The 127,407-nt window shown below is 43.1% G+C and overlaps 2 protein-coding genes and 1 pseudogene across 25 annotated transcripts; 2 read left to right on the forward strand and 1 right to left on the reverse strand.

The window, feature by feature from the left end:
* The first annotated feature begins 29,498 nt into the window (after nt 1-29,498).
* LOC100440321 (chondroitin sulfate N-acetylgalactosaminyltransferase 2-like) lies at nt 29,499-30,198 on the forward strand (annotated as a pseudogene).
* An 11,747-nt stretch (nt 30,199-41,945) lies between these two features.
* ARL13A (ADP ribosylation factor like GTPase 13A) lies at nt 41,946-53,333 on the forward strand. Of its 3 annotated transcripts, XM_054544839.1 has the most exons (9): nt 41,946-42,066; nt 43,967-44,039; nt 44,418-44,488; nt 48,207-48,456; nt 49,340-49,445; nt 49,934-50,100; nt 50,738-50,828; nt 50,922-51,102; nt 52,863-53,333. In XM_054544839.1, the coding sequence occupies exons 2-8, from the start codon at nt 43,981-43,983 to the stop codon at nt 51,048-51,050; spliced, it is 873 nt and encodes a 290-aa protein (XP_054400814.1). In that variant the 5' UTR covers nt 41,946-42,066; nt 43,967-43,980; the 3' UTR covers nt 51,051-51,102; nt 52,863-53,333. The 3 variants fall into 3 exon arrangements, 1 of the variants encoding a protein (XP_054400814.1); XR_008518122.1 differs by lacking the exons at nt 41,946-42,066; nt 48,207-48,456; nt 49,340-49,445 and having other exon boundaries at nt 43,980-44,039; XR_008518121.1 differs by lacking the exons at nt 41,946-42,066; nt 43,967-44,039; nt 44,418-44,488; nt 48,207-48,456 and having other exon boundaries at nt 49,211-49,425.
* Nucleotides 53,334-71,886: 18,553 nt separating this feature from the next.
* TRMT2B (tRNA methyltransferase 2 homolog B) lies at nt 71,887-120,240 on the reverse strand. Of its 22 annotated transcripts, none has more exons than XR_010138913.1 (14): nt 119,913-120,229; nt 110,159-110,429; nt 109,435-109,489; nt 106,026-106,160; nt 105,082-105,181; nt 103,719-103,789; nt 85,531-85,677; nt 84,031-84,125; nt 83,167-83,381; nt 82,547-82,648; nt 81,342-81,461; nt 81,029-81,128; nt 72,921-73,253; nt 71,887-72,165 (listed from the first exon to the last, which is right to left on the reverse strand). XR_010138913.1 is itself a non-coding variant. In XM_063720951.1 (14 exons), exons 2-13 carry the CDS (start codon nt 110,350-110,352, stop codon nt 75,687-75,689), a joined length of 1,431 nt encoding a protein of 476 aa, XP_063577021.1. In that variant the 5' UTR covers nt 110,353-110,429; nt 120,180-120,206; the 3' UTR covers nt 73,126-73,253; nt 75,671-75,686.
* Nucleotides 120,241-127,407: the final 7,167 nt, after the last annotated feature.

Raw genomic sequence — 127,407 nt, forward strand, 5'->3', positions numbered from 1 at the left:
TTCAGCCCTAGGACTCTCTGGCACTTTAGGTCACTAAATCCTCTGGTCTCTTATTTCCCCGTTCCTTTGCCCTGCTGGGAGTAGCTAACTGAGAATTTGCTGTTTCTGTCCAAACACTCTTTGCTCTCTCAGGCCATCTCAAGATTCCAGCTCTTTACTCTTCTTGGGACTAAAGATGCTGGAAATGTTGGCAGTCATAAGGCTGCTGAGGCTCTAGGAACCCCTGTCCCATTAAGAGCACTGATCTCCCACAGACTAGTCATCTGAGGTGACACCTAGGCTGCCTCCTGAATGCCAGGTAGTGTTCAAGCATAAATTTCTCCTCCTGAGAAGCACTAGAATTCTGCAAGAAAGGGGAAGACGAAGATCTGACTCCTTACCACTCTACTTCCAACCACTGACTCCACAGGAACAAAGAGCGCATCTAAAAGCCATGTGGTCTAAAAGCTCTTGGCATCTTTATCAGCATTCAGAATCCCTCTATAAGTCTCAGGGATGGGGTTGAGCTTTCCAAGCCTCTGCAGCCTGAAGACTGCCCAAAAGCCTCCAAGGAATGGATGTGTAAGAGGTGCGTGGCATCCATAAGGAAAGAGGAGAGGAAGGACAGAGATGTGCAGCAAGTGGCTGACAGTCCAGTCACAGAACACTCATTGGTGGTGTTGGGCAAGGCCCAGAGAATCAATAGCCAGAATGGAAGATGGCTTCCCTCTAAAGAATGCTCAGTTTGGGCTGTTAGAATGCTTAAAAGATATCTAGAGGCCAGGCATGGTGGCTCACACCTGTAAACCCAACGCTTTGGGAGGCTGAGGTGGGAGGATTGCTTGAGCCCAGGAGTTTGAGACCAACCTGGGCAACAAAGTGAGACCCTGTCTCTACAAAAAAGTAAAAACAAAATTAGCTACTCTGTAGTCCTAGCTACTCTGGCGGCTGAAGTGGGGAGGATCGCTTGAGCCCAGGAGGTTGAAGCTGCAGTGAGTTGTGACTGTGCCACTGCACTCCAACCTGGGCAACAGAGCAACTCTGTCTCAAAAAAAAAAAAAAAAAAAAAAAGAAAAGAAAAAGAAAAAAAGCCAGGCGCAGTGGTTCACACCTGTTAATCCCAGCACTTTAGGAGGCCGAGGTGGGTAGATCACCTGAGGTCAGCAGTTCAAGACCAGACTGGGCAACATGGTGAAACCCCATTTCTACTAAAAATACAAAAATTAGCCAGGCGTGGTGGCACACATCTGTAATCCTAGCAACTCCGGAGGCTGAGGTACGAGAATCGCTTGAACCCAGGAGGTGGAGGTTGCAGTGAACCGAGATTGTGCCATTGCACTCCAACCTAGGTGACAGTGAGATTCCGTCTAAAAAAAAAAAAAAAAAAAAAACACCGAATGCAAAATCAGTTGTATCATCTAGGTCTTATTTTTCTTTTTGCTATAAACTCCCTGAGAACAAAGACACTTGCCTGTTAGTTCTGAGCCACTCCCTCATCAGTATCATCCATAGCTGGGATTTGGGCCTGGAGTTAAAACAGAAGTAACTTCCCTGCAGCCCTCACCCCTAGCATTTTTCTTCAACAAATCTGGTTAGAAATGACATCTAAATTAGTCTTGAAGGGAAAGAAGTGCTGCCACATAATGCAGCATGGCATTTGGGATGTTGGGTGTTGCCAGGCAGCTGGTGAGCTCTATTTACATTGCCTGGTGGAAGAGAAGGGTCAGGGAGGGGAATATAATGATATTATTTAATTTTTTAAATAATACCCTTTATTTAGAAATAACTCATATGCCATACAATTCACCCATTTAAAGTGTACAATTTAGTAGTTTTAGTACAAAGTCATGCAGCCATTACCACGACCTAGTGCCGGAACATTTCATCACCCCAAGAAACCCATACTCATTAAGCACTCAGTCCCCATTCCCCACTCCTCGCAGCACTAGGCAACCATGAATCCACTTTCCATCTCAATAGATTTGTCTATTCTGGATGGAATCATACAATATATGATCATATATGACCTTTTGTATCTGGTTTCTTTCACTTAGCATGATGTTTTCAAGGTTCATTCATGTCGTAGCATGTATTAGTACTTCATTCCTTTTTATGGTAATACTACACTGTATGGATCTATCACAGAGAAACAGAACCAATTGGCACAAGGGGATGGGTGGAGATATATTTTAAGAAATTAGCTTATGCAATTTAGGGGATTGGCAGGTCTGAAACTTGGGGCAGGCTGGCAGGCTGGAAATTCAGAAAAGAGATGGTGTTGCAGTCTTGGATCCAAAGGCTTGAAATGCAGGCAGAATTTCTATATCGCAGCCTGAAGGCAGAATTCCTTCTTCTTCAGGAGACCTCGGCTTTTGCTCTTATTGCCTTAAACTGATTGGATGAAGCCCACTGACATTATGGAGGGTAATCTGTCTACTGATTTTGTTAATCCCCTCTGAAAAATACCTTCACTACAACATCCAGACTGGTGTGTGACCAAACAACTGGGCACAATAGCCTAGCCAAGTTGACACATAATATTAACCACAACAGGATTGTCTCCACTTCTTGGCTCTTATGAGGATCATTTGCAGGAATATGTGTTTTCAGTTCACTTGGGTACATACTTAGGAGTAAAATGCTAGATCATATGGTAACTATGTTTTGAGGGATCGCCAGACTCTTCTAAAGTGGCTGCACCATTTTACATTTCCATCAGCCGTGTTCAGCCGTGTATGATGGTTCCAATTTCTCCACATACTTGACAACAATTTTTATCTGTCTTTTTAATTATAGTCATCCTAGTGGATTTGGTTTGCATTTCCCTGAGAGCTAAATGGATTGACTGAGAGAGTGTGTGTGTGAGAGAGACAGAGAGAGAGAGAGAGAGAGTATGTAAGGGCATTTGAACACCAGCTGGTTACGTTCATTCAGTTATTTCACTTTTCTTCTTTTTTACTTAGTCAGATATAGCATTGTGGGGCATTCAGTTACTTCAATAAACAATTATTTGTAAATATTTATAATTGCAATCAGCAAGACAAAGATCTTTGCTCTTAAGGAGGTCACACAGTATAGTGGACATTTGTCCTTTGTGGGGGTTGCTGTCCAGCATATGAACCCCTTTATTTGGGAGAGAGGGCTTAGGAATCTTGGTGGGAAGCAGGTACCCCTTGCAGTCAGAACACAGGCACATGACCTTGGCTCACCCAATCCAAGGATCCATGCCTTGGACTGGGAGCCAGCGACCCAAAGCAGTGGAAAATCTCTGATTGAGACAGCTATGAAAATGTGCCTTTCAGTTCTCCCAGCATGGGGAATGTAAATGACCTTGGCCCTAGCTGCTAGGTTCTAAGTTCACCCCAATATTTGCAACTTTTCTTTGAGGCCACATTGCTCCCAGCCAATGACTGAGCACAGCAGTGATACTAAGTCAGATCCATTTCTGGAAGACAGAACTATTCCAATAAGCAGCTTTGGCTAAAGGACTACCATCAGCTAGGGCAAATTTTATTAGAACTGCTCTTCAGGCCAAGACTCTTCTTTCCCAACCTTCTTCTTGCCTTCTCTTATCCATAAAGGTCAGATTTACATTGCAGTCTGACAGTTCTTCCAGCATCTTCCAGTTCTCACCCTCTCTGTCATGGGCATTTCCCTCAATCAATCTCTTGCATACCTAATTCCATCTTAGTATCTGCTCCTTGGAGAATCTGAGTTAACACTGATGGCAGTTAGAGTGGTGGTGGTAGGCACTCACTAGTGCTAGGGAGGTGATCTGGTAATGGCCCAAGATTCATGATCTTTCCTGTTGCTTTCTACTCTTAGCTTGTCCATTGAGTCATCATGTAGTCTAGGGAGATTCCCTTTCTCCTCTTGGTGGTAGTAACAGTGGCAGCTGTGATGTTGGCTATATAGGCCTGAGTCTAGTTCTCCAGTCCAGCTGGTAATTTTGTGAGCTATTCAATATGATTTCAATATATACGTTTTCTGCCTAAATTAGACAGTCAATTTCTGTTGCTCACAACTGAAAACCCTCTGGATTATACAGGGAAGTGACAAAAACATTCAATCACAATACAGCATGATAAAGGTTGTGTATTAGTCCATTCTCACACTGCTATAAAGAAATACCCATGGCCAGGCATGGTGGCTCACACCTGTAATCCCAGCACTTTGGGAGGCTGAGGCGGGCGGATCACTTGAGGCCAGGAGTACAAGACCAGCCTGGCCAAAATGGTGAAACCCTATCTCTACTAAAAATACAAAAATTAGCCAGGCATGGTGGCATGCACCTGTGGTCCCAGCTACTTGGGAGGCTGAGGCAGGAGAATCAATTGAACCCAGGAGGCAGAGGCTGCAGTGAGCCGCGATCACGCCACTGCACTCCAGCCTGGGCAACAGTGTGAGACTCTGTCTCAAAAAAAAAAAGAAAAAAGAAAAAAAAAAGAAAAGAAAAAGAAGGAAGGAAGGCAGGCAGGCAGGCCGGCTGGCCCAAGACTGAGTGATTTATAAAGGAACGAGGTTTAATTGACTCACAGTTCCACATGGCTGGGGAGGCCTCAGGAAACTTACAATAATGGCAGAAGGGGAAGCAGGCACCTTCATCACGAGGCGGCAGGAAAGAGTGAGTGCAGGAACGAGGAAGTGCCACACTTTAAAACCATCAGCTCTCATGAGAACTCACTATCACAAGAACGGCATGGGGAACTCACTATCACAAGAACACCCCCATGAACACCCCCATGATCCAATCCCCTCTCACCTGGTCCCCCCACCCCTCACACGTGGAAATTACAATTCGAGATAAGATTTGGGTGGAGACACAGAGCCAAACCATGTCAGGTTGTAACAGAAGCACAGGGTCTGTGGGAGCACATGGGGCACCTAACACAGCCTTTTTTTTTTTTTTTTTTTTTTTGAGACAGGTTCTCACTCTCTTGCCCAGAATGGAGTGCAGTGGCGAGATCTCTGCTCACCACAGCCTCTGCCTCCCAGGGTCAAGCGATTCTCTGCCTCAGCCTCCTGAGTAGCTGGAATTATGGGCACGTGCCACCATGTCCAGCTAATTTTTGTATTTTTAGTAGAGACGAGGTTTCACCATGTTGGCCACGCTGGTCTCGAACTCCTGACCTCAAATGATCCACCCACCTTGGCCTCCCGAAGTGCTAGGATTACAGGCATAAGCCACCGCACCCAGCCACCTAATGTAGTATTTACATCTCCCCAAATGACATTAACTGTACACGACCTGGAATTGCTAGTCAGCTCTTATCACTAATTTTATAAGCTGCTTCAAATTGAAAGACTTGTGACCATCTCCCCAGTTTACTACTTCTTAGGCAGTAGTTTTCATAGTTAAGTTCATATAAGAATAACTTGAGGGCAGAGAAGGACTACTTGCAGACTCCAGAGTGCCAACTTTTGAACAATGCAGGTGGTCAGAGGACTATACTTCGAGAAAAACTGTCCCAGGGATAGCTCTACAGTCTATTCCTAGTACAGTTTTATCCATCATCCTAGTGTTGATTTCAAAAACGTTTGTAGCAGTTTACACCTCTGTGGCCTGGGCCAGAGTTAAGGTCAACTTCAGAGTCATTCGCACACAAGGGTCTGTCCCTGACACCAAGGCTCTTGATTTCCTTGGGCTGCAAACAAAGAATATTACTTCCCTAATATAATTCAGCAATAATGAAACTATGTGCACACATTTTCATATTCTTCCTTATTGGTTACATTAAGCACTTGTTGGACCTTAAGGTGCTCAATCTTATGGTCAAGAAAAGGAGATATTCCAGCAGTGCCAAGAGGAGAAAAGGACTCTCCCTAGACTACATCATGATGACTCAATGGACGAGCTAAGAGTAGAAAGCAACGGGAAAGATCATGAATCTTGGGCCATTACCAGATCACCTCCCTAGCACTCCTGCCTCACTTATTTGCCTTTACTACTAAAGAAAGGATCCCGAAACCATAAAGGACTTTGGTTTTAATTTTAAAAGAAAAAAGTAGTTATTATTAGAGTAGTTATTAGTAGTGTCCAGAGCAGCAGAGAAAGTAGGGAAAGTCAGGCTGACAGAGTCAGACCCTAGAAAGAGAAATCAGGTAGACAGGATAGTGACATCACAGTGGGCCGGAACAGAAATCAGGCCATGCGAAATCTCTCTCACAAACAGCAGTGTGGTATAGTACAAAGAGCTACATTATGGACTGGAGTAAAAAACTGTGGGATTGGCCGGGTGCGGTGGCTCATGCCTGCAATCCCAGCACTTTGGGAGGCTGAGGGGGGTGGATCACCTGAGGTCAGGAGTTTGGGACCAGCCTGGCCAACATGGTGAAATCCCGTCTCTACTAAAAATGTAAAAATTAGCCGGGCGTGGTGGCATGCTCCTGTAATCCCAACTACTCGGGAGGCTGAGGCAGGAGAATCGCTTGAACCCGGGAGGCAGAGGTTGCAGTGAGCCAAGATCATGCCACTGCACTCCAGCCTGGGCAACAGAGCAAGACTCTGTCTCAAAACAAAACAAAACAAAACAAAACAAAAACAACAAACAACTGTGGGATTTAGTCTTGAATCTGCCTCTAAGTCTTCATGTAATCTTGGGTTTCTCTGGAATCTCTAAGATCTCTTCTAGCTCTAACACCTTGTGACCCCCTATTTAAGCATGGCAAATTGATTCTACACACAGCACTGTGGTTATACAGCCACTTGAAGAGGTCAATCACCAAAGTGTCCTAACCATTTTCTCCTAAAGATATACTCTCACATGTGAAATATGTATAATCATGTTGATAATCACCAAAGATGAGGTGCAATGCAAATATCCATCAATAAAGAACTGCTAAAATACATTCTGGTACATCTGCAGTAATTATGAAATACTTAGATTCCACACAGTGCTGCCCTATGGCCATAAAGAAGCTCTGTATGTGCTGATATGAAACAGGCTCCAGTATATATTAAAGGAAAAAAGCAAGGTGCAGGATATCATTTATGGTATGCTACAATTTGTATAAAACTTAAGAATATAAAGAAAAAAATATAAGGTTATACATATACATACATGTACAGAAGATCTCTGAAAGGATACACAAGAAACTGGTAACTGATTGCCTCCGGGGAAGGGAAATGGAAAACTAGGGAGATGGCAGGGAATATATGTATTAATCTTGTCAAAACATTAAAAAAAGAATCTTAACCAACTGTATCATAGACCTCTCTTTTTCAACTATCTAACAACCTAAGAGATCAAAGTTAGGAGTGAATTTGTTTCTGAAAGCAGAAAGAAGATTTTGAGGCAACGTTTTGGCTCAGTCTGGCTCAGAAGTGTGTAGGTAGCTATCGTGGGTCTTAGCTGTTTCCTTCCCTCCCCGCCCTTGACTTGCAGGTGCATCTTGAGAGTTGCTTCAGGCAGCTGACAATGCAAAGGAAACTGGAGAGGCTAGAAGCCTCTGTGTCAGTGAGGCCTGGAAGAAGAGTGAAGCAGCAACCAGAAGTTCACATATTCCCAAGTAAGGCACCTGAAGAGACTTTCTCACTCCTTCAGAAACCTATTGCCGCACCTCCAGGGTAAGTCATGGGATCAGCTGACACCAGGCCACATGCCCAGATAACAAATCAAATTTTATTTCCACTATCAGTCCCCCTGAAGAGCAAAAGAGTGTCCATTCTTTTCTTCAGAAATAAATGTCACAAATAGCATCCACTGAAAGCTAGTAGCAATCTAAAAAGGACAAAGTTTAAAAAGATATATCATTCATAGCCAAGAACTAATCACAGATTAACACAATCAGTGGGAAAAACAATTCATCCTGTTTAGACTTATTTTATGAAGGATAATCATATATAAAATTAACTGAAGCATTATGCTTTGAAATACAATTCATTCAGCAAAAAGCCTAGAACTCAGTTTTAACCTACCAAATGGGCACATTTAACATGTTTTTGTGTGTGTGAAAGGTAATTGACTGGTTTTAACTATTATACAAATTGTAATAAACTAAGGAGATCTTTAGTTTAAATAATATTAATACCAACATTTATTGAGTGCTTACTATGTGCCAAGTACTGTTGTGAGCCCTTTATGATCTAATTTAACACCTGCAATGCCCTTATGAGGTAGGAGCTATAATCATCTCCAGTTTATAGAAAAGAAAGTTGAAACACAGAAAAGCTATGAAAACTTGTCTAAGCTAAAATCACTTAGGTAGTAGAGCTCGGATTTGAACCAAGGAAGTCAGGCTTTGGTCCCTGGGCCCTAGTCATTTAAAACAGCAAACAAATTATGTTGAAAATTAAAATATGGCCTGCAGGGAAATTTTAGGAGTCAATTTGACAATTCCGAGGGTACCAGCCAGAAAGAAAATCTGAATTTGTGAAGTTCATATCTGAACTACTTTAACAGTCACCTAACTGGTTTCCTTACTCTAGTTTCTACATCCTACACTGTCCCACCCTATTGAGCTTCCTAAGATACTGCTATTATCACATCACTCCCTTCACCAAAAGCTCCCATGGGCTCCTTTCTGTCTATCTAATAGATCTCAAACTTGAATGTGCATCATCAACATCTGGGGAGCTTGCTCAAAATACTGATTTCTTAGGCTCCAACCCAGAAAATTTGATGTAGTAGGTCAAGGTGGGGCCTGAGAATCTATGTTTTAAGCAAGCCTGGCAAAACATCGGCCTATGTGGACAGCCCAAACTGTGTGCTAGCATTCAAGACTGTCCATGACCTGGCCCAAACATGCCTAACTCCCAATATAAGTGCTCTATTTTAGAATAGTCATTGTCCTCAAACTTCTCATGTAGGAGATATTTTTTAACTGCAAACATTTGCCCACCCCCTCCAACCCATCAGAATAACCTCTTGCCTTCTTTCCTCCTATCCACTGTACATCCCTCTAGCTCGAGCCCAAGTTTCACTTACTTTATAAGACTCTCTTTAAATTCTCTGGCCCAGTGGATATCATTTGTTTTCTGAATAATTAAGTCTCTACTGTCTGACCCCAATTCTTTTGGTATTTAACTGGTCTCAAGAGTATATGCCTTGCTCCCCTAATAACAATGATGGCTTTTTCAGGGCAGTTAGAGCTGTCCATTAGGGTAGCCACAAGCTACATATGGCTATTTAAACTTAAGCTAATTAAGATTAAATAAAATTAAAATTTCAGGCCTGGCATGGTGGCTCATGCCTGTAATCCTACCACTTTGGGAGGCCAAGGTGGGTGGATCACCTGAGGTCAAGAGTTCGAGACGAGCCTGGCCAACATATAGTGAAACCCCGTCTCTACTAAAAATACAAAAATTAGCTAGGCGTGGTGGTGCACACTTATAATCCCAGCTACTTGGGAGGCTGAGGCAGGAGAATTGCTTGAACCCAGGAGGCAGAGGTTGCAGTGAGCCGAGATTGCGCCATTGCACTCCAGCCTGGGTGATAGAGCCAGACTCTGTCTCAAAAAAAAAAAAAAAAAATTAAAAGTTCATCAGTCACACTAGAGCACTAGCATATTTCAAGTGCTCAATAGCCCCACATATATGGATAGCACAGATATAGAAGATGTCCACATCACAGAAAGTTCTAATGGACAAGCATAAAGAGTCTGCTGTGGCTGTCACAGCTGCAGCTACCTTCTTACATATTCTCCCTATAAATATTGCTTCCTGTGAACTTAACTAAATATGTACCCTGAGAACAGAAAGTGATGGAATTTCTTTTTAAACTCTGATTCCCATTTCCAATAAAATTAAGGAGCTCAGAAGATGGGTTTCAAATGTAAATATCACTCAGCATTTCTTTTCTTTTTTTTTTTTTTTTTTTTTTGAGACGTGGTCTTGGTTCACTGCAACCTCTGCCTCCTGGGTTCAAGTGATTCTCCTGCCTCAGCCTCCCAAGTAGCTGGGATTACAGGCACACGCCACCACGCCCGGCTAATTTTTGTATTTTTAGTAGAGACGGGGTTTCACCATGTTGGCCAGGCTGGTCTTGAACTCCTGACCTCAGGTGATCTACCAGCCTTGGCTTCACAAAGTCCTGGGATTACAGGCATGAGCCACTGCGCCCAGCCTATCACTCAGCATTTCTAATCAAGCCTCAAAACCCTTGCCTTCTCTCAATTCTCATCCTTCTGGACGTCTCTGCTGCATTTGGCATTCTGTAGACCAGACTTCCCTCTCCCACTCAAAATGCTCTCCTCCTTTGCTTCTCTGATACTGTAACAACAACAGGAAGAAAGATCATCACTAATTTATTAATTATTTACTTACCTTGTGCCAGGCACCATGCCAAGCACTTTACATGCCTTAACAACCATATTAGGTAAATACTATTATTATCTCCATTTTACAGATGACGTATATGAAGTTCAAAGACGTTAACTGATCTGCTCAAGGTCACTGAAATAGAGGTATTAGGACTAGAACCCAAACATCTTCCGAGGCTCTCCTCATGAGTCATTACTAGATCAAATGCATTAAAAAAAAGCAGGTGAGATCATCAAAAAACAGAAACAACCCATTCAAGAGAGTCTCCTCTTTTATTTTCCTCCTTTTTGCCTGCCCTTCTAAAACTCTATCTCACATACTTTCTTACTCTATCTCACATACCCCTCTGGTAGATTTTCCAGGTCTTAACAGCCTGGGGAATTTAAAGGCAATTATTAGGTAATTGAGAAAAAAGTAACCACAGTCGATCCAGGAGAGCAGGGGCCATATACTGCCTTTCATTTTCCAGAATTTTATCTTATCCTATACCCTGTAGACCCTGTACATGAAAACCTATGTTGTTCAGAACTTAGAATTTTGATCCAACTACTATGCCAATAGTCCATTTTAATCACACTGGAGGCCATTTATAGGTTTTTGGTTCTCTGGGTTTGCCTCTGTATCCAGCAGCTCCTGCCAGAGCTAGTCAAACATGACTGAGAAGTGCTAGAGGAGTTCAGCTTTAGGTTCGAACAGTCACCAGCTTACTAGTGTTTCACATTACCTTGTTTACTGATACCCTTAATCAGGTCAAACTCAGCACTCCTGGCCAGCAGACAGGGGGTCTGAACGTGGAAAAAAAAGTTTATAGCAACCTTGCCCCCTGCCTTCATGTAAAAGAGATACTAACTCCACTCCCCTCAAACTCACCAGGCTCCCATAACATGTTCTGAGCTATACAAAGCCTAGCTACAGGAGACAAGAAGCCAAGTTAATGACCATGCAGACCATTTAGATTTTGAAGCCTCTATTACTTAGACTAAGGAAGAATAAGGGCCCTCTCCCTCCCCCTCCCCCTCTCCCTCCCCCTCCCCCTCCCCCCTCCCTCCCCTTTCTTCGGTCTCCCTCTCCTTCTTTTTTTGGTCTCCCGCTGTTATCGAAGCTGGACTGTACTGCCATGATCTCGGCTCGCTGCAACCTCCCTGCCTCGGGCTCCTGTGACTCTCCTGCCTCGGCCTGCCGAGTGCCTGGGATTGCAGGCGCGCGCCGCCACGCCTGAATGGTTTTTGTATTTTTGGTGGAGACGGGGTTTCACCGTGTTGACCGGGCTGGTCTCCAGCTCCTGGCCTCGAGTGATCTGCCTGCCTCGGCCTCCCGAGGTGCTGGGATTGCAGACGGAGTCTCGCTAACTCAATGCTCAATGGTGCTCAGGCTGGAGTGCAGTGGTGTGATCTCGGCTCGCTGCAACCTCCACCTACCAGCCTCCTGCCTTGGCCTCTTAAAGTGCTAAGATTACAGCCTCTGCCCCGCCGCCACCCCGTCTAGGAAGTGAGGAGCATCTCTGCCTGGCCGCCCATCGTCTGGGATGTGAGGAGCCCCTCTGCCCGGCCGCCCTATCTGGGAAGTGAGGAGCGCCTCTGCCCGGCTGCCCATCGTCTGAGATGTGAGGAGCACCTCTGCCCGGCTGCCACCCCGTCTGGGAGGAAGTGAGGAGCGCCTCTGCCTGGCTGCCCCATCTGGGAAGGGAGGAGCGCCTCTGCCCAGCCGCCACACCGTCTGGGAAGTGAGGAGCGCCTCTGCCCGGCCGCCCAGTCTGGGAAGTGAGGAGCGCCTCTGCCCGGCCGCCCTGTCTGGGAGGTGAGGAGCGCCTCTGCCTGGCCGCCACCCCGTCTGGGAGGAAGTGAGGAGCGTCTCTGCCCGGCCGCCCCGTCTGGGAAGTGAGGAGCGCCTCTGCCCGGCCGCCCCGTCTGGGAAGTGAGGAGCGCCTCTGCCCGGCCGCCCCGTCTGGGAGGTGAGGAGCGCCTCTGCCCGGCTGCCACCCGGTCTGGGAGGAAGTGAGGAGCGCCTCTGCCTGGGCGGCCCCGTCTGGGAAGTGAGGAGCGCCTCTGCCTGGGCGGCCCCGTCTGGGAAGCGAGGAGCGCCTCTGCCCGGGCGGCCCCGTCTGGGAAGCGAGGAGGGCCTCTGCCCGGCCGCCCTGTCTGGGAGGTGAGGAGCGCCTCTGCCCGGCTGCCCTGTCTGGGAGGTGTACCCAACAGCTCCGAAGAGACAGCGACCATCGGGAGCGGGCCATGAGGACGATGGCGGTTTTGTTGAAAGGAAGGGGGTGGGGGAAGTGTGGGGAAAGGAAGGAGAGATCAGATTGTTGCTGTGTCTGTGTAGAAAGGGGTGGGCATAGGAGACTCCATTTTGTTCTGACTAGGAGAAATTCTTCTGCCTTGGGATGCTGTTGATCTATGGCCTTTCTCCCAGCCCCATGCTCTCTGAAACATATGCTGTGTCAACTCAGGGTTAAATGGATTAAGGGCGGTGCAAGATGTGCTTTGTTAAACAGATGCTTGAAGGCAGCATGCTCTTTAAGAGTCATCACCACTCCCTAATCTCAAGTACCCAGGGGCACAAACACTGCAGAAGGCCGCAGGGTCCTCTGCCTAGGAAAACGAGAGACCTTTGTTCATGTGTTTATCTCCTGACCTTCTCTCCACTATTATCCTATGACCCTCCCATATCCCCCTCTCCGAGAAACACCCAAGAATGATCAATAAATACTTCATAAATTAAAAAAAAAAAAAAAAAAAAAAAAAGAAAAAAAAGGAAGAATAAGGAAAACTGGCTTCTCATCCTAGTTATGCAACTAACTGTGTGTGTGTGTGTGTGTGTGTGTACGTGTGTGTGTATTTAGTGAGAGCTGTTTTCCTTTTACTCTCTATGTACATACCATAAACATTAAATCTATGCATGTACCATAAACATAAATATTTTTCTTAACTTTCCTTTTACTATCTATGCATGTACCACAAATAATATAACCTATAACATAATAGGATACTGTTTTATGTTTTTATACTTTACATTAATACTATTATACAGAATTTTCTATAACTTTTTAACCTTTTTTCCTCAACAGTATGTTTCTGTGTTTTTGTGTGTTTTGTTTTGTTTTGTTTTGTTTAAGATGGAGTTTTGCTCTTGTCTCCCAGGCTGGAGTGCAATGGCACAATCTCGGCTCACTGCAACCTCCGCCACCTGGGTTCAAGCGATTCTCCTGCCTCAGCCTCCTGAGTAGCTGGGATTACAGGTGCCTGCCACCATGCCCAGCTAATTTTTGTATTTTTAGTAGAGACAGGGTTTCACCATGTTGGCCAGCCTGGTCTCGAACTCCTGGCCTCAGGTGATCCACCCGCCTTGGCCTCCCAAAGTGCTGGGATTACAGGCGTGAGCCACCGTGCCTGGCCAATAGTATGGTTTTCATATATTTTGCTATAGTTCTGTGTTGCTACATACAGCTATAATTCATTCATTTTAACTGCTGTATGGAATCCCATCAGATGAATACATCATAGTTGATGTATTCATTCTGTTGATGATCATTTAGGTTGCTTTTCATTTCTTACTGTCTCAAACAAAATCCTTCAATGGACATCTACATATATACGTGTATCCTTATGTACATGTGGGAGATTATCTCTTGGTTAAATATCTAGGACTGGTATTACTTGGTCATTGGGGTATACCTAAGTTCAGTTTTGGTAGACACTACCAAATAGCTTTTTGGAGTAGTTGTACCAATTTATATAACCACCAATAGTGTACAAAAGTTCCAATAAATCCCCATCTTCACCAATACATGGTAATGTCAGTCTTTTTTCATTTGAGCTCTTCTGATGGGTGTACAGTAGTATCTCATTGTGGTTTTAGTTTGAATTTCCCTCATTACTAGTGAGATAGAGCACTTTTCATAGATTTATCATCTGATATGCTTTCTTAAAGCAGGTATCAACAGAAACAAGAAAAGGGTGGCATGATGGACATGGAGGAGAGGTAGTGACTATGAAATGAGGGTGGGAAGTGAACACTGTAGAAAGGAGAGTCTAAGGACATTAAATCAAAGTTTTTGTTTTGTTTTGTTTTTTGAGGCTGAGTTTCACTCTTGTCACCCAGGCTGGAGTGCAATGGCGTGATCTCGGCTCACTGCAACCTCCGCCTCCTGGGTTCAAGCGGGTCTCCTGCCTCAGCCTCCCAAGTGGCTGGAATTACAGATGCCCGCCACCATACCCAGCTAATTATTGTATTTTTAGTAGAGACGGGGTTTCACCATGTTGGCCAGGCTGGTCTCGAACTCCTGACCTCAGGTGATCCACCTACCTCAGCCTCCCCAAGTGCTGGGATTATAGGCGTGAGCCACCATGCCCAGCCAAATCAAACTTTTTGAAGGCACCAGTTTTTCTGAGAACTAACCAAGTATACATGAATTTGGGAGTTTCTAAGCACAGCAGTTAATGGTGCATCCTTGAACTCCAACCACAAAAAATTCCTCGCAGTGACCTGAGGCCAAGCTCTCCTTTCCACAACAGCAGCAGTTCATGCTGTTTCCTGGCATCTCTCACCATGTTAGTTTCCCAACTGAATCTCAATGCCCTTGTCTCAAAAATGGCAGCACTGGCTTGTCAGATTCCAGCTAGAAAGCAATATGACATCAGTGTTAAAGAGCATAGAAGGGTAAATGCTCTTTGTACCCAGCATCAATCAAACAGAACTTTCTATAGCAGTCTGTAATAGGCAGACTGTAATAACAACATGGTTTATAGTATTGCTTCTCAAATTTTCTTTTGTTTTTCTTTTTTTTTTTTTAAGACTAGGTCTCGCTCTGTCACCCAGACTGGAGTGCAGTGGTGTGAACGTGGCTCACTGCAGCCTCGACCTTCCTGGGCTCAGGTGATCCTCCTGCCTCAGCCTCCCAAGTAGCTAGGACTACAGATTATGCACCACCATGCCTGGGTGAGATATATATATATATATATATATGTATATAGTTTATTTTGTAGAGACAGGGTTTTGCCATTTTGCCCAGGCTGGTCTCAAACTTCCGAACTCAAGTGATCTGCCTGTCTTGGCCTCCCCAAGTGCTGGGATTATGGGCATGAGCTACCGTGCCCAGCCCTGCTTCTCAAATTTTAATATGAATGTGAATCACCTAGGATCTTTCTAAAATGCAGATTCTAATTTAGTAGGCATGAGGTAAAGCCTGAGACTCTACATTTCTAACAAGCTCTCCAATGCTGCTAATCTGAAGACCACATTTTTATTTTAGAACATGAGCTATGCAGTCAGGCAGACCTGAATTTCAGTCCCAGTTCCACTGTTTTTTAGCTATGAAATCTCAGCAGGCTATTTAATCTCTCTGAGCCTTAGTTTCCTCGCCCATAAAAAGGAGATAAACAGGGAGGCTGAGGCAGGAGAATTGCTTGAACCTGGGAGGCAGAGGTTGCAGTGAGCCGAGATCGTGCCACTGCACTCCAGCCTGGCAACAGAGCGAGATTCTGTCTCAAAAAAAAAAAAGAGAGAGAGAAAATTACCACTTCCTAGGGTTGCTGCGGAGATTAAGTGAAACGACACACATAAAAACATGCCTAGCAGCCAGGCACGGTGGCTCACGCCTGTAATCCCAGCACTTTGGGAGGCCTGGCGGACGAATCACCTGAGGTCAGGAGTTTGAGACCAGCCTGGCCAACATGGTGAAACCCTGTCTCTACTAAAAATACAAAAAATTAGCTGGGCATGGTGGCAGGCGCCTATAAGCCTAGCTACTCGGGAGGCTGAGGCAGGAGAATTGCTTGAACCCGGGAGGCAGAGGTTGCAGTGAGCCGAGTTGGCGCCATGCACTCCAGCCCGGGCAACAGTGTGAGACTCTGTCTAAAAACAAAGAAAAAAAAAAAAAGCCTAGCATGGTGCATGGAAAGAGTAATTAATAAATGCTACTTATTATTAATATTCCATGAACTGTCACTCTCAACACATCTATACGCTAAAGACTGCAGTTCAGAATGATTATCTGAAAGCACTGCAAGAGCCTACATTAATCAGAGACAGATTGAATCACATTTAGTCATATTTTGTTAGGCTTATTTCATTGGATTCTAATTCTTTGAAAATTGAGACCTCATCTGTATCAGTCAGGGTCCCAGCAGGAAACAGATGGCACATTCAAATTAGCATAATTGGTGGAAAGTTTAACAAAAGGACTATCTACAAAGGTGTGGGCAGGGTATAGGAAAACCAGCAGAGAGAGAGAATGCATAACTTGGGGCCATTACTACCCTATGCACAAGAGGATGAGGGGAGAAACACATAGAAAAAAAAAGAAGAATGTGATACAGAGAGTCCCCATGAGAAAGCTGTGACCTTTAGTTAAGGGACAGTAGCTAGCCTGAGGCAATCCTGCAAGGAGGAAGCCAGAAATACACACCCTGACCTCAATTTCTTCCCTTCCTGTGATGTCCTGCCAGGGATCTCCACTGCTCAAACCCTACCAGAAGCCAAAATGGGAAAGGAACTCACTGATGTAATCCACATAGTTTGTCCTCCGGCAGCACAAAGCAGGGTATAAAAGGGTGAGGAATAGATCAGAAGGGTTAAGTAGAAGATACCTGGTACACCACCTGTGACACATATATTCAACTAAAATACATCCAAACCAGAACACTGCATTCCTCTGACCAAGCCAAGAGAGAACAGACTACTGTTTTGGACAAGGTTAAGCTCAACTAATTTATCACGAAATGGGGATCAATAATTTCCAGAGTATCTCCCCATTACATGTCCTATATCATCTAAAATCCAACACAACTAAAACTGAATTCATCTTCCACTACCAACCTAATTTAGCTTTCCCATTTCCCTACCATGGTAGCCTTTGAATATGCCAGTTTCTCAGCCAGCAACATCCTTTCATTTCCTCTGTGCGTATTTACATCTTACTTACCCTTTAAGGTCCAACTCAAATACTTCTCCCTCCTCCAACAGGTCTTTCCCCCAATTACTTTAGCCGCCACTGATTTTCCTTGTGTATGAACTCCCGTGGTGAGTAATTAGGCACTATTGTCAAGTACTGCTATTTAACTGCTTTGTGTATACATATCATCACGCTAATTAAATACTACACTTCTGAAGGGTGGGAACTATGTATTAACTTTCTTTTCCTCCTCATCAAAGGAAAGCAACTTAGACTTATTGCATATAATGAGTATACAATAAACACCTGAAGAATAAAGATAGGGAAAAAAATAGCAGGGAACCAAATTTCCAATCTCGTTTGTACATGAAAGCTTTTCAGAAAAACCCTAGCTCTCTGAGGGCCTGCCTGGCCTTATGTGGAAAGCTACAGGCACAAAGGGCAGCTCTGCTTATCATCTATCCACTTGGCATTTGAAAAAGTCTTCTAAATAACCCTTGAGTTAAACAGAGAATCAAAACAGAAATTACAAACTGTAAAAATAATCAGCAGGAAAATCAGAACCCATCAAAACCTATACTATGCAGCTACAGTGGTACTCATAAGAAAGTTGCAGCATTACATTCACTTATTTATTCCAATATATTCAAATGTATTTCAACTGATAATACATGAATTTTTTTTTTTTTTGAGACAGGGTCTGGCTCTGTTGCCCAGGCTGGAGTGCAGTGGCATGATCTTGGCTCATTGCAACCTCCTCCTCCTGGGCTCAATCCATCCTCTTACCTCAGCCTCCCAAGTAGCTGGGACTACAAGCACAAGCCACCATGCCCAGCTAATTTTTGTATTTTTTTTTGGAGGGACAGGGTTTCACCATGTTGCCCAGGCTGGTCTTCAACTCCTGAACTCAAGTAATCCAACCACCTCAGCCTACCAAAGTGTTGGGATTACAGACGTGAGTGACCACGACCAGCCAATACATGAATTATTTTGATTGACAATAAATGCACTAAACAGTTACCTCAAAAATACAGGTAAGTAACAAAATAGCATAACCAAAGAAAGTAGAAAGAAATAATTAAGTATCTTTTTAAAAAAATCAATGACCCATTTCTCACTACTCCTCCCTCTTACAATGAAACAGAAAATCTTGATGTAAAAACAATCAAGCATGGGAAGACTTTGAAAGGTGGAAAGGACGAGGTGGATTACCTAGAGACCTTAGGACCTAAACAACACTACAGTAATGAGCTGTCTACCATAAATCCCAGATGGGGCGCTGGAGAAGCCTGCAACCTGAAACTGCCAATAGGCCCAGACCCAAAAAAGAGCCCCTTTCTGTTCCCTTTAGTTAAATGACTAGGAAAAGGGTGGCCTAGCAGAAGAGAAAATCTTTTTGATAATATCCACTCTACCCTAATCAAACATCAAAGGAAAATTTCCCCCTTCCCTGTGGTGTCAGCTGTGCCAAACAGAGATACCCATGTCTGCCTCCACGTGGCAGCAGTTAGGCAGGGCAACTAAGCCTTGTGCCTCCCCCACAGGGGTGGTATCAGCAGGACCAAACAGGAGTGAACTTCCACCCTATCTCCCCAGTAGCAAAGAGGTGGAACCAGGCTATGAGAAGTGGTGCTAGATGGCCCTCCACTTTCCCCACTGGGGTAGTATTAGTGGGGCCATCCCTACCTGACAGCAATGAGTTGGTGCAAGTCATCCCTCCATTCCCCATTCCCCCACCTGGAAGGGGTCCGGCAGTGAGCTGAACTTCCCTCCTTCCCCACAGTGCCAACAAGCTAGAACAAAACAGTGTGGCAGTATTCTGCTTCTCCCTAATCCCTGTGTCAACAAGGCCCGACAGGGAGCAGAACTTACAATCTCACCCAGCAGCAACAAAGTGATGTGAGTCAGTTCTATGCTTTTGCCAGGGAGGTATCTGCAAGGCTGAGTGGGGAACTAAACTTTGACTTCCATCCATTGGCAACAAGATGGGGCAAGGTGGCTTCACTTTTGCCAGCGTTAGCAGGGTCCAGCAGAGAGCTAGATATCCACTCCAACACAGACCTGCACACCACATTTAACCCAGGGTGACTGCATGCAAAAAAGGAAAAAGAAACAGGATGTTTTTGGTTGTTTTTCTTTTGAGAGACGGAGTCTCGCTCTGTCACCCAGGCAGGAGTAGAGTGGTGCAATCTCAGCTCACTGAAACCTCTGCCTTCCTGGTTCAAGTGATTCTCCTGTCTCAGTTTCCCAAGTAGCTGGGACTATAATGCATGCACCACCATGCCCAGCTAATTTTTGTATTTTTAGTAGGACGGGGTTTCACTAGATGTTGGCCAGGCTGGTCCCAAACTCCTGACCTCAGGTGATCCGCCCACCTCGGCCTCCCAAAGTGCTGGGATTACTGGCGTGAGCCACCATGCCCAGCCAGAAATAAGATGTTTAGTCTCACAACACAATACATAAAATGTCAAAAATACAATAGAAAATCACTTATACCAAGAATCAGAAAAATCTCAACATGAATGAGAAAATAAAATCCACAGACTCCAGTGCTGAGCTGACACAGATGTTGGAATGATCTGACAAGGATTTTAAAGCAATCATTATAAAAATGCTTCAACAAGCAATTTAAAGTATGCTTGAAACAAATGAAAAGAAGTCTCAGCAAAGAAACAGAACATATAAAAAAGAACCAAATGAAAATTTTAGAATTAAAAAATAAAACAATAAAAATTTTAAAACTCACTGGATGGGCTATAGCCGAATGAATATGACAGAAGAAAAAATCAGTGAACTTGAATATAGAACAACAAAAATTACCCAATCTGAACAAGAGAGAAAATAGACTAAAAAGAAATGAACAGAGCCTCAGCGTCCTAAAGGACAATGAAGAAAAACAGAACATTCATATCACTGGAGTTCCAGCAGAAAAATAGAAAGACTAGGGGGCTGAAAAAGTTCTGAAAAAGTAATAGCTGAAAACTTCCCAAAGATTAAAATGTTGACAGTAGAAGACTGTGGTAAATTACTTATGTATAATGCAATAATTAGAACAACCACTTAAATATCCTTATAAAATATATATTCATAACCTATATAAATAAATGAAAATGGAATTATATGCACCAAACAACAGAGCTGCAAAATACATGAAGCAAAAACTAATAGATAGGAAAGTGCAAATAGATAAGTCCACAATTGTATTTAAAACTTGTAACATTTCTCTCTCAACAAATAACAAGTCAAAATCAAAAAGGATATAGAAGGACTGAACACCACCATCAACCATCAAGGTCTAATTGACATTTACAGAACATTTCACCCACCAACAGCAGAGCAGATGTTCTTTTAAAGAGCACATGCAATCTTCACCAAAACAGATCATATCCTGGGTCATAAAATAAACCTAAACAAAAGGACTGAAACCATGTTAAAAGAACTAAAGCCATAGAGTATATTTTCTGAGCACAAGTTAAACTAGAAATTAATAACTAAAAGACAATGGGAAAATCTCCAAACATTTGAAAATTAAGCAACACACATAAATATACCATAGGTCAAAGAAGAAGTCTCAAGGGAAATTTAAAAAATATATAAAACTGAATGAAAATAAAAATACAATTCTGTGAAGAAAGTCATTGGTAGCTTGATGGGGATGGCATTGAATCTGTAAATTACCTTGGGAAGGATGGCCATTTTCACGATATTGATTCTTCCTACCCATGAGCATGGAATGTTCTTCCATTTGTTTGTATCCTCTTTTATTTCCTTGAGCAGTGGTTTGTAGTTCTCCTTGAAGAGGTCCTTCACATCCCTTGTACGTTGGATTCCTAGGTATTTTATTCTCTTTGAAGCAATTGTGAATGGGAGTTCACTCATGATTTGGCTCTCTGTTTGTCTGTTATTGATGTATAAGAATGCTTGTGATTTTTGTACATTGATTTTGTATCCTGAGAGTTTGCTGAAGTTGCTTACCAGCTTAAGGAGATTTTGGGCTGAGACAATGGGGTTTTCTAGATATACAATCATGTCATCTGCAAACAGGGAGAATTTGACTTCCTCTTTTCCTAATTGAATACCCTTGATTTCCTTCTCCTGCCTAATTGCCCTGGCCAGAACTTCCAACACTATGTTGAATAGAAGTGGTGAGAGAGGGCATCCCTGTCTTGTGCCAGTTTTCAAAGGAAATGCTTCCAGTTTTTACCCATTCAGTATGATATTGGCTGTGGGTTTGTCATAGATAGCTCTTATTATTTGAGCTTATTATTTTGACGTCCCATCAATACCTAATTTATTGAGAGTTTTTAGCATGAAGCGTTGTTGAATTTTGTCAAAGGCCTTTTCTGCATCTATTGAGATAATCATGTGGTTTTTGTCTTTGGTTCTGTTTATATGCTGGATTACATTCATTGATTTGCGTATATTGAACCAGCCTTGCATCCCAGGGATGAAGCCCACTTGATCATGGTGGATAAGCTTTTTGATGTGCTGCTGGATTCTGTTTGCCAGTATTTTATTGAGGATTTTTGCATCAATGTTCATCAAGGATATTGGTCTAAAATTCTCTTTTTTTGTTGTATCTCTGCCAGGCTTTGATATCAGGATGATGCTGGCCTCATAAAATGAGTTAGGGAGGATTCCCTCTTTTTCTATTGATTGGAATAGTTTCAGAAGGAATGGTACCAGTTCCTCCTTGTACCTCTGGTAGAATTCGGCTGTGAACCCATCTGGTCCTGGACTTTTTTTGGTTGGTAAGCTATTGATTATTGCCACAAAAAAGAGCGCGCATCGCCAAGTCAATCCTAAGCCAAAAGAACAAAGCTGGAGGCATCACACTACCTGACTTCAAACTATACTACAAGGCTACAGTAACCAAAACAGCATGGTACTGGTACCAAAACAGAGATATAGATCAATGGAACAGAACAGAGCCATCAGAAATAATGCCACATATCTACAACTATCTGATCTTTGTCAAACCTGAGAAAAACAAGAAATGGGGAAAGGATTCCCTATTTAATAAATGGTGCTAGGAAAACTGGCTAGCCATATGTAGAAAACTGAAACTGGATCCCTTCCTTACACCTTATACAAAAATCAATTCAAGATGGATTAAAGACTTAAATGTTAGACCTAAAACCATAAAAAGCCTAGAAGAAAACCTAGGCATTACCATTCAGGACATAGGCATGGGCAAGGACTTCATGTCTAAAACACCAAAAGCAATGGCAACAAAAGCCAAAATTGACAAATGGGATCTAATTAAACTCAAGAGCTTCTGCACAGCAAAAGAAACTACCATCAGAGTGAACAGGCAACCTACAAAATGGGAGAAAATTTTCGCAACCTACTCATCTGACAAAGGGCTAATATCCAGAATCTACAATGAACTCCAACAAATTTACAAGAAAAAAACAAACAACCCCATCAAAAAGTGGGCAAAGGACATGAACAGACACTTCTCAAAAGAAGACATTTATGCAGCCAAAAAACACATGAAAAAATGCTCACCATCACTGGCCATCAGAGAAATGCAAATCAAAACCACAATGAGATACCATCTCACACCAGTTAGAATGGCATAAATCTAATGATTTGGCAATCTAAATCATTAGAATGGCAATCTCACACCAGTTAGAAAGTCAGGAAACAACAGGTGCTGGAGAGGATGTGGAGAAATAGGAACACTTTTACACTGTTGGTGGGACTGTAAACTAGTTCAACCATTGTGGAAGTCAGTGTGGTGATTCCTCAGGGATCTAGAGCTAGAAATTCCATTCGACCCAGCCATCCCATTACTGGGTATATACCCAAAGGACTATAAATCATGCTGCTATAAAGACACATGCACACGTATGTTTACTGCAGCATTATTCACAATAGCAAAGACTTGGAACCAACCCAAATGTCCAACAATGATAGACTGGATTAAGAAAATGTGGCACATATACACCATGGAATACTATGCAGCCATAAAAAATGATGAGTTCATGTCCTTTGTAGGGACATGGATGAAATTGGAAATCATCATTCTCAGTAAACTATCGCAAGAACAAAAAACCAAACACTGCATATTCTCACTCATAGGTGGGAATTGAACAATGAGAACACATGGACACAGGAAGGGGAACATCACACTTTGGGGTCTGTTGTGGGGTGGGGGGAAGGGGGAGGGATAGCATTGGGAGATATACCTAATGCTAGATGACGAGTTAGTGGGTGCAGCGCACCAGCATGGCACATGTATACATATGTAACTTACCTGCTCATTGCGCACATGTACCATAAAACCTACAGTATAATAATAATAAAATAAAATAAAATAAAATAAAAAAATACAATATATCAAAATGTACAGAATGCAGCTAAAGCAGTGGTGACAACAAAATTTATAGGACTAAACACTTACATTAGAAAAAAGGAGGACAGGGCTGGGTGCAGGGGCTCACGCCTGTAATCCCATCATTTTGGGAGGCCAAGGTGGGCAGATCACCTGAAGTCAGGAGTTCGAGAGCAGCCTGACCAACATAGTGAAACTGTGTCTCTACTAAAAATACGAAAAATTAGCCAGGCATGGTGGTGGGTGCCTGTAATCCCAACTACTAGGGAGGCTAGGGCAGGAGAATCGCTTGAACCCAGGAGGTGAAGGTTGCAGTGAGCCGAGATCGCATCATTGCACTCCAGCTTGGGCGACAAGAGCGAGGCTCCATTGCAAAAAAAAGAAAAAAGGAGGACAGAGGGAGGGAGGGGGACAAAGGTTGAAAAACTACCTATTGGGTACTACATTTGCCACTTGGGCAATAGAATCATTAGAAGCCCAAACCTCAGCATCATGCAATATGCCCATGTAACAAACCTGTACATGTACCCCTGATTCTAAAATAAAAAATTAAATTAAATTAAAGAGAATCCCCCGGGGGTGGGGGGGGGGAAGCAAAAGAAAAAAAGGAAAACACTCAAACAAATAATCTAAATACCCATCTCACCTTAAGAAACTAGAACAACAATAGCAAGGCAAACAGAAGAAAGGACGTAACAATGTTAAGAGCATAAATCAAGGAAGTTGAAAACAGAAAAACCATACAGATGATGACTGAAACAAACAGGTGATTCTTTGGGGAAAAAAATCAATAAAATTGATAAACCTCTAGAAAGACTGACAAAGAAAAAACAGAGAAGACACAATTCACCAATATCAGGAATAAAAGAGGATAATAAGAGAATACTATGAACAACTCTGCGTGGATAGATTTGATAACTTAGATTAAATAGACCAATTTCTCAAAAAGCACAAACTACCACAACTCATCCAATACAAAATAGATAATTTGTGAATAGCTTTATAACCATTAAAGAAGTTAAACTTATAGTTTAAAAATTCCTAAAAGAAAAATCTCCAGGCCCAGATGGTTTCACTAAGAATTATACCAAACATTCAAAGAATTAACACAAATTCTTCATAATTTTTGCCAGAAAAAGGGAGGGAATTCCAACTGATTTTATGAGGCCAGGATTACCCTGAGACCAAAATCAGACAAAGATAGTACAAAAAATAATAATTATTATTATTATACCTCACAACTAATTGTGGTTTATTCTAGGTATACAAATCTGGTTAAATATTTGAAAATCAATGTAATCCACCTATCAACAGGCTTAAAAATAAAAACCACATGATCATATCAACCAATGTAGAAAAAGCATTTGACTAAATTCAACATCCATTCATGATAAAAGCTCTTAGCAAACTAGGAATACAAGGTAACTTCATTGACCTAGTAAAGAATATCCACCAGAAAACTAGAGCTAACATCATACTTAAGGTTAGGGGTGGCAATGGCAGTGGCACGGGGGCCGCTGGCCTCCATTAAAAAAAAAAATGTTGAAAGACAGTGCTTTCTCCTTAAGATCAGAAAAAAGGCACGGATGTGTGCTTCTCACCACGGTGATTCAACATAGTACTGGAAGTTCTAACTTGCTCAATAAGGCAAGAAAAATGAAATAAAGGAATAAATATTGGAAAGGAAGAAATAAAATCATCCCTATCCTCAGATGCATGACTGTTTATGTAGAAACTCTCAAAGAATCAACAGGAAAAAAACCCTACTGATACACACAACAAATTAGATGGATCTAAAGGGAATTACGTGGAGTGGAAAAGCCAATCTCAAAAGATTCCATTTATATAACATCCTTAATGATGAAATTACAAAGATGGAGAACAGATTAATGGTTACCAAGTTTAGGGACATGGGAGGAGAAAAGGTGAGTGTGACTATACAGAGGTAGGAGGATCTTTGTGGTTACAAAAAGTCCTATATCTTTATTTTGATGGTGGTTACACAAATCTATGCACGTGTTAAAACTGCACAGAATTTTGGGACAACTGGATATCCACCTGCAAAATAACTAAGTTGGACTCTTACTTCACACCACATACAAAAATTAATTGAAAATGGATGACAGGGCTGGGCATGGTGTCTCACACCTGTAATCTCAGCACTTTGGGAGGCCAAGGGGAGGATCACTTGAGGCCAGCTGGGCAACATCGTGAGATCCTGTCTCTACAAAAAATGTTTTAAAAATCAGCCGGGTATAGTGGCACATGCTTGTAGTCCCAGCTACTCTGGAGGCTGAGGTCAGGGGATCACTTGAGCCCAGGCGTTCAAGGCTGCAGTGAGCTATGACTGCACCAGTGCACTCCAGCCTGTGCGACAAAGTGGGACACTGTCTAAAAAAACAAAAAACAAAACAAACAAACAAACAAAAAACACTAAACTAAACTAAAATGGATGAAAGACTCAAGTGTAAGAGATAAAATTTTAAGACTCTAAGAAGAAACAGGCATAAATCTTCATGAACTTGAATTAAGCAGTGGTTTCTTAGATATGAGACCAAAGGCACAAGCAAAAAAAAAAAAAAAAGATAAATTGGACTTTATCAGAATTAAAAACTTTTGTGCTGCAAATAATACTATCAAGAAAGTGAAAATACAACCCACATAATGGGAGAAAATTTTTGCAAATCATATATCTGATAAGGGACTTGAATATACAGAATAAATAAATACCTCTTAAGGCCAGGTGTTGTGGCTCATGCCTGTAATCCCAGCACTTTGGGAGGCTGAGGTGGGCGGATCACCTGAGGTCAGGAGTTCAAGAACAGCCTGGCCAACATGGCAAAGCCCTGTCTCTACTAAAAATAGAAAAATTAGCTAGGCATGGTGGCATGCGCCTGTAATCCCAGCTACTCGGGAGGCTGAGACAGGAAAATCACTTGAACCCGGGAGGTGGGGGTTGCAGTGAGCCAAGATCTCACCACTGCACTCCAGTCTGGGCAACAGAGTGACTCTGTCAAAAAAAAAAAAAAAAAAAAAAAAAAACCCTCTTAAAATTCAAAAATAAAAAGACAAATTACCAAATTTCAAATGAACAAAAGGCTGAAATAGACATTTCTCCAAAGAAGATATACAAATGGCCAATAAACACATGAAAAGATGTACAATATCATATTAAACATCAGAAACACGCAAATCAAAACCACAGTTAGATGCCACTTCATGCCCATTAGGATTGCTAAAATCAAAATGACAGCCGGGCGCAGTGGCTCACGCCTGTAATCCCAGCACTTTGGGAGGCCAAGGTGGGCGGATCATCTGATGTTAGGAGTTTGAGACCAGCCTCGCCAACATGGTGAAACCCCATCTCTACTAAAAATACAAAACTTAGCCAGGTGTGGTGGCAGGCCCCTGTAATCCCAGCTACTTGGGAGTCTGAGGCAGGAGAATCGCTTGAATCTGGGAGGCAGAGGTTGCAGTGAGCCAAGATCGTGCCACTGCACTCCAGCCTGGGCAACAGAGTGAGACTCTGTCTCAAACAAAAAAAACAAACATGTGGCAAAATTGGAACCTACATACATTGCTGGTGGGATTGTAAAATAATACAGCTGCTTTGAAACTGATCTGGCAGTTCTGCAAAAGGTTAAGTATGGAGTTAACATATGACCTAGCAATTCCACTCCTAGGTATATAATAAAGAGAAATGAAAATATATGCCCATAAAAAACTTGTACATGGACATTCACCACAGCATTATTCATAATAGCCAAAAATGAAAGCAGCCCAAATGTCCATCAACTAATAAATGAATAAACATAATGTGGTATATCTATACAATGGAACATTATTCAGCATTAAAAAAAAATTACTGAAACACGCCACAACATGGATGAATTTTCAAAACACTGGCAAGTGAAAAGTGCCTGTCACAAAAGATTACATATTGTATGATTCCATTTATATGATATATCCAAAATAGGCAATCCATAGAAACAGAAAGTAGATTCCTTTTGTCTATGGCAAGGGTAGGGAAAAAAGGCTAGTGGCTGTTAAGTGATACAGAGTTTGGGGCACGGGGGGAGTGATAAAATGTTTTTAAATTAATGGCAGCGATAGAGGCAAAATTCTTTAATATACTAAAAAACAATGAACTGCACATTTTAAATGGGAGAATTGTATGATATGTGAATTATGTCTCAATAAAACTGTTATTTTAAAAAATGCGGCCTGCGTCCTGGCCACTGGTGCGGGCGTGAACAGGAAAATAAAAAAAATTGTTTTAAAATAATAAAAATGCATAGGCCTATATACACACAAATGAGTACATGCAAAACTGGTGAAATCTGAATACAGTTTGTACATTTTATCAACACCAATTTCATAGTTCTGATATTGTACTATAGTTATACAAGTGATTACCATTAGCTAAAACTGGGTGAAGGGTACATAGGACTTCCTTATACTATTTTTACAACTTTCTGTGAATCTATAATTATTTGAGAACAAAGAGTGGCTGGGTTCAGTGGCTCATGCCTGTACTCCCAGCACTTTGGGAGGCCAAGGCGGGCGGATCATCTGAGGCCAGGAGTTCAAGACCAGCCTGGCCAACATGGTGAAACCCTGTCTCTACTAAAAATATAAAAATTAGCCAGGCATGGTGGTGGGTGCCTATAATCCCAGCTACTCAGGAGGCTGAGGCAGGAGAATAGCTTGAACATGGGAGGCGGAGGTTGCAGGGAGCTGAGATAATGCTATTGCACTCCAGCCTGGGTGACAGAGCAAGACTCTGTCTCAAAAATAAATAAATAAAATAAAGTTTTCTTTTTAAAAAAGCAAAAACAAAAATCCTCGATATGAATGTTTATAGCAGCTCTATTTATAATTGACAAACATTGGGAAACAATCCAAATGCCCTTCAAAGAACAGAATAAACTGTGGGTATATCCATACAATGGAATACTGTTCAGCAATAAAAACAAACCATGTATACACACAACAGCTTGGATGAATTTCAAAGCCATTATGATGAATGAAAAAAGCCAGCCTCAAAAGTGATTGCACCAAGTCATGAAATCAACCTAAATGCCCATCAATAATAGACTGGATAAAGAAAATTTGGTACATATGCACCATGGAATATTATGCAGCCACAAAAAGGAATGAGATCATGTCCTTTGCAAGGACATGGATGGAGTTGGAAGGCATTATTCTCAGCAAACTAATGTAGGAACAGAAAACCAAATACCACGTGTTCTCACTTATAAGTGGGAGCTAAATGATGAGAGATGGACTCATGGTAAGGACAACATACACTGGGCACATGTGGGAGGAGGTGGGGGGAGGAGTTGCATCAGGAAGAATAGCTAATGCATGCTGGGCTTAATACCTAGGTGATGGGATGATCTGTGCAGCAAATCACCACGGCACATGTTTACCTACATAACAAACCTGCACATCCTGCATGTATACCTCTGTACTTCACATAAAAGTTTTAAAAAATTATGAATTTTTTTAAGTTATTGCCCTACTGCACTCCAGCCTGTGCAACAGAGTGAGACCCTGTCTCTAAAGCAAAAACCAAACCAAACCAAAACTAAACTAAAATGGATGGTTCCATTTATATGACAGTCTTGAAATGACAACACTGTCATTAGAGAACAGATTATTGGTTTTCAGAAGTTAGAGGTGAGGGGAGTGGATAGGAGGGTTAGACTGGAGATAAGGGCATGCAGTATGAACTCTTTTTTAAGAAAGCAGATTTTATGGAATATAGACATGTGACCCTCTTCTGCCCTTTTGGACCTCTCATGAAAGTGAAGAGCGAGATGATTGACATCATCAGATCAATTATTATTAATATCATTATGCCACTTGCTGAAAGAACTGAAGCACTTGTACAGTTTATGCAGAACTTCAGGGAGGTTTGTATTCATCAAGACAAGATTCATCTCACAGTGGTGTATTTTGGTAACGAAGGACTGTCTAAAGTCAAGTCTAGCCTAGAATCTGTCACAAGTGAGTCTAATTTTTCACAATTACACCGTGGTCTCATTGAATGAAGAATTTAATCATGGATGAGGACTAAATGTGGGTGCCCAAGCTTGGGACAAGGGAGAGGTCTTTATGTTTTTCTGTGATGTTGATATCTATTTCTCAGCCGAATTCCTTAACAGCTGACAGTTAAATGCTGAGCCTGGTAAGAAAGTGTTTTACCCTGTGGTGTTCAGTCTTTACAATCCTTCCATTGTTTATGCCAACCAGGAAGTGCCATCACCTGTGGAGCAGCAGCTGGTTCACAAAAAGGATTCTGGCTTTTGGAGAGATTTTGGCTTTGGAATGACTTGTCAGTATCGATCTGATTTCCTGATCATTGGTGGATTTGACATGGAAGTGAAAGGTTGGGGTGGAGAAGATGTTCATCTTTATCAAAAATACTTACATGGTGACCTCATTGTGATTTGGACTCCGATTCCTGGTCTTTTCCACCTCTGGCCTGAAAAACGCTGTGCTGATGAGCTGACCCCTGAGCAGTACCGCATGTGCATCCAGTCTAAAGCCATAATTGAGGCCTCTCACTCCCACCTGAGAATGCTGGTATTCAGGGAGGAAATAGAGACGTATCTTCATAAACAGGCATACAGGACAAACAGCAAAGCTGTTGGTTGAAATAATAATTAATGCATTACTGTGTGAACTGCAAACCAGCACTATTTATTTAGCCTTAATTCCACTTCCGGATGCAGTGCCTCTTTTGGAGAAGACATGTTTACTTTTCCTTTCTGACATTACTTTAGCAGTTCAACTTGATGAGAGATGAAAAAAACAAATGTTTCAACACAAAGTCTCTGTTTTGTGAGAATACTGCACTATGGAATAATTGACAAATTGAAATCTGGTATTTGTCCCAAAAGTTGTTTTGAGTTAGTTCTACCTGGTGCCCATGTTCTGATTGTGTGTGGGATTGCATGGTGTCCTGATTGCATCTAGGTGGAGCGGATGGAATGTGCTGGGCCGCTGTTGGGTGGAGAGCAACACATTCTTACAGAGGAGATGAAGTGCTATGAGCATAGTGTGTGGACAGGTATCTTCATCTGCCCACCCCTGAGTCAGCACGCTTGATTTGATAGCTTGAAGAATCCTTTTCCACTGAAGCAGAGGATAATTATTTGACACATCTGAAATCCCCAATCAATCAACCAAGAGAAAGGTAGAAATAAAAACTCCTTAACTTACTGTTGCTTAGCCTCCTGAAAGTCTGTTTTTAAGCAAATGGGTAATAGTAGAAAACAGGTTAGAATCTATGGCTTGATTAAAAATATAATGTTATTACATTATCATCATGCTCAGGATTAGTAGTCAGAGTTGCTGTAGACTATTTTGCACAAACAGAAAAGAACATGGAAACCTTTTTAACAGAACATTTAATTATGTTGGAGTAAAGGATCCTAGCTGTGTCTGGGAACACTAGTTTATGTGTGCTAGCTACATCAGGATCTTCCCATGGTGGTTCAGAATAGATGAGCATAGCAAGGTTTTGTTTTTGCTTTCGATTTTCTCATTTGGCATGGACCCATATGTATTTGCTTTCCTTTTTTCTAATATATTAATATATGCTACATTTGTATTTGCGTTACTATAATACTTTGAGTTGAAAAAAGAGTTTCATTGTGGGGAGAAAAAGCAAATGGTATACCACAAGATCACACTGATTTGAGAAAAGGGAGGAGGAGAGGAAGATAGTCTGAATGGAAATCTGAAATATGGAATGTTTTAGAGAAATATATCACTTGCATATAGAATGTTTTGAGGTATAAATTAATGAGACAAAGTGAAGAAGAAATTATATTCAGATAGGACTGCACTACATTATTTGTCACACATGGATCTGTTACCATCAGGTCAATTCCTAGCATGCATAAATTTTTTAACTTTTGGCTTTTAAAAGAGACCTATGTTGAATTCTATTAGTATGTAAACCCCTGAAAATTCACTGAAGAAAAATCATTACTCTTTTTCTCAGTAAATCATATCATCTGAAATATTACAAATTTCAAATTTCTAGGTGCTATATTAATTCAATATTATAATAACTCTTACCTAATTATTCTTACAAGTTTTAAGTTGTGGTAGTGTTTAGGGATTTTTTTAAAGATGTGTGAAATGTTCTCTGCAAAATCAGGCCACTGTCTCCTTTTATATATTAATACAATTATGTATTATGAAGACCAGTGAATTATAATATTTAAAGTGAGATAACGTAATTATTTGCAAAGGTAAGTTACAGCTTGTTTTTTGAGAGAATCAAATGAGTTTACTTTTCCTCCTGTTGTTTTTAAACTGGCTTTTAGTTTAAAGATGGAAGCTAACCAATGGAAATGTTACTATGTTTTCGACGTTTATTAAACAGTACCAATAAAGTATTTTATTACCAGAAAAAATAAATTTTTAAAAATGGTATAGATGTGTTTTTAAAAAGTCAATTTTAATATGTGATAATTTTTAAAGAGAAAGAAAAGATAAAAGAGATAGGAAACCAGATTAAGAGAGATATTGAAATATCAAGTTTTTAAAAAATGGGCAATACTATAGTATATAGGGGAGTGACATCAGCAAAATAGCAGATTAGGTAGCTCTAAACTCCTATTCCTCCACAGAAACATAGCAAAACAAACAGAAACCGTCAAAGCCAACTTTTTCAGGACTTTGAAAAACAGTCAAATGTGAACACTGAAGCAACAACAAAAAAAGAAACTAAAATGGCAGGAGAGCTTTGTGGCATTTTTACTCATCCTTGCCCCACTCCTCTGGCTTGATGGTGGTTTAGAAGATGGCAGCCTGCATTCCCAGTTTAAGACCCTGTTCTCTGGTTCCAGAGACAGCAGAGCAAATCTTATTCACAAATTATTGTGTAGGTCTGTGTATTAGTCCATTCTCACACTGCTATTAATATAAAGAAATGACTGAGACTGGGTAATTTACAAAGAAAAGAGGTTTAGGCCAGGCACGGTGGCTCATGCCTGTAATCCCAGCACTTTGGGAGGCTGAGGTGGGCGGATCACTTGAGGTCAGGAGTTCAAGACCACCCTGGCCAATATGGTGAAACTCCGGCCCGACTAAAAATACAAAAATTAACCAGGCATAGTGGCGCAGGCCTATAATCCCAGCCACCTGAGAGGCTGAGGCAGGAGAATCACTTGAACCTGGGAGGCAGAGTTTGCAGTGAGCAGAGATCATGCCAGTGTACTTCAGCCTGGGCGACAGAGCAAGACTCCATCTCAAAAAATATAAATAAATAAAAATAAAAATAAAAATAAAAATAAAAATAAACTGCTTCAAAAGAGGCTGAGCATAGTGGTGGACACCTGTAATCCCAGGCCGAGGTGGGTGGATTGCTTGAGCTCAGGAGTTCAAAACCAGCCTGGGCAACATGGCAAAACCCTGTCTCTATTAAAAAATAAATAATAAAGTGCTGAAAGAAAACAAAATATTATCAACAAAGAATTCTATATCCAGCAAAACTGCCCTTCAAAAATGGAGTAATAAAACATTCCCAGGCAAACAAAAGTTAGGGGAGCTCGTTACCTGTAGACCTGCCCTGTGAGAAATGCTAAAGGGAAGCCTTCAAGTTGAAACAAAATGACACTAGATAGTAATTTGAAGCCATATGAAGAAATGAAGATCTCCGGTAAAAGTAACTGCATACAAATAAAAGCCAGTAATACTGCAAGTCTGGTTTGTAACTCCATTTTATTTCCTACATGATTTAAAAAGCAAATGCTTAAAAATAATTTTAAATTTATATTACTGGGCATACAACGTACAAAAATGTAAGCTGTGACAACAAAGTGGGGTGGAGCTACAAAGGAACAGAATTTTTATATGCTATTAAAACTATGCTGGTATCAATTTAAACTAGAGGGTTATAAATTCAAGATGCTGACTGTAGTCCCCATAGTAACCACTAAGAAAATATATTTTTTAAAACCCTATACTGTCTAGAAATACATACATAGATGATAAAAACCATAAAGAAACACAAGGAAATAATTAGCAAAAAAAAAAAAAAAAAAGAATCATGGCTACTTTTGCAGGGAAGGAGGGAGCTGTGATTTGAATGTGGCAAATGGAGGAGCCTCTGGGATGGCTCACAACATTCTACTTCTTGACCTGGGTGGTGGTTCCAAGGGTGTTCACTTTAAAATAACTCCTCAAGCTTTGTTTTGTGTAGTTTTCTCTAACTGTGCTTTATTTTATATTTAAAAACTTGTTAAAAATAGCAGAGATAGAAAGGGGAGATGAACCAAGATGAGTCAGGGAAGGCTTCTTTGAGGAGGTAACATTTAAATCGAGCACTGAAAGATAAGAAACGGCTACTAAAGTAAAGGGTGGGGCCGGGCACGGTGGCTCACGCCTGTAATCCCAGCACTTTAGGAGGCTGAGGCAGGTGGATCACCTGAGCTCAGGAGTTCAAGACCAGCCTGGCCAACATGGTAAAGCCCTGTCTCTACTACTAATAAAAAATTAGCCGGGCATGGTGATGCACACCTGTAATCCCAGCTACTCTGGAGGCTGAGGCAGGAGAATCCCTTGAACCCAGGAGACGGAGGTTGCAGTGAGCCAAGATCGGGCCATTGCATTCCAGCCTGGGCAACAAGAATGAAACTCCGTCTCAAAAAAAAAAAATTTTTTTTAAATAAAGGGTGGGAAGAGAGTATCTGAGGCAGAGAACAGGTGGCAGAATATAAGGAGTAGGATATAAGGAGGCCCTGAGGCAAGACTATGTAGTTGTTCCTACTCCAGTAGCTAACAGTTGGGGCTGGAGTCCAGTGGGCATGGGGAAAGCTGGAACAAAGAGGAGGAACTTGAGAGGTGGGTAGGTGTAGATTGCTCAGGGCATTTTAGCATGAGAAAGGAAGTTTGAAATTTATTCAAAGTATAAGGAAAGCCATTGAAGGTATTTATTTATTTATTTGAGACAGAGTCTCACTCAGTCACCCATCCTGAAGTGCAGTGGCACAATCTTGGCTCACTGCAACCTCCACCTCCTAGGTTCAAGCAAGCACGTCCAGCTAATTTTTGTATTTTTAGTAGAGGCAGGGTTTCACCATGTTGGCCAGGCTGGTCTCGAACTCCTGATCTCAAGTGATCCACCTGCTTTGGCCTCCCAAAGTGCTGGGATTACAGGCATGAGCCACCATGCCCGGCCACTGAAGGTTTTTAACCAAGAGAGTGCCATGTTCTCATTTCGGTTTCCAAAGAATTATCTTGCCTATTAGATGGGAAAATATTTGGAAAAGGGCAAAAATAGAAATGCAATGAGGCTATTGCAGAAACGCAGGGAAGAGGTGATAGGAACTTGCAGGTAGATGAGAGCCATAGATCTGAGAGATACGGGTAGTTTCTAAATTCTCTTTTTTATAATATTACACAACAATCCACAGTTATCAACTATTAAAAATAACCACTAGAACAAAACAAAGAAAATAATAATAATCTTCCTCACTATTCCACTTTGCTTTCCCACCTCTGCCCCTCCAAGGTAACAAATGTTGTTCTGATGTTGTCAAATCATTTCTCCATGCTCATACAGACATAAACAAATATATATACATGTTTATAGATTAGAAGGGTTAATTATGTTTTGCAGAAATATAACTATCCCATAAAAATAGCCGAGCTTGCTGATGCATGCCTGTAGTCGCAGCTACTCAGGAGGTTGAGGTGGAAGGATGACTTTGAGCCCAGGAGTTTGAAGCCAACTGGTGCAACATAGCAAGACCTCATTTCTAAATAAATAAATAAATAAATGAATATTACAAAAACAAAATAAATTATGAAATAGAAAGTAAATTGTCAAAAAATCCCAGCAGAATTGATCAATAAAACTAAAAGACCAATAAATCAGAGACCTAGAGATACTGTGACAGGCAGTACTACTAGGTTGGTGGTAAATATAAGAAAATAAAATAAAAACATTTGAAAAAAGGTGCAAAAGAAAAATAGCTGGGCCAGGTGTGGTGGCTCACACCTGTAATCCCAGCACTTTGGGAGGCTGAGGCAGACGGATCACAAGGTCAGGAGATGGAGACCATCCTGGCTAACACGGTGAAACCCTGTCTCTACCAAAAAAAAAAAAAAATTAGCCGGGCGTGGTGGTGGGTGCCTGTAGTCCCAGCTACTCGGGAGGCTGAGGCAGGAGAATGGAGTGAACCCATGGGGTGGAGCTTGCAGTGAGCTGAGATCACGCCACTGCACTCCAGCCTGGGTGACAGAGCGAGACTCCATCTCAAAAAAAAAAAAAAAAAAGAAAAATAGCTTTGTTTTCTGAGTCATGAAAGAACCCTAATAGGTAACTCAGGTTGGGTTAAAAGGGAAGTGTCATACCAGGGTCAGATCAGTAGAATCCCACAACCAACAAAACTATACCCACTGGGGGAACTGCTGTATTTACTTATGCCCCTCTAATATTTCAGTTTAAAAGCTATAATTTATTCCTGATGACACATAACACTAGGCAATTCTGTTCACTCTTCGCTGATTCTATCTCTACTAATTGTCAAGATAATATTAAATAATACCATATATGCTCATCTGCTTAGATCCAATCTCGTCATAAGCCTGCTCTTCACCAATCCTCATGTTAACCAATCTAATGTTAGCCAATTAGTAACAAGAAAATGATCCCAGTTATTGCTAATATTTTACCTTGCATGAGGTCTGATATGGTTTGGATGTTATCCCCTCTAAATCGCATGTTAAAATATAATCCCCATGTTGAAGGTGGGGCCTGGTATGAGGTGTTTGGGTCATAGGGGTGGATCCCTCATGGTTCGGTGCTGTCCTTGCAATAGTGAGTGAATTCTCGTGAGATCTGGTTGTTTAAAAGTGTGTGGCATCTCCCTCCCTACTCTCACCATGTGATGTGCAAGCTCCCACTCACCTCCTGCCATGAGCAAAAGCTCCCTGAGGTCTCCTCCAGAGCCAAACAGATGTTGGTGCCATGCTTCCTGTACAGCTGGTAGAACTGTGAGCCAATTAAAACTCTTTTCTTTATAAATTACCCAGTCTTGAGTATTCCTTTATAGCAACACAAGAACGGCCTAACACAAAAAATTGGTACCGGATGTGAGGCACTGCTATAAAGAAAACGTGGAAACAACTTTGAAACTGGGTAATGGGTTGAGTTTGGAAGAGTTCAGAGGGCTCAGAAAAAAGACAGGAAAATGAAGGAAAGTTTGGAACTTCTTAGAGACCAGTTAAATTGTTGTGACCAAATCGTTGATAGTGATATGGACAGTGAAGTACAGGCGGCCAAGATTTCAGATGGAAATAAGGAACTTGTTGGGAACTGGACAAAGGTCACCCTTGTTATGCCTTAGCAAAGAACTTAGCTGTATTGTGTTCATGCCCTAGGGATCTGTGGAAGTTTGAACTTAAGAGTGATGACTTAAGGTATCTAGCAGAAGAAATTTCTAAGCAGCAAAGCATTTAAGATGTGATCTGCCTGTTTCTAATAACTTATGCTCAGAGGCAGGAGCAAACAAATAACTTACAGTTGGAATTTATAATTAAAAGGGAAGCAGAGTGTAAACATTTGGAAAATTTGCAGCCTGGCCACGTGCAAAGAAAGAAAAAGCTTTTTTGGAGGAAGGATCCAAGCAGGCGGCAGAGATCCAACCACTTGTTACAGAGTTCTGCATGACTAAAAATGAGCCAGGTGCTGATAGCCAAGACAATGGGAAAAGGACTTTGAAGGCATTTCAGAAATATTTGAGGCAGCCCTTCCCATCACCGGCCTGCAGGCCTAAGAGAAAATAACGTTCCCTGGGCCAGCCCAGGGCCCTGCTGCCCTGCACAGCCTCGGGACACTGCTCCCTGCATCCAGGCTGCTCCAGCTCCAGCCTTGGCTCAAAGGGCCCCAGATACGGTGTGGGCCACCACTCTGGAAGGTGCAAGCCATAAGCCTTGGTGGCTTCCATGTGGTGTTAAGTCTGTGGGCACATAGAGTGCAAGAGTGAAGGAGACTTGGCAACCTCTGCCAAGATTTCAGAAGATGTATGAGAAAGCCTGGGTGCCTAAGTAGAAGCCTGCTGCAGGGGCAGAGCCCTCAGACAACCTCTACTATAGTGGGCAGTGCAGAGCAGAAATGTGGGGTGGGAGGGCCCATACAGAATCCCCAATGGGGTACTGCCTAGTGGAGCTGTGGGAAGGTGGTCACTATCCTCCAGATCCTGGCATGGTAGATCCATCAGCAACTTGGACCTTGAGCCTGGAAAAGCTACAGGCACTCAACTTCAACCCATGAGAGCAGCCACAGAGGCTGTCCCCTGCAAAGCCATGGGTATGGATTGCCCAAGGCCTTGGGAGCCCACTCCTCACACCAGAGTGCCCTGGATGTGGGCCATGGAGTCAAAGGAGACTATTTTGGAGCTTTAATATTTAATGACTGCCCTGCTGGGTTTTGGACTTGCTTAGGGCCTGTAGCCCCTTTCTTTTGGCTGATTTCTTCCTTTTGGAACAGGAATGTTTAGCCAATGCCTGTACCTCCACTGTATCTTGGAAGTAAATAACTTGTTTTAATTTTATAGGCTCATTGGTGGAAGAAACTTATCTCCAAATGAGGCTTTGGACTTGAAATTGAGACTTTTGAGTTAATACTGGGATGAGTTAAGACTTTGCAGGACTATTGAGTAGGGATGGCTGTATTTTGAAATGGGAGAAGAACATAAGAATTGAGGGGGCAGGGCAGAATTATATGGTTTGGATATATTCGTACACCCAAATCTTATGTTGAAATGTAATCCCTGGCTGGGCGCAGTGGCTCACGCCTGTAATCCCAGCACTTTGGGAGACCAAGGTGGGCGGATCACCTGAGGTCAGGAGTTTGAGACCAGCCTGGCCAACATGGTGAAACCACGTCTCTACTAAAATATAAGAATTAGCTGGGCATGGTGGCAGGTGCTGGTAATCCCAGCTACTTGGGAGGCTGAGGCGGGAGAATTGCTTGAACCCAGGAGGCGGAGGTTTCAGTGAGCTGAGATTACGCCACTGCACTCCAGCTTGGGTGACGAGAGTGAAACTCCGTTTCAAAAAAAAAAAAAGAAATGTAATCCCTAATGTTGGAAGTGTGCCTGCTGGGAGGCATTTGGGTCGTGGGGCTGGATCCCTCATGGCTTGGCCTCATGACAGTGAGTGAATTCTCCTAAGATCTGGTTTTTTAAAAGTGTGTGGCACATCCCCCCAACTCTCTTGCTCTTGCTTTCACCATGTGATGTGCCTGCTCCAGCTTCACCTTTTGCCACGAGTAAAAGCTCCCTGAGGTCTCCCCAAAAGCCGAGCAAATGTTGGTGCCATGCTTCCTGTACAGCCACTAGAATTGAGAGCCAATTAAAACTCTTTTCAGGTATTCCTTTATAGCAGTGTGAGAATGGCCTAATACAAGGTCTAATCAGAATTTAGCCTGTCTCAGTCACGTTTCCTGTCTCAGTCACATTTCCATTCACCTTCTTCAGTCAAAACTTTTCCTCCATACTTCTAAGCAGGTACCAAAGAAAATAACATGAATTCAGAGTCATCTATAAAATAAGAAAACAACTAAATCAAGATGGGGGAAAGGCACAGTAAATTATTCCTCTACCTAACACATTTCTGGGCATGACAGAAAAACAGCGGTATCAACTGGGTTACTTCCCTTGATGGCTAGCACAAGATCTCAGCTATAGACAGCTCCCCTTGGATGGCAAGTATGGAGAAAAGAAGGGGAAAACGCAACCTCCAGTTGGCCAAAAATCAATCTACATATTTAGAAAAGCCTTCAGCTGAGACCTTTCAAAGGACTGTAAAGTGCCTCATTCAGATAAAGATAAGTGTTCATATAGAGTATCATCCAAGCCTGGACACTTTTGTGAATGAAAGGAGGCACTATTAGTAATGATTCTGGGATGGAGGTTGGCAAATTTTTCCTAAAAATGGCCAGATAGTAAATATTTTAGGTTTTAGAGGACACATACGATCTGTGTCATATATTCTTTTTCTTTTTAACCCTTTAAGAATGTAAAAACCATTCTAAGCCCAGACACCATAAGAAAACAGGCCAGGAGGCCAGGCACAGTGGCTCACGCCTGTAATCTCAGCACTTTGGGAGGCCAACGGGGGAGTCACCAGAGGTCAGGAGTTCAAGACCAGCCTGGTCAACATGGCAAAACCCCATTTCTACTAAAAATACAGAAAAATTAGCCAGGCTTGGTGGCACATGCCTGTAATCCCAGCTACTCAGAAGGCTGAAGCAGGAGAATCGCTTGAACCTGGGAGGTGGAGGTTGCAGTGAGCCGAGATCGCACCATTGCACTTCAGCCTGGGTGACAAGAGCAAAACTTGGTCTAAAAAAAAAAAGAAAGAAAGAAAGAAAACAGGCTAGGATACAAGTCTGGCCATGGGCTTGGGGGAAAACACACATCAAGTCTGTTCTGGTCAAATAGATACATAAGTCACCCTAGCTGAAGGCCTGGTCTGTGATCCAATTCAAAATTTAGAATTAAGAGTAAGTATGTAGGCCAGATGTGGTGGCTAACACCTGTAATCCAAGCACTTGGGATGCCAAGTGGGTGGATCACCTGAGGTAGGAGTTCAAGACAAGCCTGGCCAACATGGTGAAACCCTATCTCTACTAAAAATACAATAATTAGCCGGGCGTGGTGGTGTGCGCCTGTAGTCCCAGCTATTCGGGAGGCTGAGACAGTAGAATTGCTTGAACCCGGGAGACAGAGGTTGCAGTGGTCTGAGATCATGCCACTACACTCCAGCCTGGGTGACAGAGCAAGACTCCGTCTCAAAAAAAAAAAATAATAATAATAAAAATTTTTAAAAACCTACAATGATGAGAGTATGTCAGAGGGAGGAGTCAACTGAAAGAGCTCCCCAGGCGAAAGTTGGAACAATTTGAGCAAGAAAATAAAGAGGTATTGATTATAATCAGAGGATAAAATAAATATATGTGAGCCCGTACTGTATAAATGAATGATTTAATAAACAAATGTATAAGAATAGACAGACCCCCCCCCCCATACAGAAGAATTCCAAACAACTTTTGTAGATACTCCACCTCAAGGAGGTGGAGGATAACTCCCCATTCTATAAGTGTGGCCAATGCATACTGATTTCCTTCTAAAGAGTACAGGATAGAAAGTAGGGGGAGTATCTTTACAGTGGAGAAATCCGATAAACACTGCCTCGGCCAGGTGATCAAGGTTAACATCATCAGTGATAAGTCATGTTGACAGCATGTATCCTTGATATGATATGATGAGGATGGCACGTTACCTCTGTGGCCTTCCTCCCAAGAACACATAACTTCAGTCTAATCATGAGAAGAACATCAGATAAACACCAAGTGAGGGGTATTCTACAAAATACCTGATGAACACTCCTGTCAAGGTCATCAAAGACAAATACAGTGGCTGGATGTGGTATCTCATGCCTATAATTCCACCCCTTTGGGAGGCCATGGTGGGAGGATCACTTGAGGCCAGGCGTTCAAGACCAGCCTGGGCAATATAGCAAGACCCTTCTCTAAAAAGAATAAAAAATAAATCAGCCAAGGATGGTGGTGCATGCCTGCAGTCCTAGGTACTTGGGAGGCTGAGGCAGGAGGATTGCTTGAGCCCAGGAGTTTGAGGCTGCAGTTAGCTATAATCACACTACTGCACTCCAGCCTGGGCCACAGAACCAGACCTTGTCTCCAAAAAACAAAACAAAACAAAACAAAATCTGAGAAGCTTAAGTTAAAAACTAAGGAAATCTGAATGAAGTATGGACTTTAGTTAATAACAATGTATTAATACTGGTTCATTAATTGTAACAAATACAGCATCGTAAGATGTTAACAATGAGGGAAATTGGGTGTTAGGGATGGTTACTCACTGTACTGTCTTAGCAATTTTTCTGTATATCTAAAACCATTCTGAAAAATAAAGCATTTTATAAAAAGTTCACTAAGTATGATACAGTTTGGCTAGAAGAGATAGAGATACGCAGAGCAGAGGCAGTTTCTCTGGTACCTGAGGTCTGCAAGACCTTTGACCTAATACAGACCCTGAAGCCAGAATGCCTAGGTTTGAATTCTGGCTTTACCATTTATTAGCTAGGTAACCTTTGGCAAGTTATGTAACCCCTTTGTGAACAACTTCATCTCTGAAAAGTAGGAATGATAGCCCCTACTTTGTCATGCTGTAGTAAGGATTAAATGAATTAATGTGTATAAAGTGCTTTAATGAGCCCTGGCACAAAGTAAATTCTATATAAATATTTTGTAAAATGAATAAAAACTATGATGACTAAAAGTTCCTTTAGTAATTATCTATAATCATACAAGGTAAGGAGATATGAGTTTGGTTGCTATGAACCAGGTAGTGGTTGCCACAGACATGTCAGTACCTTGACAACCATTATTAGGACATTGCCATAGCTTTTATAAGTGGACAACCTGAGCTGTGTTAATCTGACAAGAAGGCTAGAAAGCTCAATGCATCTTCCTATTACTCTGCATATCTTATGTCTTCCATCCAAAAAGAATCAACTTATCAGATAAATAACCACCTCATGGTAAGCAAAACATGTCACTATCTTCATTTTATAGATAAGATAAGAAATTTGGAAATGAGGTTTAGTTGAGGTGATTTCACTTCAGGCTACCCAGAAGAGGCACTAGAAATAAAGGATCAGTCCAGCAATCCCTAATTCAATCATTTTCCCAGTTGGGTTATCATACCTACCTTTCCTTATAAAGGAAGAACTTGTCTGATGCCAATTTGACACTTCTTGGTGGCACTGACAAACACAGAGAGCCTGACATCAAGTTAGAAGGCTCTGCCAATTATTAGGAAACAGACATGAAGCGGTTACTGGCCTCTTCTCCAAGGGAGATGGCTATTAAGGAACCCAGACAATTAGGCTCTGATGTTTCAGGCTCCTGGTCATATCAGCTTCATGGCAAAACTGGAGTAAGGCTGGTTTTGATCACAGGCCATATATAAGGTTTCTCTTTTGTCTGGCATAAGCCAGAGCCATTCTCCAGGAGGTCCTTATGGGAAACCTAATGATCTCCTAGGGTCTGAGCTGTGCTATAAGAAATGCTATGAAATGTTAGTATTTTGGAATGGCAACTCTCCAAAACAGTAAATGACTGGATGACTCTGCAGAATCCTGATAAATCCATTAATAAGCTGGCACATAAACTGTGCTCATCAGATAGCTAAGCAAAGCCCATCGAAGCATTAACTGAAGTACTTTGCTAACCCAACCAGGGCTTCCTCCAGTTTTGGGCTTCAACATACAGTCGTCCCTCAGTAAACTCGGGGGAAATGGGTTCCTGAACCCCCTCATATACCAAAATCTGTGCATTCTCAAATCCTGCAGTTGGCACTGCGAAACCCATGTATATGAAAAGTTAGCCCTGCATATACGTGGGTTTCACAATCACAAATATGCTCATTTGGTTGAAAAAAAAAAGCCTGGTATAAGTAGACTCATGCAGTTCAAACCCATGTTGTTCAAGGGTCAACCATAATTAGTCATTAGGAAAATGTAAATCAAAACCACAATGAAATACCTACCTCACACCCACTAGGATAGCTGTAAACAAAAAACAAGCATTACTGGTGGGAATGTAAGATGTTGTAGCCACTTTGCAAAACAGTCTGGCAATTCTTCAAGAGGTTAAATATAGATTTATTATATAACCCAGCAGTAACACTCCTAGGTATATACCCAAGAGAAAAGAAAACATATCCACACAAAAACTTATATACAAATGTTTATAGCAGCATTATTCATAAGAGCCAAAAAGTGGAAATAATCCACTTTCCAAGGATGAACCTTGAAGTGATTGCCTAAATTATTCTTCCAAATCCAGCTGCGCATTGACATCACCTGGGAAGCTTATGCAGCTCCCTGGCAATCTTTGGGGATGGGACACCTGGATTAATGTTTGAATCCAGACTAGACGATCTCTACGGTCCCTGACAGATCCAAAACTTGTATAAAATCTCTAATAGTGGGTCACCAATGCCCACATCTTTGAAGAAGAGACATTATTGGTACTTGGAACAGGTCTCCCAATAGGTCCTTCTAGAAGCCTAAGTTGGTTCTTCTCTTAGGCATCATCCCAACCTCCACAAGGTTGAATACAGATATTCTTAACAAGGATGAACTATGGCTGAAGGGATACGCCACATCTGATTATGTCTGTGTAGGCTGCTATACTAAGAAATCACCCCATTTTGAAGAAAGCTACTCATTAGCACAGAACTTGTCACTGCAGTTGAGAATAACCAGTTCCTCCTTCTATGACATTTATAGACACAGTTGGATAGAATGAAGTAATAGACTTCTAACAATCCCAGGCTTTCTGTTTATCAGCACCTGTTTAGTCATAAGCTGACTAAAGGCTCAGTGTTTATAATGGGACTTATTTCTTATTTTCTTTCTTCTCTTAATATTTAAGAACTAAGATGAATCATGTTCCGGCTTTTGTCCTCCTGCTGCTCTTGGCTAAAGACAACAGAAGAGAAAAGAAGGTAATATTACAATTATTTCCCTAGGCCTATTCCACTATTTCCTCCCACAAATCTGCCCATAGTCCCTCAAGGGACAAATCTTCATAATATATATTGTTAGGTGAAGTGACTAAGCAGTGTTTGTAAGATTGGGGGCAAGGTTGAGGAGGGATGGCCAATTGTACAAGGTTAAGTGAATCAGGCAAGAAAAGCATCCTTGGCGGCTTTGGTGAGGGGCTCCCATACCACCTTCTACTGCTTTGGCTGGGCCTTTTATGGTACATACATTGAGATTACTGCAGGCAGAATCCCAAACAATAAGGAAGAGTATAACTCTCTGTTTAGCCTAAAACCTACCTGTTTTAAGACTTTGGGCTCATTTTTCTTTTTCATTTACAGGAATGTGGCCATCCCTATCATTGGCTTGAACAACTCAGGCAATACTGTTCTTGTGGAGGCATTCCAAAAATGTAAGGAACTAAGAGCATTAGATACTGGCGTGGGTCTCCCATGGACCCCAGAATCCAGTGAAATAATCATTCCTTCTTAGCATTACTTCATGGCCCTCAGTTTCCCTCTTTTTGTGCATAAACACCTCCTAACACACACACACACACACACACTCTATCTCTCTCTCTCCCTCCCTCCCTTCCCCACATTACATAAACAGCCTGTTTATGTAATGTCTGTCACCTGCTTCCTTTACAAGATATCCTAATTGAAAGTCCTTTCATAGGGTCAGTAGGCATGAGTTCAAACTATGTAAAGCATTGCAGTCAATTATGAAGGATAGCATGTTTGAAATGATGTCTAGTTTCAGGGCTCAATTAAAGTGGAATTTGGTCTAGATAAGAGAGACAAGTGTGGGACGATAAAGAAGTTTAATAACATGAAATTCTGTGACAGCTAATATAGAGAGTTGGAGGTTGAGAAATGTTGTCAGTTCCGATATGTGCAAGTTTAATACCAGGTCTCTAGTTCAGTATCTTGACATTTCAAGAAGCAGTTACACAGAATTTCAGAAAGCTACTATACTACTTATTAAGGACCAATCAAAGAAGCCAGCACTGTCTGTCACAGGATGCCCTCCATCCATGTTCATTGGATAAATGAAGCAGTATGATGACGTGGTTGAGTTTTATCTAACCTGGCATCCCTGAACAAAAAAGCCTAACCTGACTCCTCTGCCACTGACCTACCTGAAGTGCTCATCAATTTCCCTGAACTACAGCAACAGCCTTCTGGCTGATCTTGTCATCTCCAGTTGTCCCCCCAGTATTCAATCCACATAGCTACCAGAAGGACTTAATACAAAAGCTGATCATGGCACTTCCCTGCTCAAAACTGTTCAATGCCATTATCTCCAAGATAAAACTTAAGTTTCTTAGCAGTACACAAAACCCTCTATGAGTTGGTCCTTGAGTCCTTCTCCAACTTCATTTCCCATGCTCTCTGCACATGCCCTCTGATACAGTCACAACAAATGACTTGCCATCCCCCTTTTCTAGTTCTGTACATGCTGTCCCACTACCTAGCATTTTACCTCCACCATTATCTACCTGCTAAATCAAAAGCCTCAAGTCACAGCCCAGCTTGACCTCAGGAATGCCTTCCCTATCAGTGCCCTCCTTCCTCAGCTCCCACTCTATTCCATGCATCGCTCTGGCATGCACTTATTACAACATCATCAGGCAATTGCAAGTCCATCCCCTAAATTGTGAGCCTCTTGAGGAGAAATAATGGATTTTTTCCTCTCTGTATCTTTAGCCTGTGGCCTTTTAGCATTTTCAGGTAGGTATTCAATAAATATTCATGGAATGGATATTCTCCCCCATTCCACCATTCACCTGAGACAACATGTTGCCATTTTCTTTGCTTTTTTTTTTTTTCTCTCTGAGACAGAGTCTTGTTCTGTCACCCAGGCTGGAGTGCAGTGGTGTGATCTCAGCTCACTGCAACCTCCACCTCCCAAGTTCAAGCGATTCACATGCCTCAGCCTCCCGAGTAGCTGGGATTACAGGTGTGCACCACCACACCTGGCGATTTTTTTTTTATTTTAGTAGAGATGGGGTTTCACCATGTTGGCCAGGCTGGTCTGGAACTCCTGGGCTCAAGCAATCCTCCTGCCTCGGCCTCCCAAAGTGCTGGAATTACAGGTGTGAGCCACTGTCCCTGGCCCACTTGTTATTTTTGAGTAGTCTAATACAGATATAGCAAATGTCACATCAAAGTTTTGGCTGAAAATTATTTTATCTGAAAACTATAATTTAAAAGTTCATTGCCTAACATGAAATCAGAAGAGATGTTATGAAAATCACATTTAAACATAATAATAATATATACATATACACACATACATATGTATTCTCATTTCCAAAGACCCAAAAGCATATTACTAACTTTTCACGTTAATGACTCATTTTAGCAATGCTATGGAAAATGTCACAAGCAGATCTAAGACTTCAAATAAGAAGTTATGAATTCTAGTCTTAGTGCTCCCAGGTATGGGTGCAGAGAATGTATAAAGTCATTTTGCTACTAATGTGGGAAGAGAGCTAGGCTAGAATGGTCAGTTCAACAGACTGGAATGCATATAAAGGCTGCCGTTTTCCATTTTCCTTCTTTTTTTTGTTAGTTTTTTATTGTTTTTTTTTTTTTTTTTTGAGATGGAGCTTCACTCTTGTCCCCCATGCTGGAGTGCAGTGGCATAATCTCAGCTCACCGCAACCTCTGTCTCCAGGGCTCAAGTGATTCTCCTGCCTCAGCCTCTCAGGTAGCTGGGATTACAGGCGTGTGCCACCGCACCCAGCTAAGTTTTTTTTTTTTTTTTTTGTATTTTTAGTAAAGATGGGGTTTTGCCATGTTGGCCAGGCTGGTCTTGAACTCCTAACCTCAGGTGATCCGCCCGCCTCAGCCTCCCAAAGTGCTGGGATTACAGGCGCAAGCCACCGTGCCCGGCCAAGACTACTGTTTTCAACTCCATTTCTATGGGAGCTGAATGAGGTATGGAATTCCCTATGAGATTTTGTGTTCTGGCTATAGCTTTTCAAAGGAAAATGTGTCTAAGTCTAGCATGGTTTCTTGGAAGAGATATGTGGGAGACAACTTCATACCCTCATCTACAGTAACAACCACCATAAACATTTATTGAACACCTACTGTGTGTAAGGTAATACAGACATCCTCCCTCATATAGCTTATGTTTTAGTTGGAGAGACAAAGCAAGCACAAAAAGAGGTGAAGGACCAGCTCAGCAGACCATGTGCTCAACAAGAAAGAGAGAGAGAAGTGAGAAGTGGACAGGCCAGAGAAGTCTTCCTAAACAGTACTTGAGCTGGGTATTGAAGGGTGGGAGAGAAGAACCTCCTGTTCATTCATTCATTTATCAGATTAATTCAATAATGAATGTGCTTGGCATCATGAATGTAATGGTGAATAAATTTCAATAAAATTGAAAGGGTTCCTGTCCTGTTGCAGTTTATAACCTAGATAAATAAACCATAGAATTTATAACACTGTAATATGTGCTATGACAATAGTAAACTCAGAAGAAAGGTACCTTACCCAGATGGCCGGTGTGTGGGAAAACTCTAGAATAAACAAGATCAGAATTGACATTTAAAAAAATAGGCATTAACTGAGCAAAGAGTAGAAGTGTTCTAGGCAGAGAGAATGGCATCTTGTAACATCCCAGGGCAAGACAGAGCAAGACATTGATGTACAGTGGGAGAAGTAAGGGCAAAGGAGCCAAGGGAAGAACAGATTGGGTATGTACTAGGGACAGTGTGGACACTCGTTAGGTTACAGCACTAGGAGACAGGTCTGGCAGGTTAGGAGGTGAAGGAGTCTGTATTATATCAGGAAGCAGTGGACACTCACTAAAGGTTACTGAGCCAGAAGAGGATAGCATGGGTAAAGCGATGATTTAGGAAGATAGCCCCCAAGTATGGGCAGGTTGGCAGGATGCTTCAGTCGGATTTCTCAGAGCAGGCTCTAGTCAGGGTTCAACAAATTATTTGATCTAACTATATTTCCCTACTTTGTGATTGCTTTTCCTCTCTTCCCCTCTGCATAGTACTTCCCAGTAGGATAGACAACTGCATGAAATCGGAACCGACTCTACTCCTGTTAGATGAGTATGGAGTTTCAATCTAAGTGATTGCTTCTCCTCTTTTCCCCTATGCATAGTACTTCCCAGTAAGACAGACCATTGCATGAAATCGGAACTGACTACACTTTTGTTAGATGAGTATGAACTTTCCATCTATGACCTGAATGGAGACCTGAAGGGCTGGGAAGCATGGCCAAACTACTATGCACAGGCCCATGGGCTTGTTTTTGTCCTGGATTCCAGTGACATAAGACGCATGCAGGAAGTGAAGATCATCTTAACACATCTGCTGTCTGATAAAAGAGTGGCAGGGAAACCCATCTTACTGTAAGATTCTGCCTTTCTGTCCTATTTCTGCTTCCCAATTTGTACCCTTAAATGTATAGAAATGAAGGGTGGGGTGGTCCCTTTGTCACACCCAGCTAGGCCTCCTGTTCCCTTAGGCTCAGTGAGGTAGAGTGGCCCAATTTTCTGGGGTCTGTTCTCAAGAGCTACTTTCTACCACACACTGCCATGGGGGACATGTTACCTGACTGTACAAACGTAATTTTGAAGGGAAGCATCAAAGGGAAATGAAAAGTGGTATCCACCACCTCCACCCCTTGACTCTTCCTGAAGACTACCTTCCTGAATTTGCTTATCATCTTTTCTGGTTTCGGTCTCTGATCCTGAAACCTCATGATAGCAAAGAACTCCTATCTTGTATAATTGATGCCAATGACCTCCTCTCTGATCAGATTGCTCAAAAGTTACATAACTAGCACTTATTCCAGGGCGATAATGCAGGTGGCCAGTCAATTCTCATCCCCGCCCCCAACTCCCTTTATGCTTCTTTCATTCCTCATTAGCAACCCCAACTAGAGCATGAACAGAGTTTGGGAAAGGATGTAAAAACTCCAAATCTGTTCATAGCCCAGTTAGCAATTCTAATTAAAGTTTGATAGCATAATGTAGGGGAAGTGAGAAATGAGCCCTGGGGGGACTATCTTGGATTCAAATGATTTGTGCTATACTTTCCATCATTGAAAGTTGGCTAGAAAAATGTCTAGCTCATCTCATTAGGTATGTCTTTAAACCTAATTCCTGGATATGTAGCAGTTATAGTAGAATTTGTTCTCCTCCTCTTTCCCTTCTTTTCTCGCCTTTTGCTTCTATTTTGGTTTCACTCTTCCACTCTTTTTTCCTCCCTCTCTCATATGCTCTGTTTTAGCTTAGCAAACAAACAAGACAAGAAGAAAGCCCTCATGCCTTGTGATATTATTGACTATCTACCTCTAAAGAAGCTAGTGAAAGAGAGTAAGTGCCCATGCCGAGTAGTAAGTGTCAACCTCTTCCTTCCCTCTTCCTCTGGAGCCCAGCTGATGCAGCCCTTGGCCCATTCTATAATCAGTCCCATATGTTGGGTTTGGGGCAAAGTCTCTCCCTGTCAGGCAACACCCACAGTGATTCCTGACTTGATGGTGATAATAAATATTGCATTCTGCCTTCAAAATAGTTCTGTAAAGTGGACACATGAATATCCCCATTTTATGGATAAAAAAGCCAAGGCTCAGAGACTCTATGTGACTTGCTCAAGGTCACACACCCAAGACACCATAACCACTTTATTAAAGGACCTCAGATTTTATGTCTGTCATTTGCCTTCTCAGATGTGAATGCTGAGTGTCTCCTAGAAGTCTCAGAGCCTCTCTAGGCATAGCAGAGTTTATGTGTTCCTTCACTCTTTGAATGAGAGTGACTGGTTCTACAGGCCCCAGGGGCCCCAGGCTCCAGGTCTGCAGCCTTCTCTTCTCTTTTGTCACAGGAGCCATGTTCAGCCATCAGAAACCTTGAGAGAAGAAACCATCAACCCATAGTTGAAGGACTGCGCTGGCTATTAGCTGTCATTGATACTTGCCAACTACCACCTACCTCGAGCATCTCAATCTCCAAGAATAACATAGGCTCTGGAGAAAGATGCTCATCACACAGGTACTGAGATGCCTCTATGAGATTTACTGATAAGAAAAGCTGCAGGGATCAGTCTTTCTTACGAGCAAGGAGTTCTGGGAGGTGTTTGGATTCTGGGTGGCATTGAGCAAGCCTCTTGATATCATTGGCTCAAATGGGGCTAGGGCAGTGCCCACCAACACTTCAACATTGTTAGGTATACCCCATCCCTGGCATAACTTGAGTGGTCATATGAGGGGAATGATTTTCATAAAGGTAAGCCAACCTATCAGCATTAGAGCTTCCCCAAAACAGGGTTTCTAATATCTGATTTGCCATGTGGAGGAGAAAAGGAACATGAGCCCCTTAAGGAGCCTACTGGCATTATTCTACGGATGAATGCCATGAACCTACTCAATATTCTCAGCCTCTAGTTCTATAATCCTCCCAATAATGAGGAATGATGGGAGAGGACAGAAATGTTGAAAAGAGGAAAAAGAAAAAGAAAATAGGAGCTGATCAGAGTTTTGAGGAGCAAAAGGCCTAAACATCCTCTTGCTCTGTTGTCACTTTCATTGCCCAAAGGCATATGGCAGGGATGGGGTAGTAGCCTGCATTAGATAAAGAAGCTTGAAGTGTGTCTGTTTCTACTACTGCTGTCCTTTCCATCTTCCCCCAGCTTCTCCACCAGAACAGGAATGTCAAAGGAGAAAAGACAGCATCTGGAACAATGCTCAATCGAAGCTAAGCCTCTAAAGTCAATCCTACAGGTAAATGGCCCTTTAAATGTTAATACTCAGTGACCAATCCCTGAACATGTGGGCACCAACTAACTTTCCCCCCACCATCTTCTTGCTGTACAGAAAGAAGGTACAAGATTACGGTCTAAAAAGAATATGTCAGTAACATTTGCTTTAGATGAACCCATGAAAGAAGGTGAATGTTCTAGGAGAACTAGAGCTCAGAATACTACAAAGCTTCACTACAATTGAAGGAGTGGCTTATAGACTCCAGCTCCATATGTTGATGACAATATTTTTGAAGGTAATGCTGGATCAGTGGTTAGAGAAGAAAATTTACAATTTCTACAATAGTATTCCAATTTTGAGCCTGAATTTCTTTCCTCACTCTATGGTTGGTGATTAGAAGAGAAACAGAAGAAGTACAGGAAGGGTGCTTGGGTACCACCTTCTGGTAGTCCAGCATGATGCCCCAGCACTGGTTGACACAAGATCTTTAGATGGCTATAGGGTTATCTTAAAGTTTATTATTCCAGTGGAGAAAGTACGAGAACTTTATATATATACATATGAGATATATATCTCATATGTATATATATATATCAAGAACTTTAAAAACATGAATACACTATGAACCAGTAATCTCAATTCTTGAGCTGTCTCCAAGGATAATTACACAAGTACCCAAAAAACGATGCTCAAGGATATTTAATCACAGCACTCTGTACAATAACTAAAAGTGGGAAACAGCCTGTATGTCCAACAATGGAGAATGGCTAAATAAATTAGGATGCATCTATGCCATGGAATATATGCATACTTTAAAAAGGCTAATGTGGACTTATATTTACTGACATGGAAAGTTTTCCACAACCTGGCATTTTTGTTAGGGAAAACAGCAAGTTAGAGTACAGCACGTATAGCACGATACATATACAGATATAGAAATACCTGGAGGAATATCACTGAAAGATACTAGGTGGTTGTGAGATGTAAAAGGCCAAGGTGCCTTTCCTTTGGATTTTTGTTTTATTAGAAATTTTCTCTTTTTGGCCAGGCATAGTGGCTCACGCCTGTAATCCCAGCACTTTGGGAGGCTGAGGCAGGCGGATCATGAGGTCAAGAGATCAAGACCATCCTGGCCAACATGGTGAAACCTCGTCTCTACTAAAAATACAAAAATTAGCCAGGCACGGTGGCGGACGCCTGTATTCGCAGCTACTGGGGAGGCTGAGGCAGGAGAATCTCTTGAACCCAGGAGGTGGAGTTTGCAGTGAGCCGAGACAGCGCCACTGCACTCCAGCCTGGCAACACAGCACGACTCCATCTCAAAAAAAAAAAAAAAAAAAAAAAAGACATTTTCTTTTTTTATAATAAGCAGATATCATTTCTCCCAATACAAAAAAAAGCTATGAGGCCTTAAAGGCTGTAGTTACTGGCCACTCATTCTCAGTATTCCTTAGGACCCCAGTCTCCAAGATTGTCAACTGTCAATATTATAATGTCATCTCAGCTCTGAAAGGGACATGGCCTTTTATATCCCTGGCTACCTTGGAGCTTTGGGTTGTTACACCTACATGGAGGGGCTTGGACTTGGCCTGGGCCACTAACAAGGAGACAGACACTGCTCTGGGGACAAGGGGTGAGGATGAGAGCAGAGAGTAGAGCGAAGGAAGTGGTAGAAGCGGAAGTGTTTTTTTAGATAACTACCCCTAAATCTTTGTCCAAAATTTAAATCCATTTTCCTTTCTATAACTCCAGAACTTATGGCAAAAAAGAGAATGGATACCTGGGACATAGATAAGAAGTTACTGGAAAATTCCTGTGAATAAGCCTTTGGTTCCTATAGTTAATACTACTTAAATGAAGGGCAGAGGGGAGAGAGCAACAGTGAGAGAAAGTACGAGGCCAGGGCAGAGGATGGGCACCTCATGGGGTGCAGTCTATACCCTGTTGGAAACTGGCCAATACCCTCCTACCCTGAAATGGTCTGGGAAGGACAGGAAGCCTGGCACTTGGCTTCACTTACAATAACTGACCTTTTTCTCTTTTTACTTTCAACAGACTACTAAAGAGAAAAACAGAGGGAAACCAAAAGAAACAGTTGATATGCCTCCCTCAGCAAACAGGTTCATCTCCAGAACTATGAGGACTATCCGGTTTTTAAATTTCCATTTGATAATATTTCTACACTCCCCATACAACTCCACCTACTCTAATATCACATCCCTGAGAACCCCTGTTGTTCCTGTATATCTATATTCTAGCCATCAAATCAATCCTATACTCACTGAGAGGCTCAAGAAGAGTGAGATGGCATCCATTGAGAATGAAGACCACCTTGGTAAAAAAGAACAGAGACTTTACATCTTTGTACCGAGATGCTGCTGACAAAGCTTGTGGACAATAAGTCATGGGTGATCAACCAAAATTGAGCCTTAGAAATACAGGGTTCATTTAGAAATAAATATTTTTTTCTTTAAGGTTCTTGGGCAGAAAAGGATTGGCAAAAATAAATAGAACTTCTTTGCTGAGAATTATGCTCTACTGAATCATTTTCAGTCATACCTCCATAAACAACTTTGTTTTAAAGCCCCAGATACTGTCTGTGAAGCCCAGAACAATTGCTTTGCTGTCCCTTCAGGAACAGCAACTGCTGCCTCTACCAACACTTTGGTTAGCTATGCAAAAAAATGTAGGCACTTGAATGCATTGATCCCTCTATCCCAAGGGTGGCAGTGGTAGTGGTAGTAGTTATTTACCATTACTACTACTATAGGTTGGGTATCCCTTATCTGAAATGCTTGGGACCAAAAGCATTTCAGATTTCAGATTTACTTTCATTTAGGAATATTTGCATTATATGTACTTACTGGTTGAGCATCCCTAATCCAAAAATCTGAAACATTCCAATGAGCATGTCCTTTGAGTGTCATGTCAGGACTCCAAAAGTTTCTAATTTTAGAAGATTTTGGATTTTGGATTTTCAGATTAGGGATGCTCTATCTATATCACCTTCACCATGAGCAGCATAGCCACCATTTATTGAGTGCATTCTGGATGCCAGGCACAGTGCTAAGTTCTTTTTTTTTTTTTTTTTTGAGACAGAGTCTCGCTGTCTCCCAGGCTAGAGTGCAGTGGCACGATCTCGGCTCACTGCAAGCTCCGCCTCCTGGGTTCACGCCATTCTCCTGCCTCAGCCTCCCGAGTAGCTGGGACTACAGGCGCCCGCCACCACGCCCAGCTAATTTTTTGTATTTTTAGTAGAGACGGGGTTTCACCGTGTTAGCCAGGATGGTCTCGATCTCCTGACCTCGTGATCCACCCGCCTCGGCCTCCCAAAGTGCTGGGATTACAGGCATGAGCCACCACACCTGGCCCACAGTGCTAAGTTTTTTATTTCCATTATCTTATTCACAACAACCCTTGGGGGTAAGAACTATACCTGACTGCATTTCACAGATGAGGAAACTAAGGGGCAGAAAAGTCAAACTTGCCCAAGGTCCCACAGCCTACAAAAAGCAGAGCAGGATGTTCTCTCATATGTGGGAGCTTAAAAAAAAAGTGGATCTCATGAAGATGGAGAATAGACTGACAGTTTCCAAAGGACAGGAAAGTGCGGGGTGGTGGGGGTTGGGCGGGAGATGAAGAGAGGCTGATTGATGGATACATATATACAGTTTGACAGATTGGTAGGCTGACTACAATAATCTATTGTATACTTCAAAATAGCTTGAAGAGAATAACTCAAATGTTCTAGCATAAAGACAAATATTAAAGGTGATGGATATCCCAATTACACTGATTTGATCTTCATAAATTATACGACGTATTAAATTATCATACGTACCCACAAAATGTGTACATATATATCAATTTAGAAATTAAATTGAATTTTAAAATTTGGGGGTGAGGAAAAAAAAAAGCAGAGCAGGGAATTCAATCCCGATCTTTCTGACTCTAGAGCTACTTAAAGCCAGAAAGAAAGAGAAAGCTTTATCTAAGAAAAAATGCTGGCCGGGTGCAGTGGCTCATGCCTAGCACCTTGGGAGGCCGAGGTGGGTGGATCACTTGAGGTCAGGAGTTCCAGACTAGCCTGGCCAATATGGTGAAACCCCATCTCTACTAAAAATACAAAAATTAGCCGGGCATGGTGGCACGAGCCTGTAACACCAGCTACTCGGGAGGCTGGGGCTGGAGAATCGCTTGAACCCCAGAGGTGGAGGTTGCAGTGAGCCAAGATTGCACCACTGCACTCCAGCCTGGGCAACAGAGTAAGATTCTGTCTCAAAAAAAAAAAAATGCTGAAGTATATCCATGCCCATGTCAGGAGAATTATTTTAATATCAATAAGCACATCAATAGTGGTAGCACACATTGTTGATTCAGCACTTCCATCTTGCCAGGTGCTGGGCTAAGTGCTTTATATATATAATTACCTTTCATCTTCAAAAGCCTCTGAAGTTGATTCTACCACCACCATCTTACAGAGGCAGAAGATGATGTTCACAGAGGTTAAATAATGTTTCCCTGGGGACCCTGGGACAGGAGGTGGCAGAAATGGTTTTCAAACTAAGGTCCTACTCCATAACCCTTGCTCTACCCTATACCATCCCACCAAGCAGTACAAATGAACTAACTCATAACTGCTTCTGAGGGATAGAAACTTTGTACAGAAAGATCCCTCTTACAACCCCATCTGGAAGGTGACACTGTAGATGGCTGCATCATTTGCTCTTATCTTCAAGGAAACCATCCCAAGCACCTTATAGGTCTTTGATAGGATTCTGACTGAGGCAAAGCTTAGAATTATGAAGCTGAAAGGAACCTTACAGAGCCTCCGGTCCAACCCCTGTTGTTATAAAAACGAGGAACTTGAGGTACAGAGAGGTTAAGTGGCTTGCCCAAGATGGTACAGCTGATGGCTGGCAGAGCTGCTCCTAAAAATCCAGATCTCATGTGCCCAAGCCAGTGCTCTACTCTGTTCAAAAATACTGTATCCTCCCTGGGTCTTCTTTGGCCTCTCAGCCCATCTACCTTCCTCCAATTTGCCTGATAAATATCGCTGGAGAATTCTGCTGACAATCATTCTCACCTGGGGGTGCAACAAATATCTCTCCTGAATAAGAGTTTTATGAGGCAGGAGACTACGAATCAACAAACCGTAAGAAAATTGGATCATGCACATTTCTCTTTAATAACGTGTGTTTATGAGGCAGGCATACTTTCTCAGCCAATAGAGAAGGGTAAGTGGATGGGAAAAAGGGATGGGATTGTACCCTATGAAGGTGAGCTGGGTGAAGAATCTAAGTTGAATAACAACTAACAAAACTGAATTTCAGTATATTGGCATACTTCCTTTTGTGCAATGTAGGTGTTCCTGGGTGTCAACCAAATTTTCCTACATAGAATCTATCGATCACAAAAAGTTATTTAGATACCCTCCTCCCAATACAATCAGTGTACCCTTAGTCATGTAAAGAAAAAAAAAATCTCTTTTTGAGTGAATCTTAATTGTGTTGCTACGGGCTGTTAATATACTTTCCAAACCTCTTACCAAGCTGGGTGACCAGGCAATTTCCCCCAGTGAAGGCAGGAATTAACAGTGCCTACCTCAAAGGCCTGCTGTAAAGTTTAAAAGGGATGATACACACAAAAATGTTTACAATAGTGCCTGGCACATCCTAAGTAGGATATTAAATGTTAGCTACTATTATGTTGATTTAGGGAAGGAGCTCGGTGAGATCATTAGAAAGCTATAGTCCACCTTCTGGGATAGGTATCCACTTTTCTGTAGAAAGCAACCCAAAGAGAGATGTCTTAGACTTTCAAGTACAAAGTGAATAGAGAATCTAGGGTAATTACAACCAATGCCTCCCATATTTTTCTCTTTGAGAATCCTAAATCTGCCAAAGAGGTTTTACAAATCTCTTTCTCAGTGGGGCAGCCCAGGGACCAAGAAATGGATAGTTTCTTGAGCCTGGAGGGCAAATTTTCTTAAAGGCAAGTGGTTGCCTTGGAGTTTCTTTTCTTTAGTTGTCAATGTCTTGGTCACTCTCCAGGATGTTTAGAATGTAGCTCCCGTCAGAGGCACTTGCAGCTTATGAATGACCCTGGCCTATCATTCACTCATATGGCTCTGGGTATGTTTCTATCTTATCTTTCAGGGACAGACCTGGGCTTTCTGACTAGAGAATTCACTATGAATAGGTAGAGAGGTCCTTCTGCTCTGAATGGTTTTCAACTCCTGCACTCCAGTCCTCACTTGTCATTCATGTGTTATGTCTACCTGCCAGTAGCACTCTGTCGGCAGGGTTGTTAAGCAACCTATGACCTCTGTAGGAAAATGAGTCATATAGTTAGCACGCAGCAAAGGTTAAGAAAGAACAGTGATAATTCAGGGTTGGAGCATGGAAACCAGTGGTAGCTAAACTAGTTATAAATCCCCCAGAGATTCAAGTGTTGGGTGTTTGGGCCATACCAGTTGTGTTTTTATTTTTGTTTTAGTGGCAGGGTCTTGCTCTGTCACCCAGATTGTAGCGTAGTGCCACAATCATAGCTCGCTGCAACCTCGAACTCCTGGGCTTAAGCAATCCTCCCACCTTGGCATCCCAAAGTGCTGAGACTACAGGTGTGAGCCACTATGCCCAGCCCCAGTTGTGTTGTGAATATTGCTCTTTCCTCTCAATAACGTCTTCAAATCACTCATTTTCAAGGCAGTTGCTACTGGCAAGATGTAATAAGTGCACTCAACACAACATCACTCTTCTCAGGAGAATCCTGCCAACTAGTATTCTTAACCATAAGATGGCTATGACTGACTTAAGGGTCAAGCCTGGACTCACTGCTTTGTTACTCAACCCTGTAAACCCTTTATTGGAAGACCAAAACTTAAATTTCTGAAATGAAGGAGTATAGATAATGAGAACTGTCACCCAACTTTCCAAGACTGAAACCATCCCCTCATCCCGCTGTATTTTTATAGCTGCAACTAAAAGAACTATAGCCATGGCACCCCTGATCTGTACCTTATTCCTTTAGCTGTAATAAAACGTTCTCCCACTCCCCTTGCCTTTTTTCTCATGTCAAGCTCTGGAGGAAACAATTGTTATCCCACGCAGGAGAAGGTGGCAGATGCTTTCTGCTATTGGCACATAGATAATATCAGCTCAGGGGGAATGTACTTCCCCCCCTGTGCCCAGTAAGTGCCAGGCTCTGGTCCAGGGAGCCTGAGGTGGCTCTACTGTTGGGTGGTGGGAGAGCAATGTTAACAAAGAACTCAGGCTGTGCTGTGCACTGATGACTCAGGAATCCCACGCGATCCCACGCTCATGCTAGTCGCCACATCCAGGAACTAAAATAGACCTCTGGTGCTATGAGACAGCAGGCCTTTAGATCTGCTCAGAAAAATAAGCGCAGTCCTAACAACTGGCTTGCTATTCAATACAATGGAATGTTACACAGCCATTAAAGATGGCAATTATGTGCACTGTGTGGGTGGAAACCAGAATGCGAAATAATGTTAAGTGAAAACAGCAGAATAGGAAAGAGCAGATATACATGCTGATCCTAACTATGTAAAGCATACATATAAGAGCACTTCTCTAAAGAACTTAAAAGAATGAAGAGTTCCACAGTTATTTTACATTCCACACCCCCTACTCCAACACATTCTTAATATACATTTTTTCTTTTTTTTAGAAAATTGTCATGCTGATCACACTAGGTTACAAAGACACCTGTCTTTTAGTGGAGTTAACTCCACTGATAATGTGGTTCAGGGACTAAAGGAGAACTGAATACTAAGGGGGCTGGTGCCCCGTCATTTGGAGCAACGTGGATGGAACTAGAGGTCATTATGTTAAATGAAATAAGCCAGGCACACAAAGACAAATATCGTATGTTCTCACTCATATTTGGGTGCTAACAAAGTTATCTCATGGAGGTAGAGAATAGAATGATAGATACCAGAGGCTGGGAAGGGTGGAGGGGGGAGCGGAGAAAGAGATGTCGGTTAATGAATACAAACATACAGTTATAATAGAAGGAATAAGTTCTAATGTCCAATAGCACATTAGGGTGACTATAGTTAACAATAATTTATTGTATATTTCAAAACAGCTAGAAGAGTTTAAACATTCCTAACAAAGAAAAAATGTTTGAGGCAACAAATATCTCAATTACCCTGATCTGATCATTACACATTGTATGCATATATCGAAACATCACATGTATCCGAAAAAATATGTGCAACTATTATGTATCAACAAAAATGGCCTGGATCGTTCCTCTTCCTCCCCTCGCCCCTTTATGTTCAGGGAACTTGCTCAAACACAATTACCATTTCAGGTTTGGCACTACAGTGGAGTTCCTTCCTAACTCCAAGCCGACCAAATAAGTCTAAGATGGGAGATTAAGAAAATTTACATTTCCAGCCTGGGCAACATAGCAAGACCTCATCTCTACTAACAATCAAAAATTAGCCAGGCATGTTGGCACGTGCCTGTAGTCCCAGCTACTCAGGAGGCTGAAACAAAAGGGTCACTTGAGCCCAAGAGACTGAGGCTGCAGTGAGCTATAATCACAGCACTGTACCCAGCCTGGGCAACAGAGTGAGACGCTACTCAAAAAACAAAAAAACAAAAAATAACTTATATTGAACCTCTTTTAGTTGGGCCACTGTGTTTTGAACTAGCCTTGCTTATATGGAAAGAAAGGAACTAGATTTTTTTTTTTGATAGGCTTCTAGAAGTTCCATATTTGTGAAACAATTGTTACACACTACCCCTCTTGTCACCTTGTCAGGGGTTGTACTTACAGTCAGTCAAACATCTAGCACATATCTGGGTATCTGAGTGAGTAAAATTCTCTCCCTCGAGATGTGGCCTTAACACCTTTCCAGATCTGGTTTTTCTAAAATTAGCTTTCAATCAGTATATTTAGTTTTCCGAAGACTATAGTTAGTTTCTTTTAACTTTGCATTTTGAAATAATTTTACATTTACTCAAGAGTTGTAACTATAGTTCAGAAAGTTCATGTATACCCTTAACCTAGCTTCCCCTAACGGTAGCATCTCATCTTCTGGTACACTGATCAAAACTATCACATTAACATTAACATTAGCATCATACTAGTTACTAGACAATAGACTTTATTTAGACTTTGGTTTTTTCACTAATGTCCTTTTTGTTGTTGTTGTTCAAGATTTAATTCAGGATCCCATACAACATTTATAGATTGGTTAGTTTACAAAAAAAAATCCTACAAACAGGTTTCCTCTTAAGGAGTTGAAAGGGCAAGCTAGTAGGTGTTCTAAGCAAGTTATGATCCTGAGCCACTCTACCCAGAAGGGAACTCCATCACTTCTGTGCCAAAGCCCTTAATCCATGACGCCTCATCACAGTTATTTTCAGAAAACATGTCTTACATTAGCACTTCTCGCAGTAGTACAAAATGATTTGACAAGTAGGTTATTTTTAGCAACCAACATTATGAAGGTGACAAAATGAGAGAAATAGCCTTCCTTGTCTGCTTTCTATGCTTCGTTTTTCTTCAAACCGTATATAAATTTTTACTAAAAGCTGTAATATTTGACTAAAACATAAATGCTGAGAAACACCCACACCAACAGGGAAGGGACTCTGCGATGTGTTTGGTTTGACTTGCCTAAAATTAATTATTGAAAACACAGAAAATTGGCCTGGTGCAGTGGCTCACGCCTGTAATCCCAGCACTTTGGGAAGCTGAAGTGGGCGGATCACTTGAGGTCAGGCGTTTGAGACCAGCCTGGCCAACATGGTGAAATCCCATCCCATCTCTATTAAAAATACAAAAATTATCCGGGCGTGGTGGTACACGCCTGTAATCCCAGCTACTCAGGAGACTGAGGCAGGAGAATCACTTGAACCCGGAAGGCGGAGGTTGCAGTGAGCCAGGATCATGCCACTGCACTCCAGCCTGGGTGACAGAGTGAGACTCCATCTCAAAAAAAAAAAAAGAAAAGAAAACTTACAGGAAACAAATTATTTTTGCCAGTTAATCTCAATAATGGGAAGGGAAAGCAGGCCATGACATCCATTTATTTGTCAACAAATAATCAGATGATTAAGAATGACACCTATTACAAAATTAGCCAGGCGTGGTGGCGCATGCCTGTAATCCCAGCTACTCGGGAGGCTAAGGCAGGAGAATCACCTGAACCCAGGAGGTGGAAGTTGCAGTGAGCCAAGATGGTGCCACCACACTCCAGCCTGGGCGACAGAGCGAGATTCTGTCGCAAAAAAAAAAAAAAAAAAAAAAAAAAGAATGACACCCATTTCATGCATGCTATGTGCCAAGCAATTTGCAAAGTGTTTTATGTATACATAGATTGTTTCACTAATTGGTCACAGCAATCTCCATGAAATAAGTGCTATTATTATCCTTATTTTACATGGAGATGGGTGATAAAAAGAGCATTGGAGAGGTCAAGTAACTTGTCCTAGATCACAGAGCATGTAAGTGATAGAGTCAGGATTTAGGCCAGGTCAGCCTGACTCCAAAACTGCTCTGCTTGGCCAGTATGCTATATCGCCTATCTAAGCACCTGCCATACTTCAGACACTGTGCTAGGTGTTACATATACAACAGTGACCAAGATATAGCTCTTGTCCTCTTAAACCTTACAGTCTAGTTGGAGGAGGCAGACTACTAAACAGCTTAGTATAGCCCTCTCTTCTCTGATATTCCTTGGCTTGGTTACATATAAAGGTAATCAGTAAAGGCAAATGGTAAATACCAATATCCTGAAATGTTTCAATTCCTTTTGTAGGTCCTCAGAGCAAAGGCCTCTCCCCTCCATGTATCATGAATGTCCCTAATAGTTACGAATGGACTAGATGATATTTACCTGTTCCTCCATTGTGTGGCTCTGGGCCACATGTGGGCACTGCCACCCTGCTTAGTCTCCTTTGAAGAGAGACAATGAGAAACATAATGTGGAAATACATGTATTAATGAAATAGAATCACCTGATGGAAAATTTTTAAGTGTAAGACATAATAGCTGTATTTCATTTCAATTGTCCTTTTGCACTAACATTAATTGGCAAGTACTAAGGGAGCTTCATGACTGCACTTTATGGGCATGCCATTTTGAAATATATTCCTTAGGAAAGTGACAACGATGCCCCTGTAAGCTATACATTTCCAATGTGACTTTGAAGATAAAGGGTTGGAAGACTTACATCTCAACAAATGACAATCATCTTCTCCCTTCCAGCCCAAAAACAATCAAAGAGCATTATCTAATATCATAATACTGTGCTTCTCAATGCTGGCTGCATATGGGAATCACCGGGGAAATTTTAATATTACCAACGCCTGTGTCCCACCTCCAGTGATTGTGATGACTCAGCTGGTCTGGGCATGGTGTGCACTTGGAAGTTGGGAAAGATCCCTGGGAGATTTTAATATACATACAAATTTGGGAACCACAGCCCTAATCAGAGGATCATAACCCCGACTGACTGCAAATTAGAATCACCTTGGGGATCTTTTAAAAACTCAGATGTTTGGGCCACACCCCAGACCAATTAAATCAGAATCTCTGGAGGATCAAATCCTAGAACTAGGAAGTTTTTTAAAAAGCTCCCTCAGGTGATTCCAATGATGTGCAGCCAAGGCTGGAAACCACCGTAGTAGGTGAAACTCCAAATCTGAAAAGGCAATGACAAAATTTGCACTCATTGGTTCAGCAACTCTCAGATGAGCCTAATGAGAAGAAGCCTGTTCTAGAAGAGGAGTGGGAAGCAGGCTGAGGATAACTGTCCTGCCTTAATATTAAAATGACTTCACTTTTCTCTCACATGTATGAGAGTTAATTTTTTTTCTTTTTTCTTTTTGAGACGAAGTTTCACTCTTGTTGCCCAGCCTGGAGTGCAATAGCGCAATCTTGGCTGACTGCAACCTCCACCTCCTGGGTTCAAGTGATTCTCCTGCCTGAGCCTCCTGAGTAGCTAGGATTACAGGTGCCCACCACCGTGCCCAACTAATTTTTTGTATTTTTAGTAGAGATGGGGTTTCACCATGTTGGCCAGGCTGGTCTGGAACTTCTGACCTCAGGTGATCCACCTGCCTTGGCCTCCCAAAGTGCTGGGATTATAGGCGCGAGCCACCGCACCCGGCCTGAGAGCTAATTTTATTAACTTAGGCTAGGAATTATAATCTTTCGCTAGAATTACTAGTAACTGATGATACCTTAGCCCTACTTTCTACCACACCCCCCAAAATAATGGCAGAAGGAATGAGAAAGGAAGTGCTTTAAAGAAATAAAAACCTTTGCAAAGGACTGCAAACCAGTGGTCAGAACACCTGGGTAAGTCTAGAAGAGTAGCAAGCAGAAAGACAAGCTATCTGGCCTATGTATTACCCAACTACTGCAGTTACGTTTTATCTGCAACCTGGTGTGCACTTTTACTCATCACACCAAACACCGGGCTTAGAGACCAAAAATCCAAAGTGATTCTCATCCTTGGCTACACACGAGTCATCTGGAGAGCTTTTAAAATAATGATGCTAGGGCTACACCCAAAATGAATTAAATCAGAATGTGAAGTGATGACACTCAGGAACTTGTTTTTGACGGTCTCCAGGTGATGTGCAACCAAGGCTGAGAATAGTTGCTCTGAACCAGTGGTTCCTAAATTTGAATGCACACCAGAATCACCTGAAAGACATGCTAAATTAGATTGCCCTAGTCCCAGTGATTCTGATTCAGTTGAGGGAGAGCCCAAATGTGTGCATTTCTAACAAGTTTCCAGGTGATGCCAAAGCTGCTGGTCCAGGGATCACACTTTGACAGGTAAAACTCGACTACTGGTTCACAACCTTGACTGCATACTAGAATCACCTGGCAGGGTGGACAGTAATTTTAAAAAGACTGATGACTAAGACCCTCCCCAAACCAATTAAATTGGAATGTCTGGGGCCCAGGCATCAATATTTTTTATATATTTTTTGAGACTGGGCTGCACGCTGTTACCTAGGCTGGAGTGCAGTGGTACAATCATGGCTCACTGGAGCCTCGACCTCCCAGGCCCAAGTAATCCTCCCACCTCAGCCTCCTGAGCAGCTGGGACTACAGGCACACACCACCATGCCCGGAAAATTTTTGTGTGTGTGTGGAGATGGAGGTCTCACTATGTTGCCCAGGCTGGTCTCAAACTCCTGGATGCAAACAGTCCTCCCACCCCAGCCTTCCAATGTGCTGGGATTACAGGCGTGAGTCACTGCACCCAGCCCGGATCTTGGTTTCTAAACACCATTCTACACTGAAAGGAACCAGGGCTCATTGGAAATGGCTGGTTCCAGGACTGGGGCAAGGAAAATGTAAAGTGACCCTGGGAATCTTGTGCCAGAATCTAAGGAAGTGCTCAAATACTAATGGAGGCATGTTAAGTAACATGAGAGCCAGCTGAAGGGACTCTCACTGGCCAAACTGTAGAAAATTTGAGCATCAAAAGGAAAATACTTGAACTGAACTTAAAACACAGAATTCAAATAAGAAAATCACTGAATCAAGTGATATTCAAAAAAAAAAAAAAAAGTGGGGGGAAACAACTTTGCCACTACTGTGCCAGACCACTGTCAACTCCAATTTGGACAGAACCAGATTCAAGAGGCCGAAGAACAGATCCAGAGACGGCAAACAAGACATGGTGTTTTTTTGTTTGCTTTTTTGTTTTAACTGGGGGCTTACATTCAGGGGAGAGTCCAGTGGTGATGGGCTGGACGGAACTGCAACCACTTGCAAAAGCATGGGGTTTATATAGCATTTTCACCTAACACCCTCCTCCTAACAACCTGCAGCTGGCAACCTTCATTTAAACCAAAACAAAGGACCTCAATTCCCTGTATGGCCTGCATTTCACCGGACAGGCCAGGAGCTCAGATGTTCCCCATAGATCAGAAATGGATCTCTGGGTTCCCGAGCTGGAAACTCCCTATCGCATTCAGGTGCATCTGCCATACAGGGCCATTCTCAGGCTATTGCTATCTTCAGTTATTGCTATCAGGTGCATTTACCATACAGTCACCATAGTAATTATTAGGAAGCAATTATTATACTAACTTCTTGCTCTAAAAATTGGTATTGAAAGGGAAAGACTTAGGTCTTTACCTGGCTTTTTTGGAGGAACTCTAGTTCATACCCTCCAGATAGGGAAAAGCTCATTTTTATAAAAGAGTGACAGCTGGCTGGGTACAGTGGCTCACGCCTGTAATCCCAGCACTTTGGGAGGCCGAGGTGGGTGGATAACCTGTGGTCAGGAGTTCGAAACCAGCCTGGCCAACATGGTGAAATCTCATCTCCACTAAAAATACAAAATTAGCTGGGCCTGGTGGCAGGTGCATGTAATCTCAGCTACTTGGGAGGCTGAGGCAGGAGAACTGCTTGAACCCGAGAGGCAGAAGTTGCAGTAAGCCGAGATCGCGCCATTGCACTCCAGCCCGGGAAACAAGAGCAAAACTCCGTCTCAAAAAAAAAAAAAAAGTGACAGCTAATAAACACAGACCGATTGACAGAATTAGGAAATCATGGCTTTTCAATCCCCAATTAAATTATTAATTTACCATCAGTGGGTATACGAAAATAAACAAAAAAGTTAGAAAGTAATTATTTGTTGTTGAGACAGGGTCTTGCTCTGCCACCCAGGCTGGAGTTCAGTGACACGATCTGGTCATGGCTTACTGCAGCCTCTACCGCTCAGGCTCAAGCTAATCTCCTACCTCAGACCCCCAAGTAGTTGAAAATACAAGTGCGTGCCACCATGCCAAGCTTTTTTTTTTTTTGGTAGAGACATGGTCTCACCATATTCCCCGGGCTGTTCTCAAACTCCTGTACTCAAGAAATCCTTCCGCTTCAGTCTCCCAAAGTGCTGGGATTACAGGTGTGAGCCACCGCATCTGACCAAAATAAATTAAAAAATTAAAAAATATTAAATGACTGAGTCAGGAAACAGTAATCAACGGATGCTAAAATCTTTAGGGAAGAGGTTGTTGGGAAACAGGATAGTCACATGGCATTAGAGTGACATCCAATAGCTTTTTTTTTTTTTTTTCTGAGATGGAGTTTCGCTCTTGTTGCCCAGGCTGGAGTGCAATGGCACAATCTCAGCTCACTGCAACCGCCGCCTCCTGAGTTCAAGCGATTCTCCTGCCTCAGCCTCCCAAGTAGCTGGGATTACAGGTGTGTGCCACCATGCCCAGCTAATTTTTGTATTTTTAGTAGAGATGAGGTTTCACCACGTTGGTCCAGGCTGGTCTTGAACTCCTGACATCAGGTGATCCACCTGCCTCAGCCTCCCAGAGTGCTGGGATTACAGGCATGAGCCACTGCACCCAGCCAACATCCCACAGATTTCTTATTAATTACAAAGAGGAAAATTACATAGAGAGTTCTGAGGGCCATCAACCTAAACATCACCTTTACTACAAGTGAGCAACTGAAATAATGTACCTCCTAATGGGATGCAACATGAAGTACATACCATCACTTTAAGTTTCTGGCGTTTTTTTGTTTTGTTTTGTTTTGTTTTTTGAGACAGGATCTTGCTGTGTCACCCAGGCTGGAGTGCAGTGGCACCATCACGGCTCACTGCAGCCTCAACCTCCTGGGCTCAAGCAATCCTCCCACCTCAGCCTCCTAAGTACCTGGGACTACAGACATGCACCACCACATCCAGCTAATTGTTAAATTTTGGATTTTTTTGAGACAAGGTCTTGCTCTGTCATGCAGGCTGAAATACAGTGGTAAAACCATGGCTCACTGCAGCCTCCACCTCCCAGGCTCAAGCAATCCTTCTGCCTCAGCCTCCAAAAGTATCTGGAACTACATGTGTGCACCACAGTGCCTGGATAATTTTTTTATTTTTTGTGGAGATAGGGTTTTGCCATATTGCCCAAGTTGGAGAAAAAGATTTTAAAACTTTCCTTCATGACACTGTTTTTGGGAAAACAACAACAACAACAAAAAACAAAAAACAAAAACAAAAAAAAACGTTTAAAACTGATATAAAACCCTATCACACAGAAAAAAAAAAACCATATTTTGGTTCTCAAGATTTGGTTCTCTATGTTACCCAGGCTGGGTCTGGTCTTGAACTCATGGGCTTAAGTAATCCTCCTGCCTCCACCTGAGCCACTGCCCACAGACCACTTAAGTATTCTTGTCAAAAATGTGTTTTGTTTTGTTTTTGTTTTTGTGGTTTTTTTTGAGATGGAGTTTCGCTCTTGTTGCCCAGGCTAGAGTGCAATGGCACAATCTCGGCTCAGTGCAATCTCCGCCTCCCGGGTTCAAGCAATTCTCCTGCCTCAGCCTCCCAAGTAGCTGGGATCATAGGCATGCGCCACCACGCCCAGCTAATTTTGTATTTTTAGTAGAGATGGGGTTTCTCCATGTTGGTCAGGCTGGTCTCAAACTCCTGATCTCAGGTGATCTGCCCGCCTCGGCCTCCCAAAGTGCTGGGATTACAGACGTGAGCAACCATGCCCGGCCATCAAAAATGTTTTAATGTGAGTCTAATCAAGCCACTAGACCTAACTTCAAGTTTATAAGAAATTTACGTCAAGAAAAAGTTAAACATGAACACACGTAAACAAAACATCCTGGTTTACCCAGGACTGAGGGGTTTCTCAGGATGTAAGACCAGTGTTCAAACTAGGAGAACCCTAGGCAAACCAGGACAGTTGGTCACCTTAAAATCAGACAAATCCATAATGTGGAACAGACCTGGTTTCTAAAAAGTCAGTGCCTTAGGTAAAAAGAAAAAGTGAGGAGATCATTCTAGATTAAGAGAGACTAAAGAGGCCATACATGGAGGCTCATGCCTGTAATCCCAGCACTCTGGGAGGCCGAGGTGGGTGCATCACTTGAGGTCAGGAGTTCAAGACCAGCCTAGCCGACATGGTGAAACCCCATCTCTACCAAAAATACAAAAATTAGCCAGGTGTGGTGGCACACACCTGTAATCCCAGCTACTCGGGAGGCTGAGGCAGGAGAATCACTTGAACTCAGGAGGTGGAGGTTGCAGTGAGCTGAGATCGTGTCACCGCACTCCAGCCTGGGCTGTGACAGAGCAAGACCATCTCCCAAAAAAAAGAGATACTAAAGAGACACAGACAAAACCACCAAATGTAACATGTGAATTGGCCATAAAAAACATTTTGGGGACAGTTGGGGAAATTGAATATAAAGCAGTGCTACCCTGCCAGTCCACAGATGTAAATGAACAATGTCGCTAAGTCAGTACACTGTGTAATTCAGCTGCCTTTTTTTTTGTTGTTTGTTTTTTTTTTGAAAGACTTTTTTGATAAAGAATGTGGTACTCTGGCACTCTGGGAGGCCGAGGCGGGCAGATCACTTGAGGTCAGTAGTTCAAGACCAGCCTGGCTAACATGGTGAGACCCCATCTCTACTAAAAATACAAAAAAAATTAGCCAGGCATGATGGCACATGCCTATAATCCCAGCTAAGTGGGAGGCTGAGGCACGAGAATTGCTTGAGCCCAGGAGGCAGAGGTTGCAGTGAGCCAAGATTGTGCCACTGCACTCCAGCCTGGGTGACAGAGCAAGACTTCCACTCAAAAAAAAAAAAGAAAGAGAGAAAAGAAAAAAAGAAAAAGAAAAAGAATGTGGGCCAGGTGCGGTGGCTCACACCTGTAATCCCAGCATTCTGGGAGGCCGAGGTGGGTGGATCACCTGAGGTCAGGAGTTCAAGACCAGCCTGGCCAACATGGTGAAACCCCGTCTCTACTAAAAATACAAAAATCAGCCGGGTGTGGTAGCACACACCTGTAATCTCAGCTTCTCAGGAGGCTGAGGCAGGAGAAACGACTTGAACCCAGGAGGCGGAGAGGCGGAGGTTGCAGTGAGCCGATATCGCGCTGCTGCACTCCAGCCTGGGTGACAGAGTGAGACTCCATGTCAAAAAAAAAAAAAAAGAAAAAGAAAAAGAATGTGGTACTATGATACACACTTTGGTATAAACTCCTTATCTCTTTGTGAAACATCAGGCAGTCTCCAGACCACACCTCAAGAAGCACTGAACTACATTACACGACATTAGTGAAGATTAGTGAGGTACTGCTAATTTTCTTAGTTGAACTCATAATATTATGGTTATGTAGAAAAATGTCCTTATGCTTAGAAGATAGATGTATAAGGTATACATGTATCTGTATACCTTATACAGATAGATGAGGTATCTAAAGATGAAGAGTTGGCCGGGCGCAGTGGCTCATGCCTGTAATCCCAGCACTTTGGGAGGCTAAGGTGGGAGGATTGCTTGAGCCCAGGAGTTTGAGACCAGCCTTAGCAAGATGGTGAGATCTTCTCACTACAAAAAAATTAAAAAATAGCCAGGCATGGTAGCAAACACGTGTAGTCCCACCTACTTGGGAGGCTGATATAGGAGGATCCCTTGAGCCCAGGAGTTCAAGGTGGCAGTGAGCCATGATGGCGCTACTGCACTACAGCCTGGGTAACAAAGCAAGACCCTGTCTTAAAAAAAAAATTATGACTCACTGAAGACTCAGATGATTTTTAGCATTTTTAAAGCAATAAAGTACATTTTAATTAAGGTACATACACTGGTTTTTTAGATGTAATGATACTGCACACTTAATAGACTATAGTATAAGCAATGTTTATATGCACTGGGAAACCATAAAATTCATGTTACTTGCTTTATTGAGATATTCACTTTGTTGTGGCAATCTGGAACCAAACCCGCAATATCTCTGAGGGCATAACTATAAACAAATAACAAAATTATGAGGAAGTTGATTTTCCATAGCCAATCCTGTATTTATTCATTAAATATTCCTTGAAGGAGGAATATTTAAGTTAAAAACAGAAAGGTAAATAGAGTTAAGCCAGAAGAGGTAGGGAAAAGAATATTCCAAGCTGAGGAAACAGAATGTAAATAGGACCAAAGGGGAAGAACTTTCTCCTTTTCAGGGAAAGGAATCCAATATATCTAGAGAAATGGAGTTCTTCAGATTATGAAGTGGCTTTTGAGCTTCATCAATAATGTTGGACTTTATTTTAAAAGCAATAGGAAGTTGGCTGGGTGCAGTGGCTCATGCCTGTAATCCCAGCACTTTGGGAGGCCAAGGTGAGTGGATCATTTGAGGTCAGCAGTTCGAGACCAGCCTGGTCAACAAGATGAAACCCTGCCTCTACTAAAAATACAAAAAAAAAAAAAAAAAAAAAGATCCAGGCATGATGGCACACGCCTGTTATCCCAGCTACTTGGGAGGCTGAGGCACGAGAATCGCTTGAACCCAGGAGGCAGAGGTTGCAGTGAGCTGAGATTGCACCACTGCACTCCAGCCTGGGTGACAGAGTGAGACCGTGTCCCAAAATTACTAACTAAATAAAATAAAATAAAAGCAACAGGAAGCCAATGACAGATTTTAAGTAATGGAGAAACATGAGATTTGCATTTTTTCTTAAGAGATAGGGTCTTGCTATATTGTCCAGGTTGGTCTTGAACTCCTGGGTTCAAGCAATCCTCCAGCCTCAGCCTCCCCACTAGCTGGTATTTCAGGTGTGTGCCATGGTGCTAGAATGAACTGGGGCAAGAGTGAATACAAGCAGCAACAGTTGTGAAGATGACTACTGCAGCAATAACCTGGAGAGAGATGATGGAAGCCTGCAGGGATGGCGACTTTGTGAAAAATTGGATGAGGCCAATAGTACAGGAGAAGGACTCAAAAATCATTCCCAGACTCTGGCTTGGGTGACTGAGTAAATTGTTATATTCATTAAGACTGAGAATAGAGGAGGAAGAACATGTTTAAGGGAAAGATGGAAAGCATTCAACATTAGATATATTGAGTTTGAAGAATCTAGAAGATATCCAAGAGGAAGTTACCTTATAGGTAGTTGGATACAGGAATGAAGAGGAACTCTGTTTTCTGGCTTAAGTGATTGATATAGATGGTATTGCCATTTGCTGATATAGGGAATAAATGGAAAAAAAATTGCTTTTTTGAAAATTTCAGTTATAAAAATAATATAACCCATCACATAAAATTTAAAAATAAGGAAATAAATTTATGCAACTACCATAAACCAACACTTTCGGAGGCTGAGGCAGGTGGATCACCTGAGGTCAAGAGTTCGAGACCAGTCTGGCCAACATGGTAAAACCCCGTCTCTACTAAAAATACAAAAATTAGCTGGGCGTGGTGGCAGGCACCTGTAATCCCAGCTACTCAGGAGGCTGAGGCAGGGGAATCGCCTGAACCGGGAGGCGGAGGTTGCAGTGAGCTGAGATCACGCCACTGTACTCCACCCTGGGTGACAGAGTGAGGCTCCATCTCAAAAAAAATAAAAATAAAATAAATCTTTCTGGCTGCTCCTCCTTGGGCTAGATAATTCTTATACATAGCAAGGGTTCAGCTGGAAGATTTCTTTGATACACAAACTAACCAATTCAGAGCTATATTCCCTCTATCTGGCATGGACACCCCAAGAGACAACATTCCAGTGTCCTAATCACCCCATGGCCAGGTACCAGACAACTAGGGAGCACCCCTATACCTTATTCAAAGTAGCCAATTCTAAACTGTTCACTCTGCCCTGCATTGCCTTTCCCAAGGAAACTCAAGTAACGGCAGTGGCCTAAACCTTCCCCTCTTCTGTCTTCTGCCTCGTGCCCACCCTGGTGTCTTTCCCATGTAGCTCTATGTGGCATAATATGTCTCCTGTCTCTAGGACCTGTGAGCATAATAGACTTTGTTTTCCTGAGCCTCTCCTGTGTCTCCTCTTGTGGCTATACCTGACCCACCATCTAAAAAAAGAATAGAAAACATTATATAGTAGCTTTAACAGCCATATTTTTCTAAGAAGGAGGCTTCTCTAGAATGTTTGATTGAGAAGAATTAAAAATACCAGTTAACCTGATATCACTTTGTGAATCAGACAACGCTTACTAAGTTACACATCCTTAGGCCTTTAGATTATCAAAACATAACCTAAATTGTTGGGCAAGTACCCAAGAACAACTCCAGAGTTGATGAAATCATGGACTAGAGAATGTTAAATACAGTCAGTTTTCAATATCCAGTTTATTATGTTATATTAGATTTTGGAGCTTTTTGCCTCCACACTACCCAGCACAATTATAGGTATTCAGTCTCTCTGAAAATCTCCTTTCCCTTAGGGTCTCTCCAATAACCAATTCTTCCTCCACGGGTGAGAGTTAATTGGTGCTATTGCTCCTAGGGATAACTACATTTTCTTTTCTTTTTTTTTTTTTTTTTTTTTTTGAGATGGTGTCTCGCTCTGTCACCCAGGCTGGCGCAATTTCAGCTCACTGCAACCTCCACCTCCCAGGTTCAAGCAATTATCCTGCCTCAGCCTCCCGAGTAGCTGGGATTACAGGTGCCCACCACCAGGGAAAACTACATTTTCAAGGGGCATTCGAGATGCCTTAAAACCAAGAAAACCCAAAAGAATTAATCTCATCTGATGATCACTCAGTAACCCTGTATTCACTTCATGGCTTACTCTGCTTTTAAAAAACCTCGACTGTTTCTGGTTTTAACCCTTAACTACCTCATGAATCCAGAAGTCTTAGAAATATCTAAAAATTGTAGCATCTCTGAGCAAATGCACAGGCTCCAGTCAATGTAAAATTATTACCAACTGCTTAAAAAAGGTCATTTGTCCACACCATAAGCAGAAACAGATGGAGGAGACAAGACTATAAACTAGAACCAAGGCTAACAGCTATAGGAAGAAACAGTCCAGATCCAGGAGTGGGGAGTGGTCAAACCCAAGCAAACGGGCATGATTGAAAGGGAATCTGAAAACTAAGGTTAAGTCGGCCTTGGCAGGGTGTGGTGGCTCACGCCTATAATCCCAGCACTTTGGGAGGCCGAGGCGGGTGGATCACTTGAGGTCAGGAGTTTGAGACCAGCCTGGCCAACATGGTGAAACCCTGTCTCTACTAAAAATACAAAAATTAGCCGGGCATGGTGGCACGCACCTTTAATCCTAGCTACTGGGGAAGCTGAGGCACGAGAATCACTTGAACCCGGGAGGCAGAGGTTGCAGTGAGCCGAGATCACGCCACGACACTCCAGCCTGGGCAAGAGTGAGACTCTATCTCAAAAAAACATCTGCCTCAGACCAGAGGCCTAATACATTCTTCCTATTCACAAACCAAAGGTTGGTTTCCACTGTAATGCTCCCAGGGTCTGCAATGTAGCAATATGCCAAACCTGAAAGTTTCTGAAACTTCAGCCTTAACAAATAGCCTGCAGTCTTCTAGGAGGCTGCTTATCGAGTAAAGAGGAGCACCAGCTCACAATGTGGGGTGTGAGGGAACAAATCCACAGGTACAACTTGCTGCAGGACAAAGGGCTCGCCTAAGAGCTTCTTAGCAGGGTCTGGAGGACAGCACAGCCTGTAGAAACAGAACATCGCATCAGTTCCCAGGAATAAAAGGAAGAACCCACAGGAATACAATTGCCTAAAATAGAGGCCCTTCCACTGTGTTCCCACAGGCCCCCTGTGTTTCTCTTATACAGCATTTATCTTATTTAATATAACTGTTTTTCTTCACCATCTTCCTTACTGAATTATAATCTTTTTAAGGGTAGAAATGAAGTAAACACTGCTTGGTATTCATCTCTGGGTTCCCAGTATGTGGCACAGAATAAGGGTTCAATACATATTTGGTAAATGGAGCTGAAGGGCCTGTATGTTTATAAGGCCTTAAGATACATAACCACCAAACTGTTCTAAAAAGGGTTGTACCAATTTACATCCCAACCAGCAAAGTAGAAGAGTATTTGTTTGCCTGGGTAATATTCAATACAGTCATGCATCACTTAACGATGGGGGTACATTCTGAAAATTGCATTGTTAGGCAATTTCTTCATTGTGTGAACATAATAGAGCATACTTACAAATATCTAGATGACAGAGCCTACTATACATCTAGGCTATATGCTATAGCCTATTTCTCCTCAGCTACAAATCTGTACAGCATGTTACTGTACTGAATACTGTAGACAACTGTAACACAGTGGTAAGTATTTATATATCTAAACATTAAAAAGTACTGTAAAAATATAGTAGAAAAACTGGTCAACCTGGACAGCATAGTGAGACACCATCTCTACAAAATTCTAATTTTAATTTTTAACTGATTTTAAAATTAGTTGGGTGTGGTAGTACATGCCTGTACTTCTAGCTACTCTGGGGGCTGAGGCCAGAGAATCACTTGAAACCAGGAGTTCAATACCAGCCTCGGCAGCATAGCGAGACTCTGTCGTTAACAAAAAATAAAAAATAAATAAAATAAGGTCCGGGCATGGTGGCTCATGCCTGAAATCCCAGCACTTTGGGAGGCTGAGGTGAGAGGATTGCTTGAGCTCAGGAGTTCGAGACCAGCCGGGGCCACATGACAAAACCCTGTCTCTACAAAAAACACAAAAACTAGCCGGGCATGGTGGCTCGCACCTGTAGTGCCAGCTACTCAGGAGGCTGAGGCAGGAGGATGTCTTGAGCCCAGGAGATAAAGGTTGCAGTGAGCTGAGATCACACCACTGTACTCTAGCCTGGGACAGGATCATCAATATCACTGTTTTGCACCTCCAAATCTTGTCCCACTAGAAGGTCTTCAGGGGCAATAACATACATGGAGCTGTCATCTCCTATGATAACAATGCCTTCTTCTGGAATACCTCCTGAAGGATCTGCCTGAGGCTGTTTTACAGTTAACTTTTAAAACCTAAGTAGAAGGAGTATCTGCTAAAATAATACAAGTATAGTATAGAAAGTATATAAACCAGTAACACAGTCGTTTTATTATCCAGTATTATGTACTATAAATAACTATATGTACTTAATTTTATAAGTGGTGATGCTGGTGTAAACAAACCTACTGACAGCACAATAAGTTTGTTTACACCAGCATGACCACAAACATGTAAGTAACCCATGTGCTGAAATGTTACAACAGCTATGATGTCACTAGGCCATAGGAATTTTTCAGCTCCATTATAATTTTTTTTTTTTTTTTTGAGATGGAGTCTCGCTCTGTCGCCCAGGCTGGAGTGCAGTGGCACAGTCTTGTCTCACTGCAACCTCCGCCTCCCGGATTCAAGCGATTTTCCTGCCTCAGTCTCCCAAATAGCTGGGATTACAGGCACACGCCACCACCACACCCGGCTAATTTTTCTATTTTAGTAGAGACGGGGTTTCATCACGTTGGCCAGGCTGGTCTCAAACTCCTGACCTCAAGTGATCCGCCCGCCTCAGCCTCCCGAAGTGCTGGGATTACAGGCGTGAGCCACTGCGCCCAGTCAGCTCCATTATAATCTTATGGCACCAACATCATATATTCAGTCCATTGTTGACTGAAATGTTATTACGTGACACAAGACTGTAGTTTAAATAGCATTATCCCATTATAATCAAATACATGACAAAAATATTCACTATCGCATCTACAATGGAACATTTTCTTATCCAATATAATAAGCAAAAGGAAAAAATGAGTATTAGAAGGAGAGGGACAGAATTATTTTTACATGGTGATCATATATATGGTCAGCTACCACAACAATGTGAGAATCAACGAAAAAATAATAAAACTAATAATAGAGTAAGGTAGCTGTATACCAGATTGGCAATAACTAATTAGAAAATGTCATGAAGACTGGGTGCGGTGGCTCACACCTGTAATCCTAATACTTTGGGAGGCCAAGGCAGGTGGATCACCTGAGGTCAGGAGTTCAAGACCAGCCTGGCCAACATGGTGAAACCCTGTCTGTACTAAAAAAACAAAAGTTGGCTGGGCGTGGTGGTGCATACCTGTAATACCAGCTACTCAGGAGGCTGAGGCAGGAGAATCACTTGAACCTGGGAGGTGGAGGCTGTAGTGAGCCAAGACCATGCCACTACACTCCAGCAAGATGAGACTCCATCTCAAAAAAAAAAAAAAAAAAAAAAGAAAAGAAAAAAAAAGAAAATGTCATGAAAAGATCCCATTCATAATAAAAAGCTCGCCAGGCACAGTGGCTCACGCCTGTAAGCCCAACACTTTGGGAGGCTGAAGTGGGAGGATAGTTTGAGCCCCAGAGTTTAAGACCAGCTGGAATAACATAGTAAGACCCTGACTCTACAAAATTTTAAAAATTAGCCTGGTGTGGTGACTCACGCCTATAGTCCCAGCTACTTAGGAGGCTGAGGTGGAAGGATGGCTTGAGCCCAGGAGGTCGAGGCTGCAGGGAACTGTGATTGCACCACTGTACTCCAGCCTGGGCAACAGAGCAAGACTCCATCCCCCCAAAAAAAGCATCATGTAGAATAGTGCTTATAGTATGCTTCTACTTGTCCGATAAAAAAGGAGAGCTAGTATGTACACACATACGTGTGCACACACATGCACTCATGCTTGTAGTGTCACAGAATATCTCTGGTAGTCCACACAAGAAACTGCTCAGAGTGGTGACATCTGAAAGACTAGGGGTCAGGAGTAAGAAACTCATTTTTACCCTATATTCTTTTGTATTATTTGAATTTTCTCTCTCTCTCTTTTTTTTACTGTTTTAGAGATGGGGTCTCACTCTATCACCAAGGCTGGAGTGCAGTGGCACAATCATAGCTCACTGCAGCCTTGAACTACTAGACTCAAGTGATCTTCTCAACTCACCCTCCTGAGTAGCTGGGATTACAAGCATAAGCCACTGTGTCTGGTTTATTTGAATTTTTTCTACCATATGCACATACTGACTTTTTTTTTAATTGAAATAGGATTTCCCTCTATTGCCCAGGCTGGAGTGAAGTTGAGTGATCACAGCTCACTGCATGCAGCCTTGACCCCCCCAGGCTCAAGCAATCCGCCTATCTCAGCCTCCCAAGTAGCTGGGACTATAGGCACGTTACCACGCCCAGGTAATTTTTGTATTTTTACTAGAGACAGGGTTTCACCATGTTGCCCAGGCTGTTCTCAAACTCCTGGGCTCAAGGAATCTGCCCGCCTCAGCCTCCCAAAGTGCTGGGATTACAGGTGTGAGCCACTGCGCCCAGCCAAATTCTATACTTTAAGTGGGTGAAGTACGCGGGGGCAGTGATACATGCCTATAGTCCCAGCTACTAGGAGGTTGACACGGGAGGACTGCTTGATCCTAAGGGTTCAAGGCCAGCCTGAGCAACACAGCAAAACCTCATCTCTTTAGAAAAAAAAAAGTTGAATTGTATGATATATGAGTTGTATCTCAATAAAGCTATTATTTTAAAAAAATACCTTAGCGATCTCTTATTATCAGAACATAGAGAACATCTGCATTTTTTATAGCAGTGTAGTGTTTCATTGAATGGATGTGGCATAGTTGATTTAACCAGTTCCCCACTAATGGACTTTCGGAGTATTTCAACTTTTCCTGTTAAATATTGCAATGAGTAACTTTGTAGATATGTCATTTTATGTGTGTGAGAGTATCTACAGGATAAAACCTCAGGAATGGAATTACCATGTGAAAGGGTATATATACATTTGTAATTTTAATCTATATTACTAAATTTCCCTCCATAGGGATAGTACCAACTTACATAGGGTTAGTACTCAATTTACACAGCTCATTTTTTAGAATTATTTTCCCATATTATTACCAATAGTGCATTATCAAGCTTTTGTACTTTTGCCAATCTGAGGTATAAAAAGAAGTACCTCAGGGTACTTCTAATTTGCATTTCTATCATTATGAGAGAGACAGCATCCTCTCATATTTTGTAAATACCTTTATAATACTGCCTTTTCATATCCTCGGTTCATTTTTCTATTGGCTGCTGGAATACAGTGGTGCAGTCTCAGCTTACCAATTTCTAGGAGTTTCTTAGATTAAGGAAAAAAGTCTTTGTGATGTGAACTGCAAATTATTTCCCAGTTTGTATGCTGTCTCCTGTCTTTGCTTACAGTGCTTTTCATCATGCATAAATTAATGATTTTTTTCAATAGTCTTATTGAGATAATTTGCATACCATGCCGGGCACAGTGGCTCACGCCTGTAATCCCAACACTATGGGAGGCCAAGGTGGGCAGATCATCTGAGGTCAGGAGTTTGAGACCAGCCTGGCCAACATGGTGAAACCCTGTCTCTACTAAAAACACAAAAATTAGCCAGGCGTGGTGGCAGGTGCCTGTAATCCCAGCTACGTGGGAGGCTGAGGCAGAAGAATTGCTTGAACCAGGGAGGTGGAGGTTGCAGTGAGCCAAGATCATGCCATTGCACTCCAACCTGGGTGACGGAGTGAGATTCAGTCTCAAAAAAACAAAACAAAACAAAACAAAAAAACAATTCGCACACCATACAGCTCACCCATTTATACAGTTCACTGGTTTTTAGTATATTCACAGAGTTATGCATCTATCACTACAATCAATTTCAGAACATTTCATTAGTGAAGAAGATACCAAACACCCGCTAGCAATCACGCCCCATTTAATCTCCAAAGTCCCACCCCCAGACCAAGGCAACAACCTATCTACTTTCTGTGTCTACAGATTTGCCTATTCTAGATAGTTCCTATAAATGGAATGATATAATATATGATCTTTTGTGCCTGGCTTCTGAATACCAGTCCCTTATGAATGATTTGCAAATAGTTTCTCCTATTCTGTGGCTTGTCTTTCACCTTTCTCAATGGTATTCGTAGCACAAAACATCTTTTTAAATTTTGATTTTTTTTTTTTGAGACAGGGTCTCACTCTGTCACCCAGGCTGGAGTACAGTGGCGTGATTTCAGTTTACTGCAGCCTTGACCTCCTGGATTCAAGCGATTCTCATGCCAAGTAGCTGGGATTACAGGCATGCGCCACTATGCCCAGGTAATTTTCGTCGGTTTTTTTTTTTTTTTTTTTTGAGATGGAGTTTCACTCTTGTTGCCCAGGCTGGAGTGCCATGGCGCAGTCTCAGCTCACTGCAGCCTCCACCTCCTGGGTTCAAGCAGTTCTCCTGCCTCAGCCTCCCGAGCAGCTGGGATTACTCAGGTGATCCACCCACCACCTCTTCCCAAAGTGCTGGGATTACAGGCCTGAGCCACTGTGCCCAGAAACATTTTCTTTTAATTTTAAAAAATTTCTTCCTATTGGGCCGGGCATGGTGGCTCACGCCTATAATCCCAGCACTTTGGGAGTCCAAGGTGGGCGGGTTACGAAGTCAAAAGTTCAAGACCAGCCTGACCAACATGGTGAAACCCTGTCTCTACTAAGAATACAAAAATTAGCCAGGTATGTGGCACGTGCCTGTAATTCCAGCTACTCAGGAGGCTGAGGTAGGAGAATTGCTTGAACTCGGGAGGTGGAGGTTGCAGTGAGCCATGATCATGCCACTGCACTCCAGCTTGGGTGACAGAGCAAGACTCCGTCTCAGGAAAAAAAAAAAATTTCTTCCTATCTGTAGTTATGCTCTCTTTCTCATTTAAGACTATATTTTTGTGTTTTGCCCCTTAATATTGTTGATTAGGCTTATTTATTTAATTTTTTTCTTCCAATAACACCTTCTTGCTTTCTCATCAAATCTACAGGTTTTTTTGTTTTGTAAGTCATTAATTGATGGATTTTTAAAATCATTATTGAGTTCTTCCTTCAGTTTCCTTTGGGTTTATTGTTCTTTTTCTAGCTCATGACTTGAAAGCTCAAATCACTTAGTTTTTTATACGTTGACATATAATGATTACATAATTTTTAATTCTCATTTGTTTCATTCAAATATATAATCTGTACTTTATACCTGTCTATGTTGTTTCAATGCTACAAATAAATTATATTACTTACAGTAAAAAGTGAGAGAGAAAAAGATTACAAAATATAAAGATTTCAAAAATCAAAATAGCTGACCAGGGTCAGAACTAGAGTGAAGTGAAAGGCACTTGCATGGGGTGCAAAATTTAATGGGGTGCCGAAAAACTCAGTAATCGAATGTTTTGATGCAATATTTTAGAATATCAAATTGGAAAACTGCAGCCTACAGGCTAGCCACTTGCTTTTATAAGGTTTTATTGGAACCAAAGCCAGAATTCAGGTAAGGCAGTAAGGCGGGGTTCAACAAGCACAAGGGCAGATCCCACCTTTCCCACCTTTTAAAAAAAATGTAATATTTTGTTCATCATGAATTATTTTGGATTAATTTTGATATTTGAAAATATTGGGCCAGACATGGTGGCTCACGCCTGTAATCTCAGCACTTTGGGAGGCCAAGACAGGAGGATCACTTGAGCGCAGGAGCTCAAGACCAGCCTGGGCAACATAGTGAGACTTCGTCTCTATAAAAAAATCAAAAAAATTAGCCAGGCACTTTGGTAGGCCGACGCAGGAGGATCACCGGCACCCAGGAGTTTGAGACAAGCCTGGCAACATAGTGAGACCTTGTCTCTACAAAAAAAATTAAAAATTAGCCAGGCGTGGTAGTGTGCACCTGTAGTCTCAGCTACTTGGGAGGCTGAGGCAGGAGGATCTCATGAGCCCCAGGAGGTCAAGACTTCAGTGAGCCGTGATTGTGCCACTGTGCTCAACCTGGGTGACAGAGTGAGACTCTGTCTCAAAAGAAAAGAAAATATTGCATTAAAAATTTAGCCATTAAAAAAAGCTGTAGTGGAATAGAAACAAACAAACAAAAAATATCTTGATTGCTGAGATTTTTAACACATTTTTTTTTTTTTGAGACGAAGTCTCTCTCTGTCGCCCAGGCTGGAGTGCAATGGCACGATCTTGGCTCTTGGCTCACTGCAACCTCTGCCTCCTGGGTTCAAGCGATTCTCCTGTCTCAACCTCCCGAGTAGCTGGGATTACAGGCGCACACCACCATGCCCAGCTAATTTTCTGTATTTTTTTAGTAGACATGGGGTTTCACTGTGTTCCCCAAAGTGGTCTTGAACTCCTGAGCTCAGGCAATCCACCCACCTCGGCCTCCCAAAGTGCTAGGATTACTGGCATGAGCCACCACACCCGGCTGACACATTCTTAAATTTTGCACCCAAACTAAGTACCTGACTTGCCTCATCCTTGACCCTGCCCTGTAATTGAGTCTTAAAGGTGGTATTTTTTTGGTTTCAGTTTATTTACACTTCTAATGACTTGAAAGCTCAAATCACTTTCCAATTGTGTGTACAATAAGCATGAATGACTTTGATAATCAGAACAAAAAATTTTAAACAGAAGTCAAGACTTACTCAATGACATTCCTAGTGGATTCACCATGGAGCTTGCAGGAAACAAAAACTAGCGTGTGGATGGCCCTGAAGTTTCGAATGGCTTGAATCACCTTGTAATCTGAAGGAAGAAACACCTTGCTATTAGTATAATTAACTACCATGGTCTCTGTTATCACAAACTTCCAACTGACCAGAACTCAGAATTGATTAGAAATAGAGGGGAAACAGGTTCAGAGCCAGCCCACTGGGAGCACCCGTTGCACGGTGTGGAAAAGAAGAACCAAAGTTGGTGGACAATACTGGGAACATCAAAATAGCTGTTCATCCTTACGCAGTCCGGCACGGGCTGGGTTCACCACAGCAACAATTGACTGTCCATCTTCCTTTGACTTTAGCAGCCCTGGCAAAATCTTCTCTGCTCGACCAGTATGAAATTCAGAGTTGGTGATGCCTATGGAAGACAGGCCCACAGGACATAACTCAAGCCCAGCAGTAGGGGAAAGCTTCAGCTTCACAGAAATGCACAGGAGCAAAGGGCTCTGCCATCTTCCCTTTGGATCTAGCATCACTCCAAGTAACAAGGAAAGAAGTGCTTTTGGACAGACCCACTTCATTTTTTCCAAAGTACTTTCCCTTGGAATATCTCAGTAAGCCTTTCAGCTTGAGCAACTAGTGTTTACACTTTTTTTTTCTTTTCTCTTGCGACGGAGTCTCACTCTGTCGCCCAGACCGGAATGCAGTGGCGCCATCTCGGCACACTGCAACCTCCACCTCCCGGGTTCAAGCAATTCTCTGCCTCAGCCTCCCGAGCAGCTTGGATTACAGGCGCCTGCCACCACGACCGGATAATTTTGTATTTTTAGTAGAGACGGGGTTTTACCATCTTGGCCAGGCTGGTCTTGAACTCCTGACCTCATGATCCACCCGCCTCAGCCTCCCAAAGTGCTGGAATTACAGGCATGAGCCACCATGCCCGGCTATTTTACAACTTCACAACTCACATAGCATGCAAGGACCTATACCAAGACGAGAACCTTGACTTTTGCTCAAGTGCTCTTCCTGCTATATCAGACATTTTCGCCAAATGCCTCAGGAGTTTTCTGTAGGTGAAGTAGTGAGGGCAAGATGATCTATTTTCTACATTGCAGTTTGACAGAAGACTGTGTTTGAAGAAAAGATTTTGTTGCTGAAAATATAGGTTTGAAACCTATTGTATTATGCTATAAGGCCTCGTGAGTCTAATGCCAAGGAGATTCTTCTTCAATTCTGTCCAAAGTTTTGCAACTTTTCTTCCTATCAGCTAGACATGTACCTTCCCTTAGGCTCCTCTTCTAGATAGGAAAAAAGTTAGATACTGGTACCTATTCCAGAAAACCATGAGGATCTATTTCAGAAAACCATTCTGACCACTCCAGAATTCCCTCCCTTCCTCCCTGTGGGTCAGGGATACAGTAGCTGCCTTTTCCCACACAACTCTTTCCATAGCACAGAAACAACTGCATCCCTTAATTTCTACACAGACTGTAAGCTGTGTACCATTGAAGGCTGCAGTCCATCTTGCATCCTCCACTGCCTGCTCCACCAATTCAATCCCAAGGACCCGAGATGTATGCTGAGACAGAGAGAGGCCAATCACACCTGAAGAAGTAAAAGAGAATAAGAAGAAGGCATTTTAGGGTTTGGGTGTGGTAGTTTGCTTGTTTTTTGTTTTGTTTAGTTTTTTGTTTGTTTGTTTGTTTGTTTTAAACAAGGTCTCACTCTGTAGCCTAGGCTGGAGTGCAATGGCACAATCACAGTTCACTGCAGCCTCGACCTCCCAGGCTAAAGCAATCCTCCTGTCTCCGCCCCCTGAGTAGCTAAGACTACAGGTTCACGCCACTATGCCCAGCTAATTTTTAAATTTTTTGTAGAGACAGGGTCTCACTATTTTGCCCAGGCTAGTCTCCAACTCCTGGGCTCAACCAATCCTCCTGCCTTGCTTCACAAAGTGTTGGGATAACAGGCATGAGCAACCACACTTGGCTGCAGTTTTAGGGTTTTAGACCAACAAGGTTATGCCTGCACCACTACCACTACCTCTCCCCGACCACCTCCGCAAGCTACAAGGGCCTTGGGAGCTAAGCAGCAGGCAGATTCTGCCCTGGGCTTCCACTTGCCAGTTCCACAGCAGATGTCAAGAAGGATGGTGTCAGAGTTCACTCCAGTCAGCTCCCCCACAGTCCGATACAGCATCTCTGCACCAGCAGTGTTAATCTGGAAAAAGGCATCTGGAGAGATGCGGATCTTCAAGCTCAGAAGTTCTTCAAAGATGTAGGGTTCCCCAAACAGAAGCTGATAGGGAGACTGCTGATGGCTGCAACGGGTCATGGTACTGGAAAGGAATAAAAGAAGAAAGCATCTTGAGCTGTGAGCAGTGGCTCACGCCTGTAATCCCAGCACTTTGGGAGGCCGAGGTGGGCGGATCACCTAAGATCAGGAGTTCGAGACCAGCCTGGCCAACATGGTGAAATCCCGTCTCTACTGAAAATACAAAAATTAGCCAGGTGTGGTGGCACATGCCTGTAATCCAAGCTACTCAGGAGACTGAGGTAGGAGAGTCACTTGAACTCGGGAGGCAGAGGTTGCGGTGAGCCAAGATTGTGCTACTGCCCTCCAGCCTGGGTAACAGAGCGAGACTCGGTCTCAAAAAAAAAAAAAAAGAAAAAAAAAAAGCATCTTGAAATGGCAGACCATCACATCCCTAGTGGTTGGGTAGAAAGGGAGGCCCCAGCATCTCAGCTAGGAGAGACAGTCCTTGCCATGGCCCTGAGAGCTCTGCAAGGGTTTCCCCCTCAGGGGATGAAAGTCCATGTGGACACTCTCACATCTATATTCTGGCCTGTGTTCTCAGACCCAGCTGGTGTACAAGGACCAGAACCATTTAGCCAATATCCTCCACCATCAATCAGCAACCCTGCATCAGCAATCCATAAACCAAGAGTCTGGCAAGCCATCAGCCTATTTGGCTGTCCCAGGTTTACCTTTCCTGGAAGTAAAGTGAGGTCAAGTCACAGGCTGCTCCAGGACCTCTGATGAAAAATTCCTTTACAATCTCCTTCTGAACATGGAGCTCCTCCTGCCCAGACCACAAAATTAGCAGTTAAACAAAGACTCATCCCTGACAAATTTTCTCTCTAAGCTCTATAGTAATCAGCCCTGCAGTAGTCAGATGCGAAGACATTTCACAAATCTTATTAGAAATAACACTTAACATAAAGCAGGCCAGACATGATGGTTCATGCCTGTAATCCCAGCACTTTGAGAGGCTGAGGTAGGAGGACTGCTTGAGCCCAGGAGTGTAAGACAAGCCTAGGCAACATAGCAAGATCCTGTCTACAAGAAATCGAAAAGTCTGGGAGCGGCGGTTCACACCTGTAATCCCAGCACTTTGGAAGGCCAAGGCAGGCAGATCAGCTGAGGTCAGGAGTTCGAGACCAGTCTGGCCAACATGGTGAAACCCCATCTCTACTAAAAATACAAAAATTAGCCGGGCGTGCTGGCACATGCCTGTAATCCCAGCTACTTGGGAGGCTGAGTCAGGAGAATTGCTTGAACCCAAGAGGCAGAGGTTGCAGTGAACTGAGATCACGCCATTGCGCTCCAGCCTGAGTGAAGAAGCGAGTCTCTGTCTCAAAAAAAAAAAAAAAAAAAAAAATCAAAAAAATTAGCCAGGTGTGGTGACGTATGCCTGTAGTCCCAGTTACTTGAGAGGCTGAGGTGGGAAGATTGCTTGAGCCCAGCAGTTTGAGGCTACAGTGAGCTTTGATTGCACCACTGCACTCCAATCTGGGCAAAAGAGTGAGACACTGTCTCAAAATACAAAAAATAAAATTCTTACATAACTACAGAGAGCCTAAGTATTAGCTTGATACCAATATATATTGCAATAAACCATGTAGGAACAATAGGGTTAAAAATATCAGACATCAAAGGACCTGGGTTCAAATCCTACCTTTGCTATTTACTGATTCTTTAACCTTAGGTATTTCTATGCCTCCATTTCCTCAGGTGTAAAATGAGGGTGACAATATCTTTCCTTCTGCCTACAAGTTTGTTGAGATGATCACATAAGTATACGAATGTTTTAACACAGGTATGTTTGAAAGCACCAAGTGCATGACAAATGCAAAGTACTATTTGGGTTATGAAATTCTGACACTGCAGTCTCTATTGAAGTGGCATTTGGATTTGGAAGAGCAACTACTACCATGGGCAAAGTTCTTGTGAAATTACTTGGGAGTTCTCACATGATAATTAACTTGGCAGCCTAGCCACAGTCTCTGTGGTTTGATTATGCAAGCAGTATGGTTAAATAGTATCCTTGCCATCTTCTCCTCATCCCTAACCCCTCTCCCCAATCGACACAAATATTCTGTGGATGTACTGTTTCTGCTATACGCCCTGAAACTTGCAAAAAACCAATTACAGTTATAGTTAGTAGTAGTAAAACTTAAGGTTGCTTAACATCTTGTGAGGCTCACCTGACTTAAATTCTGGGGATGGAAAGTGATGATAGCCATTGTGTGCCCTTGGCTATTGGTGCGGACTGTGAGCTCACGCCAGTATCCACCTTCATGAAATACAAGGCAGGGCTCCAATGGAGACTGTCGAAGGAATACTTCATAGTACTAGGAAGAGAACCAAATTATTACACAAGCAAAACTAGCAAGTTTCACAGCTGTTTACTCATGCTAGGTGATTGTTTGTGGTTACATTTTGTCCCCCCAAAATTCCTATGTTGAAGCCTTAACCACCAGTACTCAAAATGTGTCTATATTTTGAGACAGGCGATTTACTTAAAATGAGGCAGTTAAGGCAGGCCTTAATCCAATCTCACTGATGTCCTTTTTTTTTTTTTTTTTTGAGACGGAGTCTCACTCTATCACCTAGGCTGGAGTGCAGTGGCACGGTCTCGGCTCACTGCAACCTCTGCCACCCGGGTTCAAGCAATTCTCCTGCCTCAGCCTCCTGAATAGCTGGAATCACAGACACCCACCACCAAGTCTGGCTAATTTTTGTATTTTTAGTAGACACGAGGTTTCACCATGTTGGCCAGGCTGGTCACGAACTCCTGACTTCAGGTGATCCTCATGCCTGGGCCTCCTAAAGTGCTGGGATTACAGCTGTGAGCCACCACACCATGCCTGCTGTCCTTATAAGAGAAAATGTGGACACACAGAGACACCAAGGTTGGGTGCACAAAGAAAAAGACCATGTGTGGACACAGCAAGAAGGTGTCTATGCAAGCCGAGGAGGGAGGTCTCAGCAGAAACCAAATCAGTGGAGACTCTGATCTTAGACTTCTAGCTTCCAGACAAGGAGGAAATAAACTTCTGTTAAGCCACTCAGTCTGCAGTATTTTGTAATGGCAGCCCTTGCAGACAAATACAGTGATATAAGAAACATGATTGACTGGGCACAGTGGCTCAAACCTGTAATCCTAGCATTTTGGGAGGCCAACGTGGGAAGATTGCTTATGTCCAGGAGTTCAAGACCACCTGGGCAACATGGCCTGTCTACAAAAAATAAAAAAATTAGGCCGGGTGCAGTGGCTCAAGCCTATATTTCCAGCACTTTGGGAGGCCAGGGCAGGTGGATCACTTTGAGGTCAGGAGTTCGAGACCAGCTGGACCAACATGGCAAAACCCCGTCTCTACTAAAAATACAAAATTTAGCCGGGCGTCAGGGCAGGCACCTGTAATCTCAGCTACTTGGGAGGCTGAGGCAGGAGAATTGCTTGAACCCAGGAGGCGGGTTGCAGTGAGCCGAGATCGCGCCACTGCACTCCAGCCTGGGCAACAGAGCGAGACTCCATCTCAAAAAAACGGCAACAACAACAACAAAATTAGCCAGGCATGGTGACACACGCCTGTAGCCCCAGCTACTCGGGAAGCTGGGGTGGGAGGATCGCCTGAGCCCAGGTGGTCAAGTTTGCAGTGAGCCGAGATCTTACTCCAACCTGGGCAACCTGTGTCTCAGAAAAAAAAAAAAAAAGAATCATGATCCCTGCCCTGTGACTTTACAGATGATGCTATCAATTATATTCTGAACTGTAAGCTCCATGAAGCTAGAGTTGTTTCCTTAGTCTGACATATGTGTTCAATAAATATTATTGAAAAATTGTATGAATGACTGAACAGGAAAGGTATTCTTATTTAAAACTTCAGTTTATTTATGGAAAATAATCTTCCCTTTCTGTGAATTCCTAATGTATTACTAAGCTGCTATGATTCCACTCTTACTTTTAATGTCCTGATATAAGCACATCATTTCTATATTTTTTCATATAACCTGGTACCAACTACATTATGGCTTAGTCAGATCCTCAATTTCCTCCTGGTATATACAAGTCAAATGCAATCCTGATTTAGTTGTTGTGATCTCAAAAATCCTTAAAGCCAATTGCTGCCATAACAGGAAACACCATCTGATTTACTAGGTCCTTTTGTTCTCATAATGCATGTGTTCTGGGTCCACTGTGTTCTCAAACAAACCACAAATTATGTAGTAAAGGGGGGAATTATACAAAAAAAACAGTGCTACCTGAGAGGTAAGATCAATTAAGGTTGTACTTGATCACTTTTGCTATAATTTCATATAAGATGTCCTTGATTTTTACTCAACATAGTTTTCAAATTTTAAGGTTGGTGATTTAAAGAAAGCCTAGTTCCACTGGGCATGATGCCTCCCGCCTGTAATTCCAGCACTTTGAGAGGCTGAGGTGGGCAGATCATTTGAGGTCAGGGGTTCAAGACCAGCCTGACCAACATGGCAAAACCCCGTCTCTACTAAAAATACAAAATTTAGCCAGGCATGGTGGCGGGCACCTGTAATCCCAGCTACTTGGGAGGCTGAGGCAGAAGAATCACTTGAACCTGGAGGTTGTAGTGAGCTGAGATTGTGCCACTGCACTCCAGCCTAGGCAAGAGTGAGACTCCATCAAAAGAGAAAGAAAAGAAAGAAAGAAAGAGGAAGAAAGGGAGGGAGGGAAAGAAACAGAGAGAGAGAGAGAAGGACGGAAGGGAGGGAGGAAGGAAGGAAGGGAGGGAGGGAGGAAGGAAGGAAGGAAAGAAAGAAAAAAAGAGAGAGGAAGGAAGAAAGAAATTCCGACTAGTTCAACTGTTGTTTACTGGCTGGTTAGAAAGAAATGCTTTTTGGAAGCAAGATTCAAATATCATATAAAGCCTGGTGCAGTGTCTCTCGCCTATAATCCCAGCATTCTGGGAGGCCAAGGCGGGTGGGTGGATCACTTGAGGTCAGGAGTTTGAGACCAGCCCGGACAACATGGTAAAACTCCATCTCTACTAAAAGTACAAAAATTAGCCAGGCGTGGTGGCACACACCTGTAATCTCAGCTACTTAGGAGGCTGAGCAGGAGAATCACTGGAACCCAGGGGGCAGAAGTTGCAGTGAGCCGAGATCACACCACCGCACTCCAGCCTGGGTGACAGAGCAAAACTCCGTCTCAAAAAAAAAAAAAAAAAAAAAAAAAAAGTCATATAGGTTCTGGAAGGACGGTAATTGAAAAACTGAGCTTGACCTAAAAGATAATGGGTAAATATGAAATGCAGCTTCTCCACTGTATGACCTAGGGTCTTGGTTTCTTCACTGTAAGATGGAAACTGAAACTCCTATTCTTATACGGGAATGCTTAAGTAAGTATTAAGATTAAAGAGAACTTCTGGTTAAAGTAACAGACTATTCCACCTAAAATAACAGAATATTCCACCTAAAAATCCTACTAAATGAAAATCCTACTAAAATGAAACAAAGGAATTAAAAAGGCATAAGCTTATTTAGGTTCATTGTTTCCAACAATTCTCCCTTCTCTTTACTGCACCATCATTGCCTTCACTCAGTACTGGATCATTCCCATCAATATACTATCAGATTGCTTTTACTCTCCCATTTTAAGCAGAATAAAAAAGGAATCTTCTTGACCCTATATTCCCCAACTCTGCTCCTCTTTGTCGTAAAACTAATCACAAGAACTGAACCTATTCACTGCCTCTCATTCTTCTCCTTCTACTCACCCACCTGAATCAGGTCACCACTACTCCGCGAAAACAGTTCACATTAAGGTCACCCCCGACCTCCTTGTTTTGAAGTCCAATGGTCCACTCTAAGTCCTCACTTCCTTGACCTATCGGCAAGCATTGGGCACAGGTGATAAGCCACTCCTTCTCTGTTTACTTTCTTCCTCTGGCTCCCAGGGAAATCTTACTCCTGTTTCTTTCTTTTTTTTTTTTTTGAGATGGAGTCTCACTCTGTCGCCAGGTTGGAGTGCAGTGGCGCGATCTCGGCTCACTGCAACCTCTGCCTCCCGGGTTCAAGCGATTCTTCTGCCTCAGCCTTCTGAGTAGCTGGGACTACAGGCGCATGCCAACAAGCCCGGCTGATTTTTGAATTTTTTTTTTTTTTTTTTTAGTAGAGACAGGGTTTAACCATATCGGTCAGGCTGGTCTTGATCTCCTGACCTTGTGATCCACCCACCTTGGCCTCTCAAAGTGCTGGAATTACAGGCATGAGCCATGGACTCCTGTTTCTTACAACTTCACTGACCGTTCCTTCAGTCTCCTTTACTGGTTCTTCCTCTTCTTCCAAACCTCTTAAAATGAGAGTGCCCCAGGGATTGGTCCCTGTTCCTCTTCACTTTTCTATCTACTCTCACTCCCTTGGTGATCTCTTGCCAGCCTCATAATTTTAAATGACATCTACATGCTAACAACTCCTGGATTTCTCTCTCTTGAACCCCAGTCTAATATATCCAACTACTTAACATATCCATTCAGATGTTTAATAGGCACCTCAAATACAACATGACCCAAACTGAACTACTCATCTCCTCCAACCCAAATCTGCTCTACCAGTCTTTCCAGTCTGTTGACAGTAACGTCATCCCTCCACTTGCTCTACACAAAACACCTGGGGCCATTTTTTCATATTAAGGTATAATTGATATATAAAATTTGCACCTGTTTTTATGTATACATTTTGATGAGCCTGGACATATACATGTACTTGGGATACCAACCCCCACCAGCCAAGGGTACTAAACACATTCATTACCTCCAAAAAATCTCCTTGTTGGAGCCATTTTTTACTTCTTGCTCTTTTTTTTTTTTTTTTTTTTTTTGAGACGGAGTGTCGCTCTTGTCACCCAGGCTGTAGTGCAATGGCGTGGTCTAGGCTCACTGCAACCTCCACCTCCTGGATTCAAGCGATTCTCCTGCCTCAGCCTCCCCAGTAGCTGGGATTACAGGTGCCCACCACCACATCCGGCTAATTTTTTTATTTTTAGTAGAGATGGGGTTTCACTATGTTGGCCAGGCTAGTCTCAAACTCCTGACCTCAGGTGATCTGCCCACCTCAGTCTCCCAAAGTGCTGGAATTACAGGCGTGAGCCACTGCGCCCAGCCACTTCTCTCTGTCTCTTATACCTCTCATTCAATCCATCAGGAAATCCTGTTGTTCTACCCTCAATGTATATCCATCTCCACTGTTACCACTGATCGATCTACATCATCTCTCACCTGGATTACTGCTGCTGCACAGCTTCTCTCAATTGGTCTCCCTGATTCTATCCAACCACGCCCTCACCAATAATCCATTCTCAACACAACAACCAGAGTGATCATTAAATCATATCATGACATTCTTCCCTCACGCCATCAAAACCTCTGATGGTTCCCCATTTCATTCAGAATGATGTGGTTTGGCTCTATGTCCCCACCTAAATCTTATCTCAAATTGTAATCCCCACGTGTTGGGGGAGTGGCCTGGTGGGAGGTGATTGAGTTATGGGGGTGGACTTCCCCTTGCTGTTCTGGTGATGGAGTTCTCACAGGATATGGTTGGTTGTTAAGTGTGTGGCACTTCCCCCTTCTTCTCTCTCTCTCATGCTTCACCATAGTAAAATGTGCTTGTTTCACCCTCCACCATGATAGTGTGTACTGAGGCTTCCCAGGCATGTGGAACTGTGAGTCAATTAAACCTCTTTTCTTCATAAATTACCCAGTCTCAGGAAGTTCTTTATAGCAATGTGAGAACAGACTAATACACAGAATAAAAGCCAAAGTCACTACCATTAACTCTCACCTCATCTCCTACTATTCTTCCTCTCATTTGCCTGGGTCTACTGTCAGTTCCTCCAAAAAGCCAGCCACACTCTCATCTCGAGGTCTTTGCAATAGCTCTTTCTTTTGCCTAAAATGTTTTTCCCTCAGACCTTTGCATGTCTAACACCCTCACTTCCTTTAAGTCCTTATTCCAGGGTTCTCAACATCAGCACTACTGACATTTGGGGGCAGAAAATGCTTTATTGTAGGGGGCTGATCCATGCATTGTAGGATCTTTCATTTCATTTCATTTTCATTCATTTCCGCTCAGAAAGAACAGAGCAAGATTCTTTCTCATAAATAAATAATAATTAAAAATAAAATAAAATTACAACCCATACTTCCTCCAGCCCCCAAAACTTCTTATCCTCCTTACTCTATTTTTTCCCATGGCACTTATCACCTTTCAACATATCATATGATTTACTTATTTTTTAAAAAATCTGTCTCCCCCACAACTAAAATTTAAATTACACAAGGGAAGGGAACTTATTTTCTTCATTACTGTAACCTAAGCATCTAGAATAGTGCCTTGAACTTATAGGGGTGCAAAAGTACTTATTGAATAAATAAATGAAAGAACAAAGATAATGGGAGAGAAGACAACAGAAAAGCAAACTCAGTAAAATCTCAGAAGATGGGATGGCCGAATAGGAACAGCTCCGGTCCACAGCTCCCAGCGCGAGCGACACAGAAGACGGATGATTTCTGCATTTCCATCTGAGGTACCGTGTTCATCTCACTAGGGAGTGCCAGACAGTGGGCGCAGGTCAGTGGGTGAGCGCACCGTGCGCCAGCCGAAGCAGGGGCGAGGCATTGCCTCACTCGGGAAGCGCAAGGGGTCAGGGAGCTCCCCTTCCAGGGGTGACAGACGGCACCTGGAAAATCGGGCCACTCCCACCCGAATACTGTGCTTTTCCGACGGGCTTAGGAAACGGTGCCCCAGGAGAGTATAGCCTGCACCTGGCTCAGAGGGTCCTACGCCCACGGAGTCTCGCTGATTGCTAGCACAGCAGTCTGAGATCAAACAGCAAGTCGGCAGCGAGGCTGGGGGAGGGGCGCCCGCCATTGCCCAGGCTCGCTTAGGTAAACAAAGCAGCCTGGAAGCTTGAACTGGGAGGAGCCCACCACAGCTCAAGGAGGCCTGCCTGCCTCTGTAGGCTCCACCTCTGGGGGCAGGGCACAGACAAACAAAAAGACAGCAGTAACCTCTGCAGACTTAAATGTCCCTGTCTGACAGCTGTGAGGAGAGCAGTGGTTCTCCCAGCACGCAGCTGGAGATCTGAGAACGGGCTGACTGCCTCCTCAAGTGGGTCCCTGACCCCTGACCCCCGAGCAGCCTAACTGGGAGGCACCCCCCAGCAGGGGCAGACTGACACCTCACACGGCCGGCCAGGTACTCCAACAGACCTGCAGCTGAGGGTTCTGTCTGTTAGAAGGAAAACTAACAGAAAGGACATCCACACCAAAAACCCATCTGTACATCACCATCATCAAAGACCAAACGTAGATAAAACCACAAAGATGGGGCAAAAACAGAGCAGAAAAACTGGAAACTCTAAAAACCAGAGTACCTCTCCTCCTCCAAAGGAACGCAGTTCCTCACCAGCAACGGAACAAAGCTGGACGGAGAATGACTTTGACGAGCTGAGAGAAGGCTTCAGACGATCAAATTACTCCGAGCTACGGGAGGATATTCAAACCAAAGGCAAAGAAGTTGAAAACTTTGAAAAAAATTTAGAAGAATGTATAACTAGAATAACCAATACAGAGAAGTGCTTAAAGGAGCTGATGGAGCTGAAAACCAAGGCTCGAGAACTACGTGAAGAATGCAGAAGCCTCAGGAGCCGATGCGATCAAATGGAAGAAAGGGTATCAGCCCTAGAAGATGAAATGAATGAAATGAAGCGAGAAGGGAAGTTTAGAGAAAAAAGAATAAAAAGAAACGAGCAAAGCCTCCAAGAAATGTGGGACTATGTGAAAAGACCAAATCTACGTCTGATTGGTGTACCTGAAAGTGACGGGGAGAATGGAAACAAGTTGGAAAACACTCTGCAGGATATTATCCAGGAGAACTTCCCCAATCTAGCAAGGCAGGCCAACATTCAGATTCAGGAAATACAGAGAACGCCACAAAGATACTCCTCGAGAAGAGCAACTCCAAGACACATAATTGTCAGATTCACCAAAGTTGAAATGAAGGAAAAAATGTTAAGGGCAGCCAGAGAGAAAGGTCGGGTTACCATCAAAGGGAAGCCCATCAGACTAACAGCGGATCTCTCGGCAGAAACCCTACAAGCCAGAAGAGAGTGGGGGCCAATATTCAACATTCTTAAAGAAAAGAATTTTCAACCCAGAATTTCATATCCTGCCAAACTAAGCTTCATAAGTGAAGGAGAAATAAAATACTTTACAGACAAGCAAATGCTGAGAGATTTTGTCACCACCAGGCCTGCCCTAAAAGAGCTCCTGAAGGAAGCGCTAAACATGGAAAGGCACAACCGGTACCAGCCACTGCAAAATCATACCGAATTGTAAAGACCATCGAGACTAGGAAGAGACTGCATCAACTGACGAGCAAAATATCCAGCTAACATCATAATGACAGGATCAAATGCACACATAACAATATTAACTTTAAATGTAAATGGACTAAATGCTCCAATTAAAAGACACAGACTGGCAAATTGGATAAAGACTCAAGACCCATCAGTGTGCTGTATTCAGGAAACCCATCTCACGTGCAGAGACACACATAGGCTCAAAATAAAACGATGGAGGAAGATCTACCAAGCAAATGGAAAACAAAAAAAGGCAGGGGTTGCAATCCTAGTCTCTGATAAAACAGACTTTAAACCAACAAAGATCAAAAGAGACAAAGAAGGCCATTACATAATGGTAAAGGGATTAATTCAACAAGAAGAGCTAACTATTCTAAATATATATGCACCCAATACAGGAGCACCCAGATTCATAAAGCAAGTCCTGAGTGACCTACAAAGAGACTTAGACTCCCACACATTAATAATGGGAGACTTTAACACCCCACTGTCAACATTAGACAGATCAACGAGACAGAAAGTCAACAAGGATACCCAGGAATTGAACTCAGCTCTGCACCAAGTGGACCTAATAGACATCTACAGAACTCTCCATCCCAAATCAACAGAATATACATTTTTTTCAGCACCACACCACACCTATTCCAAAATTGACCATATACTTGGAAGTAAAGCTCTCCTCAATAAATGTAAAAGAACAGAAATTGTAACAAACTGTCTCTCAGATCACAGTGCAATCAAGCTAGAACTCAGGATTAAGAATCTCACTCAAAACCGCTCAACTATGTGGAAACTGAACAACCTGCTCCTGAATGACTACTGGGTACATAATGAAATGAAGGCAGAAATAAAGATGTTCTTTGAAACCAACGAGAACCAAGACACAACATACCAGAATCTCTGGGATGCATTCAAAGCAGTGTGTAGAGGAAAATTTATAGCACTAAATGCCCACAAGAGAAAGCAGGAAAGATCCAAAATTGACACCCTAACATCACAATTAAAAGAACTAGAAAAGCAAGAGCAAACACATTCAAAAGCTAGCAGAAGGCAAGAAATAACTAAAATCAGAGCAGAACTGAAGGAAATACAGACACAAAAAACCCTTCAAAAAATTAATGAATCCAGGAGCTGGTTTTTTGAAAGGATCAACAAAATTGATAGACCGCTAGCAAGATTAATAAAGAAAAAAAGAGAGAAGAATCAAATAGATGCAATAAAAAATGATAAAGGGGATATCACCACCGATCCCACAGAAATACAAACTACCATCAGAGAATATTACAAACACCTCTATGCAAATAAACTAGAAAATCTAGAAGAAATGGATAAATTCCTCAACACATACACCCTCCCAAGACTAAACCAGGAAGAAGTTGAATCTCTGAATAGACCAATAACAGGAGCTGAAATTGTGGCAATAATCAATAGCTTACCAACCAAAAAAAGTCCAGGACCAGATGGGTTCACAGCCGAATTCTACCAGAGGTACAAGGAGGAGCTGGTACCATTCCTTCTGAAACTATTCCAATCAATAGAAAAAGAGGGAATCCTCCCTAACTCATTTTATGAGGCCAGCATCATCCTGATACCAAAGCCTGGCAGAGACACAACAAAAAAAGAGAATTTTAGACCAATATCCTTGATGAACATTGATGCAAAAATCCTCAATAAAATACTGGCAAACAGAATCCAGCAGCACATCAAAAAGCTTATCCACCATGATCAAGTGGGCTTCATCCCTGGGATGCAAGGCTAGTTCAATATACGCAAATCAATAAATGTAATCCAGCATATAAACAGAACCAAAGACAAAAACCACATGATTATCTCAATAAATGCAGAAAAGGCCTTTGACAAAATTCAACAACCCTTCATGCTAAAAACTCTCAATAAATTAGGAATTGATGGGACGTATCTCAAAATAATAAGAGCTATTTATGACAAACCCACAGCCAATATCATACTGAATGGGCAAAAACTGGAAGCATTTCCTTTGAAAACTGGCACAAGACAGGGATGCCCTCTCTCACCACTTCTATTCAACATAGTGTTGGAAGTTCTGGCCAGGGCAATTAGGCAGGAGAAGGAAATCAAGGGTATTCAATTAGGAAAAGAGGAAGTCAAATTGTCCCTGTTTGCAGATGACATGATAGTATATTTAGAAAACCCCATTGTCTCAGCCCAAAATCTCCTTAAGCTGATAAGCAACTTCAGCAAAGTCTCAGGATACAAAATCAATGTGCAAAAATCACAAGCATTCTTATACATCAATAACAGACAAACAGAGAGCCAAATCATGAGTGAACTCCCATTCACAATTGCTTCAAAGAGAATAAAATACCTAGGAATCCAACTTACAAGGGATGTGAAAGACCTCTTCAAGGAGAACTACAAACCACTGCTCAAGGAAATAAAAGAGGATACAAACAAATGGAAGAACATTCCATGCTCATGGGTAGGAAGAATCAATATCATGAAAATGGCCATCCTTCCCAAGGTAATTTACAGATTCAATGCCATCCCCATCAAGCTACCAATGACTTTCTTCACAGAATTGGAAAAAACTACTTTAAAGTTCATATGGAACCAAAAAAGAGCCCGCATCGCCAAGTCAATCCTAAGCCAAAAGAACAAAGGTGGAGGCATCACACTACCTGACTTCAAACTATACTACAAGGCTACAGTAACCAAAACAGCATGGTACTGGTACCAAAACAGAGATATAGATCAATGGAACAGAACAGAGCCCTCAGAAATAATGCCACATATCTACAAGTATCTGATCTTTGACAAACCTGACAAAAACAAGAAATGGGGAAAGGATTCCCTATTTAATAAATGGTGCTGGGAAAACTGGCTAGCCATATGTAGAAAGCTGAAACTGGATCCCTTCCTTACACCGTATACAAAAATCAATTCAAGATGGATTAAAGACTTAAATGTTAGACCTAAAACCATAAAAACCCTAGAAGAAAACCTAGGCATTACCATTCAGGACATAGGCATGGGCAAGGACTTCATGTCTAAAACACCAAAAGCAATGGCAACAAAAGCCAAAATTGACAAATGGGATCTAATTAAACTCAAGAGCTTCTGCACAGCAAAAGAAACTACCATCAGAGTGAACAGGCAACCTACAAAATGGGAGAAAATTTTCGCAACCTACTCATCTGACAAAGGGCTAATATCCAGAATCTACAATGAACTCCAACAAATTTACAAGAAAAAAACAAACAACCCCATCAAAAAGTGGGCGAAGGACATGAACAGACACTTCTCAAAAGAAGACATTTATGCAGCCAAAAGACACATGAAAAAATGCTCACCATCACTGGCCATCAGAGAAATGCAAATCAAAACCACAATGAGATACCATCTCACACCAGTTAGAATGGCAATCATTAAAAAGTCAGGAAACAACAGGTGCTGGAGAGGATGTGGAGAAATAGGAACACTTTTACACTGTTGGTGGGACTGTAAACTAGTTCAACCCTTGGGGAAGTCAGTGTGGCGATTCCTCAGGGATCTAGAACTAGAAATTCCATTCGACCCAGCCATCCCATTACTGGGTATATACCCAAAGGACTATAAATCATGCTGCTATAAAGACACATGCACACGTATGTTTATTGCGGCATTATTCACAATAGCAAAGACTTGGAACCAACCCAAATGTCCAACAATGATAGACTGGATTAAGAACATGTGGCACATATACACCATGGAATACTATGCAGCCATAAAAAATGATGAGTTCATGTCCTTTGTAGGGACATGGATGAAATTGGAAATCATCATTCTCAGTAAACTATCGCAAGAACAAAAAACCAAACACTGCATATTCTCATTCATAGGTGGGAATTGAACAATGAGAACACATGGACACAGGAAGGGGAACATCACACTTCGGGGACTGTTGTGGGTTGGGAGGAGAGGGGAGGGATAGCATTGGGAGATATACCTAATGCTAGATGATGAGTTGGTGGGTGCAGCGCACCAGCATGGCACATGTATACATATGTAACTTACCTGCACATTGCGCACATGTACCATAAAACCTAAAGTATAATAATAATAATAATAAAAAAAGAAAAAAAAAATTAAAAACGAAAAAAAAAAAAATCTCAGAAGATGGACAGCAGAGTGAAGTGACAAGTGACTTAGCAAGGTGAAGGAAGCCACATCTGGAGTGACCACAAAGGGGGACCTGATAAATCAAAAGGCTTATCTGCTCTACACAATCCTGGTAAGGCTCACACCTAAAGGTGCAAAATACTGCAGGAAGCTGAGATGGGGTAAGATGCATGACTAAACTCAGGGTTTGGCTAAAAAGTCTAGATGCAAAACTGGCAAATGTTGGCCAGGTGCGGTGGCTCACACCTGTAATCCCATCACTTTGGGAGGCTGAGGAGGGTAGATCATTTGAGGTCAGGAGTTTGAGAACAGCCTGGCCAACATGGTGAAACCCCGTCCCTACTAAAAATACAAAAGTTAGCTAGGCACAGTGGCACGTGCCCATAGTCCCAGCTACTTGGGAGGCTGAGGCACGAGAATCGCTTGAACCCAGGACGTGGAGGTTGCAGTGAGCCAAGATCACACCAGTACACTCCATCCAGCCTAGGCGACAGAGTGAGACTTTGTCTCAAACAAACAAACAAAAACTGGCAAATGTCTTCATCCTACCAAAAACTTCCATCTTCCTCTACCAGGAGACTGAAGATGTTTTTCTCAGGAGAAACTGAACCCATCAAAGTTCAGAACTTGGAGATACCAGGCACATTGATGGTGGCAGAGAGATGGAAGCAGGAAAAGCCTATATAGATCTGTATTCTTTTTTTTTTTTTTTTTTTCAGATGGAGTCTCGCTGTGTCGCCCAGGCTGGAGTGCAGTGGCACGAACTCGGCTCATTGCAACCTCCACCTCCCGGGTTCAAGCGATTCTGCCTCAGCCTCCCAAGAATCTGGGACTATAGGTGCCTGCCATTGTGCCTGGCTATTTTTTGTAGTTTTAGTAGAGATGGGGTTTCACCATGTTGGTCAGGCTAGTGTCAAACTCCTGACCTTGTGATCCGCCCGCCTCGGGCTCCCAAAGTGCTGGGATTACAGGCGTGAGCCACCACACCGAGCATAAATCTGCATTCTTAATGCCGTGAGATCTGGGCCCCTTTCTATACCTCATTCCAGAAGGCCAGCAGCCAGGCAGGAGATTTGGATATAATTCTTTGTAGGAACTGAATAACCCCAGAGAAAATAACTCAAGAGACAGAGACATGGAAGACTTGTCCGCAATCACCAGCAGTAAATCCAAGAATCAGTAAACCCACTCAAGATGAACTATTAACTGGTCAAAGCCCATTTTTTTTTTTTTTTTTGACACAGGGTCTTGCTCTATCGCCCAGTTTGGAGTGCAGTAGCACCATCTAAGCTCACTGAAGCCTTGACCTGCTGGGTTCAAGCAATCCCCCTGTCTCAGCCCTGCAAGGAGCTGGGACTACAGGTGAGTGCCACCACCCTCATCTAATTTTTTTTGTATTTTTAGTAAAGACAGGGTTTTGCCATGTTGCCCAGGCTGGTCTTGAACTCTTAAACTCAAGTGATCCACCCACCTCGCACGCCCAAACTGCTAGGATTACAGGCATGAGCCACCACACTGGTCCTAAGGCCTCACTCTTAAATATGAACAGCCAGCCAAGTATTACCAGCTATTTGGTTAACACCTCCATTATAAAAGACAATGCCCAAAACAAATACACAGGAAAAAAATCCAGAAGAAAACAGACACTTCAAACAGGAAAAAAAGCAAATAGAGGCTGGGCACGGTGGCTCACGCCTGTAATGCTAACACTTTGGGAAGCAAAGGTGGGCAGATCACCTGAGGTCAGCAGTTCGAGACCAGTCTGGCCAACGTGGCAAAAACCCATCTCTATTAAAAACAAAAAAATTAGCTGGGCGTGGTGGCACGTGCCTGTAATCTCAGCTACTTGGGAGGCTGAGGCAGGAGAATTGCCTGAACTTGGGAGGCAGAGGTTGCAGTGAGCCAAGATTGCACCATTGCACTCCAGCCTGGGCAACAGGAGCAAAACTCTGTCGTAGGAAAAAAAAAAAGCAAATAGAAATATAAGTTAATGTTACATTACTAAAAAAGAACAGAATGCTATACGAAAGGAGCAATTAGAGAACAAGAAAAACCTTTTGAAAATTAAAGACACAATGATAGAGACAAATTCAATAAAGCTGTTGGTATGTAGGTCAATAAAATTTCACAAAAAGAACAAAAAGGCAAAGAGATGAAAAACAGGAGAGAAATGAGCGGAAGATGACAGAAGCAATCCATAAGGTCCCCAAATCTAATAGGAAGAATAGAGAGCACATAGAAAATGAGGGAGAGGGGGCCGGGGGTGCCTATAATCCCAGCACTTTGAGAGGACAAGGTGGGTAGATCATTTGAGGTCAGGAGTTCGAGACCACTCATGCCAACCTGGTGAAATCCCGTCTCTGCTAAAAATACAAAAATTAGCCAAGCATGGTGGCAGGCACCTGTAATCTGAGCTACTCAGGAGGCTGAGGCAGGAGAATCACTTGAACACAGGAGGCAGAGGTTGCAGTGAGCTGAGATCACGCCATTGCACTCCAGCCTGGGCAACAGAGAGACCCCTCTCAAAAAAAAAAAAAAATCAGGGAGAGGGGCTGGGCGCAGTGGCTCACACCTGTAATCCCAGCACTTTGGGAGGCCAAGGTGGGCAGATCACGAGGTCAGGAGATCGAGACCATCCTGGCTAACACTGTGAAATCCCGTCTCTACTAAAAATACAAAAAATTAGCTAGGCATGGTGGCACGCGCCTGTAATTCCAGCTACTCGGGAAGCTGAGGCAGGAGAATTGCTTGAACCCGGGAGGCAGAGGTAGCAGTGAGCCAAGTTCACACTACTGCACTCCAGCCTGGGCAACAGAGTGAGACTCTGTCTCAAATAAATAAATAAATAAATAAAATAAAATACAAAAAAAATTAGCTGGGCGTGGTGGCTGGTGCCTGTAATCCCAGCTACTCAAGAGGCTGAGGCAGGAGAATCACTTGAACCCGGGAGGTGGAGGTTGCAGTGAGCCAAGATCACACCATTACACTCCAGCCTGGGCAAAAAGACTGAAACTCCATCTCAAAAAAAAAAAAAAAAAAGACTAGAGACCAGCAAAAGAAGCCCCAGGATAACAGCCATGCAGAAGACAGGCTGGACCTAGGATGGCAGACTCCAGGAAAAAGGTCTTCAGGGAAAAACTTCAACTGAAGCTTTTGAGATATGGAAAATATTGATGAATATCTGACAGATCTTATAAAGCATTTGGGAAGAAATTGGCGGCCAGGCACGGTGGCTCACGCCTGTGTAAAACCAACACTTTGGGAGGCCAAGGTAGACGAATCACCTGAGGTCAGGAGTTCAAGACCAGCCTGGCCAACATGGTGAAACCCCATCTCTACTAAAATTACAAAAATTAGCTGGGAGTGGTGGCGGGCCCCTATAATCCCAGCTACTTGGGAGGCTGAGGCAGGAGAATTGCTTGAACCCAGGAGGCGGAGATTGCAGTGAGCCAAGACCGCACCATTGTAATCCAGCCTGGGCGACAAGAGCAAAACTCCAGGTCAAAAAAAAAAAAAAAGAAAAGAAATTAGCAATCGGCTTACAGAAAATGAAGGAGGCTGGGTACGGTGGCTCACACCTGTAATCCCAGCACTTTGGGAGGGCGAGGCGGGTGGATCACCTGAGGTCAGAAGTTTGAGACCAGCCTGGCTAACATGGCAAAACCTTGTCTCTACTAAAAATACAAAAATGGGCCAGGTGTGGTGGCGTGTGCCTGTAATCCCAGCTACCGGGGAGGCTGAGGCAGGAGAATCACTGGAACTTGGGGGTGGAGGCTGCAGTGATCCAAGATCTCGCCACTGCACTACAGCCGGGGCAACAGAGCGAGACTCCATATACAAAAAAATAAAGAAAGAAAGAAAGAGAAGAAAGAAAACAAAGCAAATGGGAAAATGAGGTAATTATTCATGCCAATAAAAACAAAAAGATACAAAATACATTATACTATTAATATGTAGGACTATGCAACTATTAAAAAGTCAAGTATACTATTCTGTGAAAAAAAAATCAAGATGCAGAACAATGTCTATAGTAGGCAGCCTTTTAACTATGAAAGTGGGGAAGATACAAATATCTATTAACATTTTCTTTTTTTTTTTTTTGAGACAGAGTTTCACTCTTGTTGCCCAGGCTGGAGTACAACTGCATGATCTTGGCTCACCGCAACCTCCGCCTCCCGGGTTCAAGCGATTCTCCTGCCTCAACCTCCCAAGTAGCTGGGATTACAGGTATGTACCACCACATCCGGCTAATTTTGTATTTTTAGTAGAGACAGGGTTTCTCCATGTTGGTCAGGCTGGTCTCGAACTCCTGCCCTCAGGTGATCTGGCCGCCTCGGCCTCCCAAAATGCTGAGATTACAGGCGTGAGCCACTGTGCCTGGCCTACATTTTTTTTTTTTTTTTTTTTTTGAGACATGGTCTCGCTCTGTCACCCAGGCTGGAGTGCAATGGTGCGATCTCGGCTCACTGCAACCTCTGCCTCCCAGGTTCTAGCGATTCTCATACCTCAGCCTCCTGAGTAGCTAGGACTACAGGCGTGTGCCACTACGCTCGGCTAATTTTTATACTTTTAGTAGAGATGGGGTTTAGCCATGTTGGCCAGGCTGGTCTCGAACTCCTGACCTCAAGTGATCCACCTGCCTTAACCTCCCAAAGTGCTGGGATTACAGGCATGAGCCACCATGCCTGGCCTACATTTTCTGAAATCAGCAAAAATAAAAAAAAAATCTTACCCATGACAGGGAGAGAACTGGGTAGAGGGGTCAGAAGTGAAAGCTAGACCTCCCTGAATATACCTTTATTTTGTAGACTTGATTTTGGAACCTAGTAAATATTTTTTAAAAGTATAAAACAAAATTTAAATTTAAAAAAATCTGTAAAATTTGAAAGCAAAATGGAAAAAAAAAGAACCTGTGTATCAAGTATCCAGTTAGTGGCTTAACTACAAAGAGTGGAATTATTTCAAGGGACACAGTAATTTGACATAAAGAACTAGAAAGAGACCAGGCGCAGTGGCTCACACCTGTAATCCCAGCACTTTGGGAGGCCGAGGTGGGTGGATCACTTGAGGTCAGGAGTTCAAGACCAGACTGGCCAACATGGTGAAAACCCACCTCTACTAAAAATTCAAAAAGTAGCTGGGTGTGGTGGCATGGGCCGGTAGTCCCAGCTACTTGGGAGGCTGAGGCATGAGAATTGCTCAAACCCAGGAGACGGAGGTTGCAGTGAGCTGAGATCATGCCTCTGCACTCCAGCCTGGGCAACAGAATGAGACTGTCTCAAAAAATAAAAAATAAAAAATAAGTGTCTCAGAGGTCAGGCATGGTAGCTCATGCCTATAATCCCAGAATACTCTGGGATACAGAAGGTGGCAGAATTGCTTGAGGCCAGGAATTCGAGACCAGCCTGCACAACATGGCAAGACCTCATCCAAGAAAGAAAGAAAGAAAAAAATGTATCAGAGGCCAAGCTCATGATGTACTACCTTATCACCACTTCACCTCATATTCCTCAATTCTGTTCTGCTGAAAACATTAGCCTTCCAAATACTTCAGACACCTGACACTTGCTATAGTACCCTCATCAGCACTTCCTCCTAATACATCCCTCCTATGAAAAAGTCCTTAGATGCCTGACCTTTACAAAAATGGACAGAGTTCTCTCTTCCCTCTCCACTCTCTCTGAAATGAAAACCTAGCAATGTTTTCTCCATAGTTAGAAGGTATGCTTTCAGTACAGAGCCCCTCCTTCCCTCTAGCACTAGAATTGGCTCTATTATCAAAATGTCAGGGATGTTGCTGTTGTAGACTACAATGCCCCAGGTCATTCTCAACCAGCTCTTGTTCCATTTTACCTGTGCCACTTGACTGTGCTTCTCAGGGATGTTTTTCAGATGATTAGACTGCACGCAGACCATGTTCCCATCTATGGAAAGAAAAATAATTTACATGGTTTTATTCTTAAAAGATTATTTAAAAGAAAATGCCTGGCAACTCAAACTTCTATCGTCAAAGTGGGATATGTAGACATGAAGAAGCAAATACAATCTCATGGCCACTTTTCAGAGAAAACCTAATTATTTCCTGGTCTAGCCATTAAGCAGCTAATTATTTATGAAGCTACTCCTCAATATTTTCTCTCACGCCACAAATGCGCTATATGACAACGTCTGTTTTCTGTTCAGATTTTAAGAGGGAAATAAAATGTAATGGGTTTTATTTTTCTATTACTGAATAACAGAACACTGACGTCACATAGTCATTTAATTCAGCACACAGGAGGGAAAAAAGCCAAGTGCATGCCCTAACAAACTGTAGTTTAAGGCATATGGATATTAAACTGTGTGACTAATATCAAATGATGATATTTCAAGTGGATTTATTGAAAATGGGCAAACACAAAGCTCAGGAATGGGCCAAGCACAGTGGCTCATGCCTGTAATCCCAGTACTTGGGGAGGCTAAGGCGAGTGGATCACCTGAGGTCAGGAGTTCAAGACCAGCCTGGCCAACATAGCGAAACCCCGTCTTTACCAAAAATACAAAAATTAGCTGGGTGTGGTGGTGCATGCCTGTAATCCCAGCTACTCAGAGGCTGAGACAGAAGAATCACTTGAACCCGGGAGGCGGAGGTTGCAGTGAGCCGAGATCACGCCACTGCACTCCAGCCTGGGTGACAGTGCGAGACTCCATCTCAAAAAAAAAAAGAAAGCTCAGGAATGGAATCTGGGAATGGATAACTGAAAGTAAGTCTCAGAAATATGCCACCATGATTCCCCTCACCGATACACACCTCCCCTACAAATTCTTTTAAGGTAGATTTACCACAGAAATAATTTTCAGAGATATGGGGATGTGAAATAGGAAGACAACTCTAACAAGGAGATTGCTCCCACTGCAGAAAGCAGCATAAAATGATGATGACAACAATGATGATGAGACAGCAGCAGCAACAACACCAGCATTTACTAAGTGTTTACTAGGTATCAGGCATATATAGCTTTTAGAGGAAGAAAGGGCGAGGGTTGCGTTTTCTATCACTGTGTTACAATGACTACCCATCAGAAGTATCCATAATCAACCTTGTGATCATGTTCTGCATCAAAGACTTCCAATTTAATTTTCTTCTTTAAGGCCACCGTATTTTCCACTTCTACTGACACTTCTCTGCACCCTTTCATTCCTCTTCAGTCTTTGGTTTATACGACCTTCAACTGACCTCTCCAAGTTCCCAGGTAGAACCCCACAGTCTTTGGATTGCCATCTGGACCTCGGTTCACAGAGAAGGTGGACTTATTTCGGTAACCATTGATGACAGGCTGGAGAGGGCAGAAGGACAGGAGGGGGATGAGAGGTCAAATGAAACCAAGGAAGATAACAATAAAGGGAAAGCAGGAATGTTCTCTGGATGAGGACAAATAAGGTTTGCTTGGAGGGTATGGCATATGTGAAATTCTATGGCTAAGAAGATCAAGACAGTCCATAGAAGGGGAGTTCCAATCTTGCCATAAAGCAGGAGTCAACAAACTACTTATGTCAAGAGCCAAAGAGTAAATAATTTAGGGCTTTGCAGGCCATATGGTCGCTGTTGCAACTACTCAACTCTGCCATCATAGTGCAAAAGCAGCCATAGGCAATACATAAACAAGTGAGCTTGGCTGTGTTCCAATAAAACTTTATTTACAAAAATCAGGCAGCAAGACAGAATTGGCCTAAAAGCTGTAGTCTGCTAACCCCTGCCATAAATTAAATTCCACTCCTCTGTGGCCACATTAGAAAGGTTTCCAATGTTACATGGGAAAATTGTGTGGGGATGGCAGGGAGAAAGGTTTCCAAAGTTTGGAACGTTTCTAAGGAGGTAATAGTGGAGTGGTTGATACAACGGACTCTCTATCAGATAGACCTGAGCGTGAATCTCAGCTCTGGCCCTTTCTAAATGTGTGTCCTGGGCAAATTACTAAATCTCTCTGGGCCTCAAGGTCTTCATCTATAAAATGATAGTATCTACCCCTCCAGGTTATTATAAACAGTAAAATGTGACAATGATGCATGATAATCATTTAGCATAGGGCCTGGTCCCTAGCAAGTACCCAGTAAATATCAGCTAATGTTATTAGCACTAAGGGGCCTTAATAGATAAGGAATAGGGAGATGGGGGCTTACAGAGGGTATAATAGGATGGAGAAGACAAGAGAGCCTCTCAGATTTGGGTACAGCCGTTGTCACACTGACTCCATTGAGCATTTGGATATAAGACTCTAGTCTTTGTAAAATTTTCTTCTGAGCTGCAAATTTCACCTGCAATAGAATATAAGCAATGAAACGAAATACTGGCTGGGCATGGTGGCTCACGCCTGTAATCCCAGCACTTTGGGAGGTCGAGGTGGACGGATCACCTGAGGTTAGGAGTTTGAGAGCAGCCTGACCAACATGAAGAAATCCCATCTCTATTAAAAATACAAAAATTAGAGGGGCGTGGTTGTGCATGCCTGTAATCCCAGCTACTCGGGAGGCTGAGGCAGGAGATTCGCTTGAACCCAGGAGGCGGAGGTTGTGGTGAGCTGAGATCGCACCATTGCACTACTCCAGCCTGGCCAACAAGAGCGAAACTCCGTCTCAAAAAAAAAAAAAAAAAAAAAAAAAGACATGAAATACTTTTGTAGCTTCACCGCAAAGAATGAAAAACAAACAGGACAAAAGAAGAGTGTCCCACAGATTCTTGGCTCATGGTCTTAACAGATGAGGAACCCAGAATGAAGTAACAAAAACAGACCTAAAAAGGTAATGAGGAAAGGTCAAGAATGAGCTCTTGTGTAAGCTCATCATTTTATCTGACCTTTCAGACTGAACACTCAAGGTATATGTCAGTTCTGCCCAGCAGAGCTTTCCACAATGGAAATGTTCTATTTGCACTGTGTTCTACGTATACAGTAGCCACTAGCCATATGTGGTTACTGAGCAATTGAAATGTGGTCAGTGGGAATGAAGAACTAAATTTTTTTAAAATTTTTTTTAGAGAGAGTGTCTCACTCCCGTCACCCAATCTGGAATGCAGTAGTAAGATCTTGGTTCATTGCAGCCTTGATTTCCCAAGCTCAGATGATCCTCCCACTTCAGCCTCCCAAGTAGCTGGGACTACAGGTACACACCACCATACCTGGCTAATTTTTTGTATTTTTAGTAGAGATGGGGTTTCGTTATGTTGCCCAGGCTGGTCTCAAACTCCTGGGCTTAAGCGATCCACCTGCCTCAGCCTCCCAAAGTGATAGGATTACAGGGGTGAGCCACCATGCCTGGCCTAAATTTTTTGTTTTTTTGTTTTTTTGAGACGGAGTCTCACTTTGTCGCCCAGGCTGGAGTGCAGTTGCGAGATCTCCACTCACCTGGAACCTCCGCCTCCCAGGTTCAAACGATTCTCCTGCCTCAGCCCCTCGAGTAGCTGGGATTACAGGCGCATGCCACCACACCTGGCTAATTTTTTTGTATTTTTAGTAGAGATGGGGTTTCACCATGTTAGCCAGGATGGTCTCGGATCTCCTGACCTCATGATCCGCCCGCCTCAGCCTTCCAAAGTGCTGGGATTACAGGCATGAGCCACCGCGCCTGGCCCTAAATTTTTAATCTTAATTTTAATTAACTTACAGAGTCAGCCCTGCTATAACATGACATAAGTGTTCCTATAGCACACTATGCAAAATCACTCACAAAAAGATCTCAAGGCTCATGGGAAAAACAGGATTAGGCATACAACATTCCAAAACTTTATCAATAACACCCACAGAAAAGATTAAGAACCTAATAAAAACAGCAGCACTGTTTTGTACATGGCAAGTGGTTAAGAAATATGAATAGTAAGCTAGGCACGGTGGCTCACGCCTACAATCTCAACATTTTGGGAGTCTGAAGCAGGCGGATCACTTGCGTCCAGGAGTTCAAGACCAGCCTGGGCAACATGGCAAAACTCTGTCTGTACAACAAATACAAAAAATTAGCCAGGCATAGTGGTAAATGCCTATAGTCCCAGCTACTAGGGAGGCTGAGGTGAGAGGATCCCTTGAGCCCTGGAGGCAGAGGTTGCAGTGAGCCATAATCACACCTCTGCATTCCAGCCAGGCAACAGAGTGAGACACTATCTAAAAAAAAAAAAAAAAAAAAAAAAGAAAGAAAAAAGAAACATGACTACTACAATAAGGATAACACTTTACCCTGACAATGACCTGAAGTTTGCTTATGGAAGTGGGTATCAGAAGAACTGCAGCTTGGGCCAGGTGCAGTGACTCACACCTGTAATCTCAGCATTTGGGGAGGCCAAGGCAGACAGATCACCTGAGGTCGGGAGTTCAAGACCAGCCTGGCCAACATGGTGAAACCCTGTTTCTACTAAAAATATAAAAATTAGCCTGGCATGGTGGCATGTACCTGTGGTCCCAGCTACTGGGGAGGCTGAGGCAGGAGAATCACTTGAACCCGGGAGGCAGAGGTTGCAGTGAGCTGAGATCACACCACTGCACTCCAGCCTGGGCAACAGAGCCAGACTCTATTTAAAAAAAAAAAAAAAAAAAAAGAATTGTAGCTTGGAGTTATCATGAAGTCATAAAAAGAGGGCTATGTGAGTCAGATGGAAAGTTCTAACACCAGATGTGGATGGGTATGGCTCATAACAAACACACTGGGGGAACTGAGGGAGCTGGTAGATGTTTGAGGTGTGTGCATGCATTCATTTTTATATGTTCTTAAATAGTTCGGTTCAGCTGAGTATGGTCTCCTTTCATCTAGCGTTTCTTATGGACAAAATTATTTCTAAGTAAACATGAAATTTGCATTATGCTCAAATTTTCCCTAATATGTCAATTAGTTAGAACAAATTTCTCTTTTCTAAATAAGCAGTAGAGCTTATTTAGAATTAAGCAGTAGAATTGGCTGTATTCAAATTTAAATTGCCACATATGGCTACTGGCTACCATGTTGGAAAGCACAGCTACATGTGAAACAGCAAGAGCACTGCCACTCACATACACAGAGCTATAAGTATAACAAAAATGCAAGGAAGAGAGGAAACAGACATTTGGATCTATGGGTCTAGAGTGAGGAAGATATAATTGGCCTAAAGTTCCAATTTTGGAGTCAATAGCATAATGAGTTTAAGAAGCTGCTTGGGATTCTGCGTAGAACTGTCCAGTCAAGGCCCGGCATGGTGGCTCACACCTGTAATCCCAGCACTTTGGGAGGCCAAGGCGGGCAGATCACCTGAGGTCAGGAGTTCAAGACCAGCCTGGCCAACATGGCCTATCTCTACTAAAAACAGAAAAATTAGCTGGGCATGGTGGCGCACGCTTGTAATCTCAGCCACTCAGAAGGCTGAGGCAGGAGAATTGCTTGAACCTGGGAGGTGGAGGTTGTAGTGAGCCGAGATTGCACCACTGAACTGCAGCCTGGGTGACAGAGTGAGACTCCATCTCAAAAAAACTTAAAATTAAAAATAAATAAATAAATAACTGCCCAATCAATCTTCCTACGAGTCCAGCACCATTCTCCTGGAAAGGAGGGGTAAAGACTTAGGCTGGGCACCTACCTTGAGCTGTTCTTCATAGCTCAACCTCCAGAGTGGTGTCACAACATCAGCCAGCCTTGAATACAATAATTCAAGCAATTCTTTAATTATATAAATATGTACTGAGTGCCTACTATGCATAAGTACTTTCAGAAAACCTAACTCTCATGCTCTCTAGGGAGATGGAGTCTGGGAGAAGATCCCATTTTGATGTTGTCTACTAACAAAGCAGAACAGATGAGGCAAACCTAATATAAGAAAAATCCAGATTTATCAGGAGGTAATTAATCATATTACAAAAGGCTTCACTGTTGGGTTTCTTTAAATAGCTTACCTTCCCAATGCTTTTAAAATATAATTTGATTTAGAAAATACATTTGTTGCATAAATGAGGTATATTTGTGCTTATATGGCTGCAATGGGACTACTCATCTCTAATCCATCTAATATCATTCTGGGTTCCTGGTTTTCAGCAAACCTGTCCTGGACTTGTTAAAGACAAGGTCCCAGATTAGCATCTTCTTTCTGATAAAAACACACTCAAAGACAAAGAGAACGGTTTCTGCAACCCCAAAGCATTTCCACCAATATTCTTCAGACGTCCTCAAATTTGCCCTGGGTATCCTACCTCAGGTGGCCCCTCAAATCCTTGTAATGCTACATTAGTTACATTAGGAATACAGAATTTCAGTAGATGCACAGATTGAGACTTGCTAAGGAGAGAGGACATCAGCCTGGCCTTTACCTTTCCTGCCAGGAACCATCTAGTGGTCCAAGATGGCTTGGTTTCTTCTGACTTTTTTGTCCTTTCTGACACTTCGTGGCTATCACACGGGTGAAATCTCCCTTACATACTGTGCCCAGAAAGAGCTGTGACCATCCTGGTGGATTTCTGGCATACCAGGGAAGCAGTCCTGGTTTGAAGAAGAGACCCGCCATGGAGATGAATTATCTGAGGCTGTGCAGTGGGACTCTTCTCTTAAGGCCTGCCATCCAAAGAACACACTGAAATCCACCTGCATGAAAGGTACACATACAGAGGTCGGGAAATGGAAGCACAACTATCAAACCCATTCATCCATTTATAAACCCTTATGGAACTCAAGCGCCTAGCAGAATGCTGGCACACAGCAGACAGTAAAAAGCAAGCCTGTTGAGCAGAACTGAATCACTGTATGCAAGGTATGTTTTGGTTCCTAAAATAAAGAGATGAGGAAAATATAGTCTCTGTCCTCCAGGAAAGAGTTCAAATCTCTGGATATATTTCTATGACAAATCTCTTTCCCTATTCCACCTTCCTAACCAACAGCCAATCAAGCAGCTAATATTTAGTAAGTGCTTACTATGTACAAGACATCATGCCACACTAGACACCAGAGGGGTTACAAAGGTTAAATCTAATTAAGGAGATTAAATGCTGACACAGGAAAAGACATTAGGAAATAACACAGTATGCTTGGTTCCTGATGAGTGCTCAGAAAAGGCTTCCCAGAGCAGGGAGGCATGGCGCTGAGTCTTTGTTTTTTAAGACAGTCTCATTCTGTCGCCCAGGCTGGGGTGCAGTGGCATGATCATGGCTCACTGCAGCCTTGACTTTCTAGGCTCAAGCAACCCTTCCACCTGAGCCATGCAAGTAGCTGAAACTACAGGTGTGCACTACCACACCATTCTTTTAATTTATAGTAGAGACAGCCAGGAGCAGTGGCTCACGCCTGTGATCCTAGCAGTTAGGGAGGCCGAGGCAGGTGAATCACCTGAGGTCAGGAGTTCGAGACCAGCCTGGCCAACATGGCAAAACCCCATCTCCACTAAAAATACAAAATTAGCTGGGTGTGGTGGTGCATGCCTGTGATCCCAGCTACTTGGGAGGCTGAGGCAGGAGAACTGCTTGAACCTGGGAGGCAGAGGTTGCAGTCAGCCGAGATTGCGCCATTGCACTCCAGCCTGGGCAACAGAAGCAGAAACTCTGTCTCAAAAAAATAAATAAATAAGGTGGGGCGCGGTGGCTCACGCCTGTAATCCCAACACTTTGGAAGGCTGAGGCGGGCAGATCACGAGGTCAGGAGTTCGAGACCAGCCTGGCCAACATGGTGAAACCCCGTCTCTACTAAAAATACAAAAATTAGCCGGGGATGGTGGCACGTGCCTGTAGTCCCAGGTACTCAGGAGACTGAGGCAGGAGAATCACTTGAACCTGGGAGGCAGAGGTTGCAGTGAGCCAAAATCGTGCCACTGCACTCCAGCCTGGACGTCAGAGTGAAACTCCACCTCAAATAACAAACAAACAAACATAGTAGAGACAAGGTCTTGCTATGTTGCCTAGACTGGCCTCAAACTCCTGGGCTTAAGTGATCCTCCCACCTAGGCCTCCCAAAGTGCTGGGATTACAGGTGTGAGCTGCCACGCCGAGCCAGAAACTGCATCTTAAAGGATGGTGGAGAGATGAATTAGATGTTTGAAGGACAGCAGGGAGACCAGTCTGACTAAAACAGTAGTTCATTTTAAGGAATAGAGGCAATAGGCTGAAAAGTTAAGTCAAAGTGAGATTTAAAAGAATGTTCATGCCTGAATAAAACATGGACTTTATTGTGAAGGTAATAGTGAGATGACGGAGGCTTTATGTAGAGAATTAAAGATGAAATAAGGAGGCTAATAAAAAGCAAGTTTGGCTGGGTGCAGTAGCTCACACCTGTAATCCCAACACTTTGGGAGGCCAGGGTGGGCAGATCACAAGGTCAGGAATTCGAGACCAGACTGGCCAATATGGTGAAACCCTGTCTCTACTAAAAATACAATAATTAGCCAGGCGTGGCGGCAGGCACCTATAGTCCCAGCTACTCGGGAGGCTGAGGCAGGAGAGTCGCTTGAACCCAGGAGGCAGAGGTTGCAGTGAGCCAAGATCGTGCCACTGCACTCCAGACTGAGTGACAGAGCGAGACTCCGTCTCAAAAAGAGAAAAAAAAAAAAAAAAAAAAGCAAGTTCATGTTTGAGACATATTGTGTTTAGAATGGTGGGGAAATATCCAAATGGAAATGTCTAGCAAGTAAGTAGAGAAGCAGTAGGATAAGTCGAGAGAGATGGCAGGGATACAGATTTCATTGAGTGTCTATAAGAAATACAAGCTGTAAGATGAAAAAGGGCTTTGAGTCCAAGCATGGTGGCTCATGCCTGTAATCCCAACACTTTGGGAGGCCAGGGCAGGCAGATCACAAGGTCAGGAGTTCCAGACCAGCCTGGCCAACATGGTGAAACCCCGTCTCTACTAAAAATACAAAAATTAGGACCGGGAGCAGTGGCTCATGCCTGTAATCCCAACACTTTGGGAGGCCAAGGCAGGTGGATCACGAGGTCAGGAGTTCGAGACCAGCCTGGCCAATATGGTGAAACCCCGTCTCTACCAAAAATACAAAAATTAGCTGGGCGTGGTGGCATGCACCTGTAGGCCCAGCTACTCGGTAGGCTGAGTTAGGAGAATTGCTTGAACCCAGGAGGCGGAGGTTGCAGTGAGCCGAGATCACGCCACTGCACTCCAGCCTGGGCGATAGAGTGAGACTCAATCTCAAAAAAAAAAAAACCCTACAAAAATACAAAAATTAGCCAGGCATGTTGGCAAGTGCCTGTAACCCCAGCTACTTGGGAGGCTGAGGCAGGAGAATTGCTTGAACCTGGGAGGTGGAGGTTGCAATGAGCCAAGACTGTGCCATTGCACTCCAGCCTGGGCAACAAGAGCAAAACTCTGTCTCAAAAAAAAAAAGGGGGGGTGGGGTGCTCATGTCTGTAATCCCAGCACTTTGAGTGGCTGAGGCAGGAGGATCAATTGAGCTCAGGAGTTTGAAACAAGCCTGAGCAATATAGTGAGACCCATCTCTTAAAAATAAAAAAGGGGGCTGGGCGCAGTGGCTCACGTCTGTAATCCCAGCACTTTGGGAGGCCAAGGCAGGCGAATCACCTGAGGTCGGGAGTTCAAGACCAGCCTAACCAACATGGAGAAAACCCGTCTCTACTAAAAATACAAAATTAGCTGGGCATGGTGGCACATGCTGAGGCAGGAGAATCGCTTGAACTCAGGAGGCGGAGGTTGTGGTGAGCCGAGATCACACCATTGCACTCCAGCCTGGGCAACAAGAAGGAAACTTCATCTCAAAAAAAAAAAAACAAAAAACAAAAAAACAGGCTGGGTGTGGTGGCTCACGCTTGTAATCCCAGCACTTTGGGAGACCGAGGCAGGCAGATCACCTGAGGTCAGGAGTTCGAGACCAGCCTGAGCAACGTCGTAAAACCTTGTCTCTACTAAAAATACAAAACAAACAAACAAACAAACAAAAACATTAGCCAGGCATGGTGGTGGGCACCTGTAATCCCAGCCACTCAGGAGGTTAAGGCAGGAGAATCACTTGAACCCAGTAGGCAGAAGCTGCAGTGAGCCTAGATAACGCCACTGCATTCCAGCCTAGGTGACAGAGCGAGACTCCATCTCAAAAAATAATAATATTAATAATATAACAAAAATTTTAAAAACTAAGAAAATAAAAATAAAAAAACAGGCCAGGCGTAGTGGCTCACACCTGTAATCCCAGCACTTTGGGAAGCTGAGCGGGCAGATCACTTGAGGTCAGCAGTTTGAGACCAGGCTGGCCAACATGGTGAAACCCCGCCTCTACTAAAAATACAAAAATTAGCTGGGCATGGTGGCATGTACCTGTAGTCCCAGCTACTCGGGAGGCTGAGGCATGAGAATTGCTTCAACCTAGGAGGTGGAAGTTGCAATGAGCTGAGATCACACCACTGCACTCCAGCCTGGGCGATATAGTGAGACTCAGTCTCAAAAAAAAAAAAAAAAAAAAAAATCAATCAATCAATCAAAACAAAATTTTTTCTAAAGTGCTTTGAGTAAAGGCAAGAGCAAAAGACCAATGACTATATCTGGGAGAAAGGTAATATTTGGAGAGCAAGAAGAGATGCTGGTGTCTCAGAAGGAGAGTCAAGAGAGCCTGGAGGCCTGGAGGCCAAGGCAGATACCTCTGAGGAAGGCAGAATCACATCCATTAAGTTTGGGACAAAAGAAAGAAGGGAAAGAAGGCAATGGGAAGTGGCAGGCAGTGGGGACATATGAAGGCTTTGAGATTTTAGGAGTACAGATCCTAGTCAGACAGCCAGACCTGTCCTGGGTGGTCCACTGGCCCCACCACTCACTACCTAGGTGGCCGTTGCCAAGTTAATCATTCTCTCTGACATTCCTTTTTTTCACTTGTAAAATGGAGACAATGGTATCTACCTTATATAGTGGTTGTAAGAGTTGAAGATAATTAATAAAAAGTACCTAGGCTGCTGGGCACAGTGGCTCACACCTATAATCCCAGCACTTTGGGAGGCCGAGGCAGGTGGATCACCTGAGGTCAGGAGTTCGAGACCAGCCTGACCAACATGGAGAAACCCTGTCTCTACTAAAAATACAAAATTAGCCAGATGTGGTGGTGCATGCCTGTAATCCCACCTACTCAGGAGGCTGAGGCAGGAGAATCACTTGAACCCGGGAGGTGGAGGTTGCAGTGAGCCGAGATCACGCCATTGCACTCCAGCCTGGGCAACAAGAGCGAAACTCCGTCCCCCCCGCAAAAAAAAGTACTTAGGCCAGGTACAGTGTGGCTCACGCCTATAATCCCAGCACTTTGGGAGGCCAAGACAAGAGGACTACTTGAGCCCAGGAGTTTGAGACCAGCCTGGACAACACAGTGAGACCCCGTCTCTACAAAAATTAAAATATTAGCCAGGCATGGTGGCATGCGCCTGTAGTCCCAGCTACTCGGGAGGCTGAGGTGGTAGCATCACTTGTGCCCAGGCAGCCATGATCATGCTCCAGCCTGGGTGACAAAGCAAGACCCTGTCTCGAAAAAAAAAAAAAAAAAAGTACTTAGCAGAAGATTAGACAGGTATGTTTGTGAAACTCTGAGCAGAGTCCAACACCTGGCAAAATATCTTCAGTAAGCATTACTAGTAACTGTCATGATGTGTTTAAAGATAGTATTTAACTGAGTAGAGATGGCAACACTGAAAGAGGGGAGTGGGAGAAGGAACAATGGGAGTAACTATGAGACAAAAGCTGGAAGAGTTAACATGGGTGACAATGAGAACACAAGTAGAGGGCTTCCCTTTGCAACACAGGACTCTATGGTATGTCTACATTGCTGTGAAAGCATCTGGTTTTTGTTTGTTTGTTTTAAAAATGAGATGGGGTTGGTCGGGCATAGTGGCTCACACCTGTAATCCCAGCACTTTGGGAGGCCGAGATGGGTGGATCACCTGAGGTCAGGAGTTCGAGACCAGCCTAGCCAACATGGTGAAACCCTGTCTCTACTAAAAATACTAAAATTAGCCGGGCATGGTGGCAGGCACCTGTAATCCCACTACTCAGGAAGCTGAGGCAAGAGAATTGCTTGAACCTGGGAGGCAGAGATTGCAATAGGCCAAGATTGCAACAGAGCAGAACTGGGCGACAGAGCGAGACTCCATCTTAAAAAAAAAAAGAGATGGGGTCTCGCTATGTTTTCCAAGCTGGTCTCAAACTCCTGGACTCAACCAATCCTCCTGTCTCAGCCTCCCAAAGTGCTGGAATTATAGGCATGAGCCACCATGCCCAGCCATAAGCACCTATTTTAAGTACTTGGGACACTTGAATGGACTTGGCCTGACATTCTGTTAACCTGCTGTGAAATTTGTATTTTGCCCTTCAGCTCTACCTTGGATTTCATCCCAATGTTAAGTCATAGCCTAATTCAGAATTTTACATTTATATATATACACACACACACACACAGAAAATTATTGCTAAATTAACATTCCATGATCAATAAGTAACACAGAGGATGACGACACAGGTGCTGCAATATTTAGCCCATACACCATTTTGTATGATTACAAAGTACTAAAGAAAGTGACTGTCATAGCATGTGACATTTGGGGGATTTCAAATTTTTTACAAAATATACTTAAGCTGGCCCAGAGTTCAGGTGTTAATGATAGCATCCTCCACTCAACACGCCCCCCCCCCCCCCATCAAGAAGCAACAAGACAGTACAGTTAAGAACACAGGCTTTGGAGCCATGTTCTTTGTTACCAAAGGAAAAAAAAAAAAACAGTCTTACTTTGTCACCCAGGCTGGAGTGCAGTGGCACATTCTTGGCTCACCGCAACCTCCGCTGCCTGTGTCAAGCCATTCTCCTGCTTCAGCCTCCCGAGTAGCTGGGATTACAGGCACCCCCCATCGCACCCAACTAATTTTTGTATTTTTAGTAGAGACGGGGGGGCGTCTCATCATGTTGGCCACCCTGGTCTCGAACTCCCGACCTCAAGTGATCCACCTGCCTCAGCCTCCCAAAGTGCTGGCATTACAGGTATGAGCCACCACATTCGGCTGGAGCCATGTTCTAATCCCAGCTCTACTTCTCACTAGCTATGCGGTTTTAGGTAAGATATTAATACTTAAGCGCTATGAATCTCAGTGTCACCATCTATACAAATAGGACTGAGAACACCTATCTTTCACAGTTTTGGTGAGAATTAAAAGCATTCAAATATATGACATGTTCAGGACTGTGCTTAAGACAGCCAGTGCTCAACATGTGTCACTGCTCTTTCTTAGGCTCTGATTCAAAGCATATCACTTGGTTTCTTCATGCCTCAACATCTCCAACCTGCAAAACTGACAAGATGTAATAATGCATGCAAGTGCTGTGAGGATGAGTAGTTATGTGGGAAATTTAAAAAACAACGTACACACACATAGACACATAAATTTTCTGACCCTCTACATGAGTGCCTGCTGGAGTGTAGTGAGGTTATGGCCTGTGCTGGACTACCTGTTAATACTCTCAAAAGTGTGTGAGAGCCGGGTGCAGTGGCTTACAACTGTAACTCCCAGCACTTTGGGAGACCAAGGCAGGAGGATTGCTTAAGGCCAAGAGTTTGAGACCAGTCTGGGCAACATAGCGAGATCCGGTCTCTACAAAAAGTTTTAAAAATTAGCCAGGTGTGGTGGCACACACCTGTAGTCCTAGCTACTTAGGAGGCTGAGACAGAAGGATCACAAGTCCCGCAGTTCAAGGCTGCAGTGAGCTATGATTGTGCCATTGCATTCCAGCCCAGGAGGGAGACCCTGTCTCAAAAAAAAAAAAAAAAAAAAGCCAGGCGGGGTGGCTCACGCCTGTAATCCCAGCACTTTGGGAGGCCAAGGCGGGTGGATCACTTGAGGTTAGGAGTTCGAGACCAGCCTGGCCAACGTGGTGAAACCCTGTCTACCAAAAATATACAAAATTAGCTGGGTGTGGTGGCGCACGCCTATAATCCCAGCTACTCAGCAGGCTGAGGCAGGAGAATTGCTTGAACCCGGGCAGAGGTTAAAGTGAACCCAGATCATGCCACTGCACTCCAGCCTGGGCAAGAGACTCCTTCTCAAAAAAAAAAAAGTGTGTGGCCTGTGAGAATGTACGTATTCGATATGGAGGATGGCAAAACCCAGAGAAAGGAAATGAATGAAGAGGCAAGAGACATAAAGAATGACTTGGTGGGTCTGAGGAGGCCAGTGGCCTTGAAGCCCAGACTACAGGGGAAGGGAGTAGAGCTGATCCAGGAGAGGGGTCCTGTCCCTCCAGTCAGCAGGAAAGTCAGGAGGAAGGAAACTGCAGGCCCATTTGAGGATTTGCAGAGGAGGGACAAGGGAGCTGGGGAATTTGAAGATAGCTATTCCCACCCCAACGACATTTAGACTTTTTTGTGAGAGTGTGGGTCCTCTCACTGGTGACTCTGCCATGACTGTAGTTCATTTGCCCTATACCCCAGCAGGAGGGTCCTTGTCCATCTAGGTCTCTTCCAAATTATCAAGTATGGTCTAAAACAGGACCTTATTATTTCCAGGTGCCAACCAGCCTAGGTTGGCTCTTTCTAGGTAAAGAGCCTATCATATTTAGTAACTTCTGTGGTGAAATTTCTTTTTCAAGGCAGCACACTCATACTAGTCAAGGTGAGTTCTGTTTCTTTCTTTCTTAATGTCAGGGGAGGCATTTGTTCACAGAAGAGACTATTTTCTTTTTATATTTTGTCCTGTTTTAAATAAATGCTTGGGGCCAGGTGCGGTGGCTCACGCCAGTAATCTCAGCACTTTGGGAGGCTGAGGCGGATGGGTCACCTGAGCTGAGGAGTTCAAGACCAGCCTGACCAACATGGAGAAACCCTGTCTCTACTAAAGGTACAAAATTAGCCAGGTGTGGTGGCATATGCCTGTAATCCCAGCTACTCGGGAGGCTGAGGCAGGAAAATCGCTTGAACCTGGGAGGCAGAGGTTTCGGTGAGGCGAGATCGCACCATTGCACTCCAGCCTGGGCAACAAGAGTGAAACTCTGTCTCAAAAAAAAATAAAAAATAAAAAATAAATGCTTGGGGGCCAGGCGCGGTGGCTCACACTTGTAAACCCAGCACTTTGGGAGGCCGAGGCGGCCAGATCACCAGGTCAGGAGTTCGAGACCAGCCTGACCAACAGAGTGAAACCCACTCTTTACTAAAAATACAAAAATTAGCTGGGCGTGGTGGCGGGCGCCTGTAATCCCAGCTACTCCAGAGGCTGAGGCAGGAGAATCACTTGAACCCGGGAGGCGGAGGTTGCAGTGAGCCGAGATCGCACCACTGCACTCCAGCCTGGGTGACAAAGCTATACTCCGTCTCAAAAAAATAAAAAATAAAATAAATAAATAAATGCTTGGGAGTTTTTTCCTTAGCAAAAGAAAAAAAAGTGTGTGAGCGGTCGTGCTCGACTGTTCTATACCTGCCTCAGGAATTGATCAGGAAGAGCCCTGGAGTCCAGAGTAGCCCAAATAGGAAGGCAGGCTAACTCTCCTGTGCTCAGGGAGGTTCAAATCAAAGAGACTATGTGGTAGGTCTGACCTGCACAGGGCCAAGGATCCCTTTTGGAGCAAAATGTTCACCCACCGACAAGGGTCCTGCTTGCACTCTCTGCTCACCCTTCCTTCAGCTGGACCGGCCCCAGACACTATTCCTTGCTAAACCAAACAAGCAAATGGGTTGACTGCTGTGTCATGCCCCGACTGCAGCCCACAGGCAGTCAGGTCCTTGTCTCCCCAACAAGACTCCACTAGCCCTTCCATTCCCTTCTTCTTTAGGCAAGTTCTGCCCACTGTGTCTGCAGGAAGGGTTAACAAAGAGGAGACACTAGGAAAGGCTACCACTAAACTTGACCGGGCTGCAGGGCCCGGAAGGACGGAAAGTAAGGGAGTGGGAGGAGTTAGGGCACAGGCCCACGCTGGGCTGGACACGACCTTGCGCAGTCACCGTCGGGTCCCGTCCCCAGCCCCGCCTGCCTCCTCCATTCCCCGCCCCGCGGACAGTTCGGCATAGTAGGGAGTTTTCTGTAAAGCAAGGATTAAATCAGGTTTTCCGGGCTATTTATCCACCTTACCTTCCTTCGTAACCAATAAATCCTCTTACAAACCTGAGGCGGCAAACTAAAAGGCCAGCGGATGGCCTGGTTTGCTGCGGCGAGGAAACAGTCACTTCCTGGTGCGCAAGGCGCCTCTACTCCCGCCGCAAGCGCAGCCAACCCTTGGCAAGCGCGGCGGGACGCGGGGCTCCTCCCAGCGTCGGCGAGGCAGCAGGCCCCGGCACCTCGACTCCTCTCGGGGAGTACCCCTCCCTACTTTGCTGGGGGAACCTTCTATGGAGACCTTCCTTAAAAAGCACTCATAGCCCTAATACCCACCGCCTTCCTTCTCTAAGTTCTCCTCTCCTCCCCTCCCCGCGGCCCCGCCCACCACCTGCTCTTTCCTCACCGTCCCATTGGTGGATCTACATAAGAGACTCACGAAGACACACTGCGGTGTTAACTGCATTAGCCATCCCAGGGATGCTTGCAGTTTAAGTCTTCCAACTCAAGGAATAGTTTTCTCATGATAGAATTGCAGACATCAGATCCATAACGGGTTGGAAGATTGGGAGATGAGAAGCAGGGCGGTTCCGTGAAATGGCATCCTTTGGTAAAAGCCAGATCTATTCTGGGCCGTGGGGTTTCTCAAGCATTCATTCTCTTTTTACACTGCATCAGAAAAATACTTTATAGTTTCTTCACTGGATCCCACTCAAGACTATTAAATCCTAAACCCTCAGAAATAATCTTTTTCTTCAACTACAGAACTCAAAAAGAGGACAGATGTCTCTTTTTGGTTGATTCACTACCTCCTGGACTACATTCAGTAATACCTCTAATTTTTAGAGGAGTCATTAGCCCAGCCACATGAGTAAGAAAACTTGAAGTATACACACATCTGTGTGCTGTAAAATATTGTTGCTTTAATAGAGTAAAATTTACAGCAAAGTGAACCTACCGAGGTGGGTGCGGTGGCTCACGCCTGTAATCCCAGCAGTTTGGGAGACCGAGGCAGAAGGCTCACCTGAGGTCAGGGGTTCGAGACCAGCCTGACCAACATGGTAAAACCCCGTCTCTACTAAAAATACAAAAATTAGCTAGGCGTGGTGGCACACACCTGTAATCCCAGCTGCTCAGGAGGCTGAGGCAGGAGAGTCACTTGAACCCAGGTGGTGGAGGTTGCAGTGAGCCGAGATCACGCCATTGCACTCCAGCCTGGGCAAAAAGAGTGAAACTCCGTATCAAAAAAAAAAAAATAGTGAACATACATTTAATGATATTTAATTTTTATGCTTAATAGTAATTGTGCTTAAGTGGAAAACACTTTGTAGTCAACATTTCATGTATTAATATTTATTCAAAGCATAACATGCCTATTATGTGTAAGGCAATGCATTAGCCTTAGTGAGTACAGTAGTAAATTAAACAAGGCCCAATACTTCAAATAGCAGCAAACATTGAATCAGTCAGAATAGGATTCAAAGCCCAGATCTGCCACTTATTTTTTATTTTTCTGTTTTTCGAGATGGAGTTTTTCTCTTGTTGCCCAGGCTAGAGTGCAATGGCGTGATCTCGGCTCACCGCAACCTCCACTTCCCAGTTTCAAGCGATTCTCCTGCCTCAGCCTCCCGAGTATCTGGGATTACAGGAGTGCACCACACCCAGCTAATTTTTGTATTTTTAGTAGAGATGGAGTTTCACCACGTCAGTCAGGCTGGTCTCTATCTCCTGACCTCAGGTGATTGGCCTGCCTTGGCCTCCCAAAGTGCTGGGATTACGGGCATAAGCCACCACCCCCAGCAGATCTGCCACTGATAAGCTGTGTCCACTTGAGCAAGTTATTTCATTACTCAGTGCCTCAGTTTCATCATCTGAAAAAAAATGTCCACAATAATTGTACCAACCTCATAAGGTTGTGACAACAATTAAATGAGTTAATACACACAAAGTGCTTAGAATACAGTAAGTACACAAAGTTAGCTATTATCATTCAAAATAAGTTGATATACTGTGTGTTCATACATTCTGAAGAAAATCAAAATATTTTACCCCAAAATAAATGTATTTGCCATATGTTTGAAATGGCTGCCTCAGGACCAGAGGACTGAGATGGGGGAAATTTGCATCTGTAGAGAACCTCCTTGAATACAGCCAAGCTTCCCATTTCTATGCCTTACCTGGATCCAGGAGAGATTGAGAATCTGACATCTTTAAAAGTTTGAAAAGAAGCATTTACCACCTATTCTTTCTGAAGGAGGCTTCCTCTAACAAGGCCACCTTCACAAACCAAGTCTCTTCCTTTCTTCCATAACCTATCTTGCCACTAAAACCTGTTTTTGTATATACTCTGAGTCTGTCCACATTCTTTCTGTAATTTCTTACTTTTTTTTTTTTTTTTTTGAGATGGAGTCTCGCTCTGTCACCCAGGCTGGAGTGCAGTGGCACGATCTCGGCTCACTGCAAGCTCCACCTCCCGGGTTCATGCCATTCTTCTGCCTCAGCCTCCCGAGTAGCTGGGACTACAGGCGCCCGCCACCACACCCGGCTAATTTTTTGTATTTTAGTGGTGACGGGGTTTCACCGTGTTAGCCAGGATGGTCTTGATCTCCCGACCTTGTGATCCACCCGCCTCAGCTTCCAAAAGTCCTGGGATTACAGGCGTGAGCCACCACGCCTGGCCTTTTTTTTTTTTTTGAGATGGAGTCTTGCTCTGTTGCCAGGCTGGAGTGCAGTGGCGCGATCTCGGCTCACTGCAACCTCTGCCTCCCGGGTTCAAGCAATTCTCCTGCCTCAGTCTCCCTAGTAGCTAGACTACAGGCTTGCACCACCACGCTCAGCTAATTTTTGTATTTTTAGTAGAGACAGGGTTTCAACATGTTGGCCAGGATGGTCTCGATCTCTTGACCTCGTGATCTGCCCGCCTCGGCCTCCCAAAGTGCTGGGATTACAGGCATGAGCCACCGCCTGGCCTCTTTCTGTAATTTCAAGATGATATATAAGCTTCTGTTAATTATTGGGAGGTTGGGTCTCCATGATGAAGGCTCCCATGTGTACATGTTAAATAAATTTGTATGCCTTTTCTCCTATGAATCAGCCTCATATCAGTGATATTTTAGTGAAACTTCAGGGGCCAACGACTTTGGCCCCCACAACACACACACACACACACACACACACACGTGTATATTTCTTGTTTTTTAAAGAGAGATTTTACTTCCATCCTAAACCCTTGAGGAGGTAAATGTTTGACTCAAATTGCCGCTATCCTAACTGCTCTCATGGCTCATAAGCAAAATTTGAACTCAAACCACTGCTTCAGCTTTCTAGGCCCATGCAGGGTTATCAAGTGAGACCAGGCCAGAGAATTTACCTTTGGCTCTATTTTCCCTTTCTCATCTTTTAATCCCCTCTTATATGGCTAGACAGCTCTACACCTTTTATCACCTCCTCTTCCCCTTTCTTCCCCTTCCCAAGCCTTTCTACTCCTTTATCACTTCTCATTTTGGCCTTCCGTGTTGTGCCTAGCACAGAGTCAGGTGTCCCATATGAGCTCAATAAATATTAATATTTGATTAATTAAACTGAATTCCATCTTGTCTGCTGAAAGAGAGAAGGCATTTCCTCCCTCACCCCCACCTATTTTGAGCATCCAGGTAAATTCATTTAAAGCAGGCCTGTCATTCAAGGAGGCAAAACCCTGAGGGGTAGAGAGAGAAAAGAGATTAAAGCAGCTATAATGTAATTATTTAGCCATTAACCCCTTTGTAGTTATTTAATCTGGTAAAGCATGTTCTACTATAAAAGCGAAATCATTACATTTGTAAGAGGGGAAAGAAATACCCCGTATTATAGGAAAGGTTAGACCCTTCAACCAGAAAGTCAGTAAGTGGATATGTCATAGATGATAAGGAATATTGTTAACTCAAATAAGAGCTGGAACCAAGATAACCTTTTATCTTAATTTTGTTATTAGCAAACCAAATCACAACAAAGTGAAATCCCTAGGAATTTGTCAAACATTCTCATTTTGGTGCAAGGAAAAGATAGCTGAGAGGCTACAGCATTCGCTCTCAGAAATAACATATATTAAAATTGACCAAGCAGGAGCATCACCATCTTGGACAAGCACCACCATTCTAAAGTTCCCCTTGATCAAAAACCACCTAAGGCTGGGTAAGGAGGCTTACGCCTGTAATCCCAGCACTTTGGGAGGCTGAGGCGGGCAGATCACCTGAGGTCAAGAGTTCAAGACCAGCCTGGCCAACATGGTGAAACTCCGTCTCTACTAAAAATACAAAAAGTAGCTGGGCGTGGTGGTGCATGCCTGTAATCCCCACTATTGGAGGCTGAAACAGGAGAATTGCTTTTTTTTCTTCTTTTTTTTATTTTCTTTTCCTTTTTTTTTTTGAGATGGAGTTTCACTCTTGTTGCCCAGGCTGGAGTGCAATGGTGCGAATTCAGCTCACTGCAACCTCCGCCTCCTGGGTTCAAGCAATTCTCCTGCTTCATCCTCCCAAGTAGCTGGGATTACAGGGACCTGCCAACACGCCTGGCTAATTTTTTGTATTTTTAGTAGAGACGGGGTTTTGCCATGTTGGCCAGGCTGGTCTTGAACTTCTGACCTCAGGCGATCCACCTGCCTCGGCCTCCCAAAGTGCTAGGATTACAGGCATGATCCACCGTGCCTGGCCAAGAATTGCTTGAACCCAGGAGGCAGAGGTTGCAGTAGGCTGAGATCGCGTCACTGCAGTCCTGCCTGGGCAACAATAATGAAAGTCCCTCTCAAAACAAAAACAAAAACAAACAAACAAACAAAAAAACACCTAAATGCAAAGGGCATCAGCCTAATGGCTAAGGTCAGCATGACCATAAACCGTAAATGACATCTCCAACCAGAAACATTCCAACCATAAGATAAACCCCTCCCCAACCAGAGACATGCCAGCCCCAAGTAACCTCCCCTCCAACCAGAGACATTCCAACCCTGCAATAAGCTTCTCCCCTCGACAGTAACATTCCAAGCCTGTAATAAGCTCCCTCACCCTAAAACAAATAAATACTCTTAGTCTGTAAGAGACAGCACTCCTGACCAAAATCGGCCAGAAGACCCTCTCCGGTTGATTATCCAAAATAAACCTGTCTTTGACTGTTGAGCCACTTTTCATGTTTCTTTCCTCTTTCTTTAACTCTTACAAAAATTAGTTGGCATTTAGGGCTGGTTTGGTTCCATTAAACAAGTTCTTCAGTGCACTTAGGACCGTGCTATATGCTATGAGGGATAGATTCACAGACCACACCCTCAAAGATTGTATGACCTGATAGGAAGATAATACTCAGTGTGAGAATACACAACAATTGGGGCTTTGGTAAGTCTCAGAAAACAGCCATCATCTTGGTACCAAAGGAAGGAAAAGAATGTGATAATTGAGTTGAATGCATAGGATATGAATAATCTGAGAGGAACTGGGGCTGCAGCATGAAAAGAGGAAATGAGTAATAATTGTACAAGGCCCATGAGGAGGCAGACCTGGGTAGATGAGAGTTTGATCCTTAAGCCATTGGCCATTGGCTGATCAGATAGACAGGTCAGGGAAAATAACAAAGGGTCTGGAGGGCTGGGATGAGGAGTTTGAGCTAGTTCTTGTAACAATAGGAAGCTAGTGAAGAATTTTTGGGTTTTTTTTTCATAAGATGTTTCTGCAAGATAACTCTAGGAGCTGTATATAGATGGATTTTAGGATGTAGTGATGCAGTCACCTGACCGGTTCTTCCTGCTGACTGCATAGACAAAATCAATTCACTGAGACCACAGCATTGCAGTAAAGAAAGAGTTTAGGCCGGGCACGGTGGCTCATGCCTGTAATCCCAGCACTTTGGGAGGCCGAGGTGGGCGGATCACCTGAGGTTGGGAGTTCAAGACCAGACTGGCTAACATGGGGAAACCCCATCTCTACTAAAAATACAAAAATTAGCTGGGTATAGTGGCGGGTGCCTGTAATCCCAGCTGCTTGGGAGGCTGAGGCAGGAGAATCACTTGAATCCAGGAGGTGGAGGTTGCAGTGAGCCAAGATCACGCCACTGCACTCCAGCCTGGGTGACAGAGCAAAACTCCATCTCAAAAAAAAAAAAAAAAAAAAAAAGAGTTTAATTGATGAGAGCTCGGCCACAACATGTGGGAGATGGAGTTATTATTACTCACATCAATCTCCCTGAAAATTTGGAGGCTAGAATTTTTCAAAGATAGTTTGGTAGGCAGTTATAGTTATATGCATACACAGCTGTACACCTTTCATCACCTTCTCTTCCCCTTTGGTTGGGGATGCAATCATAGGGATATGGAAAATGGCCCTCTTGGACTGAGTCTGCTCCTGGGTCGGGACCACAGTAGGTGTGGGGTGGGACAATTCAGTAAGTGTGGGGTGGAACTCAGAATCCATATGTGTTACAATCATCCAAGCTGATTATGTTGCAGATGTGCCCTGACCATATTTTGAGAAACTTTTGCAGTATGCAGTATAGCTTGCCTTAGCACAGAAACTTATGACCTCCCATCTGAATGTATGCAACAGTCTCCCTCAGCTTCCAGGTCACTGAAACTGCCTTTGCAAAATGATGACATTAAGAGAAATCTGACATAGTTGACTCCATCTTGCCTTCAACTTTCAAGCTGTCCTTGGCTATTCATGGGCATGGGCCACACTAACTTTGAGAGAAAATTAGTTTACAGTTTAAATGACAACAGCCTTTCCCAAAAACTAAACCACCCTTGTAAAACTAATGAAAGGCCACCAACCAGGTTAGGAGGATGAGAGGGGCCTGCATTCTACTAAGATGTAGGCATAGTTAAATGATTACCAGCCATTATTCCAGAGGTCACAAAATATGCAACTATTCCAATTACTCCTGCAGATAACATGACTATTGTAGAACCTAAGATTGGCCTTTTGAGATGTCTCCAGGTCTTTTGGATGTCTGACACCCATGGCTCCACCTGTACCCACCAACCACTCCTGTGGTCCCACCCAGAAGTGACTCAGTGCAAAAGGAGAGCTTCCAATCCCTATGATTTCATTTTCAACCCAAGCAATCAGCACCCATTGCCAAGCCACCCCCACCCCTTCCCCCAAACTACCTTTGAAAAACCCCTAACCTTTGATACTTTGATACTTTGAGGAGATGGTTTGGCCGGCCTTGTGTCAATTAAACTCTTTCTCTACTGCAATGCCATGGTCTATTTTGTTTGTGCAGTGGGCAGGAAGAACCCATAGGGCAGTTATAGGGTTCAGGAATATCTAGGTTTGTAACAAGCATACCAGGTGATGCCCATTAAAATCTGAGCTCCGACTACCACACACCAACTGAAATCTCAGATGAATTAATTGGAGATCAAAAAAATCAAACCATAGGCCAGGTGCAATGGCTCACGCCTGTAATCCCAGCACCTTGGGAGGCCGAGGCGGGCAGATCACCTGAGGTCAGGAGTTCAAGACCAGCCTGGCCAACATGGTGAAACCCTGTCTCTAATAAAAAAAGAAAAAAAACCAAAAATTAGCCAGGCATGGTG

This window comes from Pongo abelii, chromosome X (assembly GCF_028885655.2).
Source record: "Pongo abelii isolate AG06213 chromosome X, NHGRI_mPonAbe1-v2.0_pri, whole genome shotgun sequence".
Lineage (NCBI taxonomy): Eukaryota > Metazoa > Chordata > Mammalia > Primates > Hominidae > Pongo > Pongo abelii.

Excerpts from the sequence above, each read along its gene's own strand:
- ARL13A (XM_054544839.1), top strand. The coding sequence starts at position 43,981 with ATGTTCCGGCTTTTGTCCTCCTGCTGCTCTTGGCTAAAGACAACAGAA. Across the intron at positions 44,040-44,417 it reads ACAACAGAAGAGAAAAGAAG|GAATGTGGCCATCCCTATCA; the intron begins GTAATATTACAA and ends TTTCATTTACAG. Across the intron at positions 50,101-50,737 it reads GAAAGATGCTCATCACACAG|CTTCTCCACCAGAACAGGAA; the intron begins GTACTGAGATGC and ends ATCTTCCCCCAG.
- TRMT2B (XM_009235036.4), bottom strand. The coding sequence starts at position 110,352 with ATGGCGGGTCTCTTCTTCAAACCAGGACTGCTTCCCTGGTATGCCAGA. Across the intron at positions 109,490-110,158 it reads GATGGTTCCTGGCAGGAAAG|GCTGGCTGATGTTGTGACAC; the intron begins GTAAAGGCCAGG and ends ATTGTATTCAAG. Across the intron at positions 103,790-105,081 it reads CTACCTGGGAACTTGGAGAG|ATGGGAACATGGTCTGCGTG; the intron begins GTCAGTTGAAGG and ends TTCTTTCCATAG.